The 123,644-nt window shown below is 40.2% G+C and overlaps 3 protein-coding genes and 1 pseudogene across 3 annotated transcripts; all 4 read right to left on the minus strand.

The window, feature by feature from the left end:
* Positions 1–2,239: 2,239 nt before the first annotated feature.
* On the minus strand, positions 2,240–11,042 carry LOC118695320 (OX-2 membrane glycoprotein-like). The gene is given in 5 exon segments (XM_036396852.2): positions 2,240–2,571; positions 3,111–3,422; positions 8,999–9,334; positions 10,824–10,893; positions 10,896–11,042. Coding segments are annotated over 5 exon segments (1,197 nt in total).
* An 18,479-nt stretch (positions 11,043–29,521) lies between these two features.
* On the minus strand, positions 29,522–37,314 carry C2H3orf52 (chromosome 2 C3orf52 homolog). The gene is made up of 6 exons (XM_036388018.2): positions 37,135–37,314; positions 33,761–33,884; positions 33,088–33,221; positions 32,205–32,275; positions 30,739–30,929; positions 29,522–29,814 (listed from the first exon to the last, which is right to left on the minus strand). Coding segments are annotated over exons 1-6 (702 nt in total). The 3' UTR covers positions 29,522–29,812.
* A 2,246-nt stretch (positions 37,315–39,560) lies between these two features.
* On the minus strand, positions 39,561–69,958 carry LOC118692208 (suppressor of tumorigenicity 14 protein-like; annotated as a pseudogene).
* Positions 69,959–71,634: 1,676 nt separating this feature from the next.
* TMPRSS7 (transmembrane serine protease 7) lies at positions 71,635–100,871 on the minus strand. The gene is made up of 17 exons (XM_036391888.2): positions 100,700–100,871; positions 99,845–99,975; positions 97,463–97,530; positions 96,251–96,444; positions 95,429–95,467; positions 91,553–91,781; positions 90,128–90,258; positions 88,811–88,923; positions 87,130–87,236; positions 82,365–82,501; positions 81,125–81,232; positions 80,412–80,522; positions 79,157–79,273; positions 75,680–75,857; positions 75,236–75,504; positions 73,992–74,128; positions 71,635–71,872 (listed from the first exon to the last, which is right to left on the minus strand). Exons 1-17 carry the CDS (start codon positions 100,869–100,871, stop codon positions 71,702–71,704), a joined length of 2,412 nt encoding a protein of 803 aa, XP_036247781.1. The 3' UTR covers positions 71,635–71,701.
* Between the last annotated feature and the right edge of the window lie 22,773 nt (positions 100,872–123,644).

A 123,644-nucleotide genomic window follows, 5' to 3' on the forward strand; every position in this document is an offset into this window, starting at 1 on the left:
CCACAAACCCAGGGAAACCCTTCTCTCCTGGCCTCTTCCCTCATCAATGAAGAAACGAAGCAGCAATGGTGGAAAAGTTTGGACAAACCATTACTTCCTCCTTTGACAATTAGGGGGCTGTGGAGAAAAAAACCCAATTGTAACAGCTGCAGCCAGTTCCTCTTTCCCCTCACTCACCAACTGTGCTATTTCTAGGTATTAGGGGGGTTTAAAAGAAGTATTTTATAGCAAAGACCATGTTTATTCATTCTCGACTCACTTGCTTTCATTTTAGTTGACTTGGGTTTTTGACTACAGCTTAGTGATTCATGTGGGATGCCCATTTGAAATACATGGATGAGGAAAAAACAGATTACACACATTTGCTCCGGGAAGCCAGAAGGAGAGGAAGCAGCCTGCACTGGTGGCTTCCCACAAGACCAGCATGAGCCAGGTGGGCTCATTTCTCCTTCCCTAAGTCAACAAGACTTCATGAGCATATGATGCAATTCAGGGAATTACAGGAGATTACAGCTCAGATCTGATCCATGCTTAGAAGCAAAGCGTGGTCAGAATTGGGAACACTCCTTGCCCTGCACTGGTACTTATCTGCCCACATGGAAATAAATAAAGCACCCACCTCCTCAGGCCTATCAGTCTCTTGCTTCCTACTGCACTCACCTGCCACTACACTAGGACACAAACAAAATGCACTAGACAACCTACTAACCCTGTAACTGCCCTTTTATTGCCTTACTTCCTCCTGCAGGTGGGTGGGATGTCAGGAAACACAAGGCAGCTGTGATAGATCAGGTACATAAAGAAGGGGGCTGTGAAAAGCCCCTGAGAAAGAGGGAAGAAGGAAACATCTATGTGCCTTTTACCTTGCTTTCTAGGAGAGGTTACTGGAAATTGGACTTGGCACTTCATGGCTCTTGGCACCTGGGTTATAAATTCAGGCTGGCTGTAGTCTTGGCCTGATCTCTTGTGCCCTTTAGGGAACAAATTCAACACCTGAAGTTTAGAGCAGTGTGCTGGGCTGTTCTGCAGGTTTTCTGCAGCCCAGCTCCTGGTAAGGGGCTACTTTGGTCCATCAGCAACACTTTCCAAGCTAGCAGCCTTACAAAATGTTGCCTTATTTCAGACAATCCCCCTTCCACTTTTGAGTTTGCAATGTTAAAATATCAAAGAGTAATAAACAATGTTAAAACCCCCAAAAATACATGAGTTCCATTAAATGCATCCACAAAGCCAGCCTGAGTTTCAAATAAATACATTTTTTTTCTTATGAAACAGAATATTATAGTATAATAAAATAAATAAATATATATTATAAATTGTCCCTTTTTATATTTCTCTTGGAGAAAGTCACAGGAGGTTTCCTTGGAAGCTTGAGGTTCCATTTTAAGAGTTTATCTCTTACATGTGTAGGTGGGGCAGCTTCTCAGGTGTTCAGTGGCGCACCAAGGCTGTGGGACATTGCAGGAGCCCACCTGCTTGCAGCTCTGTACTGCCTGCACTTCTTGGCCTTGGTGCAGGCAGGGAGTACCTGATGAAAGAGAAGTTGTTGTGTTTATTTCTTCAAAATATATGGATTTTTTAAGTGTGAGGGTAAAGATCCTGGATATTTGTATTGCCAATGAGTCCTTGCATCTCTTTGTGAGGGGAGACTAAAGTTCTCCCCTTGCAGTCCCATCAGCAGTCTTCAGCTTGGACCTAGAGGTATAACACCTAAGACATGTGTTGCATTTCCTCCACTGCCTTTTTTTTTCCAAAATGTTCACCAGAATCAAGGGTGCACATGCTAGGCATGTACTGCAAGGAGGATGGGGAGACTTCACAAAACTGGACTATGATTTTCTGAAACGATTGCACTTCACCTCAGTTTATCCCCACCTCAAGCTTGTATCCTGCACCCCTTGCATTAGGATAGCCCTGGTGTACAATTAGCAGTGCCTCAGCCCATGCCCCAGCGTGGCACCCTGGGCTTCCCTCACAGAGGCATGGTTTTCCTCTAAGACCACATTTTGTTTGAGGCCCATCCTCAAAGTTTCTGCCTTCGTGAGCTGTGTTGGTTGTGCGGAGGGAGGTTATTTTATGAGCTGCAGAAGACCCACACAAGGCCACTGCTTACACAACTATTTTGTGCATAAATATAATAGTAGAGTGATGCTCCCACTTCAACGTGCCCTGTCATTGGCATAATGAATGTTTTCTGGCTGCCAGCACTCTTGAGCACCTGTAGGCTGGCTATACACAATCAGGTTTCGCCTTCCCAGCTGTCTGCCTGGGGGCTCATTCCTGTGTCCCTCTCCAGCCCAGTTTCAGCCTGGCTTGGGCAGTGTGCAGGCTGCCCTGGTGTGGCTGGGCAGAGCCAGGTCATGGTATTGAACCTCAAGACCTGTGGGGGTGAATTTTGCAGCACCCTGAGGAAAGGCAGACCTACCCAGCAGGGCCAGGTTGGGTTTCTCTCTGCATCACATAGGTGACTGAGGCAGTGGTAGAAGAGGCAGATGAGAATGAGAAGGGAGGTCAGGGGGACCAGGACCCCCAGTGCAATGGCAATGGCCGGTGCCATGCTGCTGTCTGGACCTGTGGAGAAAGTAGCAGGTACTCAGTTTGTGCATGAAGTAAAAAAACAACCTGAAACCCATTTGAAGCATCCCTTGGCCATACCCTGGGGTGAAATGAGATGGAGAAGAGCACTGGGAGCGCATTCCAGTATGATCCACATAAGTGGCATTGCCAGCAGATCTGTGCTTGGTCTGATGTTAAGATCAGGCATGTAGAACCCAGCCCCTCTGAGCTACCCAATGCTGGCATGTCTTGGTTTGTCACGTTATGTGACAGGGAACCCTGTCACAAATAGTCCTTCACAGAGACAGGGAGGTTGGGGTACATCATGGTGGGTAAGAGGACCTGAGGAGCAGTAAGTAAGACATTATGTGCCATTGGCCATGGCATCTGGATGTTTCATGGCACCTCCTCCATCCCTCCCAAGCCCAGACACAGCTGCTCTTCCAGGTGCCTTTCTCACCTTCCAACCCTCTGAGGAGTTTTCTGATTCTACCCCAGGAGGTGCTTCCCAATTTCTGCCCTACTCCAGAGCAGGAGCAGAGTTACATACTGACCCTGCTCCAGGCTGTCTGTAGGCAGGACCAGGGTCACATTTAGAGAAGGATGTTGGATCATGCAGGTGATGGGGTACTCCCGAAGGATTTTGGAGTGGGTATGGGTAAAATTGCTGATTACAGTCATGGTCTGGTTGCTGAACTTTATGTGGTACTCCCTTGGTTTCTGCTGCAGGCTGCTGGGGAGGTGCCAGGTTATTTTTGGAGCTGGTTTCCCTGTTGCTGAGCAGGTCATCCCCACCATTTTCTCAGAGTCCTCAGCTTTGTCTGGACTGGATATAAGTTTAATTTCCACTCTGGGGTCTGAGATGGCTGTAAAGAACAAAGTGACAAAGTCCATTAGTTTCTGCCTATGTTTGAGCAGAGAGCATCTGTATTTACAGTTATCTTGGAGGAAAAGCTTACTATCTAATCTTAGCTCCTCCTTCCCAAAGCCCCAGCAGTGACAGATGAATATGAAGGTGATCAGATAGTAGTCTGGAAGTGAAGAGCTGGACAACAGAAAGGGCAAAAGGGTAGAAGCATCTGTTTCAGTTCTGTTACTAGCAGCAGCCTCCCAACTGAGAAGTGGTGATTATGGCTGAGGTAAAAGCAGAAGGCAGTGAAACTGTGAAGTCATATGTCCTTTTCTCTCTGAAAGAGCTGAACTGCTTAAATGAGTTAGAATTATTTTCCTTTAAAATTATGTGCAGGATTAGCTTTACCGCTGTTTAGCATTTTTGCTGTTGAGGTGCGTAGAGTTGCAAATGAAAGGACTAAATGGATTGATTTATGCAAGACAGTAATAGTGAATTTGTATGTGGTTACACGATGGGATTTCACCTGTGGAGGGTTTGTGCTTGTATAACTTTGTTTCCTCTTGTAAATGGGTTTTGGGTGCGTAATAGTATCCCTCAAAACTATCATGAAAGATCATTTCTTTGAACACTCTCACTCCAGAGATTTGTGGATGCTGTCACATTTAATTTTACTCTGGAAGAAGGAGGAACTACAGGCATCATTCATGCTTAATCACTCACATTAAGCCTACTTGTTGATTCCTATTTATACAAATAGGAATGTTTTTGCAAATGTATTTGCAAGAAATAGATAAAAGGGAGAAGTTTTGGAAGTTGGTTTCAACCTGGATAGAACTCCAGATGAGATCTGAGCACATAAGCCATGTCCCATGTGAAAAATCACCTATTTATCCCTTGGCATAAAATCATGCCATAATTTAGGTCAGAAGAGACTTCAGGAGAATGTCTAGTTCAAGCCTCTGCTCAGTTTGATAAGGTCAGTTTGCACAGGCACAATATCTCTAAAGGTATGTAATTTGGGAGTGCAATCCATGGGTTTCTGCATGGCAGCTCACTAGCCTGCCTTCTCCTTCAGTGCATGTGCTGAGGAAATAGGGGTCTAAATCACACTCTTCTTCTAGGTCTCTGTTTCTGAGAATATTGCTTTTTTTAAGCATTTAAGTTCAATGGCAATTCTAGCTTCAATCAAGTCTGAATTACCATGAATACCCTCTGTTTAAAAAACTATCTGCTGCTGTAATTAGGAGAACTCCATGTGTATATTACTACTTACATAAGAAAAATAACAGTGGTAAGTGCAATATTTATAGTAAAATTAATTTTTATCCCAACACTAGAACATACCTCTATCATTTAGCAATTCTGCTTTTAAATGAACAAACAAAAGTTCTTTTCATTCTTCTTAGGAAAAACAACGATTTTTCCTTTTGTGAGGTAAACAAAGATTTGCCTGTGAGGTGTAGCAGACACTGCAAAAAGGGGAAAAAGAGCACGCCAGGTGTGTAATGGCACCTATAACCTCCTGGTACAATTCCAGATGCACCTCAAAAGGTTGTCTGTCTCTTCCAAGCCATAACTGCCAGAGGGTAGAAGCAAGACTTTGTATACCAACAAAGTTGGTTTTTGTTTGTTGTTTGATTTTTTTTACAAGCCTGACCTTATTTACTTACTATGGCTGTGTGAGCATAGAAAAAATAAATTTGTATTTCTCACTTTTTGCATCAACCATAGGCAAAAACTCAACACCCACAGAGCTGCTGAAACCTCTGACAAAAACAAGGAAATTGTTTAGGGGGATTTCAGTTGGAACATCTCAAAATCTACCAGATATGAAAAGACTAGTGTCACAAACAATTTAGGTTTTGATTAAGAAATGATCTCTGAACTTCTTTCACTCACGGGATGCATAAAATTAACACATCCACCCACAGCTTCATATTAACTTCAAATATTAGGTTTCAAAATTCACAAGCAATCACAGGGAGAAGTCACAGATGTTGCCACAGAGGATGAGAATAACTTCTCTGTGTCTTGCCAGAAACACAAGCACTCCACACCTGCTCTTCTTCTGACTAAGCAGTTCTCTCTCTTCTCACAATGGACCCCAATGAATGATCCTGTAGGGCTGAGCTTCTCTCTAGCAAATGTCTGTAATAGATGCACTGTCAAAACTTGTAAGTGCTTGCTTTTGCAGGAAAGTCCTGCTGTGCTGTTTGCTAGTATGTGCTGGCTGTTCATGTTTGATGCATACACTTAACTGCTTCTTTTGCCGTTCATAAAAATATTTGTTTCCAGTGAAAAAGTCTTCACCTGAGATGTTGTGTGCCAGTACTTGCTTTAGTCTCTCTTGCAGATCAGTATTGCAGATGTTCCCAAATTTGAGCTCTGTCAGCATTCCCAAATATTTGAAAATGGCTTTCTGTAATTAGAGGGAATTAGGCACTGCTAAGCCTTTAAAAATAAAAAGCATATAATGACCTGATTCATTATATGCTTTTTATGTTTAAAGGCTTAGCAGTGGTGTTACAGAGAATGATAACAGATTGTAGGAATCACAATATGCCTCATGATAACAGAAAGCTTTTTCAAACCATATGGGTGTTCACCAGCAGTACTGTGCCTTGGTTTCCCTGTCTCAGAAATTGCGATGGCATTTTTCCAACTGGGCTCAAGGCTTCCAGACAAATGTTGCCATCTACAGTGAAGATAGGCGGTCTCCAAAGTCAGTGTAGCAAATGTCCAGGGAATTTTGTGACTCAGCAAGTCTTGCCTATCCTCATGTGGCACATCCCCCTCTCTCCAATTTCCCCCTCTCATACCCCCATCTCGCTCAATCCTCATTCTGGATTTCATTCTCATTCTCTTTGACAATGAAGTTTGGCAAATATTTCCAAAGTAAAATGAAGGGGGAATGCAGCAGACTGCTCAAAAGAGACCCACTAAGCTTGCTTGAAACTATTCTGTTCTGAAATGGATTTTGCTACAGGGTAGGACATTTCTGCTTCTTCCTGAGTTTGCTCTTTTCAGCCAGGCAGGTCTGACATCCCTCCAGTCATACCTGTTTCTGTTTTTACAGTGTTGTATCCAGTTCTTATGTGGATTCACTTCCCCTCATTGTGCCGTGATGGTGCCCATCCCGTCCTGTCCCAGAACAGCTGTGCTAGGTAAGGCTTCAGTAATCAGACAATTACCAGCTTGTAAAATCCCTGGTAGTCCCCTCTTGAGGGCAAAGACATGGCAGTGTTTCATTTTCAACTGGTGACTCTGATTTGCTCACCCTGCCCTGAACCTCTGAGCCTTGGGAGATTCCTGCTGGCTTCACTTTCCCTCATGGGGCAAGCTCTGGGCTTGTTCAGACAAGTTGTTCCCATCATTAGGAGTAGGGGAGTAACGAGCAAGATTATGGCTTTTAAGTAGCATCGTATAAATTAGCTTAAATGAGATAATCATATATGAACTAAAACCTGCTGTCAAAGTGCCAAATGTTTAGTTTGTTCATGGTGACCCTCCAGGGCTGGTTTGATACAGCACATTACAGGAAGGCTATTATGACCTTGGTGAGGCAGCCTCTGGCAGTCACCTATGAGCCTATGAGAGAAGTAAAATCCTGCTCAGTTGATGCGTTTTTCATCTGAGGCAGGAGAAAAACATCCCTTTTCTTTTTTTTTAGAATTAGTGCTCTGGTGAAGGAAGAACCATAGCCAAAAGGTTGGTGAGTTTGGGAGGGAATTCCCCCACTTGGATAGAAGGAAAAAAAAAACCCAAAACCCAAACCCAAAAGAAATCTAAATGTTTATATGATTAAAAAGAATGGGATCCCTCTATGTATCAGGCACCCACCGTGCAAGGCCTCCCTGGCATTCAGCAGCCTAAGATAAGAAATGCCTAGTCATGATGACTGGACTTAAGAAGCCCCTCTTCTGCCTTCGGACTCTAGTTATCTCTCTTTAAGACTATAGGTCATGTTCACCTTGACCCTTACCACTGGACAATTTCCAAAACTCCTAAACCCTATATAAACACCCTCATCTGCCCAGCTCAGCAGAAGAGCCGTCACTGAGACCCTTTGCAGAAGCTGCCAATAAAGACATCTCTGTGGAACCTCACACAGTGCTTCTCCTCTCTTCCCCTGCATCTGCCAAAGGCACTTAGCAAGCAAAAGAACTGAAAATCATTAATGAGCTGAGAATCTCTAAAGAGCTGATCTCATTTAAGAGCTGAGCTTGCTAAGATTGCCTGCAGCCCTGGAGCCTGCTTGAGGGGCCCAGACAGGTTGTACTTAACTAGACTTCTCTGTTTGGGACACCCATGGCAGCCATTTTTGGGGACACCCCGAAAACCCCACAGTTACCTCATACCTCTGCAAGGCACTTCCATGTTTTTCCTGTAATGTATAATCAGTGCTTACCCTCTGAATTACTCAGAACTGGCTTTCTTAAGGAACTTTCCTCTTCATATATGAAATACCGCATGAATTTCTCCTCATTTCTCTTTTCTGCCTTATTTTTCCCAAAAGAGGGGGAAAAGAACTTTTGTTTCAGACTTGGTTTTCCCTTGTATTTTTCACCACCACCTCCTTTCCCCTCTAGGTTAGGAGCTTCCTTTCTCCACACAGAGGACTCCAGAGACATGTGTGTGGACATATGTGTCCATGTATTTGTCAGCAGAAGGTAATAGGGGGGTCATATCACCAGTGACAGGGCACAGACACTGATACTCTTCAGATGGGATATGATCTTTGGCCAGTTTCCCCACAGCAGTTTCATCTCTGAGAAAGCTAGGAGTCAACTGTGTGTCCTCAGAGCATGTTTAATGTCTCAGCTCTCTCAGCTGGACAAAACCCAGCAGCTTTCCTCAAAAGATAAGCAGCTTGTTACTCTTAGTTCTTTTGAGTTCATCTATTAGTCTTTATTTCAGGTTGCACTTGCAAGTTGATGATTTCATATGGAGGTGACAAATATTGCCATCTTGACTCATGATTTGTTTCAACTCTCTTCTTTAAGCTAGTTGATGCTGACCTGCTCAAGATATTAATGTGTCAAATCCCATGAGCCATACAGTATTTCAGCCTTCCCTTTTTTTTTTTTTCTTTTTTTTTTAATATCCTGTTCCTGACTGCAGCCCAACTGCTGTTATTTTTACTCTAGCTTCAAAATGAGCTTCTAGCTATTCTGGTCATGCATGTGCCTCTTTGCATTTTGGATACTTTGCAATTTTTTTATAACCAAATGCAGAGCAAAATTTGTCTGATTTCCAGGATTAAGGGGTAAGAGCAGCAGTGAAAGGAAGCAGAGGAGCACAGGGTACATGGCTGTGGCCAGGCAGCTGTCAGCACAGCACATGACCAGGGAACTTAGAGGAAGTCATGAGTTACATGTCAGTTTTGAATCTTGCTGTTGCTGGCTTGAAAGGGAAGAAAATTAAAGAACTGTTGAAATGCTGGTTTACCATCGGAGGTAAAACCAGAGAGGGAGAGAGGCAGGGAGAACCATTTTTCCCGCATCAATGTAGCAATGTTAGGCAAGGTTTTTCACAGGAGAAATGACTTGGTCCTCAGATGAGCACCTGTACACAATTACAGTGCCTTACCATAAACCTTGAGACACATCCTGCCAGTGACCGCCCCCGAGGGAAATGTGTTGAAGATGCATTTGTAGCATCCTTCATCTTGGAGGGTGACTCCATGAAGGGAGATGGCTGAGGCTTGTAACTCGCTGTGGGCAAAGCTCACATGGCTTACATAGGCCTTGGCTATTTTTTGGCCATTAATCGTACTGTAAGTTGCTATGTTGTCTTCAGCCCCATCCGTCTCTTTCTGCCATGTCACTTGTATCACATCTTCTTTCGTGACTGACTGGCATGAAAAAGTAACATTTCCTCCCGCCTGGACTGACTGGACCTTTCTGTTCATCACCTGCACAGAGGCTGGAGGAGAAGCAGGTGCCATACTCAGCATTTCTCACACTCTTCTGCAGCCCAACCCCACCAATGGCCCCTACAGCCCCTCACCCTCATTTCCAAGCAGAGCAGCTCTGGAGGATTTCTCTATCCCTCCATCTAAGGAAAAGTTGAAAATTAACTTGAAAGAACTACCCAGAGAGTTTCACTGGACCTGCCACCTCTCACACCAAGCATTTTGCCAGCCTGATATCTGTGCTGCAGAGAGCACCGAGAAAGGCAGTTCTGGTGTTGGGAGCCACTGATTTGTCTGCTAGGACTGCTATCCCATGGGCACCCACAAAGAGATTCCCTAAACTTTCAGCCATGCTGACAAACAGCTGTTGGCCCAATACCACCCTCTTAGCCCTCCTATGGCATGGGGTGTAGCAAATCAGTAAAAATGCTAAAAATGATTATGTATCTGACTATACATACATCATGTATTCACACTTGTCAGAAACTGGCAAGGATCAGAAAACTAGAAGAAAAAAGCAAGAAGGGTTCTCAGGAAGAACCTGAGGCACACTATATCTGTCCTCTTATCTCAGCATTGAAGTTATGCTGCTGAGAAACAGCTGCAGAAGAGACCCTACTGATGGCCTGCAGAGAGAAAACTTGCACAGGATAAATGCCATGGTATGAAAAGTCTCCAGGGAAAAGAAGAAAACAATCAGTCTCCTCTTCCAATTCGTAGACATGCAAAAATTTTTAAGGGTACAGACAAAGTGAAGCTGACAGCTCAGCTCAACAGTTCTCATGGCATAATAGTTTTCAAAGTTTATTTGTGCATGTCAGCATGGGAAGGGAGATATCAGCAGTAACAGTTGCAGCACTGAAAACATAATTCAATTTACAAGAAAGGGAAATATCTTTGCAGAGAAGGTGAGGCTGTCTGCAGTGTCCAGAGGTACACTAGGCTAACCTACTCAAGAAGGTGCTCTGAGATTCTGGCTGTGACCAGGGCCAGGCAGATTTCTATCAAAGACCAAGAAGCCAGTTGTCAAGCTGTGCCAGTCTCTTTGCTTTCTAGATCTCAGCAGTACCATAGGCAGACTACAAACCATGATCATGGAAGCTAGTTTGAAACTAATTCAGCCTTTTCTACATGATTTTTAAATACAAAACCACTGTAATACATCCATGCTTTTGATGGCCTGAGCAGATACCTACAAACACACTCTGCCTCCTTTATAAGTTGCCCATTGCAATACCTTTATACATCTCTCTGGAATTTATTGTGCACTGGTGCTAAATTAAGAACTGGATGCTGTCAATGCAACCACCAGTGACATGCCTGAGCCCAAGGTAAGAAGTACAGTACCACAAGTGCCCTGTAATCACTAGGTTTGCCCCAGGAGGGTGCAAAGTGGGGGACTGCAGCACCCAGCAGCATGGAAGGAGGCTGGCACAGCCACTGAGGTCCCTAACGCTGTTAGGAAAATTACACAGACACCCAGACAGACAAAGAAGTTACCTGGAACAGCAGTCCAGACACTGGAGAGGAGCAGGCAAGTGACCATCATCATCTTAGCTGTGTGCTCAGAGAGATGAACGAACAATCCACTGAGTGCCACTTCCCCTTTTTTAAACGCTTCGCTTTTATTCTAGGGACATTCCCCACCAGACAACTACAGTAAATGGCACCTTGTGAAAACCTCCTGCCTCTATGACACAACTGAATTTTAGGGGACATGACAACAAATGTCAGAGCCAGAAACTCAGGTTTTCCCAGCTGTGCTGCTAAGCAGACAGGGGTACTGGGTTTTTCACAAGCACTTTGTCCATAAGGTTGGTTTTTCATAAGCACCTACCTGGCTCAGCACCCAGTGTCTGTGGGTTGCGAGAGGAAAGGCCACCCTGGCCTTGACCTGAGCTCCAGGAAAGGCCATGCTGCAATGAGTAGCACAAATGTAACACAGAGCACATATATAAGTTAGGAGTCTGCACCCATCATGTAATTCAGTGATGAGGTGATGAAAGACCCAGGAGGTGCTGATGCTTCTGTAAAACAGCTCTTTCTCTAGGTTAAGGAGACCAAAGCAAGCCAAGAGGCGGACTCAGGGCCTAAGTCATGTGTTGTCTTATGGAAAGAGCAGAGCCTTGGTCTCACCTCTCCTCCATTGAGGTTGCCTCCGTTTCCACAGGTCCATGATCCTTCCCCAGCCCTGTCCCTTGGAAAGACAGGGTTGCCTTCCATAAGCACACACTTCCTCCTCCACCATCACCTGAGATGACCATAAAAATAGGTCACACAACTTGTCTGAGTCATTGTTTTTGCGCCTTTTTGCTTTGTCATTGTTATGCCTGTGTTCCCTTTTCTGGTGTGCATTGTGATCACTGCTGAAACCAGCCAAGCCCTTTGCTCACAGGTGGCTCTCCTATGGCACAGTGGGCAGCCATACTATGAGACCTCATTTGCTAATCAGACTTCTACTGGTAAACTGTGTTTCACGTTTCTGATTTCTGATGAGGCGGCTTACATTTTTTGCAAATTCTTACTACTACAAATGACTATGATTGCAAATAAAATGTTTTCCCTCAGTTGAATGGCCACACAGATTAGCCTCAAATTATGCAAATCAGTTGCAAGCCAGCAGGCCCAAACCATAAAGTGACACAAAAAATTCTCAAACATGCTTTCACATTTATGATTCCTTTTCTCCTTAGAGGCAACTAATCTGAAAACAGAAACAGCTCAAGTATCAGTATTCTTCTAAAGACACATTTTGGATGTGCTTTTGAGTAGGTTCAAGAATTCATTCCCATAAGTCAGAAAAATGCATTTGCTTCATACTATTGTCTTTTTCCTTTGAGATATCTTATTTTCCTTTCCTTGAATTACTTGCATAGTTGCACTTTCCTGCAAAATTTCAGGAAGGGCATTCTGGCCTGATCAAAATGTGAGATCACTAATTAGCAATCACAGAAGGAACTGCACTTGATTTTAAAAATAATTGCAAGCCCAACAGGTATGTAGGAAATATTCTTGTCAGCTTTAACCAACTTATTTTCTCTTAGAAACACTCTGATCTTCCAGAACCAAAACTGTGTGCTGCTAGAGGAAACACTCTTCAATGAAGAGCAAACTTTCAGTCTTAGCAAAGGACAGAGGTGGCTCTGCCAATGGGAAAAAATTGTTTGCTTTAATTTGTTATGGCATCCCTGGTGAGAAAGAGCTGTGTATGCTGGCTGCTCTTTCCAAGCTCTGCTTTTCCTCTGACAGCTCCTGGTGCTACAGGGAACCTGAGGCTGCAGAGACCTCCCTAACAGTCTTCATGAGTCAGTGTTTGCATGCATATCCAACTGCTGCAGCATCTCTGTCAAACCACTCCCGTTTCTCCAGGGACCAGACAACATCAGCAAGTGATTAATTGCTTTAAACACAACATGTTACTCATAATGTGAGATCCATTAACCCAACCACTTATTTGAAATTTGTGAATGTATTTTTAAATGCATGAATGGCTGCTCTGTTCATCTTTGCATAGTCTTTTGATGGATTACCGACCTTCTCCTTCCTTGCCAGTAAGATGCTGTGCTCTCCAGCTCCAGTCGCAGAATGTCCTCATTTCTGAGAACTGCATGCCATGCCTGAGCTTCAGTTACATTCCAAAGACAGTAAAAGCTTGGGGATAAATTAGGCGGCAGAAGTAGTTCTGCAGCTACTGCTTGAAAAGCACAATGATTTGTATTACTTTCTTCCTTTCAGTTTCACTAGAATGTTCTATTTAGTTCTGAGTAGATTAAAAAAAGCACATACAAGAATTGCACAGTCACGAAATGCCAGCATTTCCCCACAGACCAAGTGACTAATGCCATTTATAATTCACATAGCTGAACTTCCAGAAAATATTGCCAAGGGAAGTCACTCAGGCACAATTATAGTCTAAAACATTGATTTGTCAACTACCAGGTTAAACCACTGTTTTTTCAGCCATCCAAGCCCAGGTTAACAACTGGTGTCTGCCTACCTTGTCAGAAGAATCCAGTGCCACCTCTCAAGACGTTGCCTGTAAAGAGTACAAAACAGGTGGAGAGGGTTTCATTGACTTCTGAATTGCAGTGACTTTTGGAAATTGGTTTCTCAGCTCTAGTTATGGGTAGCACTGTTGGGAAGCAGCTTGTTGAATGCAATTGAACAGGTCTGGAACTTTATAACATATTTCAGTAGTGTCTCCATATGGCAAATAACTCTACATCTCAGTTGAGTTTGGAGAGCTGCAGTACACTGAGGTGAGGACAGTAGCTGCATCTACCAATATTTGCTCCAGCCTCCGGCATAGCATCAGAGCAGGCTGTGGCAGTTCAAATCCAAGGGATGCTGCAGGACCTGTGGTGCTCATTTGGGCAGGGTCACAGATGAATTGTTGTGTTTGCACACATTTCAGTTCAGAGCACACAAGGGTAGTTTATACACAGACACAGCTGTTTATCCTTGTCATATTTGAATTGGAGGTATGTGGTCTCTCCCCAAACTGGACACCCTCCCTCTGCTAATACTCTGCTCTCAGCTGCAAGTTACAGCTTCTGTTGCTGAAATCTGGTGTTGGACTGCTTAGCAAAGTGCAAAACAGAAACAAAGGAGGGGGCTACTTAGCGGAGACCAAGCCCATGGTGGTGTACCTCTATCTGCAAAACTGTTCCACATTCCCAGGGGACAGCACTTGTTCTTAGAGTGTTCTGTTAACTGCCTGACACTTCTTAGCTCTGAGGTTTGATGAAATGGCTGCAGACACCTGAAGTCCTAAAGAGATTTTTTTTTTCCTGGCAATGTACAACAATTACAATGTGTCACCTAAAACTTTCTTCCTCCCCAGCCAACAAGACCTGCAAATTACATTTCTGGTTCTTTTGTTTTTCTTCTTTGTAGCTTGGGAGAAAGAAAAAGGAATAAATTATAATAATTTTTTTTTAAAAGGACAAAAAGGAGACAAAGAAGCACAAAAAGACTACACTCAGAAGCTTCAGTAGCAAAGGCTATACTTCACTGTGGTTTGAAGTGTTTGGTTTTACCATTCGGTTTGTCACAGCATTTCTCAGAAGCTCAAGATGGCTAGGCCTGTGGTTTCCTCTTGTCAAAACCATGATAAATTGCTATTTCAGACTACAGAACCTAGAGGGAGTCCATTCTGCAGCACTTTAGTCACTTTATGGAGGCCACCAGCTCTTCCCAGCACCCCAGGAAGCTACATCATGTCGTGAACGGCGGAAGAAATGCCTCACACAATATGCGTGGATGGAAAATCCCAAAGTTTATTGAAAGCTCACACATATTTATATTGGTGTTAATGAAGCTTATACATATTGCAAAAGCTGAGCTCATTATTGGTTAAAGCACACTTAGATCAACCACACCTACTTCTACGCTCTAATGATTATTTTGTTTCTATGTTTGCATTCTTCTAGCTTCTCTACCTAGGATATCTACATTTTCTGGCAAGCGATTTTCTCCCCCGTCTTCCCGTTTCAGCGAAGGTCACTATGACCTTTGTCAGTGATTGGACACTGGTTACATAATCCCCAGCTTGTTTCCCCTATCCTTATCCATCGGTATGACATCGAAATGGCCTTTCTCAGCTAGCTAATTATCCAAAAAGCTCTCCACAACATCACTCATCTATTCCACCTCTCTTCCTCTCCCACCCCCGCTTGCTAATGTTTGCCTGCAGTGGAGGCTTTGGGGTGGTTTTTGGTTTTTTTAGGTGCACAACATCTGACTGCTGCATCCGCTTACAGTGAGATAATGTACTTCTTTGGTCACTGAGCTTCATTCTTTTAAACAGCCAGTACAGAAAACAAGTCAGCCAGCAAGGAAACCACACCAAAACTGGCTACCAAAGGGTGCAGAGATCCAGGCGAAGGATGGGAAACTGTCTACCAAAAATAAGGTAGGCCCAATACCATTTTACATTAAACTAAACAATAGGACTAAGAGAGTGATTCCAAAACAAATGACACCTGCATTGAATCAGCTTCAAGGTATCATGCAAGGTACCATGAGGAGCTTCTTGATTAACAAAGCAAATTAGGATAAACAATATAGTTCTTAGTATGTCAAAGACTATTGCCTCAGGATGATGTTTACAGAGGTGACATCTGTAAGCTCCCAGCACAGAGAGTTTGCTGAAGGCAGGAAGGGAGTCCCTCCTGGTGAGGAACAAAAGGAACAGAGAATACTTGTCATCTGCTCCAAGTTTCCAGGCAGGAAAACTACACTTAGAGGAGATTATCTTTGCTATCTCTTACCTGTTGGTACCATGTCTCATAAAGACAAGCTTTTATATACACTATATAGAAATAGACTAAATTTTACAATATAGTTAAATGCTGTACATAAACTCTGTGAGTATACTATAGTTATGTGCAACAGTGGCCAGGAATAGATTGTCTTCTAAGGAATTATAAAGACAGAGGAGGATGCTCAACAGGAACAACCTAGGACAGGTGGAAAATTCCCTTTCTTTTCCATTGTATTCTTGATAGGTCAAAGAAAAGGTCATGCAGCCTCTGAGCACTGCACCCCGACTGCTTACTTGGTCTTAAGGAGCTCAGATGAGCACTCCATTGCCAAAACTCAATGTTCCTCTTGTTTGCAAAGAGAATGCATCTCTCACATCTCTGCAGGTCTGTGGCCAGATGTCTAAGTTGTGACCACATTACCTGGCCTTGAGGAAAAGGGCAGAAGTCACCAAAGCATGAAGCCCTGTTCTTTCAGTAGCAGTTTGAGTCAAGGCAAATAAAATCTGTGTGAAACTGGTGGGTCCTCACCTGTGGCAGCAAGGAGCAGTGATGAGCTGGTGTGCCTTAAGGGTCTCAGGTCTAGGCTCTCAGCTCCCAGGTTTGCTGAATCCCCACTGCTTTGAGTGGTCCTGTCACCCTTACATGTGGGACTTGTCGCTTTTGAAATAATTCCTGAGTGCTTTAGCAGTGGGAATAAGAACAGAATTCTTTATAAGAACCTTGCAAGCAAGGATTTTTAAGGCAGATTTTTTTCTGCTAGCTTGATGGGGCCGTGAAACTTATATCCCCCATCAGAGGGGAGGGGCCACTGCCGTAAAAGACTTCACTGGCATGGTGCTGTGCCCCAGTCTGTGCAGCTCCACACCCTGTTTTGTTCACTTTCAAAACCTCCAACAAACCACTGTTAGGAGAAGTCATTCAAGGAGAGCATTGACCAGCTGCCCTTGCATGGCTGAGAGCAACTGCAAATCACCTCACTCCAGGTGCTGCCAAAAAGCCGTGCCAGCTTGGGGTGATTTCTGTGTAGCACATCTCTCCTCAGTCATAGCTGCCCCATTGCTGACAAAGATGCAATTTCTGGTCTTTCAGAAAAATCATAGACCTCACAGAAGTTCAGAGGGATGGAGAAATTATGAGGATGGGTCTTTTTTTTTGTTGGGGTGTTTTTTTTTGTTTTTGTGGGGTTTTTGGTTTTGTTTGTTTGTTTGTTTGTTTGTTTTTTCAGAGAAACAGTCATTCCTATGCAGTGACTCAGGATCCTTGCAAAACTCTGGTGCTGCAGAGGTCAAGTCCTGGACACTGCTGCTCTCTAGGCAGTGTGAGAGGCAGAGACTGAGGGTCAGCTAGGAAAGACTCCTCTGCTTCACAGACAGGGCCAACTCAGAGTCAGGCTAAAGGGAAAGCTCAGGTCACAACACAGAGTTTTCATGTATCTTGTAACAGGCAGCCCATCCAAATGAAATTTCTAAGGAATGAGGCTCATGCATTTACATCATCCAGCTATCAGCACATCTCCTGAGTAACTTTAACGAGATGTGGAGAAAAAAAATCAAAGTAGATGGGCACCTACAGGTGAGGGAGTGTCTATAAATCTTGGGAAAACTGGCAGCCAGTTGGAAGAAATATCCCAAAACTATCACTCCAGTGAGACAGGCAGGCAAAGTTCATCAGATTAATTAGTCCACATGTAGGCGAGGACCAGCCATGGCTTGTGGGATCCAAGGGAGGAGGCCCCAGAGTCAGTTACAGGGGTGGCAGGAATTAAAATGCACTGAAGAGATAGGGCATTGGGCTTTCTTTGCCAAGCAGCCAGCCACAGAGCAAGGATGGCGCTTTTTATTTGGTTGCATACAGGGAGTTTTGAGAGTTCGGCAGTTTTGTGTCAGAGGTGGTGAGTTTAAGGAATCAGGTAAGAATTGGATATTTTTGGAGGAAGTTCCAGCTCTTTCTGGACCAGCAACTTCTTGTTGTGGGACACCAAGTTAGACAGAGACAACAGCTGCAGCAGGTCCCCCCTAAAGCCCTCCCTCCTGAAGGCTGATGATGTCCTGCCCTACAGCAGGTCCGATGAGCTTCATATTTCTGGAATCAGCATAAGCCCTTATTAAAGTGTTTCTGTGGGTGTCTGTATGATGTTACCAGCAGCATCCCACTACCTCTGCCCAGGAAGTGCCCCTTCAGGGACAGAAACAAGTATCCACTGTCTCATCTCTCAGCCCTTTGTTTTGAAGTAAATTCAGACTAAAGGCAATCTTAGTTTCAGGTGTGCAAACCAGGCAACACAAACTTGAGCCCTTAACAGCAGCTGCTGGGAGAAAATATTGCAGACCCTACCATTTATCTGAGACTCTGCTGATTCCTCTGTAATTAATTTCTTGACTCTTTCCTTCTTCCTATACATCGCCATGTCTGCCATTTCATCCCTTCTGTTTGAAGTGTTTGCTTTTTAGAGGCATTTCTGTATTTGGTTTGACCACTTCCCAAGCATGACAGCCCTGTAACACAGTTCATGCAGCTTCTCTGCAAAGAGCTAAGTCAAACTATGGAAAGAAAGAAACGGAAATCTGCCTTTGTTCTCATTTTAATGACAGTCACATTTGTCCTCTCTCACGACTGCTGGTCAGAACTATTTCCCAGCATTTTTACTAATGAAGCTATACTTATAATTGCCCAAAAAAACCTCAGGCAAATAAGACCCAACCCTTCAGAACCCCTCTCCACCCACAAACAAGCTGGGCTCCCTTTCTCTAACTGCTGGGGACCTGCCTCAGAGTCAGCATGTCTGTAGGATGAATGCAGATGCTGAGAAAGGTTTTCAATTCTCAGACCATACAATGTATATTCCCTGCAGGATTACCCATGACTGACTAAAAAAGAATTTATCTAAGAGTTATACATCAGTTTACAGATCTAATTTACTATAGGAACATATGGTATTTATCTTTTGACAAGCCAGGGGAAAAGCTAGCCAAACCCAGCAGCTTTTTCATGTGAGCAAGGGACTAAAAAATCAGAATCCAACTGAATATAAACAAGAATAAGTCAAATAAATAAACAGCAGAAACAAAAATACTTATATCAAACTCACAATATCTGACAGCTACAACAGGCTCCTAATGTGAGTTCTGTGTATTATAAATACACATATACATATTTTATTTTAAATGCAGCTCATAGGACTTCTATTGAATTGTATGAAAGGGTCACAGTGGCACCTCCAACTTATATATATAGGTAAAGCTCTATAATTAAAAGAAAACCAGGCAAGTAACCTGGAATGAGGTAGTATTACAGCTTTATTTTTATATCTGTCTGTAATGAATGGTATCTAAGTTCTCCTACTAAAGAGAAAATTGGGAAGTTCACTAATATTTGAAAAATTTTCTGCTGCTCTTGTGAGACCTCCAGGGACATCTGCAGAAATAAATTATTCCAGGTGAGTTGTGGAACTTAGGTAATTTTTGGCATTGCATGTTTTCTTCAGTCCTGGGAAAGAAAAAAAATGCAAATAGGCAATTAGAGACTGATTCATAATGTACCTCCAACAGCATGCTGTGTGTAATCCCTAAATTCATATGACTTGGCAGCTTTACATCCCTTAGCACATTCTTATTATATATATAAATCTAGCTGTATATCTATAACTATTAACACTACATTGCAAAATGTTTGTTAATTACTGGCCTTTTACAAGGGCAAAATTGTAAACTATAAGCAACAGTGCACCCCTCAGAAAGGCTAGTTCTTATTACCAAGAAACTTGCTAACAGCAACCTGAACATAGTGTAAAGACTCCTAACTTTGCTAAATAATTTCAGTACTTAAACCTGCAAGTAAAGTCTTCTGCTTGAACCAGCAATGATTATTTCAACTGCAAGAGATCAGTTCTGCTAGCCTTGCACTTACCCCATCTGTTTGCCCTTTCTGTCATGCCATCATTACGTTTTTCTTCCTTTTCCTTTTTCCCAAGACATGCTAGAGGTCAGATTGATGTAGATAATTTGTGGAAGCATGGGACTGGTTCTTTCCTATCTCTTCACAGTATTTGCTGCTGATTCACCCACCTAGAGCTATTTAATATGTACAAGCCCAGTGTAGTGGTTTTGGTTAGTTAATTTGAGTTTTCTCACTTAATGCACTAAGGAGTGTGGTGGGTTCAGTGCTGGCTAGTCACCAGTGCACTCACTTACTGTTGTGAGGTAGGATTAGGAGAAAGGCAAAGTAGGCTCAAAACTTTAAAAGGGTATAAAGAAAGATTTATTAACATAACTAAAGAGTAATAAGAATCAGAACAAAACTTTTAGAATACTTCTCTTCCTCCCACAACCTTTTCTTTCCCACTGACAATGTAAAGAAACAAAACCTAAAATTTTAGCCAGATTAGTACTTCTAGAATAGTCTTTCTTCAGTTCACTTAGGGAGAGAAGTCCTTCTTGTTAATGCTAAGGAGACTTCTTCACAAGAAAAAAACCAGTTCTCTTGTGGCTCTCAATTTCCTCACGAATAGCAGCCGCCTAGGGAAATCTGCAATTGTGAAGTCCTTCCTATTTTCTACAAGCTTTTCCCACAGCTGTGTTTATGGGCTATGTCAGTTTATGGGGTACTGTTTTAAAGATGAGCTATTCAAAGGCAAAAGTCCTCATTATCTATCTCTAAAATCATCTTTATCTCTGGGAACAGAGATTTTCTTATTTTCCTTCTCCTGGGGGCACAGGACCGCTCTTGTCTCCTTCTCTGTTCAAATTTGTCACAGGATTATAGCTACTTTAACATCTGCTTACTTTAGCATGGAGACCTTTCCTCGATATCAAATTGAACCTTTTGTCTCCCCATGGTTTTCATGAGTTACAAGGAAACAGAATCTTTTCTCTACAGCTCTACAAGAGGATTTTAGCTTATTACCTTATTACCTATTCCCAGACCAGAAAGAGAAGAAAGCATTCCTGGAATTTTTCATCTTTAACATATGTTTTTCACAGAATCGTATACAGCTTCCCAGTAGTTCTACAGACTATCAATTACACAGAAGTTTTTACATCACTTCCATAAATGCCTCCCATACAAAACCACCATACCCAGAAAGGCTGGTTGCTCCTCCAATCCACAAACTATGGTGCTGTACTGCACCAAATGTTTCCCAGGGAACAAAGGCTGTCCTTCCCAGGAACAGCTAAATGCTGTAACACCTGCCACCAGCTACCACCCTCCAACCTTGGACCTATGATTTGTGCCTCTCGTACCCCGTGGGAGTCCCAGCTTCTGCAACCCCCAGAGCAGAGCTGGGTGCCTGCCAGGGGCTGCCTCCTGGGGAGAAAAGCAGTAGAGAAGTGCCTTGTCCAAACAGCATAAAGTGCCTTGTCCAAACAGCTGGAGAAGGAATCTACCTACAGGTTTATGTGTACTCCTGGCTGGCAGCGGGAAGTGAGGACCATGAAGCCCCACATCTGCCTGCTCACCTTTATTTCCATGCCATAGGTGGAAAGTGCCTGTCTCCATCCAGAGAAAAAGATACTCCCACAAGCAAAGTAAGTAAAGAACCTGCTTGAGCCCCTCGGGGTTGGTGTGGCGTGGCATGAATGGGGACATGAGGGAGCTCTCTGTATCACCGAAGAGGCAGCTGGCAGGCACAGCCTTGGGCAGCAGCCATAGCAAGGCATTTTGCATCCCAGCGGAGGGAAACCTCCTTACATCCAGTGAGGAATATACCTGCCCTCTGATGTCCTGTTGTGCTGGATTATTCAGGGGCTCTTTGGTCTTTTTTGTTTCCAGCGAAGGCAGCAGGAGTGGGCAGCCATACCCGCCAGCTACTGAGCCCCAGGTGCCTCAACCACTGCCTTGCAGCTGCCTCCTGCATTGTGGGCCCTTGTCAGTCACTGCCAGATCCACAGGCCTGCAAGCGCAGTGGGAGAACTTCTGCTGTGCCCCTGCTTCTTCCCCTGCAAAGGAGGTGGAGGCTGCTGAAGCCAGTGGGCTGCCAGTACAGCACAGCACAGCCTACATCTGCTCACACACCAGAGCCCATTCCCCATACACAAGCACCACCTAGGACTTTCTCTGAACAGACGTCAGTATGAGGTGTTCTCCTAACAAAATAGTTTCTTCATATTGACTATACAAATAGGAAAGACTCTATGATAGCCAGGATCACATGTGCTCATGTGAAGCAGGAGGTCTTGGTTTAGATTTGGGCTGCTACCTTTTCCTTCTTGTGGGTAAAGCCATTAATGTAGCAAAGGTATAATACTTTTACCAGTTTCACAAGTTGCCATATTAGCAAAAGCCCTCTTCTTGTTAATCACCCATATTGGCAATTTCATAGTAATAGCAGTTAAGTAGTAGTAGTAGTTAAGGCAGCACAATAATGTTTGAAAACACATAAATTCTCTAAGATGGCAGCTCTAATGTAATGTTAAGAGTCTCATGTCTTTCCTTTCAGGTTGCAAAAAAGTAGGCTTAAAAAGCCCTGTTATCTTAAGCAAAAGTGAAAGTTCAGCTCTGGAATTTTACAGGAGTAACGTGTTCAATCCGCCTCATATTATGAGCCAGCCAGACTGACAAAGACAAGGCTAGGAGAAAGCAGGATGTAAAATGATAGACCTCTGCCACTTAGATTTTTATGGGACAGAGAGACAAATTTCCAAAAAAGCTGCAGACTTCCAAACCTGTGCACACCGACATCCAGTGCATGTGGCACATCAGGCCTCTGTGCCTCTGTGCCCCAGCACCCAGCCAGTGATCCCAGGCAGAATTAAGGCTGCATGGATCATAAAGCTAAAACACAGTCAGAAAGCAAGCTTTCATTTCTAAGACAGACACGTAAAACTGATTTCAGTTAATCAAATGAAACAAAAACAAAACAACAAAAAAAAACCTAAGAAGATTGCACATCTAGGTTTAATTCAGCCAGTGAGCAGAGATTTTCTTTTTTGCAGAAAGCAAAAGTTGTGTGACACAACTGTGTCACACAGTTGTGCACACAGTTGTGTGACACAATTGTGTATAAACTAAAAACAAGATAAATCTCAAAAAGCCATCAGATTTATTTAGCTCTCAGAGGTTCAACTCTTTTGCTTACTATTGTCACACAAGTTTATGCATTTGCACAGCCTATGTTCAGTCTGTGACTGAGTAAATTCTGTGCTGATGAAAATCCTTGTCTATAGCTGCTACACCAGAGAAGGACAATCACATGTGTTTTCTTCCTGTTTCCTCAGCACAGACCTGCAGCTATCCACCAGAGACCATCAAGGTAAAGACTAAAACTAATTTTCCCTCCCCCCACCCCCACTCTCTGGGGCAACTGAGTCCAAAACATCCACATATTAGAAATACAAATTGTCCATCATGTTCCTGCAGAAGAAAGAAAAGCCCATAATCAGACAGTTTGCTTAGGATGCAGAAAAACACCAGTTTAAGCCTAGGTACAAAATAAGTGTATGCACAAAAAACTGAGATGCAGCCCCACTCTTAGGCAGCCAGTGGCCAAACAGACTGCAACACACTCATAATTTCTGAGGCTAAGCGTAATGTTGTCTGGCCCAAATCAGACAATTCAGGACCCTGAACCTTGTGATGTTGTCTCAGTGAATGTCCTAAGCTACTGCACAACTTATGGCTGTAGGGGTGCTTCTCTCTCCTTCTCCTTCTCCTTCCCTTCTCTACTCAGCTTCTCTTGACTTACTGGCATGTTTCCTGAAACAGTTTCAGTTTCGTCATGACATTTTCTAAAAGTCATTTAAATGGACTATTGCCAACCAGGTTCAGTAATAAAGACATCTCCAGGTGAAAAACAAAGGGAGAATTAATACTTTGAGGCTTAAAGGATTTTGGTTAATATTTGCACTATAAAAAAATGGCAGATGTATCAACAAATGGCTAAGTCTCTGTTGGAAAAGAATAAGGTTTCCCCTTCCAGTGTCTCATTGCCTCTAGAAGGAAGAAAAAAAAGAAAAAAAAAAACAACTCCACAAAACCAAACATGCCCTCTCAGGCTGCACATTTAGTTTCTGATAAATAAGAATGGAGCAAATGGTTGCATTGCAATGCAGGAAGGACTGGTAATATAAACACGCTGACTGTTCATTTTACCTCCCTGTTTTGGGGTTAGATTTAGGAGTTCTGGCAATGCACCTTAGAGTAATTTAAGAGGTAACTCTATAACTTGGTGTCTGCCCTGCTTCTCTATCCAAATTAATCATCCTGGAAGGCAGGGTTGGGGAACAGCCACTTCTCATCTGTTGCACTTCACAGTCCTGTGTGTTGTTTGTCTGTGGCTGTTTGTGTGTATTAATATGCTGAGCTCAGAGAAGCAGGAGCTGAGTATCTGTGGTTTGCTGCCTCTGCTTTGTAAAAACAGTGCATTTTAGCAGAGGGTAAATGAAGTTGCCTCTTGAGTCCCTGATGACAATCAATCACCAGAAACCCTATGTACTGCAGAATGAAGTGCTGCCATTTAGCAGCCTGAGTTGGTTTTGTTTTGTTTTGTTTTTGTTTTTGGGGTTTTTTTGGGTTTTTTTTCTAACAAAGATGACATCAGTAAAGCAAAAGTTGGTGCCCAGCAGATAAGTGGGTGTTTAGCAGAAAATTTTGAAGAAAGTGGGCAAGGTGACAGAAAAGGGTGTGATGAAGTGAACTCATCATTTGTTCCTGTGAATGTGGGATTGACTGTGGGGGAAGAGGAGAGGGTGGAACTGTAATGGGGAGCCTGCCAAGTAACTGTCTGGTTTTGAGAGTTTTGGTGTCCCAAGGAAAAGCCACAGAGCATGGTTTGAAAACAGTGCTTGCAGGGATGTTAGTGCAATGGGAAAGATGCCCCTTTTGAGTGTTAAACTTGGCCTGTGAATAATGGAGGTTTTCACATTTGCTCCATTGGTGTGTGGGATAAATCATTCCACCTCTGCACTTCAGCCTCCCTACTGATAAGAAAAGGTTGCTGATAACAGCCTTTCAAAACATGATGACTGGAAGGACTCAGGAAGATGTGACTCAGAGCAAGTCTTGGTTAGGCCTATGTGTTTGAAGGGACCAAGGGATGCTCCAGACTTCACTCAATGGATTGAGAGCTGCTCACTCAAGAAAATTAAGAGACTACCTATTCTCATTTCACAGGTAGATTAAGAGAAATACTGCTGTCCTTCCATCTTTGCAATCATGACATGGGGAGGAGAGAGCCATGCACTCGATGATAAGCAAGTATATGCTGATGGTTCTGCTCCTTAAAATTTCTGGAATTTTTACATCTCAAAACTTTATAAAGCCTCAAATCAGAATTTATTTTCACTGAAGTGTTCTCATGGTCAGGAGATCTTCCATGCAAAGCAGAATCTAAACAGACAATACGATTTGCATAAACTTGGAAAATTCAAGGCAAATTCTGCAGGAATTTTGTTTTAACATTGTCCTTCTTCTAGGCTTGAAAAAGAAAAGCTAACCCTTTGGAGATTTTAACCCATGAAACAGAGACCTCTGTTTCACTTACAGAGTGTGGAAGGTAACTACAAATGTCACCACAAACCCAGCAACACTCACTCAAAATACTGCCACTACTGCAGACAACAGAGGACAGCACTATAAAGCCTGTAGTTAATCACGGGCTTCAGTACCTAGTGCACTCAAATCAAGAACATAAGGGCAAAAAAATTTTTGACTTCTGGCTCCAATTACCTAATCAGTGCACATTGGCCCTTTAGATTTAATGAGTCATCCTGCTAACTATTTAATGCACAATCACCCACAACCCATTAGCAAACACCTTCAGGAGGCAAAAGGAGGGACAAGTCTAAACAGAGTTGGGAAGGCATTTGCCCACACAGTCTTACCTCCTCCTTCACTAATGGCTTTTCTTTCTCTTCCCTTTGTTCTCAAAGACAACATCAGGTGAGGGCTGCTGGGGAAGGTATTAGTCCTCACTTCATCTCTGGAGAGGCCAGGGCCCCTTCCAGGACAGTGCATCTCCTGGACAGCCACACACACACACTGCACTTGGGGTCTTAATTGCCTCCCAGACCCTACAGTCTCTCTGGCAGCTTGCTGTGACTCCTGTCCCTCCCTTTCTTCCTCTGTTTTCTTATGCTTTTTATTGTGCAAGTCACCCTAACTCACCTTCCTTCAGTTCCTTCCCTAAACACCCCATATTAAGTCTTTTTCAAATCCCAAATGCTCTCCCTTCACACACATCGATAAAATGTTCCATGAAACTCTCCCTTCTTGCCCATCAGCTCCCATTCCCTGCTTGGGTAGATGTCACAGAGATGATCTGCCACAGGGATGATTTCTCCCGGGACAGCCCTGGGGGGAGCCAGAGCCCAGCCTGATGCAGGCTGCCCGGCTCCATTGGCACTGGTCTGGTCCCTCATGTGGTGATGAGCTTCCACTGTGTCAGCACCGCCAAGCGGGGCTGTGGGTTGTTGAACTCTCCAGGTGTGCGGCCACAGCCCGGACAGCTGGGAAATGACCGTGGATTTACAAACCAAACACTGAGTGTATTAGTCAACAGGCTATACCAGACCTGCTCACATCTCCAAACTTCTTCAGGGTATAACCATACTGAAGCCTTGCTCTTTTTATCTTACCCCTTTTCCCCCTCAGGAGCACATTGCCAAAAAAGATTCTACGAATTCCGGTGAACTGTGGTACTCAACTGTCAGCCATGATGTAAAACACAAAATCTCTGTGATTGACAGCAATTACCAGACAGAATATGCACTTACCAGTGTGCCCGAAGGGAAGACAAATGTCACCAGCCCTGAAGAGCATAGTGAATATGATGATGTCCTGGTAACTTAAAAGGTATTCTTTTGCCTGAGTGTGTGCAGCCATAATGACCATCCCTCTGCTGTTGGGTTTTCAAACAAATACCTATCTTGTTACCAAGCTTACTCATTAGGCTACGTCTACCAGTAATTTACTATGAGACAAACCTTTCCATGAACAGCTGATCAGAGAAAGAAACATGGACTGGGTACAGGACTTGACAATTAAACCAGGAGGAATCAGTAGCAACTGCCATCATAGGACAACGTTCCTCTGTAGAAAATTAGGAGCTACAATATTTTAAGCAACCAAGGCTGTATGTTTTTCTGGACTTTTAGAATACTTCTTTTTTTAAAGGGGCCTTAAAGAGCTACTGCTATAAATCTCAAAAATGCAATAATAACAGGGTCTTTCTGTTTGGAGAATGTTTCATGTTTTATATGAAAGCATAAACCTTGTGTTAGATGCACTTACTCTTGTCCAAAATTTCTCTGACATGCTTGATTTGTACAATGCATAATTTTTATTTTAAAAGAACTCATTTCTCAAATTCCCCCCTCCCCCTTCTAATGTAATACTACTTAGCGTAAAGTATTAAAGTTGGAATTAAATAAAAAGCCTGAAAACAATAAAATCCATGCAAAACAAATATTACACCCACAAGAAAACTGTTGATACTGATGCTGATAATTACCTCTCAGTGACAGGAGTCCAGGTACTATTTCTGTGACACAATGCTTCCACAGCTCACTCCTGCTGGTCTCCAGTTTGGCCTTCTGCAATGCTAGAGTACCACCTCCTCACAGCCCAGCCCCCCCTCTGCAAGCAGTCTGGACATGTGCAAAGGACTAAAACCGGGTATTTAGCTGTTTACCAGAGCTCACAAAGTGATTATGTCCCTGTATTCTTGCTTAAGCATGTTTTTCCGCTCCCTCCATTTTTGTAACAAAACAGTATGGAAGAAAATGTTGAACAGTTCTAAGTCTTCCTTTGTGTGTGATTGCTGGCTGCAGCCCTGGCTTTATGGTGCAGTGCCTTTGTGACTATCCCACCTGCCATTTCCATGCTGGGGATAGTCCCATGGCCAAGTGCACGGAGCAGTGGATGAACACACTACAACATGTGCAGGTATCACTGCTGTGGCAGGCAGCTGAGTCTGCCCAAAACTCATACTGGCTGCTGTAGGTACACAGATAACACCTGACACAGGATTTTAAAGGGCCGATTGTACCCTCCACAAGCTGCTTTTTAACAATGTCTCAGTTGTCCAAGTCATTCCTTCTATTAAAATTAATATTGATCATTCATACAATATATTGGGGTGTAATAATGTGCTTTTAAATTACTTTTTAATTTTTACTTGATGTAGTAATGTGTTTTCACACTGCTGTGTCTCTAATGACAGATATAAAACCAGAAACTACTTTTTTTTTGACACTTCCTTCAATGAGAGTTCAAAACCTGACTGGATGCAGTCTGTAAAGTCAGACATTTTCTGTTGAATATTACATCTTACTACAGCTCCACCTTCTTCTTTCCTGTGAGATTCTGGGGAAAAGGTACAGACATAGAAGAGGATGGCTGGGAAAAAAAATGAATGCTTGACTCCTTTCTCAACTCTTAATGCCTATATAGGTATGACCATAAAGAAGTTTAATCATTATATTATTTTTCAGTTCCTAGAATCAAGATATAGAAGTGTTCAAGGAAAGGATCAGGTGTCTTGGTGAGAGCAATAAGATTGAGCCAGCATCTCAACAGCAATTTATTTCTTTGCTGCTGGTACTTTCATAGCCTGCTGCTTTTGGGACAAGCCATATAAACCATGACATTTATCCTTCCCCAGCATAAGAATCAAAAGGCGTCTCTCTTCTACCTGTATGCTGCATAGATTATTACAGCAAGAGAAATTATAGTTCCTACATCTTACAAACCAAGAGAGAATCAGAATGAGCTGCAAATATAAGAGTCATGCAAACTACTAATTTGGTCCAGAATGTTTCCCAAGCTCAGTTTAAATGCATGCAACAACAACAACTAGGAGTTTGAGCATATACCTCAGTCAAACATGGTTCATACAGCACAGCATTTAGAATTCTGATGACTATTTTCCAACTCACACAGTTGAAAGACTAGAGCTGCTAAAGAATGAAAACAGTCACTTTGAGAGTAAAAAATAAATAATTTAATGCATAATAATATCATCAGATTACTCCTAAATAAACTAGTAATATTAGAAAGAGAAAAAAAATTTCATTACATTTCTAACAGTACAAAATGCTTCTTAAAATAAAAGTTCTATCCAATAGTACTAACATTTATAAGACTATAAATAAATGACAAGATGTAGTTCACTCACATGGTAGTGAATATGTTCCATTCTGCATAAGGTTAATGCTTAATTTTTATGTTATAGCCAGTTACTGCCTGTAACTTTTGTGCCACTCTGGCCTATGTCTTCTGCTCCAGCACCATCTTCTTGGCACTGATTCATTTCCTCTGGTCTCTCATCAACAAGAGCTACTATTTACTGCCTTATTAAGGCAAATACCTTACATCTGTTCATTTTTATCCCAGTGCTAGGCAGGAACTATAATTAAGGATATAGACTAGTCTTCAGATTTACAAAAACAGGTCAAGTATCTGTCTATTCACTAGTAGCAATAGCTAACTGTAAAAGCACACTGCTAATTCAACCCTTAAAATATTCCTGTGACATTCAGCTGCATTAGTGAACAAGACATGTCTCTTCATGCTGTTGCTTTCTTCTTTTGTATTTCACATTGAAGAAGAGAAAAATAGAGCAAAGAGCACCTTATCCAAGGAAGCTGTAGGAAGAATAAGAAAATTATGAAAGCTAAAGCATTCTTAAGAAGCTAGTGCAAAGGCCTTGCATGTAATTAAAGAATACAAATACATACACACACACACACACACACACACACACATATATATCTATATTTAGGTTTTCAAGCTCTTTTACAAGGAAAGACCAACAAATAAATTTGTCATGTGAAGTGCGGAGAGAAAAAAATAACATATATGAATTTGAGTGGAAGTGAGCATTGAAGATGAAGCTGTACAGATAATTTTGCATAAGCCACGAGAAAAAGAAAGGAGCCATGTGCAAGACTGCTTTCAAAGCTCATGCAGAACGTTCAGATTTAATCATAAGGCAAGACAAAGCAGAGGTTTCAAACTCAACAGAGCATGCATCAAATACATGACTTTCTCAAGGGTGAAACGGATTACTGAGATATAGAAGAAGGAGGTGGTGCTATAGCAATACAACACTGTCATATATATACCACATTTTCCATTTACAGTATTGCACCACAGGCAGTATTTACAGGACAACAATTTTAGAAGTATTTCTACCTAATGAATAGTTCCCTGCCCTGGGATTACTTGTAGATAGGGAATCGCATCTCTTCAAGGTAGTGATGAAGATGAAGAATCTTTCCATAATTTCTCTGAAAGTTAAAATGGTACTGTATTAACATTAAAACAAAACTTTAAACAGTCATTTCAACATATTCTTTCCTGTCCTCTTTTACACTCTTTTCCTAAGAATCCTGTCACTATATAAGGAATAAAATTCTTCTAAAAATTGGAACTCATGACCTGTTGATCTCTTGTCCCCTGGTAAGAATCCCATGAAAAACCAATACAAGTTAATTACAAACCTTACTTATCTACACTGCAATGACGAATTGTTAGCCTAGGAATATTCTAAAAGCACACAGGTGTGACTCAGTAAATTGGCACTGGGGGGAGGCAGTTCCATGCATTTAGTATAGCTTCAAAGCTCATAGGACTTTTATATGGGCATTTCTATCAGGACAAATATAAATGCATTGGAATCTCTACCTAGTCACTGGTAGTCATCACCTAGAAAACCTGGAAGAATAAACATTTGTTTTCTTTCCAGGTATTTCTGTATATAATAAATTTTCCAGAAAACTACAGAAAGACAAAAATCAGGACTCTTTTTCATCCCTTGGATTAAAATTTGTTTTGTTAGCATTCAAAACCAAATGTACAATAAGGAGAAATATTTTTAATTATTTGTCTCCCCATTATGGTACACATACATACAAGGAGAATTTTTCTGTACAGATAAAATGCAATATTAGATCAGAAAAGTTTGGTTGGAGTCCACAGCTAACCAGTCTCATCACTATTCCCTTTCTCATCAGAGGACCAAACAGTGAGTCCCAGGTTTTAAGTTAAGCATATCAAGACTTTCTGAAAGCTATTTTAAAATATCCTTAATACTGTTATGCAAATCATATAATCTAATGAATCTCAATATCTTTCTAGAAGTATTTCCCTCCTTTCACATAAATACTTCTGCTCTCTGTAAAGAAACAGTTTCTCTAAGGTACAGCACTTACATGTGAGAGAAGTCGGGTTGAGCTTTAACCTGTCACATTCAGATGTCCCAGGATTAAGAGTATCTTCATCATAAATATTTTGACGTAAAATGTTCCTTATAAAATCTGGGTTCATACTGTTTTCTATAAATCCCTCTGTTGATGGTGGTACAGAAAACACTAGCTGATAAATTATGGTGGAGCTTTCATTACTGAAAAACAAAGTCAAGGATAAATGTCTTCAAGTGTCAACAGTGTCTTTTCTTTTTTTTGAAAGACTGACTTTTCCTATCAATGTTGGGATAGATTTAAAAAAAAAAAAAAAAATTTCCCCAAAAAAGAAAACAGCCGAAGATGCCAGTTTCTGCCTCCCTTCTCAGAACAGCTCTTGAAACTGGGTACGTACTTGAAGCCAGCCAGAGACATGTTTTCAAAACCATGAGGGGCAAATGGACATGTGTTCTGATGGGATGCAGTTTTCAGTACTGGTGCTTCACAAGAAGCTACTTAAAAGAAGTGTTGCAATATCCTGTGCATAGTTTCACTAGAAACCTGTAGGAATGTTTATTTTCCTGCTAGCAGTATCTGGGACCATGCAGCTGTACTCACAGAATTCAAAACATTTTCAAAAAGTACTTGAATGGGGGAAAATAAAAGGAAAGAGAGGGAGAGAACAAGAGAGAGGCATCAAAGAGGCAGAGAGAGTTACTATCTAATCAATATATGTGTAGAACTACAGCTTTGTACTTGATGGTCTAAATCATAGTTAGTACCCATAAGCTAAGGAGCTACAGTTCACTGTTGAACAAGGCTGGCATGCCCAAGGCTGGCAGGGCAAGGGAGCATTTTCCTCAAGGGAGCAAAGTGCCTTTGCAACTGCCACTAGCCACATTGCAACGTGGCTATTCCTTTGTCATTGCTATCTCAAAGCACCTGGGACTTTGCAAAACTACTTCCCTTGATTTTGTCCCATCTTTCTAATTTCTTTTGTAAGAGTTCTTTTTCAGAAGTCCTTGGGAAAGCTCTCTGTCTTCCCGTGCCTTCCTGCTATCTCTCCGTGACAGGAGACATGTATATTCCTCTTGCCTTTATGTCTTTTGGGAACAAAATTATTCTCTCCTCCCTATGAACCCTGTTTCATATATTTAAGATTATTTAAACTACATCAATCTTAAGCATTTCCAGCAATTAATTTTTCTTTTAATAAATATCCTTGAATATGTTTCTTAAGGGCTGCAATTGGAACCAAAGATAACAGAGATGATACTTCACAGCAACAATATGTTCCTGTTGTTATGTAATTTTAGCAGCATTTACCACTTACATCAGATGATCCTTTGACCAGTTTTCACTGCCTATACACATAATTTTCCCCAAACAACCCTATTTTTCAGAGATTTAAATAGTGTACATATTTACATAAGCACATGTATGTCTTATCAGAAGCCTGTAATTTTCAGATAACTTTGGGGACAGAAATTGCTCACCTGAAAGAAATCACCTGAGCTGACCTAAAGTAACGTCCTAAAGCTGGAGATGAGCTGTAGACCTCTGTTAGCTGAGAGAGAGAGAAAAAAAATGTTTCTTCTATTCAATCTCTTTTTTGCTCTCATAAAGAAAAAAAAAAGCACAGCAAATCATTTTTACAAAGTGCTTTAACGAGCATAAAAACAGGTGCCGAAGGTCAAATAACAGCAAATATCTGCCCTCGAAAAGGTAGAGAGTAATTTAAATTTGACAGACAAGTTAATTGTACATTTGAGTGATTGCTTTGTAACCTTAACACAATGGGGGCACTCAAGGTGAGCTAAAAGCGTGTGCTCATGTTGCTATGTGCAACTAATGCTGTTAGGTTTGGGATCTAATTAGTACCAAAAGGCTCTTCTAACTCTTACTTTGTGGGGAGGAGAGTCTCTGTCTTGAGACTGCCTTCCCACCATGTCCAAATGATAACTGCCATGTATGCTGAGCATATTTCAGCTGTAACGCAGAGCTGTGCTGGCTCAGCAGAAATCACAGCTATAAACCCAGACTGTAATCAGGTACTCATAAGAGAATGCTGCACACAGGATGTTTAGTCCATATTATGCTTGGATGACTTTCCCAGGTCTCTCCTAAATTATTCAATGATTCTATGAAAAAGGTGAAGACAATGTCTTTACAAATGGTCAAATTTATGGGAATAAAGTCAATACTTTATTGTGCTTAAAAGCAGACAATTTTTTTTTTTCTAGATTGTGACTTTAAAAAGTACAACACAATTTATTTGTGGACTTGCAAATGACTGAGTTGCTACGCAGAGAAACAGAAACTTAAAAGGCAAAACACTGAAGCAGAATCAACTTTGCCAAGAATCACATAAACACTTACCCTCTTAGTAATGTCCTCCGAGGAGAAGTGTGGGAGACCACACATTAACTCCAATGTTCCTGAAAAATTGTGAAAATTTCCATTGCTTAGTAATTCATCAGGATCCCAGTAGTCATCCTCATCTGTGTAAACATCTAATAATTAAAAGGAGACACAAAGGGGAGAAAAAAGTTTCAGATCGCTGAAGTATTGAAAAACAACCCACTTGGCTTTCTCATAGATTTCTTAGGTAAGGACTGACTGGGAAAGACAGAAAGAAAGTGCAAGTCACCTGAAAAAAGTGACAGCACCAGAAAGTGAACCACCAACCTCCATTAGCAAAAGTCATCTGCTCTGGGAGTCCGACAGGCAATGACCCCATGGGACCTAAGTCATCCATGGCACTTGTTCCAACATAACAAACATAATTTCTATCCTCATATCCAAATCTCTGCTTGTGATATTTTCTTAGCTACAAACTGTCACCTGATCAGGATACAAGTGGCTTGCTGCCTGCTAAGATAAAAGCATTCACAAGAACTACCGAACTACAATACCACCCTCTTCAGTCAGTATCCCAGTTCCTTCAGCAGTTTACAGAAGGACATTAAAGGATGTCATTGTTGCATTTGTGTTCTATTAGAGTGTACATATTGCACGTTTGTATTACTGTAGTCAAGAGCAAGATACTTACTAGAATAAAGAATTAGGCTGATGAGAATGACCAGGAAGATCACTAGAAATATTGTAGATATAACCATCCATAGTTTACACTTCCAGAAAACTACATTCCTGCATGATTTCCAGGCATCTCTCTCCTAGGTATAAAAGAGAAGGGCATATTGATTAATCAAATAAGGCAGGAAAAAAATACTGAAAAATGTCTCGGCTGTCACCCCCACATAGATGGGAGAACCTCATTGGTAAGCAATGCCCTGCATCAGGGGTTCCCAGCCTTGCAGGAAAAAATGCAAACCTAGAGAAGGTAAAGGACATTCACTTGAGAGAGATGATTCCCCTTTGCGCAGAAGTTCCAACTGCTGAATGGCCCATAAAGCTAAAGTACTGCAAAGGTGATTTCTTGGCTCCACATTTGTTTTTTTTTAACTACGTGAATTAAATGTGTATATTCCACAAGCTCTCCTTTTAATGTTTTTCATCTCTCCCAACTAAAAACGTGTCTCTGGAGGTATTTCCAAAATCATTCACCTCTGCAGCATTGATGATGTCAACCTGCACAGCTTCTGGATGCCAGCATCCAATGCAAAGGCAGTGCTATTCAATAGATACTATTGTCTTAAACTCTCTGTAAAATAATTGAAAATTTTATAGTTGACTTATTTTTTTTCAGAAGATTGGAAACTTGAAGGCTATTGAGTGTATTTAACAGAAAATTTAATGCAAATCTCACCTGCTCTATGAGGTCAAAAGAAAACTTGACTCAAAGCAATTGTGCAGGTATGTACATTCATACGAGAGAGAAAGGACAATACCTTGCCTGTTATTTAATTTTTATAAGATTTAAAACCATGACAGAAATTAGTCTTTTAATGAGTTAATCCAACAGGATAAGTATTTAAAAAAAAAAGGTGGGGGGGGGGGAAGGAGTAAGCTTAGGTGATGGCAAAACAGATAATTTCATCTGTTTTGTTCCACAGCCAGAAGAATCAGAAGACTGAAGCAAGGCTTGAATTCATAAGCAGACCATGCTGTCTTTTTAATTACTTCTCTCCCTCCCTCTCCATCCACCATAATGGTAGTAACAAACCCTACGTCTTTTCTGTCATCAGTACCAGATAAGGAAAAGCACGAGCTGCAAGTTGTCTGGGACACACACATGCAGATTGGCAGAAACCAGCTGCTGTTGGAGGCAATAGTCAAGGTTTCCTTCCTTTACTTTTTGAACTTTCTAAGAACACAGACTAACAGAGAGGCTTTCACTGAATTTAACTGAATTGAGCAGCTGGCTAAAAGCTTCTATGTGGTGGCAGGGGAACAGGGAGAGAAAACAGACACACAGAGAAAGCACTTACAAGAGAGATTCCTTCAGGAACAGAGGCAGAAAAAGGAAAACACTCTCTGTAGACACCTCTGCACCCAGAACTTTGCTCTGCTAGAGCATGAAAGGCAAACACGGAGTATGGTTTTGTTGACAGCACGCTTTCAGCTGTCATCTCATTTACTTTTTTTGTTATTCGATTTTTTAAATATTTTATAGAAATATATATATATTTTATAGAAGTATGAATTTCAATTTAATACTTAACACTAGCATATAGTTTTGTATTTTAAAAAATTTTAAAAGCCAGTAACCACTGCCTAGAGTGCAACTGTGAAATCAGCCATAGCCCCATCAGTTGAGACAGGCAGCTGTCAAGCCCAAGTTTTGATTGAGCCACCATATAGTAAAATCAGGACCCCCGACAAAGGCAAATTATTTGCATCTGACTCTAAAACTTCGGAATGCTGAATACTTGCTTTTTTAAAATTATATTATATTATATTATGTTATATTATATTATATGTTATATTATATTATAACTATACTACAAAGAATACTAAAGAATACTTACCACTAACTAACAACTCGTGACTGTCTGCAGACCGACAGTCCACACAGCTTGGACCCGATAAGCTAATTAACATAAACAATCTCCGCCAGAATCCAGTTACCAAATTCCTTCAAGTAAACAACCTTCCCAACACATTCCACATGTGCAAAACACCAGGAGCAGCAAGCAGAGATAATTTTTTTTTCCCTCTGTGCTTCTCCAGGAAAAAACCTGAGAGAGAGAATTATGTCTCTGTTCAGAGGGCATGTTAATACCACACCACCGCATGTTTAGGCTATCACAAAACGCAACTCTTAATCATACATAGCAAACTGGCTTGATCCCAAGAAAACATTCAGTTCCACAACTATTCCAACACCTTCCGAACTTTGCCAATAGGCCAGAGGGAAGCAACAACAGCCGAGAAATTCTCTCCCTGGTGGGCAGGACAGCTCTGATTACCCTGCCAGCTGAGCAGAAAGCAGAGCATTGTAACTTCCAGTAATCTGTATAGGACGGGAAGCCACTTGCTATAATCAGCATAAAGAGAGCTCAAATGAAAACTCAGCTTTGGAAAGGGGAAGGATAAGCCCAAGGGTAAGGTTTCTCGAGATAGTCTAGCAGACCTAGCTGATCCCTGGCTCTCCTCCCCCCTCTGCTGCTCCTCTTTGCACCTCCTGGAATGTGCCTGGCCCTGCAGCGAGCTGATTCAGCTTTCCAGACCACGGGAGAAGTAACTTGACCCCTGCCTAGTCAGCGGAATGAATGAGCGAGCCCCAGCGATGAGCAGCGGGGCTTCCCCAAGGCAGAAGTGAAGTCACAAGAGCGGGAAGGGACGGGCGGTGCCTCAGGCAGATAGCTCCCGGCACTCAGCCGTGCCCACAGAAAAGCAGGAAACATCTTCGCACAACCACAAATACTCCTGCAGTATGTAGTGTAATTCACTGTACAGCAGTCACGTGTGAATATTATTCCTCTGCCAGAATTAGTCTGTTCCGTAGCTTTAAAATAGGGACTAGGAGCTACGTCCCTTAGGATTCACGTGCTGATCTTAACTGAGGGCTTGGAGCATTCTGTTAATACAAATTCATAATGGTTTGCAACTGAAAATTACGCAGAGATAAAGAGAATCCAGTGTGCTCTGTTCGAGGACATCTTATTTTTGTTGGGTAGCACTGTTTCCTGGTTAACTTCTACTGAAAGAAAGCCTGGTTTTAAAACTTATTTCAACTTTTCTGGTTTTGAGCCCAATCCCACTGATAGCACTTTAGAAGAGAAAGCAAAACTCAGAGAACCAATTACAGTTTCACTTCCTAAATTAATGCTTAAAATCCCACTCTCAGAACACTTCATTGATAAGGAAAAAGAATTACATTTAACATTTTTTTAGCCTCTTTCCCTCTACCTCAAACAGGAAATGGAATAACCTCAACAAAATGTTCCTTCAAGTGTCATTTCTCTTGCTGTGTAGTATTTCCCCCACAGGAAGGATTAAATGACCAAATGAAATTCCTACCTTTCTCGTTTGAGCATTTAGAGGCTTGTCACGATCAGTCTCACTTTCCTCCACATTATGTTCCCGTAATTCAATAATCTCTTGCTCCTGAGCAGAACTCTGCCTTTTCATTGCTTTTGTCTCTGAAGAGGGTCCTCTGCGAGAACCTCTGTCTCTGAAGTGAGCATGGAGCCAGCTCATTTCCTTCTTGTTTCAGCTGCAATTATGGTCAGTGGTTGCTCTGACACGAGGCTGGAAACAGGAAGAGTGGGGATAGTGTTCACAGGAGAGGTCTCAAAATACTGTTAAATTAGGGGAATTCCGTGGAAGAGCGAATAAAGTCGGCTGCCCTAGCTGCAGAGAAAGGGAAGGCAGAGGAAGTATCGATTTGCATAGCCATGAGAACTCTGACTCTCAGCTGTGCAATACTAGGTTTTCCAGTTTGCCTACCTGCCTGTACCAGCCCTTGACAAGCAAGTGACTAAACCTTCAGCAATGCTGGGATGATTTTGAAAGGAACCAGTGTTTTCTCTGCTGCTGTCAGCCAAAACAATAAAATGTTATTACTGTTATCCATGTAGCTAAACAGATGCGGTGCTGATCAGCACAAACAGAGTAAAAGTTCATAGAGCATGTTGTTTGCTTATGCTGGGACTCTGTCCACACTTGTGATTCTAGTCTCCCTCTATAGTCAATAAAGAAATGAACACTAACGACCTTTGTGCTATAAATTGTTCTTCCTCTAGCTATTATACTGCCTAAAATCATATCTAGTGTTAAAGAACCATTTATGTCCTTTAACATACTATCCAACCTAAACCTGAGAACTGCTTTCAGGTAAAAAACCCCAGAGGACAGAGATAAAGAGAAGAGAAAGACGGGCTTCAATTTCATTCTGTGCTCTACAGGACATGCTTTTATGAAACAACCGTGGTGATTTGGTCTTCACTAGCTTCCCACATGCATTCTCATGTGCACTAGGAGTCACTCATAACAGCTTACTGTAGCCAGGGGCTGATTACGACCCCAGCCTCCTAAATATCCTTGATCCTACCTCATCTTATTTCTCCTGTTCACACTCCATCCCCATTTTCTTCTTCCTTCCCACAGAACATCTCTCTCCCCTCTGACTCAAAAGGTCTGGGCAGACAGCTGGTAACCACACCCTTCTTTACTCTTTTGTCCCAGCACGGGGAGTATCATGCTCTTTTGAGAACCAAACACAGCCTCTCTCCCTAACCCCCTTTCCACTCACAGCACCAATCCTTTTTCCTGCCAAAAGCTCAGGGAGTTCTCCCCTTGTCCCACCACTCCAATTTTCTCTTTGTGCAACTCACCTTGGTTCTGCTGCCTGAAGTACACCCAGGGTTTGCATTCCTGATGTCACGTCACACCCATCCATGCAAAGGCACTCCATGAAAGTGAGCACGTCTTAGGTTTATTCCATAAGTAAAAAGAAATACAAATTGTATACCCCACACATTTTGGTTCTGAGAATCTTTAAAGCTCTGGAGGACTGAAGGTGAAACTGAGCAGTCATCAAGATCATAACCTGTATCTGGATCTACAAAATCTTACTTGGGACATCTGACACTAGAAAAGCCTTTATCTGGTTCTCACTACTCCTGCAGAATATTGGGCTCAATTATTTAATTTCTACTCACAGTAGACCTTCCTACTGGATTGTCTGAAATCAAAACTGTTCCTCTAAAACAAAGAGTTAATGATTATACAGATCTCACCATGCAAAGGCCAAAGTCCTTATTTTATTTTATGTATTTATGAAGAAACTGCTTGAAGTCTTTCTTTCATCTGGGGGATCTAACTTCCACACTTTGTACATTTCTTCCATGTGAAATTCTGACCCTTCAGCTTTGCAAAACCAGGAAAGTCCAAGGCACCAATGCAGTTCTGATTACACATGGAGTTTAGAGTTTCAGAGGCACATCCAAACAAACAAAACATAGCCCCTTGCAGTTTTAGCACATGTTTATTAAAAAGGAAGATGTGAATAATTGAGTAGCCACTAAAGAAACAACCCTCCTAATATACTGGCTTTGAATATAGCTTATGCTGTAAGTTTGACACAACAGGGGCAAGATGCCCAACGGGAGAAAGGAAGGAAAAGAAATAACAGTGTTAGAAAGAGCAGTCTCACTGCATGCAGATTACAGTGCTAGCTCTTTTCGACATTTCCCCCACATGCTGCCAAGGTACATCTGACATTAAACAAAGATCACATACTTATGTACTGCAGAGTAAGTGTGCTGTGTGGACAGCAATAAAAGGTGTTCAAACTGCCAGTTTCAACTTTAAATATATATATTAAAGGTCAAAGCTAAACACTTCCAAATATTGAGCACAGCTTAAAGACCATCTAAATGGTCTTAAGGCCATCTAGACAATTATTTTATTAAGCTAAGTACTGTTATTCTGAAGTCCCATAAACAGCTTTGGAAACCTTAAATTGGCTAGATTTGGAGTGATAAGCTCATCAGGAAATTAAAATTAAAAAACTTAGATTTACTACCAGGGTTAAAGGAATGTTGCTGTCATTTCTTATGTTATTTTCATTGAGCCCAAGGATGCATCCAACCACATAAATCCATTTTCCTTCTATGTCCATTTCAATTTAGTGTGGTCTTGTGGGGACAGCCCAGAAAGATACACAAAAAAAAAAATTTCCTGAGCCTGAAACTCTGCTTACTGTGGACCGAGGACAGGACGAAAAAAAATCCTAACCTACCAGGAACGTGCTAAAAATTCACAATGGATGCCAGAGCTGGAGAACTACACATGTAACATGTTGCAAATATTAAACCCTACAGTTAGTTCAAATTCTGAAGAGAATTTAAGAAAGCATTATAGTTTCTCTTTGTTCAATTTGAATGAATTACAACTCATTCATTCCTTCCTTTTATTTAGACGTCATCCCAAAGAACCTAAACAATACTCTTCCAGTTACTTAATGAAAATTTCTTGCATCCGAGCATTTTTGAGCTATATATCTGGTATTTTTAAGAAAACACAGTAGAGACCCCAAAAGTTACAGCCCAGAAAGTAAAAGTCATGCAGTCACACATAACTGGAAAGAAATAATCTCAGGTTTATACACAATACACTATTTATATTTTTGAGAACAATAAAATAATTATTTATGTTTAGAATCCTGTAACATACCTAAAGAGTTGAATATATATAGTATATATGGTATGTGGCCATTTTTATCCAGATAACATGTGGAAATAAATATAGATAACAAGGGACAAGGAAGGAGAGAAGGGTTATGAATGAGGTATGGCTGGATTTTTGTTACAGGTTATAATCCATTTTATTTTGTTTCTAAGGCAGTGCTGTTTCTGCAAATAGCCATAAGGAAGATGGATCCATAAGGAGCCTGGAGTTCCTCTGAGGCTGAACAGTTATTGCTAGATGAACCACAAATGATAGTTTCTTCATTTAAAAAATGTATTCTTTCACCAAGGAACAGTCAATGGCATTTTCATGTTGTATCATCAAATTGACTACAGCAGGAAGCAGCTTTCACACAGAGGTGATCTGCATTTTGTCCTTGGCTCACCAGTTTGTATTCCGACGGATCCAGTCGTAAAGTCCTGTCACCTTGGTGTACACACCAGGACGATTGCACCGAGCACACCCTTCACCCCAGCTCACGATGCCAGCAAGGTACCATCTACTGCCCTTCCCTGTGCAGGCCAAGGGACCTCCAGAATCTCCCCAAAATGAAGGAATCCAGCCATTAGTGCACACACAGAGAGCCCTGTAAGAAAAATTAGGTTATTTAAGAACAGTAAATACCTGCCCCTCTTTTTCTCAAATATTAATTAAACCTTACTTCTTGATATAATGTACCCAGCCAGATGCCATATTTACTCAATTGTTTTAAATTATGGATGCAGCACACTTACCAATATAAAGCAACGGTGAGAAGCAGTTTATAAAATTACTCTTTGATAATGTCTCATTGCAGGATTCATAGAATAACTCACCACAGCTCAAATAGGGAGAGAAGAAGACGGGGATGGAAATAGGGAATTCTACTACAACTTGAAATGGCAAATTCTACTGCAATTTGGAATCTACTATAAATTGTTCACAGGTTGAAGGCAGATCTCTTATTCTGTGTGCTCAATAGGAACAGAAAAATACCACACACCCCAAATCAAAAAAGCCAACTAACCAAAATAAACTCAAACCCAACAAAAAAACCAGACACAATTAAGTATTATCAGCAGTTTTATAATAAGACTGACTCTACAGTAGACTACTTTGTAGAGGCAGAAGAAGGAACAAAGACTAAGAAATGTGCAAATAAGAACATGCTTCTCAAATCGAACATGCAGGTTTGCACAGCAGGGTGGAAAAATAAAAAGTTCTATTCAATTCAGTTCACAGGATCAAAGTGCATTTGGGCTCATCAATGGGTTTTTTTTGCCTTCCATTACTTTAACCTTCTCTGACCTAGTCTGTTGACAGAACTCTGGGCAACTACAGTGCAGCTCCTCTCTGCAGCTGTTCCTAATGCACACAGGGCAGTCAGCAGCCTCCAAATTCACTCCGGGGCTTGTTTGAGCCCCCAGGTGGAGCCAAAACATGTAAGAGGTCAGGAGAAAGCCATGTGCTGAGAAAAGAGTAATAACACAAAGCTTTCATCACCCAACCAAACAAAATTATCTATTATGATGGTACAAAATTATCTAGAGATAAGAAAAGCAGCCAGAGTTCTTCCTTTCTCCCAGGCTGCTGTCATACTAGAAGTGTTGCTAATCCAAGAGACTGATGTCAAAATTACTTGAGAAAGGAGGCTCAGCCAATTACTCAGCCAGTTCTGAAAGACCAAAGGGGTTGTATATCTCTCAGGAAAGGAAGGATCCTAAGCAGAAGAACCAAGATCAAAGAACATTCTAGAGTGATAAGAAAACAGAATGAAAGGGTGATATTTTTATTTCTTGTGTATCAGGTCCTTTAAAGATGAAAGGTATTTGGAAGCTTCACTTGTGCAACATATGCACAGCTTACATGTCCAGGAAGGAGTAAAACAGAATAGGGCCCTCACAAGTCTGAAAGCATAGTAAAGCAGGTTTAGGGTGTTATGGGGCTTTCCTGAGTTCCCAGTGTCATTCCTCTCTAGCACTGTACAGGAAACACATACCATATATTACAGTGATATAATATACTGTGACAGAAAGTATATATAATATATATACTAGTAAATTTAATATATATACTAGTGACAGAAAGAAAGGGAAAAAAAAAAAAAAACAACCCCAAAAAAAGGTAAAGATGCTACCCAGACTAAGAACTTAAAGACCCAGAGGGCCAACATGCTAGAACTCAGACCAGCATGCTAAAACTCAGACATAGCATATCATGCTGGAAAATGTCCAGTATGATATACAGATGAATAGGTTAAAAATGCCCATCTGAAAATTCAAGGGCATTTCTTAAGCAACACATTTTTTGGAGGAACACTACCCCTTTGACATATTTTAGCAAAACAGTTCCAAGGTCAAAGTTTGCAGATAAACTCCACGTAATGTTAATAAAAATAATAATTAATTTAATTAGGTCTTTGACACTATAAGAAAATTCTACAAATAGTCTATTGTGTTAAATAAGTTTGACCCATTATAAGGTACAATCTTGCAAAAGCTATCCTATTGCATTAAAATAATAAAATATATATATTACGCAAAATTCATACCAAATTGCCTCAGTCTAATATTCAGTAACAAATTTCTATCCCTTTTGCATGGTAACTGGTACAAAAAACATGTTTGTAAAGTTGATACTCATCATCAGAAATTTGAACACCAATGAAGTGCACAACTAATGTACTAGGAGAAAGAAGGCAGCGTCAGGACAGGGAAGTATAACCAAAAGGCAGTTTCTGATTGTGCGTGTAAACAAGCTGGGGTTTATAACTTACTCTACTGTGATGTAGTCACAACTTGTAATTATACACATGAATGAATGTTTGAAATTTAAAAGCACCATTGCAGCTGCAGTTCCAAAACTTAGCTTAGCTTTTCCTTTTGTATTTCTTTTCAACTGTAACAATAAATTACTCATCATACTTTTACAGTATTTTAGCAATTCCACATTCAGATATTAAAAAAGATAAAAAGAAATTAATACAAATAGCACAATTCACAGGTGGACCTTTTAGCTCAGATGATTCCTTTTATCTTTATATTTTTGTTCTCTGGTATGAAATATAACTGTTGAAGAAGAAAAATAACTCTTCTCGATACATTTTAATCCTTGCATTTGCAAAATGATATTTCTCAAGAGAGTCAGAGATTATCCATGATGAATTTTCTTCCTTATTTTGGGGGGCTTTTAGTTGCCATGTTAAATTAACCATAAATTTGCACTCAATAAAAAAAGAAAAACCAAAAACCAAAACCCGAACAACAACAACAACAACAAAAAAAAAAACCCCAAAAAAACCCTCACCACACAAACAACCTAAAACTGAAGAGTTTTCCAATGAAAGCAAACATTCCTTTGTAGTTTTCCTACCAGTTCCATATTACCTGGCATGCATGAACACCACCATTAAGTTTCCCAGCACAGAGCATATGTGAAGTAGTAAGATAATCATAGAGCTTGTTGCAAACACTTTGGTTAATCATTCTCACTTGAGCTTCCTGCAGTTTTTTGGTAAGATGACCTAGAAAAAAATATGAAGAGTATTGCAGAGGTTAAGGTGGCACAAATTTCTTACAGAGATACCAATTATCAAAACAAAAGAGAATTGCTTCTAACTCAAAATCTACCCAGCTAATGACAGCAGAGTAATTCCCTTGCCTTCAAATGGTGCCTGCCCTAATTTTTGAAAGCTGGGTTGTTCACACTACCCCATAGCCATAGACGTTCCAATGCACCATGCACCGCCTTTCCATTTCCCTAGCCCTTATCCTTATGACCTTATTCTGTCAGAAAGTAGTAAAAGTGCCATGCAAATTGTAAGATAAGACTGCACACAGGGAGACTAAATTTGAATGCCATTTCAAATTATGCCTGAAGCTTTTTGTTATTATTTAAACCATGGCCGTGCTCCAAACAACATCCCAGTCCTACAAAATGCAATTTCTATATTGTTTTCCATTCTCTCAATTCTAGGGAAGAAATTGAGGAATAAAGCTGAGCATGGAAAAACAAATAATTTTAAAGAAACACCAAAGAACAGTCTGTAACTCACAAATGATGCTAAGACTTTAATTCTGAACTATGGTATTGACATGAGGTGCCCTTGTGAGCTAAATGTCCTGATACCTCTGAGATGCTGCCCAAGTCTAGGTTTCAAGCTGTTTAATGCTGAAACAGGGCAAGGATCCCACAGGCTCCATTGCAAGCCCTCTCTAACTCAGTGTGCTTTTTTCTGCCTCCCCAATGCAGCTGGCTGCTCCAAGATACACAGAGGCAGAACTTCATGAGGCCTTTGATTAAGACAGAGAAAATGAAAGATCCTCCACATTTTTTTGCAATTGCAATATTGCTGCTTATGGCTCTATGTTGTCAATCAGAAACAAATTCTATCTCTGCAATAGTTGCAAGTTATTGATCTCTTTACTTGCAAGGTTCTATTCATCACATTAAATGAGTCATGAACATGAAAATGGGCACATTTTTATAAATCTATGATCATTTGCTTTTCAATGATCTGTGACACCTGAGTATGCATTTTGTCACTTATCACTTGCTATCCAAGCAACCATTCAGAATTCACAGACTGTAGCTAAGGAGATCTTTTCTGGCTTTTTATAAACACACTAAGTAAATGTCACGGGTTTGGTTTTGGGGTTTTTTTTATGTTTTTTATTTTTTTGGGGTTTTTTTGTTGGTTTTTTTTTGCTTACAAGTATAAATATTCCATTGTTAGAGTTTAAAACTAAGCCAAACTTGAAAAAAGCGTATCCAGGAAATGAACATACTATTTTCTTTTATGGCTCCCCAGCTAGTTACATAGCAGACAGTTCCATAAAAAAACACTCTAGAGGTGCTAGGTAAACAAATGGGCTCTACCAGCTCACTGAAGAGTACAGGTGTCTCCATTTCCAACAGAGCAATGTCATAGTCTGAGATAGTTTGGTCAAGCTGTGGGTGTACAATAATCCTTACGATTGATCTCATAGCTACATGATTGCTCTTTTCATTTATAGTATGTGAGCCCATATACACTCTCCATCCCATTGGAACAGAGTATCTGTAAAAAAAAGTATTTTTAGAACATCCCATTGGAAAGCAACACAATGTTAGTTCACTCTGTTTTAAGTACTTTTCAGTATTTGAGGACATTCATCAAAACCATGGTGCATGGAGTAGAATGTGACTTCAGAAGATAGATGCACTCTAGGTCTCTCTGCTAAAACATTAAGCAATGTTTTTACTTGCTATTATGAACTTAATTAATCTCCTGGATCTATAAGAGCAACTCATTGCTATGCATCATGCTTTGGAACTCATAAAAGTGTATTCTTAAACTCTATCTCCTTCTTAACACATGTAGGAGGTATGCATTTTCAATTTCCACTACCTAAACTGAACATCAATGAGGTTTTCACTCATTGATCAATATATAGGACATGTATTGGGATAAAAGGCCATAGTTCTATTCAGAAAACTCCTGCCTTTTGAAAAGCAGGGGAAAAAAACCAATGGTGTTTACCCTACATCTAACAGAACAGTGTTCTGTCATCCAGGTTTTACTGGCAATGGAAGCAAAAGAATAACTTCAAAAACTGAAGACTTTTGAAGCCAGCAGACAACACCAAGTGTTTGTGTAGCGAGGTCATGTCACCAAGTTATTACCTGGATCAACTTATCTAGACAAGGAATAGCTTCTACAAATTATTGAAAGCACCTTTGTAAGGTTATTAAACTGCAAATACTCTAGAACAGTATAATTTCTTCACGCCTTGCAGAATCAGAATCCAGGAAGCAATGGGTAACAGATATGAGCCACCTGTTGGAGATCACAGATGCATCACACACGTGGCCACATGCCCCCATCTGTAAACTTGCTTGCCAAGGCCACTTCTCAGATCTCGCATCTTCACCTCCAATGATTCTGTTTTTTATAAGCTGGTGTCTTCCACAAGCTAACAGAAATAATTTAATAAATTAGTAAAAAGCCCACCAGTTAATTCACTTTGCCATGCTTGACACAAACTTTTACCCTTAGACCTTACTGTGCAATTGGTAAAAAGGTGAGTACTTCCCCATTTTCACTCAATGGGCAGGTCAGATATAAAGCATTGTCTATGTTCCTGTGTAGCTTTCTAAAGAGTTGAATAACTCAAAAAGAGGTTAAGCACAATTTAAAAGTTCACTTGAATAATTCTTGTCTCTATTCCCTCCTTACAAACACAGCTTGACTGCATTTCATTCAGCTCAAAAAAGCAGCAAGACCTACCAGATTATCCAGGAAGTGCATTCCTTAAAATAAGTCATCATAGACAGAATGGATGAGCTGATTTAAAAGAAACAGTGCAAAATTCAAGACAGACATTTGCATACAGTGTTACCAGGAAATTATTTTTTTTTAAAATTCATATTTGATTAACAAATTCTTAATCCAATAATGCTTAAGAATAACATAAATTGCTGATTTAGTTTCCCAAGTAACTAACAAATTTTAAAATAAATGTTACCACACCACAGTGTGATCCATCTGCACAGTCTCTTTTCCCATCACACTCAGGATTTGGTTTCAGCAAGCATTTTCCATTGAGGCATTTGTATGCATGAGGGGAGCAACTTTGGTGGGCTGAAATAAGAGAGAGAAGATAGTGTCACATGTTTGGAGTGATGCTTTCTAATTATTAACAACACCTTGCACATTCAGCAAGTTGTTCAAAGCTACACATTCTAGTCTGCTTAAAGTAGTAGTCTATGCTAGTGTAAACTGGTCCCACTATAGAGAGGGAACAGGGGAATGACCCACCCTAATTAATGATCACACTAATTTCAGTCTCCACTGTCCCTGACAAAAAAGAAGACCCTTCACCTTTCTGCACTCCCATTTTGCATAACTCTAACCTGAGTAAGTGAGGCTTCTCAGATCTGTTCTTTTGCCTTCACCAGAACCACAGGCATTACAAATAATAAAAATTCACAGCATCTTTTAATTTTCAAGTGAAATTTAGGAAACTGCAGAAGAGCTTAATACCTCCCTCCAATAAATTTCTGACTAAGGACTATCACAGTTTACTATGTGAGAAGCCTGATAGATCTCATCAATTGGCTTCTATTACTATTATTTTTATTACCAGTTGTTTACAAGGACCTCTAAACAGTGGGAGGTAGGTTTTTTTTGAAAAAATATTTACTCCTGGTTACCCCAAGATTGAAAGCAAGACAAAAAGTACATAAGCAAAATGAAGCAAGTCACTAGGGAGCCATTGGTAGTATCAGCCATGTCCTCAACCATTGTGGATCTACAGTAAAAAGACCATAAATGTGACAAAAGTCCCCAGCCTACTATGTCCCTGTTCCTTAAATTATGTGGTACTGATCAGGTAGCATTTGGGGGAAAAGTGCTCTTCCCACAGGATCACCAGTAAAATGTGGTTTGGTTTTCTTACTAAAATCCCTGTTATCTTGGATTTTTCTTCATTAATTGTCTAAACTCTCCCAAAACCTAGTTTTACTCTGCATGATTTATGTTCACGAGTATGAAACTTTTACTTTGTGCCATGAAAAAAAATAAATCTAGAAACAACTCATGCAACCATTAAAAAAGGTATATTCCTGCTTCTGTCTTCTGCCATCTTTTGGAAAATACCTAAAATTACATACTTACAGCAGTTGTTTTCATCACTATCCTGTCCGAGGCTGTTATCATCTTTACAAGACTTATACTGAGGTTTACAGTTCCCATCACCACAGTTCAATTGTTCTGGATTACAACCTGAAGAAAAATTGTCTATAGATTTCTAATACAAACAGCAGACCAACAGCCACATGCTACACTCCCTACTAGAGGTCACCTGGACGTTTCTGTGCCATTTCTGTCAGGCATTTATCTACCTTGGTTTTGGTAGTATACAGTGACAGAGAGACTTGTGCTGTACTATCTGACCTTGGATTACCTTCTGGTCACTGTTTCTGGTATCTTTTGAATGTTCCCTATCTTCTTTGACATGCAACACCTAGTTTAGGTACAGTACACTAGCTGAAGCCTTCCCACTGGTGATCAGGAAGGCATTTTCAATTTCCTGTCTTATATCCTAGTGTGACACTTAAAAACCCCAGAACAAAGACAACCAACCAACAAAACACTAAATACAAACAAAACTCACAGAACATTTTGTGACTCTGACTCACAAGTCAGCTTTTGAGCAACAATCATCCCCTCTGCCATTTTTTCACAAAGCAACTTAGGCAATCCATGTCTGTTTAATTATCTCCATTCAGATCTTCACAGAATCACAGAGTATTCTGAGTTGAAAGGGACCCACTAGGATCAACTTTACAGTTCAACTCTTGGCCCTGCACAGCAACACCCCCAAGAGTTACACCCTGTGCCTGAGAGCATTGTCCAAATGCTTCTTGAGCCCTGGCAGCCTTGGGGCCGTGACCACTTCCCTGGGGAGCCTGTTCCAGTGACCAATCACCCTATGGGGGAAGAACCTTTTCCTAATATCGAACCTAGTCTTCCCCTGATACCACTTCAGACCATTCCCTCGGGAATGTCACTGGTCACCAGAGAGCAGAAATCAGACAGCTGCCCCTCCTGTTCCCCTCAGAAGGAAGCTGTAACTGCAATGAGGTCTCCCCTCAGTCTCCTCCAGGCTGAACAGACCAAGTAACCTCAGCTGTTCCTCATACAGTTTTCCCTCAAGGCCCTTCACCATCTTTGTTACCCCCCCCGTGGACATTCTCTTAAAGATTATTATTTTTTATATTGTGGTGCTCAAAACTACCCCCATCACTCGAGGTGAGGCTGCCCCAGTGCAGAGCAGAGCAGGACAATCCCCTCCCTCACCTGGCTGACGATGCTGTGCCTGATGCACCTCAGGACAAGGATGTCTCTCCTGGCTGCCAGGGCACTGATGACTCATATTCTTGTTTTTATTTTTCTCCATACATATTCTACAGCACTTACAAATGCATCCCTCTTAAATACATCCATCTTTCTATTGTGTAACACTTTTCTATTTCATAAGCACCTACTCTAATCCATAATTTAGATCATGAACAAAAATTATGTGACAATCTGTAACAATATTGGCAGAATGATTTTAAAAATAACCTTTCTCTTTGGCAATGAGTCTTGACCAATCATTCAGTGGAAACAGTTTCCTGTATTTTTTTCTCCCCACATTTTCTTTACTTATTGATAAGCTTGTCACAGAAAACAGTGTCAAAGTACAATTTATCTATTTATCCTCTCACAGCAGGGAACTAAAACAAAATTTTAAAGCTCCATGATGGTTTTAATATTCTTTTCACTATTTATAAATAGCTTACTTTGACTATTTCTTGTGCATTTTTTTCCCTTTGGAAAGTTAACTTATAAAGATTGGTGTGAAATTCCCTCTTGATTTTTCTGTTCTCCTACTCTTCAAAGAGACACATTACACAGCCTCTTTTCCACACTTTTACATCTTCACCCACATGTTTCATGTGATCTTAAAGATTGCCAGCAGTAGTTTAGAGATAATTTCAACTCGTGTTTCAACTTTGTGGAAAAAAGTTGAGTGGAAAAAGTCTCTTTACAGAAAACAACAAACAAGAAATAATTGCTCTACCCCAATCCAATTCAGCACTACTACCTGGGCAGCCTTTCCATCATTCAAACTAATTTCTTGAAGGAATGCACATTCTGTCTGCATATCAAAGGACAAGCTAGAAAAATAAGAAATCAATGACACTGGAAATATTGATACAGCCTAAATGCAGTAATGCAGGACTCTACCATGAAGAAATATTAAAATTATTATTAAAAATTAAAGTTTGTGTAATTTGTAAAATAAAATGAATATTAAAAAAAAATCTCGGCACAATCTGTCAAAGATTTTTGTCAAGCAGTCTGAATTAAATGTGTCACCTAAATATACTTAGCAAATCGAATTTACATTAATTGCCTCTACTCTAAGGGTTGAAAGTCCTTCACCACAGATACATAACTACTGATAGGAAGCATTTCTTTAACTTGTTAAGGAATGTATTTAATACAGGAAAAGGAAAATAAAATCAAAATTTATTTTTCTAAGGAAAAGGAATATAAAATCAAAGCTAGGCATTCTCTTTAGTATTACAAATACATATTTCCTCATATTAAAATTCTGTACAAATTAATCTCTATGTTACTACACTCAGTATCTGATGTGAATAAGTGCTTTATCAAACACTTCCCAAAACTTGCAGTCTCATATGCAACAGCCCTTGACCAAGAATTTCTTTCACATTCACATTAACTAACTACTAGTTAGTTTAGATGGTAAGTTGTTTCTTTACAATATATAAAAATGTTTGTTCTCTTTGACTCTTTCAGATGTGCAAGAAAAAAAAAGTATTTGAAAGACTAAGTGGCTCAAACGACTCCTCTTTCTGCCCAAGTGAAGTAAAATGAAATTTTCTCCCATTCAGCACCATAGGCAAATTAAGAGCTACATCAGATTGAAGGACCAAATCCATTTCTCCCACAGTTGTCTAATCAGTTCCAATCTGGAGTAAATTAGTCTTCTTCACTGCCTTGCATGTGATGTCAGTGGGAGGAAAGCACACACCACCCAGCCAGCACAAGCTCAAAGCAGGAGTGTCTGCATTTTCTTGTCACCTCTCCCTGAAGTTATAGAGCTGATGGCTGGCATTTGCTTTCCAGGTCAGCTCAGAGCAGAGCCTGTGATTTTTAGCAACTGTGCTTTGATAGGCACCCAACAATGGGGAAAAAACTAACCTTAGGTGGGTGATTGCAGGTACTTAAGATATGGGAAAACATGAGTTTATTTTTTTCCTTCTCCTGTTACTACTGCTGAAGGGAAGGCTGATATAGGCCAGCGCTCTCAATCCATGCTGGTGTCTGAGATAGCATTCCCCAAACTACTGTATCAACTTGATACTGACGCATGACAGCCATTCCACTCCTCCTGAGTCTTTAAACAGAGCCTCCTGACTGTGACTAAGAACTGATTAAATAACTTTGAGCCATCTGCTTCCTGCCTCAGTGCTAGGAGCAGAGCACACAGATACACACAATAAAGGCAGTGGATTTTGTTAAAAAAGGTATTCCTAGGCTTAGACTCTTAACCATTTTTGAGGCAGAAACCAGAGTAACCACAGAACTAGGAATAGTTGGTAACTTTTTCTGGTAGAAAGAGGACCCACATTGTTGGAAGAAGAAATCTTTGAAAATTTGTGTCTTATAGAATGACTTATTGGATTCAGGATGCCCCTGATGAAGGAAGGAATGATGAGGAGGACTCCATCTTATCAGAAGGCTAATTAATTACTTTATTATACTATATTACACTATGTTACATTACATCTAAGCTGAATCTGCCAAGCACTCAACTGCACTGACTTGTGACTGTCCACTGACAGTCCTGACACACACATGGATTCAATTGGCCAGTGAATCAAAACACTCACACCAAAATCCAATTACCAATTCCCTTCAGGTAAACAACATTCCACAATGCATTCCACTTGTGAACAACACAGGTGCAGCAAATGAGATAAGAATTGTTTTGATCATTCTTTTCTCTGCTTCACTCAGGTTCAGAGAATGTGAATCCCACAATGACTGACCAAAAAATGTGCCATTTATTAGAGTGAAAGGCCATGAAACAAAAATCTTTACCAGAAACCTTAAAACTTAAATGCTTCTATGTCAACAATAAACAGAACTACATTCTGACAAGCAAGCTGAGGATTTGAAGAGGCTTCTCAAAATGAACTGATCTCATGAAATCACAGAGAACTTTAGCTACCTAGACATTAATTGGGTAAAAAAACCCTGGCATTTAAAAAAATCTGAAATTGCATCTTTTCTAAGAAATGTCACAAGTAAATATACTTGTATCTCCTGAAAATTCCTGTTCCACCATCTGGAAGACCCCTAAAATCTAACATTGATCCAGAGCATTTTCCATTTCAGGGGAGGGTCCTGCCTTCCTTAGCAGACACCTGTCTGTCAATACCAAGACTGATTTTGGTGCCCAACATGAGGCTTAAGGTTAAGAAACAAAAAGGGAATAACAGTTCTTGAGTAATCTAATTTTTGTGTGCTGCTATAGAAACCTTGTTAAGTGACACCATGTGGTCCAGCTTACCCTAGTTTGGGTGGCATGTGATTGTGGCTATATTTCTTCCATTTGCAGACGCTTATCTAAACAAGGGTCCTATAACCAAGGCTACTGTGGCTGTTATCCAGTTTGTTTTATGGGTGAATAAGGTGAGGAATTCATGGATTTTTAATTTCCTCTGGAAAGCAGGCACCTGGATTCAGAGCTATCACACACTAACTGTATGTTTTTGGGGTTACTTTAATAATGGCACCTACCATAAGGAAATGACACCAGGGAAAATTTTCTCCCAACCCTTTAACCATCTATTTGGGTCTGCCCCACCATTTTTTGAAGTGTTTAGATCCACTCTAAATACTAATGATATCATACAGTGGCTGGTGTTGCTGATAGACTTGTTCTATTTAGCATTTAGAGATAAGGGAAGATTAACGTGGACAACCACCCTGACACCTACTCCAGAACCTGACATGGCACCAGAGACTAGGGATGCTGATGCCCCAGAGCCTAACCCTGCCCCACAGCCCACCCCAGATATGAACAACCCAGACTGGGTGGGGGGTCTGGTGAAGGAGATACGTGAGATGGGCCAAATGCTGAAGGAGTACATTTCCCCAGGTGAGAAACCCTCCCCCTGACTCAAAGAGGGAGAGTCTAACAGTGCAGCAGTGGAACCTACAGATGTTGCAACTGTCCAGGTTCCACCTGAACTGCAAAGGCAGGCATAGCCAGCAGCAGTTGCCCCTATAGAAACAAGGAGATCTAGGATGAAATCGGAGCACCCAGGTAGGGGAAGGTCCTCACAACCCACAGGGGAGCCAGAGGTTGCAATTATCACTGAGTCCCTGACGTATGAAAGTCTCTGTTATCTGCACAAAGACATTGCATGATGGGGATGTCAGGCTTATACTTTGGGTCTGGGACCTTATGGGTAAAGGTGTCCAGCTGGCTACTTTGGGTCTGGGACCTTATGGGTACAGGTGTCCGGCTGGATGGTGGTGAGGCAAGGAATCTGGGACCCTTGACCCAGGACTCAGGTATGAATCAGATTTTTGTAAGGGAGCCAGGGTCCCTTTTCCTCTGGGAGTGGTTTGTAATAAGTGTCAGAGAGAGGTTTGTCGACAGGGAGAGAATGCAGGAACACCACCATAGAATGCGCTGGAACACCCTTGAGGAAGGGATCCAACAGCTGAGAGAAATGGCAGTATGGGAGGTACTCTTTGGGAGGGATGGACATCATGGTAATGACCCCAACAAGGTCAGGTTCACAGGGCAAATGTTGTGGAGTCTGGCAAATCTAGGGCCATCTCAATACACCATCTTCATTGCAACGATTAATGCTGATACCAACTGAGAGACAGTGGGTTCTGTTGCCAACAAGCTTAGAAATTATGGAAGTATGATCAATGGCCCAATGCAGGCTCATGTCTCTGCTGTGGTCAAGGAACTCAAAGAGGAGATGAGGGAGGTGAGGGAGGAGGTGAGGAGGAACAGTTCCCACATTGCACCAGTGCCAGTCACAGGCCCCGAAGTCAGAGCCCAACGTTCCCCAGCTAGAGAGAGAGGGTACACCCCATGGGCTGACCTGTGGTTCTTTCTGCATGACCATGGGGAAGACGTGGGAAGGTGGGATGGGAAACCCACTTCTGTCCTGGCAGCATGGGTCCATCAGCTCAAGGAGGGAAACCCTAACTAAGGGAATTCCAGTAAAGTGAAGGTAACCTCAACCTCCCATGATGGAGCTGCCGATTATGATCTGTCAGATCCCCTTGAAGGTACGTCTATCATGAATGTCCAGGAAAGAGATCATAACCAGGTTAAAGGGGCCCTGCCTCTATCCAGGGAGAGGCATGGGAAAACTGGATCTTCTGGATGGTGTGGATCCAATGGTCTGGCACATCAGAACCACAAAAATACAATGCCTTAGTTGATACTGGTGTGCAGTGTACCCTGATACCATTGGGACATGTGGGAGCAGAACCTGTTTCCATTGCCAGGGTGACGGGGCGATCACAGCAATTGATCCTGTTGGGAGCCAAGGTGAACCTGACTGGGAAAGAGTGGAAGAAACATCCTATTGTGACTGGCCCAGAGGCCCTGTGTATTCTGGGCATAGACTTCCTCCAGAATGGCTATTACAAGGACCCAAAGAGACTCACATGGATTTTTGGCATAGCTGCTGTAGAGGCAGAGAACATTAAGCAGTTGAACACTGCCTGGACTATCAGAAAACGCATCTGCAGTAGGACTCCTGAAGGTGGAAGAGCAACAAGTACCAATTGCCACCTCGATGGTGCACTACCAGAAGTATTGGACAGTTGAGATGCCGTGATCCCCATCCAGAAAATGATCCGTGAACTGGAAAGCCAAGGCATGGTCAGTAAAACCCACTCACCCTTCAACAGTCCCATCTGGCCTGTGCACAAGTCTGACAGAGAATGGAGGTTGACTGTGGACTATTGTGGCTTGAATGAAGTGACTCCACCACTGAGTGCTGTTGTGCATGCTGGAACTCCAGTACGAGCTGGAGTCCAAGGCAGCAAAGTGGTACGCCACTATTGACATTGCTAATGTGTTTTTCTCCATTCCTCTGACAACAGAATGCAGGCCTCAGTTGGCTTTACCTGGAGGGTGCAGTACACCTGGAACCAACTGCCCTAGGGGTAGAAGCACAGCCCCACTATCTGCCATGGACTGATCAAGGCTGCACTGGAAAAGGGTGCAGAGGCTCCAGAACGCCTGCAGTACATCAATGACATCATTGTATGGGGGAACATGGCAATGGAAGTATTTGAGAAAGGGGAGAGGATCATCCAGATTCTGCTAGAAGCCAGCTTCCCCATCAAGAAGAGCAAAGTCAAGGGACATGCCAGAGAGATCCAGTTCCTGGGAGTAAAGTGGCAAGACGGACGGTGTCAGATTCCAACTGAGGTCATTGACAAGATCACAATATCTCCAACCAGCAAGAAGGAAAACAACCTTTCCTAGGTGCCATAGGTTTTTGGAGAATATACATTCCCGAGTACAGTCAGATGGTGAGTCCTCTTTACCTGGTGACCCGCAAGAAGAGCACTTTCCACTGGGGCCCTGAGCAGCAACAAGCTTTTGCCCAGATCAAGCAGGAGATCGCTCATGCGGTAGCTCTTGGCCCAGTCAGGACAGGACCAGAGGTGAAGAATGTGCTCTACACTGCAGCTGGGAACAATGTCTTGTCCTGGAGCCTTTGTCAGAAGGTGCCTAGGGAGATTTGAGACCAACTGCTAGGATTTTGGAGTTGACACTACAGAGGGTCCAAAGCCAACTACACTCCCACAGAGAAGGAAATCTTGGCTGCCTGTGAAGGAGTTCAAGACACCTTAGAGGAGATTGGCATGGAAGCACAACTCCTCCTGGCATCCCGACTACTGGTGCGGGGGTGGATGTTTAAAGGAAAGGTTCCCTCTACCCACCATGCCACTGACACTATATGGAGCAAGTGGATTGCTCTCATCACACAGAGTGCCTGTATTGGAAACCTGAATTGCCCTGGGATTTTGGAGATAATTATAAACTGGCCAGGAAGTGAAAACTTCGGTCTCACTGATGAAGAGGAACAAGAGCAAGTGACATGTGCTGAAGAAGCTCCACCATACAACCATCAACTGCCAGAGAAAACGCATTATGCTCTTTTTACTGATGGATCCTGTCGCATCATAGGGATGAACCAGAAGTGGAAAGCAGCCGTATGGAGCCCCACACAACAGGTTGCACAAGCTACCGAAGGAGAAGGTGGATCAAGTCAACTTGCTGAACTCAAAGCTGTTCAGCTGGCCCTGGACATTGCTGAGAGAGAGAAGTGGCCAAAGCTCTACCTTTATATTGATTCTTGGATGGTAGCCAATGCTCTGTGGGGCTGGCTGGAAAGGTGGATAAAGGCCAACTGGCAGCATAGAGGAAAGCCAGTCTGTGCTGCTGATGAATGGAAAGACATTGCTACTTGGGTGGAGAAGCTACCTGTGAAACTCCATCATGTAGATGCCTGTGTCCCCAAGAGTCGGGCTAATGAGGAACACTGAAACAACGAGCAGGTAGATCAGGCAGCAAAAATAGAGGTGTCGAAGATAGACATAGATTGGCAACATACAGGGGAGTTGTTCCCCCTTAGCTCGATGGGCCCATGATGCCTCAGGCCATCAGGGTAGAGATGCCACCTATAAGTGGGCATGGGACCAAGGGGTGGATTTAACCATGGGCAGTATTTCTCAGGTTATCCATGACTGTGAGACATGTGCTGCCATCATGCAGGCCAAGCGAGTGAAGCCCCTATGGTATGGTGGGCGGTGGTCCAAGTACAAGTATGGGGAGGCCTGGCAGATTGACTACATCACACTGCCCCAGACACGTCAAGGCGAGCACTATGTGCTGACCATGGTAGAAGCCACCACAGAATGGTTGGAAACCTACCCTGTATCTCACGCTACTGCTCAGAACACCATCCTGGGCCTGGAAAAGCAAGTCCTGTGGAGACATGGCACCCCTGAAAGAATTGAGTCAGAAAACAAGACCCATTTCAAGAATTGCCTTATCAACACCTGGGCCAGAGAACATGATATTGAATGGATATATCGTATTCCTTATCATGCACCAGCTGCCAGGAAAGTTGAATGGTGCAATGGACTACTTAAGACTACCCTGAAAGCACTTGGCGGGGGAACTTTTATAAATTGGGAAATGAACTTAACAAAAGCCACCTGGATGGTTGACACCCGAGGGTCCATCAATCCAGCTGGTCTTGCCCAGTCTGAACCCTTGCACACAGTGGATGGAGATAAAGTCCCTGTGGTACATATGAAAGATATTTTGGGAAAGACTGTTTGGATTAATCCCACCTCAGGCAAAGACAAACCCATCCATGGGATTGTTTTTGCTCAAGGACCTGGTTACACTTGGTGGGTAATGCAGAAAGATGGAGAAAGCCATTGGGTACCACAAGGAAACCTAGTCTTAAGTGAGAACTGTGTGTAAGGTTTCAATGTGATGCAGATGGAAAATAGAATAAGGGATGGATCATGTCCTGGATTGCCAAGCAAATTGTTTTCTATTTGCCATCTGTATGGCAGTTGTCTTCTGTTAAGTGGGCAGTTTTCCTTATCTTTTCCACAACCAATCCTCTCTCAGGGGAGACATCTGCTGATAACAGCCTATTGAGTGTCACTGCATGACTGATGAGAGCTATAGCATCCTATTGTGAGATGCTCTGCCCAGAGGGAGGAGCCAAACATTTCTACCTGGATATCATCTTGAGTTTCTGGAACACCAGCATGACTTCTCCACTGGATTTCCCAGAGGAACAGCTGCCTCTTCCACTGGAGTTTCAGAGGAAGAATACACCCTTTCTGCAGGATCCCTGCTCCAACAGAACCACACCTGACACTCCAGGAGGACTGCAGCCACATCTCCAATTGGACTGCTACCAACACCCTGACCAACAGGGTGTCAGGTTGTGTTCTGACTCTGTCAGTGTTGTTTTGGTTTTATGCATTGTTTATTTTATCTTTTTATTTTCTTCCCTAATAAAGAACTGTTATCCCTGCTCCCATATTTTTGCCTGAGAGCCTCTTAATTTAAAATTTATAGCAATTTGGAGGGAGGGGGTTTTTATTTTCCATTTCAGAGGAGGCTCCTGCCTTCCTTAGCAGACACCTGTCTGTTGAAACCAAAACAAGAAAAGATTAGGTATTCATGGTTAACTTTGGTTGGGAGAAGAGTCATGCTTAGAGGTCCTCTGCCATTCTATTTTCATATTGTAGCTTGGCTATTTTAAAGTGTCAGCAAAGTGCCATATAGTAGATCTACAGAAACTGAGAAATTTTACTCCTCATTTTACAGAATAGTTGATAAAAAGTTGATAAAAACTTAGGAAATAAGTACTAGCTTATAAATACGTCTTATATCTAAATTTGTAGCTCTATTTGGTCAACCAAAGACATAACATTTTACACATTTGTCTCCTGCAATAAGGTTAAGAAAGTAGGCAGGTTGAGTTGTATGCTGATCTGTCAAGCAGGGTTTCTGAAAGATTTCTCCTTGAAAATTAAATTGTGTGCTTATTAACTTACGTTCTGTGGGACTGAAAGCTTTGTATTCAATATAAAACCCTCTGTGGGTGACCAGCTCATCAGAATGGAAGTTGATTGCAACAGAATAGCCATATTCTCTGTTTCTGTTGTTTTCTGAAAGAGTTTTACAGTATCTAGCAAGGCAAAAGTGAGAAATACTAATTTCTAACCAAACTGACCACTACCATCCAGCTATGTCTCCTTTTACTGAGTGGTAGTGATGTCAAAAAAGCTTTAAGATAATGCAGTAAGGATCAGCTATATTTTGGTGTTAAAAACGGCCCAACAAAAGTTTTAGAAAGCCTATTTATGAATTTCTCCCACTCTGCAACATTTTTGGGATTAGCAGACTTTGAAACAAAATACAGCAAGATGATCAATATCAGGGTCTACCTTGTAAACACAAGCTGCTTCAGGCATGCTTGATTTCATATTGCCCATTTAGGTTTGCAAACACAAAAGTTCCACATCCAGGAAAGGATTAAATCATTCAGCCAAATCCAACAGCTGTTGCTTGTTTCAATATGCTCCTTCCAAGAGACAAATTTCTCTGAATAGTGTTATTTTTAGTGTTTGTGTAAAAATTGCAATCACTGAAGAGCAAGTGATAAAGAAAATTAAACTTCTGATTACACAAACTCCTCATCTGCATCAAGACCACAGCCAGGAATTTACAGTTCAGCTGCAGCTGCATAAGATCCTGTAGTTTTCTACATTATTGTTCTAAGGGGAACAAAAGAAAAAGTAAATACCTGTAAGAAAAAACCCAGGATGCTTAAACGTGCAGAACTTCAAAGTGTAAATCAATGTCAGAAAACAATGTATTTACTCACCTAACTCCACCAATTTCTAGCCAGTCTTTATCACATTTACTGGACCCTGGAGACTTGTCTTGAATTTGTATTATAAGAATTTTTATTGAGAGTTTGTAGCCAGGCAATGATGCCTAAAAATCAAAAGATTAAAACCCTGACATGCATTCACAAAATGAAAATAGCCTTTGCTTCCAAGTTGTTCTACCAGTTCCTGGATTGAAAGTACTGCTTTTGTATTATTGAAATTAGTGCCTCTGAAGAGCTAAAAAACCTTGCTAATTTAAACATCTATAGAAGTCTTTTTAGACCCAACTTTGGCTAGACTGTGCCTGATGAAGGAGTGTAAGCCTTTCTGCAGCCAGCATAAAGCACTATATCTGAGGTTCATGCTAGGTTTGTAATGCCATGTGTTCCTGTTTGGCACAGAGGTGAGAGTTTTGTGCTATAAGCTGCTAATAATACTGTGAAAGGTAGAGATGTATCAAGTTATATACATGAAAAGTCTTCTTTACTGGGGAAACTAAAAAAGTAGTTAAATGCTGAACGGAACAATATACCGACACATTAGGCGGTTGGTAGAAATCATGAGTAGATGTTAAGTCCTGCCAAAGGACTTGCTTGACATTCAGAGGTGAATTTCTGAACCAGAGAATGTCCTGGCTCTGCAGAATTCAGAGAAATACACTGTGGTATCCATCATGTGAGGCATGATTTACATGACCATTTTTTCTTTTTGACAGAGAATAAAAGCTCTGATTATTATTAATTTTCTCTGGCTGCTGGGATTTGTCATCTTACACATTAATTTGTTGCAGTCAAAAAAATTCTTAAACTTCTGGAAGTTGGCAATATTTCCATCCCATAGTTCGCACCTGTACATAGGACAGGAAAGAAATGCGTGCCTGAGAAGAAGTCAGGTTCAGTGGTTTCACTAGGTTTTCTCTGTTTCATCTACATCAAAAGCCATTTCTCCCAATTTTGTGTCTACATAAGATAAAGAAAAGTCATCAATACTCAGAAGAGTTCCTAGCATTTACCTTGATGATCCAGGTGCAGTCAATGTTTGGTGAGTAGTAACTCGGATAATAAGGAGAACTCAGTGTCACATTCCAGGAAATATATTGACCACCACATACTAGGAGAGAAATACATCATCAAGGAGCACAGTTATCTCAGCTGTATGAAAGTGCAGAGTCTTCTCTACATACAGAGGTCGAAGAATGCATTGTGACAGTATTCAACTCACATTTTTCCTGTATTAACTGAAAATCACTTAACTTCCACCTCCACATAAAACTGAATTTCTCTTTTCTTGGATCAAATTACAACTAAGGGTAAGTACAAAAAAACCTCTGACTGAAGTTTTTCTTTTTTAAAAAAACATTTTTTCATGGTAAGTGAAAGAAGCAACCAGATGTGGATGCAACAAACCTCCCCCTTCCAATCTACTTCTGACTGTTCTGTAGGTATTTTCAAAATTAAAAAGCAATCAGCCCAGTGAAGGGATAACTGATTAATTTAATGTAAACAAGGAAGTTTGTGTATCAGTTCTCAGTTTGAAAATGCCATATTTGAAGAATTCCTTTGAGGTTTTATTTTCTACTAAGGACTCTATTAGATATCCAGTCCTTAGTGCTTTTGGTTCCCTTTAGGTAACATTGTGAATGCAAATATGAACATAACAGAAAATAAGATAATTTTGAAATTAAAAAATATTGTAGCAAAACCTGGGCTAAATGTAATTTGAAATGCCCATCCTCAGAACAATAAAGCCATTTTAATTCGTAATGTGCAAGGGATAAGTATTTGGATAAGCAGCATGCAGAGAGACATAAGCTGAAATGTGGCAGTTTTGGAGGAATTTGTCCTCAGTGACTTGTTCCACACATTAAAGAAAAGTCACTTGCTTCACTGTCAAAACTCTTTCACTTATACCTTACCAAATAACTGTGGCTAAACTTGGTCCCGTGAAGCCCCTTTATCTCTTCTAAAATTAGTACTACAGTTTGGCATTACTCAAAATATTTCACCCCACAGCACTCATGTAAAATCCATAGTACCTCATAGATTTGGAATGTAGGTCTTAGGTGTGGAACACATTTTTCTTATTCAGTTAACTACACTGAACAATGCATTCAGAAAAAGAACAAAGATAAACTAGAAGTGTTTGCTCTTTTCCATTTTCTTTAAACACACATTCTGTGATCTGTGGATACATTGCCAAAACTGACAAAAGTAACTACTCTGTCACTGGGGCTATCTAGCTTTGCCCAGATAGATAGTGCCTGTAGTTGTCTGTCTGTCTGCTTCCCTGCCGCTACTCGGTGTTACCCATGCAATGACTGGCAAGTAAGGCTTCAGTAGTTATCAGGAAGACAAAGTCTCCCAGACCAAAGGGTGTTCTCTCTTCTTTGTTCAATTCTCAGTCTTTTGTAAAGTGGATCTCAATGATAATTCCCTGCTTTATATGCCAACATTCCCTCCCCCAGATATGGTCAAGGCAATATCAACTTTTTTAGAGGCAAAATCAGTAATAAGTGTGCTTCCATCAGATGCTTGTTTCTATTAACTACTTACTGATTTTAGGAACAGCTTGAAAGTGAGCTTTTAATATGTTGCTTTCTCCTCTTTGGTCCAGTGAGAAGGTAAGCAACATCACATTACTCAATGAAGTTAAAAACACAACCAAAGGAGTCCAGGCCCCAGGCCCACACCATCTGGAAGGTTACCAAAAAAAAGCATTAAAAAAATAATCCCAAAACATTTCTCATATTCCTGTTGTCTTTGCTGGGAAACTGGGCAGAAGTAACACTGATCTGGGCATCTGTGTTCCAGAATATTTCCCTGGTTACCATTTCCCTTTTATTCTTCCACCCAGCTGATAGTACACAGGATGCTTGGGCTTCCCAGCATTGATGACTAGTCGCTCTGTGTGTACGTCACTGTTTTATTGCTTAACAAGTGCCCTGGAGTTTCTGTACCTATAGAAGCATCAGAAAGACAATGCCAGATTATGTTACTTCAGTGGTGATAGTGGCACTGAGAAACAGAGGTTAGGAATGAAAATGCAACAAGTGCCAGTGCAGCAGTGTTAAGCAGCACCTGTGCAACAGATGAACCCAAAGCATTTTCAATCTATCCATGTTCAGCCTGGTTTTGTGTCACAAAACCTATCACACAAAATGTGGAGCCCCATGCTTAGCAACTATTACTTCCTGCTGTTCTTTTACTTGTAATGTGAGATGCTATTTCTTGCATCTGTAATTCACTCTTATGCTTATTTCATTTTGCACCTCCATTGTATTTTGGACTTTTTTAATTTGTTTATAACTCGATGATCCTCGTGGGTCACTTCCAACTCAGAATATTTTGCGATATCTGTGAATCTATACATTAAAAATTTCTAACAGGTTTCTCTTTTTCTATGCACAGCAAATGAAAGCAATTAAGATTAGACCTCACAGTAACAGATTATTTCTATCACAGCCCTACATCAAGTTCTTTGATGTAACTGAGGCCCAGATTGGCAGCATTAAAATCAAAGTTTTTAACCTTCAATTGAAAGTACTTGTCTTCTCCTTTAGCAGGATATTCCTTTCATGCGTTTGAAGTGAGGCACTAGTGAATGAATCTCTGCTTTGCCTCTCCTGCAGACATTATTAAATACTTTCTATCATAATAGCTGACAAAACATTTATAAAATAACAATTTAAGTACCTCCACATTGCCATGTGAAAATATTTCAGCATCTTCATCAACCCAGTCAACGGCCTGGTTTATCTTCTATCTGTACCTTCTGTCACAGTATCATCAGAAAAGCAAGGCAAGCTATGAGAAGAGTTGTCCACGTGAGATACTTACTCTCACAGCACACCTCCCTATCTCAGCTTGAGCATGCTTTAGGATTTGTCACTGAACGGATTTATTACTGCAGTTTACAGAAACTGGAGAGAATCAGTTCAGTCACCACGTGTGACCCTGGACCTCAACATCAGGGAATAATGGCTATCATAGTTACTGGCTGTCACAGAGGGACATGCTGTTATTATTAGTTCTACTGCATGTGTAATAAGTATGTCACTAGGCTGCTTTTGATCCAAGAACAAAACGAATAGACATATGCAAAACAATGCATTTTTTAGGGTGGCAGTAAAAGCAACCGAAAAAGTCCATTTTTCTGAAGTACTATCAGGCTTTTAACATCATTTCAGTCACCAAATTCTGTTTTGGTTCTTTAATAGACAGACATCAATGCACATTTGTGACTGTGTTCACAGGGGTTCTTGGATGAGGGAAGAGACGAGAATGTTGACTCCATGATCAGAAGGCTTGATTTATTATTTTATTATATATATATATATATATATATATTACATTATAACTATACTAAAAAGAGAAGAAAGGAAAAGGTTTCCTCAGAACCTAGCTAAGCTAAGAATAGAATAGAAAAGAATGATTTTTGCCTAACAAAGGCAGCTCTCTCGGACTCTGCCTGAGATAGCTCCATCTTGTTGGCCATTAATTATAAACATCCAAGAGGGGCCAATCACAGGTGGACCTGTTGCATTCCACAGCAGCAGATAATAATTGTTTACATTTGTTGCTGAAACTTCTCAGTTCAGCAGGAAAATCCTAAAGAAAAGATTTTCACAAAAAGATGTCTGTGACACACATTCTTGAATTTTGTCTTACAGCTTACTGCATCAATATTCTCTGAATGTCTTATATCAGACACCTGTGTTGGTTTTGCTGTCTTCCAGGTGTTTTCATGCTCATGGCCAGCTCTACATTTGTGGTTCCTAAAAAGCTGAGCCAGTGTTAATAATACACAATGGAGTAATAGTCGCAGCAATAATCCATAATAAGTAGCAGAACAAATGCAGGCCTACATCAGGAACAGGATTCTCCTTTGAAGTTTGAGAGTAACTCCTTACAAAAACCTTCTGTCCATTTCATGCCAACAATGGCAATCTGTTATGTCTTGTTGCATAGAGAGCAGTTAATTTTAGTACATTAATAGAGCTGAAGAGGACTACTCAATTTAGCTAAACCACTCCTAAACAAGTGCATTTCAGATTCCTAGCTGAATCTTCATGCCCAGCTAACCTCTTCCTGAAAGTTCCAAAAATTTAAGTAAAGTTCCCCTCTTGAAACCATCCATCCTCAGATGCTAAAACTTGTTCATTCATTTGATTGAGGAAGACGGATTCCTTGTGCTCATACATGAAATTTAACTCTGAAAAGTAGGAGCAGTGTAGCCTCTCAAATTTAAATATCATCTGAACCCACTTATGCAAATACACTACAGTGACTCTGAGGATGTAGCCTTCCAACCCCCTATTATGAGGAGGAATTCAGCTGTGACTGGACTGCCATAAAACATACATTTTCTGAAAGTAAGAGAATATAATACTCTAAAATAAATTCTGTATGTTTTTGAGTTGTAAATGTAATTTTATAGAAAGGAACCCATTAGAATTAGTCATAGTGTAGAATAAACCCCACAGAAATTTGTAATAGGTTCCTCAGGGAAGGGGTGATGGCACCAAGCTTGTCAAAGTTTAAGGAACATCTGGACAATGTTCTTAATCAGATGGTTTCCTTTTAGGTAGTCCTCTGAGGAGCAGGGAGTTGGACTTGGAAACCCTTATCAGTGCCTTTCAACTTTATTAGAAGATATTTTTATTACACTATCCAAGACTTTTAATTAAGTTGTATTTCAAATCTCACATTTTATCCATCTGGTATGGTTTCAGAGAGCTTCTGTACAGCTCAGTAAAGCGTCTTTGCTCTGTATATTACTTCATAATGATCTTGTTCTGCAGTGGAAGAAGGAAATCATATGTTGACAAGTGGTATGATGCACAGCTCTCTGGAGTGACACCATGTAGAGTGATAACTACCACGTAATTAGGAGGAACTTACAGTCTCCATTGATAAAAAGACTTTTTGAGATTCATCAGAGTTAGAGTCCTGTTGTTGCCTGGCTTGGCATACAGGTCAAAGGATACTGCTACAAAATAGAGTGTAGATCAGTATGGAGAAACTGTTAGATTGAAAGATGATAGGTTCTTGGGTAAGATTTCTGACAAGGTAGAAAAAAATCACCTATCCATATTTCTTGACTCCTCTATTCCTTTTTTGCTCTTACGTTTACAGTTCTGTTCCCTTTTTCCTATCAGACTGCATCACCTTCTCCTGCTCTGGCCGAGGGAGTACAAAGCCTCACCATCATGAGCAGGAACTGATTCAGCTGCAATTGGTATGATATCTGCCTAATTGTTCACTAACAATATAAAACCAAAATTGTCTAATCACAAGCCAAATTATGCACAATTTCTTAGAGGTTTTGTTGGGTGTTTTTTTGTTTGCTTGTTTGTTTTGTTTTTGTTTTATTATTTAGAAATGGCAAAAATTGGAGCCACAGCTCACTGCAATAGTGGGAGCTATTAAATTTCAGCCATTCTAGTCGGAACATCCAGCCTTCATTTGAAACATAAGACATGGAGATTCCATAACCTAGTTTAGTTCATAAGCCCTACAGATATAAGAATAACTCAAAAAATGCCATTTTTCTATCACAGGATTCCACTCCCCCTCAAAGTGGCATCACTTGGGATTGAAGCGTAATTTCCTGATTTTATCATCACATCATATTCTCTGGAATCTGAAACTGAAATGTAATAATTATGAGCTACACAAGCCAAAGACACAAAGTGGAGAGAGAAAAATAGACAGAATAAGTATTAAATGACAGGTACATTGATACCAAAAAGCTCCATGGTAACAAGATCAAAATCTTCCTCCCCAGAACTGAGCAAGGGAACTGCTTGTTTACTACAGATTTCTTTTTGTTCCACTGGGGTTAGATTTTAAGAGAAGCAACCATATCTTGTGGTGCCCAGAATGTATTCCAGAAGTAAGCTTGCAGCCCACATTCTCCTTCACTGTGAAAGGAAAAGAAATTCACTATAAATACAGTCTAATTACTATTTTGGACATGGTTTTCACTGGTCTGCATTTTTGGCTGGCACAGTTTCATAGGCAGCTGAACTTCTGTGCCCGATAGTTGCTGCTAAACGTGGTGACAAAAAGCTCTTTTGTTTAACAATTATTTTTGTTGCATTTTTATACAGTAGGACTATTTTTGACATATACAGATTAACCAGCTACACACTAAGACTGAAAACCACACCTTGAAATCCTTCAATAGGATGTTACCATCCCAGCTGTATAATTATACACTTTTAAGATCATATGACAGCTCCAGACACATCGCAATTAATTTTTTAATGGAAGCTATCACCATACAATGACATGATTTTATGCTCGCAATTTTTTTGCTCACGCAATTTTTGTTGAAATAAAGAATCCTTGAGCATACACATACAAGTTATTACTGCAGTGATTCCACCACAATCTTTTTGAAATCACCTGTGCACTGACCCTTCAGGATTTTCAGAAACTACCAGGACTGTAATAACCTGCTTCTCAGTGGATTTACATTTCTTACCAGGAGCTCAAATAGTGTTTTGCCCCAAATTACATATATAAGGATTTGTTTACAGAGGTTGAAAGATAACTTTATTTGAATGGATAAAATAAGATCCTGCAAGAGCTGAATTATTATTTCAAAAACTAAAAGTAGATTAACAGACAAAAAAAATACCCATAGACTCAGGAATGATTAATCAGACTTCATTTCTCACAAATTCTACAGGGCCGGACAGAAGTCACACTATAAGCTTAGATCATATACTTAAATGCATTTCTGCATTTTTAATTCTCTTACAGAGATGTGCATTTTCTTCTAGATAGCAAATTTAAAATGCATTAAAGAAAAACAGGAAAACAAAGCTGAATATATCAAATTGCTACCATATGCTGAAACAGCACCTACCTGAAAGCAGCCACTACAGACTTCAAGTAGTACTTTCCCAAGAAGGAAGATTCATATGTTTCTGCCAACTGACAATGAAATAGTAGTAAAAGAAAATAGAAAATTATATTGGAATGCCAACATAATCGCTAATACTATAAAGTGCTTGTCTTTTTCATTCTTTCCTCTTCCTCGCCACCCTCCCCCACATTACAAGCACTGTCCATAATTTTCACAAAATGTTTCAAATAAGGATCATAAATGTGCATTAAATTCCACTAAAAATTTGCTTTTCCACATCACATTTCAAGGCCATTGAGACAGTTCTTGATAACTAGTTGTGAAAAAAGTCTTTATGAATACATTTATATTTTTCTTTCAGTCTTTAAACTTCCAGAATCACTAACCTGTATTGGCTATGCACAAACCAGCTTTGAGACACTAGATTAGTTCTTTTGGGAAATACAAGCTAACAGAGAACAGCTTTGTATTCAAAACTGCTGTCCACATGTACCTAGCAAACAGTACTGATCTCACAAATAGAAACTCATAAGAAGGGCAAGAAACCAAGCACTGTTGTGAGTGATAAGGAAAATTTAAAAAGTGAAGCACTGAATTGGAGGTAAAATTAAAAAGAAAAAGGAAAATGTAAAAGGAAAGGAGTTTGAATAAAGTAAAATAAAACAAACCCCACTCTCCTATTTCCTTCAAGACAAGTAACTTGTCCATAACCCTGAAACCTTATTACCTAGAAAATATTGACCTTACTCTTAAGACACACAGCCCCATCTCTCTAGCTGCATTTCTAAATCTGAAAGCTGCCAAGGTTCTTTCTAGCTTTAAACTTACTATTTCCAAGGGAAATAAAAAATGGCTAACTCTAGTCCTCTCCTCATTCCCAACTGCTTCTGTATAAATATTTACAAAATATTTCTCTACTTATGTGGAAACTTACATAATTTTGGATTGCGTTTGTTTGCAGGATGAACTTCTATTATGTTGGATCATTGAGGTCATTTGTAAAAGTCAAATTAGGAATTTCTACACTTCCACCGATAAAAATAAAGGAAAAAGCTGGAGCTGAGAGAAAAAGAAAAAAAAAATTAGCACACCTAATAACGTTACAGAGCAAGATGCTTGCAGAAGTATGTGCTTGTCCTTGGCATTTGCAGGTATTAGCTCTTAAGAGAAACATGTAGTAATAACTAGAGCACTGAGTCAGGGAAGGGAAGGGAAGGGAAGGGAAGGGAAGGGAAGGGAAGGGAAGGGAAGGGAAGGGAAGGGAAGGGAAGGGAAGGGAAGGGAAGGGAAGGGAAGGGAAGGGAAGGGGAGGGGAGGGGAGGGGAGGGGAGGGGAGGAGAGGAGAGGAGAGGAGAGGAGAGGAGAGGAGAGGAGAGGAGAGGAGAGGAGAGGAGAGGAGAGGAGAGGAGAGGAGAGGAGAGGAAAGGAAAGGAAAGGAAAGGAAAGGAAAGGAAAGGAAAGGAAAGGAAAGGAAAGGAAAGGAAAGGAAAGGAAAGGAAAGGAAAGGAAAGGAAAGGAAAGGAAAGGAAAGGAAAGGAAAGGAAAGGAAAGGAAAGGAAAGGAAAGGAAAGGAAAGGAAAGGAAAGGAAAGGAAAGGAAAGGAAAGGAAAGGAAAGGAAAGGAAAGGAAAGGAAAGGAAAGGAAAGGAAAGGAAAGGAAAGGAAAGGAAAGGAAAGGAAAGGAAAGGAAAGGAAAGGAAAGGGATAAAGGTTTAGGCAGGTGTTTCTACTAGAAAGATTTCATTGTTAAGTTTCCATTTCTTTTGCAGTACTCTCCTCCTGAAGAGGCATGGCTTTAATGGCTATATGTTGACATTTGGGAAAGTACATAAACAATTTAAGTACTCATTCTGTTTTTAAAGAAAGTGAAGAGAAAATAGACAAAGCATTCCTATAGGTTCCTGCAAAAGATAACATTTAATACCAATAATGATGGTATTCACAAGCAGTGACAAAAAATAATTAGTGATAAAATGCACATTTTCAATATTCTTGTGCAACTACTCACTGCTAATTACTGTGTATTTTGTTGCTTTAACAAAGACATTAAGAAGGGAAAGTCAGTAGTTTATATATGCACATTTTGTGCTCAGCTGCTTAGTGCAGAGCTTTTCATAGTGTGAAACATCCATCCCACCTAATCCACACTGGGGAGTAACACTTACAGAGTGAGTAGTGCAGGACTAACATGATTGCTGTAATTGTTAAAGAAACTGTAGGTAATATTCCTAGAAGACATCTCCTCCAGAAACACAACTTCATCCATTTGGAGAAATGATACTTTTGGCACAAACCTTCTTGGTAGGATGGGCAGTAGCAAACATCCAGTCTTTCCTAGAGAAAGACCATGGATGGCATCAGTGTAAAAAAAGAAGAGCTATTGTATCATATTTTCATGTATTTACTCTCATAGTTTTAAAGAGATAAAAATATTGAAAATTGAGATAAGATCTTTCATGTTATCAGCTACATCACACCTGAAACCCTTATCTCTCTGGGCTATTTCCTTTTTGTATGCATCTCAGTCTGGGAAAGTGTGGGGAGGGGGGGAAGGGAATTTTTATAATTTTAGTTAAGAGCAATTTATGAAGAATGGGGGTCAGTGGACACAGGAGTAGACAGAGATAATTTTTTTATTGTGTTCCAACTGCAAAGCTTAGCTGGTGGCTCTTACTTGCCCTGCAGCCTGTTCAGCATCTGGAACTGGAATGCTGTACATAGAAATCCAGCTGGAGGGAAAAGCCTGCAGCATGATGCCATGACAAATGCCTTTTGACAAAGCTAGCAGCAACCCCATAAATGAACCCTGTTTCTTAAACAGAATAGCTGCTCTCCCCACTGCACATCCTGAGCTTCTCTTATTTCATCTTTGCCGTACTGCTTCAACTGGGAGCCAGCTGATTTGCAATAAAGAAGGTGGGCAGGAAAAGTTACCATCACTGTAACTCTTTGTTTACCTGACAGGCTAAGTAGGATATGGATCCCATCATTTGAAAATAGATCACTTCTTTGTGAAACACGGGAGTAGGGAAATCATTTATGACACAATACAAAGGACATGCAATTTACAGATAAAAGGCCCCAGGGCAATATGAATGAGGCAACTTCTAGTAAACACCCTGGGGAATTAATAGAAATATCTGTAAGAGAGGAGAAATGTTCAGTTCCACATATCACCTTAGTTTTCCAGCTTCAAGATGGTACCACAGAATAAATACAGTAAATAAATTGAAAACCAATTTATTTTCACATTTTCTCTTTGAAAGGAAAAGCTGCTTTAAGTCAGCAAACCATCAAGCTCAGCATGTTCTGCTTATAAAATAAGAAAATCAAGGATGTGTGTGGGGAAAGAACATATTTGATACATGTTGAAAGAGAGAGAGAGCACAAAGAACAGAATCTAGAAAAGCAAAAGGAGATGGAGAAATCTCAGCCCCAGAAAAATAATACAAAGGGAACAAAGGGAATAAACCAAATCTGAACAGTTAATACAGAGATTGCAAAAGGGATTGATTGGAAGGCAATCCTCACAGCTCAGAAATTCAAACTACAGCTGCAGACAGATGGCTTTGTTCAAGTCCTCTGTTTTTCAACAGCCTGTCTCTGCTACACATACAGAACCTGCTGACTGATGCTTTGCCCCTTCCTTCATGGAAAAGGCAAAAAAAGACACCCAGAAAAAGGTCTAGAGGAAACAAACCCACTTTTACATAAATATTATACCAGGACCTTTTAGAAATAATGGTTTTATTTCATCAAGGACAAGATCATTGCAATAACACACATCACCATCTTTATTCATCTTGATACGGTTGCCTGAAGCTTGAGAATTCAAATTCTTAGGTGGATGAATTTGAAAATAAAGAAATGAAAGCACAAAAGAAAAGTCAGTAGGTCCAAATCATGCAGTTAATTAAAATGAAAGCAGAAGGAATAAGCATGCGACAAATCACATATAGCAGCAGAATTTGTGATCTTCAAAAATTTGGGCCCTATGGGTTTGAAGGGATTGAGTTCACTTTTTACAGTGTCTCCTCTCTCTTTCTCCCCATCAGCTGTCCTTGCTGGAAGAGGTAGTGAAAGTAGTATTTGCCAGAGTGCAAACAGTTCATTGCTACTTCACCGTTACTTCTGTATTAGCTGCACACATCTCAGAAGAAATTATGAGTAAGCCTCAAGCTCTCTGTTTACACAATCAATTGTATCTTCAGCTTCCTGACAGGTGAGTGCACCTGCATTTAGTTGGTGCCTTGAAAACAAAGTTTATTGTTGCACCTCCCCCCATGTCTCCAGACAACTGCGTGAAACAACCACCACAAGGAATAGCCTCCTCCTTTTTCACCAGAGCTCAAATCCCTGGTATTCATTAGCCCCATATGTGAGCCAGAATCAGCAAGAGACATGCAAAGAAATTCCACCCGTGAACAGTTCCTCCAAATACGGTTTTAATGAAGATATCCAGGACATGTTTTATTCCAAGGAAACAGTTTTCAAGTTACAAGACTGAAGGCACATATTTGTGTATCCATGGTGCAAAATTTGACACTCTTGTGTAGACACCTGGAAAATTTGGTCTTCCACATCCATAACCCCAGCTCACAATGCCAGTCAAAAACCATTTTCCATCTCCATTGCTTTGACATGACAGTGGTCCACCAGAATCACCCTAAAAATAATGTATCGAGTTATATGTGTTTACAACATGAATTATGAAAACTGGGGAAAAATCCACAGGAGATATTTTGCATAATTCCAGTGATTATATTTTCAAATTCAGATAGTTCAAACAATTGATAGGGGTTTTTTTCAAGTAGATGGCATTGCGCAGTTTTACCAAAGTTTGCTCTTTCACAAGAGAGAAGGTAATTCTCACTCTTTAAAGACACTAACAAAGATATTACTTTGCACGGACTACATTTGAAATTCACTTTTTTCCCCTAACCTTATACTTAACCATAAACCCCAAATCTGCTACGTAACATGTATGCACATTCATAGGTTAGACACTAAAACTCAAAAATAGTACACTTTAAAAAATATTTTTAAATAAGATAAATACAATTAAGTATTTAATAATTGTATGACTTAGTTCAAATTAAAGGTAAATGGAAACAGATGGAATCCCTAAATTGTTTTTTGTTGGGTTTTTTCTTGATTTTTTTTTTTTTTTAAGAAGGAAAAAGAGCCTAAGGATTGTCCTCTGGTAGATACCAGTCAGCATATAATGTTTAGGGGCCCATAATGTCTTTGTAATTAGAGCAGTTAAAATTAAGTCTGTTCTAGACTTCAAAATTTTTTACAGGATCTCATCATGCTGTAATACAGGACAAAGCAACTAGGACTCTTCCTTTACAGCATGTTCTTTTAGAAATACATTGGCGGACCATCAGGTATAAAACCATTTGCCACCATTTGGGGAAAATTCCTTGGACCAAGCTGATACTTCCCTGTAAGGCTCTGCCATACACAGAGCATGTCTGAAAGACACCCACTGGCAAAGTAAACTTTACCAAAATATTGGGTGCAAGAAACAACTTCTAAAAGCAAAAGGTGCATTTGGCAAAATTCAGATGTTTTGCAAGAGAAGTGCCTTCTTGCTAGACAAATATTTTGTTAGAGCTAGAAAACGATTTTGCTTTCACTCTATAGGTTGTTGGGATATGCAGGTTGGAAGGGACCTCTTCCAAGGTGCTAAGGTGCTACTCACTCCTCAGAGTAGGATTAGATTGAATTGCCTCAAAAAAGGTCAAGAATTTAGATGACTTTTTTTCCTTCCATGACAAAAAAGATTTCACATTTAGAGAGTAAAATTTGCAAGTTTTCTCCTTCATTCCTAGGACAAAAGTAGAACACCAGCACTTTTCACAAAACCGGAATACCACAATTTGATTAGCTCTAACAACTGCCAGACACAGACACAAATCATTTACCTCTACAAAAATGTAGCCAAAATGATGTCTTTCCCTGGCTATATCTTGAGTGGCCATAAATAAACAAATTCTCCAGTTACTGAAAACAATACTTAATATCAATGGCCTCACTAACCTCTAAAAAACAGCTGGAGCATTATACTCCCTCAGCCATTGTAGGCTCACTCATTTTTATGTAGATCAGTGAAAGTTAGAACATCTTGAAGATTCCAGATCTCCATCATAAAAAAATTGTCTTATTATTATTTCAGCAGTAAATGTACTACTATTTTAGCAGTAAATATGTATGGTTTATATAAGTATACTATAATACAATATGGCATCTGTAATATTAAGTGTCTTATAGATATATACAGCCTATCTATGGGGTTTTACTACTTTTCACTAGAAGTAAATTCAGCACGTTACATTTATCATCTTTCAGTTTTTCCAGATCAGAAATATCTTACATTTGCAAATTTATGCCTAATTGTCTGCATCTCATCATACAGTCTTGTAGTTTCAAGTTGGAGGTGAGGGATTCCGAAAAGACACAAGCTACTTTCTCAGTTTGGTTTTTTTTCAGCTGAGAGCCTACTATGCTGAAAATTGCCTGATTTCAACTTGTTATTGGGACATACAGTTTGATTGGCTCTTGGCCTGCAACTGAAATTTAGCGATGTTACTCATGCACATAAAGCAGCAGAACTCTGAAATCACCCACAGAAGAGATTTGCTGACAGGCAATACTTATATTCCTCTTTTTCAGAACTGAAACATATTGACCACAGAGTGGTCTGCCAGTCAACTTTACACCTCCTCATGCAGCAATGAAAGACCAGATAAGTTCTTTGCAGAGTTCACTGAGGTACATACTTTACACCCGTCTCTTTTCCCAGATGATAGCCCAGCACAAAACATCCTAGCTGTGATAATCCCGTATGTGGAATGACATAATGTCTGGTCAATAATTTCTATCTCTGCTTTCTGAAGAGCTGCTGAACCTTTATCATCTGGAAAACAAATTCAACAGCATTTTACTCATCTATTGAAATATAAAACAAGAAGTCTTTAGAAAATATCCATAGATACTTTTGACCATTGATTTATTCCAGATTCCAAACAACTAACTGCAACAGAGCAGAAAGCCTCTTCAAACTATCAGGCAGTTGGTTAATGTTATCTGGGTCCTTCAGACACACAAAATACAATGACATAATCACTAGGATTGGCCAAAATGTTTTTTCTTTGTTTTTGTTTTTGGTTTTTTTCTCCAAAACATCTCAAGACTTCTTCGTTTGCTCTCTTTTTATTTCAAAAAGGAAACTGAATTTTACAAAGATATTTAGACCATCACATGATAGATTTGCTGTGAGGGCAGCATATATGAAGGAGCCAAATTCAAGATTAAGATTATGAGTCAGTTTCAGAATGCAAATTCTCACAGCATAAAGAATCAATTTCCACATTTGCTTCTTTCTCTCTGAAAGATTTGGTGAAACACCTCTTTTTTGTAAGGTATATAACTTAATAATAGCAGAATTGAACTAAAGTTTCCCCTCCTTTCCATACAGCAGGCCCAATCTCATCACCAGGTGATCCTTTCAAAATCTGGTTATAGCCAAAAAGCCCTCACCCACATACTCAGATATGCAAGCACTGGTTTACATAATGAAACTTTATTTTAGGATTTGATAGAGCTAGTATGTAATAAAGTATACTTTGAAATTATAAAAGATTGATTTGGCACTTGTATTATAGAAGCTGACAAAGGGAATAGAGGGGAAAAGGAAAAAATACACCCTCCTTTTTTTTTTTTTTTTTGAGACATTACATTATCTTTCAAATAACCAGCTTCTTAATTTTACATATGATTAACCAGCAGCCCAAAGAGAAACCACACCATGTGTCCCACACCTCTGAGGGGAAAAGAAGGGAAAGACAACCCTGTGATATTTTGGTGTAAGTGTAGCTCCCTACACTAACAACACAATATGGATGACATTCAGATGCATGGGACCAGCAGCCAAGTTTCCTGAGTGTACGAAGGTACATGCACACTGCCCCAGCTGTGAAGGCTCCTGGAACAAAATCATATCAATGGAAGGAATAAAATTCACCTGCTTCCTGCTTTTGGCCCCAACCTGTTATCCAGCACTTGTCCCCGCTGCGGGCTTTGTGGGAATAGGGAGGTAGGCAGATGGGCTGGATGAGGTGGCCCATGGTGTCCGGCCAGGGTGTGCTCAGCTGCAGCAGTGCGATGTCGTAGTCGTAGTTCCTGCTGTTGTAGTACTCGTGCACTACAATCCGCCGCACTGCAGACACAAACTTGGCACGGCCTTGCATCTGCATGCCCAGATGGGCACGCCATGCTCTGGGGTCAGCCAGCCTAGGTAGGAGCAAACAAAGATGTTTTGTCTTAAAAAAGTACCTCAAAACAGTCACTCTCAGCAGGGCTGGGAAAAACAGAACACAGCACCTCCATGCAGTTCAAACTCCGGAACCTAAAGGCACTTGTGGATTCTGGCCATGTTTGGGACCAATATAGAGGGAAGACTGCTTACTTGCCCCCTTGAAAGCAATGGGCTGCAGACACAAGCCATTCTTTCGATATCACTGATGCTCCACAGTAAGCAGCTCCCACAAAATGAAGGCTGACCTGCCAGGGCCATTCACCTTCCTCAGTGTTTGAGCCACCCACAATCCGAGGGATGAGGTTGCTGATCTTGCTACTGCCACAACCTGCAAGAGATATTTCAGGTTATAATCCCCATTTTCAGTACTTTCCTTTAATGAGGGGTCTTCCCACACATGGCATGAAAGAATATTACACTTTGAAATATTTTGAAATCTATGTCATTCCCCTTTTATAATAATAAAACTTCTCTCTTTGGCTATTCTATTCTATCAGTGAAATCAGAGATGACTCCATAAAAAGGCACCAGTCTGGAAATTTTACTGAGTCCCTTTTCCATCTCTGCTACAGAAATTAGCCCAAAATATTTATTGTGTCAAAAATGTCAAGGGATCCATTGATTTAATAAGCATCACAGTGAATATATACAAATAGGCAAACCCTCATCTCTTTTTGATACTGCCAACCCTGACCTGAAAAGAGACCAACCAGAAAGAAATCCAACATCATCAAAACACTTCTTGCCAAAACAGTGGGAATGATACAAGAAAAATGTATGTGGAGACTGGATATTTATTTGACAAACAAGGTGGTACAATTATTATTTTGTATGGAAATGACTGATTGACAATGTATAATACTAACAGGTGAAGAAGTCATGTCTTATCAGCACAAAAATCTGAACTCTTAATTGGAAAAGTAAGGAAGAAAGACCCTTCTGTAGAGTCTCTCTCCATCCCTAGTGCTTGCACATCTGCTCAGGGGTTTTAGTCCCACGCTCCCACACACAGGCGTTAATATTTCTGGATCCTTTCCTGAACACATCCAGAAAGTCAAATGTAGCTTTAATGTTTCCAAATAAAAATAGGCATGTGGCTAGTCTCTTAAGACATCCTACTGGATCCAAGGCAAGTGCTGACAGATTTGTCATACAGGCAGCAAGCCAGAGACAGCTGAGGGTCAGGCAAAATCCTAAAATGGTTTGGTTTGGAAAGGGAGTTTAAAGATCATCTAGTTGCAACTCCCCCTCCCATGGGCAGGGACCCCTTCCCACTAAACCAGATTACTCAGGGTTCTATCCAGCCTGGCCTTGAACAATTTCAGAGATGAGGCATGTGGTGGTTTGACAGGAAATGTGTTTTTTGGGATGCTGTGTTTTTAGCCAATAGATATTCAGACTTTAATATTGGCATTTAACCTGGCCATTGAGACATGGACATGCCTCTGAGAACACGGGGTTAAAAGCAGAGCTCTCCCCTGGGAGGGTTCTCTTGGGTTTCCGGCGGGAAAGAGTTTGGGTCTCTCCCCCGGCCCAGCTGCTGGCTGGGCAGGGGGAGGGGAAAGCCATGTGGCCGGGAGAGGTAGGCCTGAGCCCGGGGGTGGAAGGGTGGAAGGGAGAGAGGGAGACACCGGGAGCCATCGGGCAGCCCCCCCTGAGAGACACAGAGAGAGAGAGAGAGAGAGCCGCTGCCTAAGACTGTAACCTTGAAGCTTGATAAACATGGGCCTGTGCTGGCAGCATGGCTGAGAAAGAGAAGAAGGGGGGGTTCAACCGGCCACTTGTAGGAGCTTTTAACCCCTTTTTTAGAGAATGAGAACTTTACAGATCATTGACCTCTCCTGGAAGATAGAGTGGAAGATGAAGAAAGAAATGTGCAAGTGTGAAAGAGGTCTGGGTGAGCGAGAAATAGTAGAAGAGTAGAGAAGAATCCTAGTGAGAAGAGATGATGGAGTGGCTTTTGCTGGACTCTTTTTGTACAGCCATAGACAGACCCATGTTCCTTGTGACACAGAGACTGCATTCTAGGGGGAGGCAATGGCCTCAGAACCAAGAGGGTTCAGTGTTGATGCCCCTCGGCCCCAGGGGGTGAAAAAATATGGGGGGGACAGGTGTCCCAAAGGAGAGATTGTGGAGACAAGTGTCCCAAAAGAGAAACTGTGCCTTTTTTATATCGGGACAGAGCATCCTTAAAAGACAACCCTAGAAGCAGCTCTGGTCCGTGTTCAGTGGTGAGAGCACTGGACATGAAAAGGAAGAGGTCACGACAGCAGATGTACTCCGGGCCGTGCCACGAGTGACACAGAAACACACGAAGCTTCAGCTGTGTTTCCAGAAGAAGCCCATAGTACAAGAAAGACTCCTCTCCTCTTGATGAACTGAAGATTGATTGTCTAAAAAGTGGTGCTAGACCAAAAGTTAGTGATTTGAAGAATAAATGTATTGTGTTAGAAATTTGGTGGGGGGAAGAGGAAATGCACTTGTGAAGTTTTCATTTTCCCTGTGTGTGTGTTCCTTTTTATCTGTAGTTGTAGAGTAGTTAATAAAGTTCTAGTTCTTTTTCCCTAAGTAAGAGCCTGCTTTGCTTATTCCTGGTCACATCTCACAGCAAAAACCAGAGAAAAAGTATCTTCATAAGGGCACTGGCATTGTGCCAGTGTCAAACCATGACAAGGCATCAATAGCTTCTCTGGGCAACCTCTGCCAGGGCCTCACCACCCTCACAGTGGAAAATTTCTTCCTTATATCTAAATCTACCCATTTTTATTATAAAGCCATTCCTTCTTGTTCTATCATTACACGCCCTTGTGAAAAGTCCCTCTCCAGCTCTCCTGTAGGCTCTTTTAGGTACTGGAAGGTACTAGGAGCCTTCTTCCTAAAGCTGTCTCTTCTCTAGGCTAAACAACCCCAGCTGTCTCAACCTGTCTTCATAGGAGAGGTGCTCCAGCCCACAGATATCTTCACAAACCTCCTTTGAACTTGTTCCAACACATCCATGTTATGTAATATACTTGAGACCATTCAGTTTAAGCAACTAATCCTAACCCCACTTTTATTGCTATTGCAGTGACAACCATCTGTTCGCTTTACATCAAAACAAACTTAAAAGGTTGCACAGAGGTTACTTTAGGAAGATTTAAGAGTAGAACCTGACTTGATGCTATGAAGTATTGGGGTCTTCACCATCTGGAAGAATCAGAGAAATGAAAAGTTTGTGGTTTTTTTCCCATTGCAGCCGTATCACTTTGGAAGTCCAAATACAGTTCAACTTCAATGAAATGCTTGGCATTGCTGCAGACAACAAAAGTTGCTGCCTCCCCAACTAACCAAGTTCATTCTGTAATTAACCCTGATGCCCTAATCCTCAGCACAGCTGCAATAAGCAGTACAGCTTTTTAAGGCTTCCCATAACATTAAGCCCACCCTCCCACAAGAACCTAGCAAGTTCTGAAACTAGATCTGTGGTAAACTGGTAGCTGATCATTACCCAACCATCGCAGAGAGAATGCAATAAAAATTTAGTACCTGCAGCCTGACTTGTACCCACTCCAAAACAGGAAGAAATAAAGGTCTTTATTGTGTAAAAAGTTCAAAGTTCAAAAAGATGAATATTTGAAAGGAACTTACTGCAGCTGCTTTCATCACTTCCATCAACACAGTCCACAGTCCCATCACACCTTGCATATTGTTTCCTAATGCAAATGTTATTCCTGCACTTGAATGTGTGGTTGGTGCAGGGAATACCTGAAATAGTTGTGAGGAAAAAAACCCAAAACAACCATTGGCTCAGCTTAATACACGAAGACATGTCTGCACAGATAGAAGATGTGCATATATTAGTAGGTAGGAAGTAATATGACAAAAAAAGCACTTTGGTGGGGATGGCTTAACCTCTAAAGAGAATAAGCTATTCAAATAGAACTGCATCTGTACTTGGATGTGCATTTATTTGGCTAAGTCCAAACAAAGTTTTCTTCCCATCCTTTCCCACAGCACTAACACACACAGATATAATAGTGAAAATTAGATTTAGAGTGTAAGGATAGCAAGAGAAAACATCCAGTACTCTGGAAAGGAGCTCTCCTTTGTAATTCAGTATTAAATGTGAAATGAAGGACTGCAGTGAAAGCAGCCTTTTAAACTAGTATCATTAACTAGCCTTATTAACTACTGTATCCAGTAAAACAGCAACCCCCAAACCTCATCATTTTCCTGTTTCCCTGTGACTTGCAATAAATGCACTCAAACCCAATCCATTTTTCTTGTCAATGCACAGAAGTATCCTGTAATCATTTAAACAGATTGTCTTGTGAGAGGAGTAAAAAAGTTTTCTTTTAAAAAGTTACTTGCAGAACTTTGCAGTTGTGCTCCCTTTCATAAGACCCTTCCATAGGTCACAGCATCCATTTACTCTAAAAAGTTCAAGAAAGTTCTGATTCAAAATTTTTATTTGTCTAATGCCAAATTTACAGCTTCTGCTAACCTTATAACCCTGAAAAATATGACAGAGAAACTATCATTTTAATCATTATTTTACAGATGGTAAAATGGATCTAGGAATTAATTTGCACAGATTATGCAGTAAAGAGATAAAATCTCAGCTTCTCTTTTAAATCCCTAGATCCCCATCATGCACCTGAAGTACTTAATTCTTCTGCCAGTGTTTTGCAGAAACAGATGTTCATGGGCTTATTAAAAAGAAATAGTTTAAAATCTGTAACAGCTTGTTTCTAAGTGTATCAGAAGAATTAAACAGAATTATATAGCCCAAGTGAGATTTGACAGTGCCTCTCAACCTTTTGAATGCAGCATCCACAATTCAAGTCAGGAATGGACAGATGACAAAAGAGAGGAAAAAAGTTATTCAGGAGAACAGCCTTACTGTGGGTGCAGTTCTGCTCATCTTTTCCGTTCTCACAATCACTTACTCCATTGCAGGCAAGCAAGTTGTCCTGTATTGCAAAGCTGGAGTTACAGTTCCACTCAGGGACAACTTTAAAAATATAAGCCAAATCAGGTACAGAAGCATTCCTGTAAGTGCTAACACATCCCCTTCTGACTATGTCTGGATACAACATTCATTCCTTCAAGGATGGGCAATACAAGGCAATACATTCCAATACAAGGATGGGCATCAGTGCCACATTATGCATGGAGAAAATAGAGCACAAAGGAGTTCAGTGAGTGCCCCAGGTGGTGATGCTTAGTATCACTCTCATCTACTCTGTGAACCCCTCTTTGTTGTTCCCCCACAAAAAAACCTCACATCAAAATGGCACAGAACTTCATTAATTATTGCCAGCTTTTATCACATATGAAAATACATCCTACTACAGCTATTACTGCACATCTAAATTTCTTCCTCGTGCTCTCCAGTGCATATTGTCTTTATTCTTGGTTTTGTCCCTTGCCAATTAACTATGAATTAAGCATTCAAGAGACAGACAGATAGTCTGTACCCAGATGTACAAAGGAAGATGAAAACATATTTTGTTATTCTCATTAAAAATATTTCACCTTGTTTCAGCTGCCTTCTAAGATTAGAGAATACATTCACTGTTTTCCAGTCAAGATCTCTAATAAGTGAATACAAACCACAAGAGAGTTCATCACTTTCATCGAAGCAGTTGTTTATGCCATCACAGCGCTGCATCTGCTGGATGCATAAGCCAGTAGAACACTTGAAATGTCCAGGTGGACATGCTGGAGGTTAAAAGGAAAAAAAAAAACCAAAACAACAAAAAAACCAAGCAACCAAACCTCAAGATTTCTTTTTCACAAATATTGCCATCTTGTTTCAATTTACAGTCACTAAGCTGCTCCAAGGAACAATAAAATTGATTTAAATTTAATAGTCTGTATATATTGCCAGCACTTAAATTGAATTCAAATGTTGAAAACTGGGATTTAAAGAAGAGGAAAAAAATATCTCTAAAGTTCCAGTTCAGCTGTTCCTGGAATATGGTACCACAGGCTCTCTAGTGCTGGAACAAATAAGCCAGTGTTTTATGGTGCAACACAAGACTACTTAGAAGGCCATCTTTGTTTTAAAGGACATCTCACTTCCAATAACTAAAATTTGTAGTACTTTGCAACTTTGGTAAATAACCTGTGTTGAGGAGGTGTATGAACTACATAATTCTGCCTTATAAACTAAAATAATCAAATTTCTCCTCTTTTTACATACCCTACATATACATATTGAATAGAGTTCCTCTAATGCGACAAGTAACTATGTCTAGAAAACACTGCTTCTCTACCACCTTAAAAAGAATATATAAGAGTAACACAGGTGAAAAAGTACCAGTAAACAGGTTGTATTTTACAGACTGGAAAAACTCAGGGTCTCAGAGTTTATTAATTTTTTGAGCTGTTTTTTTCAGCTCAGATTTCAGATTTGCACGCACTGTATATAAATACATGGAAACACTGAAATAAGCAGATGGTTATTTGGTACTCTTTTCATTACCTATAATCCTTATAGCAATAGAAACATTGCAAACAAACTGTTGGGGATTAAAACAAACAGGAACAGACTTCAACTGACTTCACCATGGTTATAGTCATGCAGGAAGCTTTGAGAACTGTGCAGAAGAGAACAGTGTGCATGCAGGAAAGCAGAGCATGCTGCACATGCCCGCAAACCTTAGATGCACAGCCTAGAAAGGTTCTTTGTTTGCTATCATCTGACTTAGAGAGATTAGAAAAGAAAATTAACTGAAGCCCAACCGGTAATTTCCTGCATAAACTTAATTAGGTCCTACTGGACCCAAAAAATGCTACTTCACAGATCTGAAATGCAAAGAGGGGTTGAAAGAGATAAAGTCCATCTTACGCTGGTCGATGTTATAGCTGCCATATTCCACCAGCAGGGGCTTCTCAGAGACCTTGGAACTGCATTGCAACTCCACGCTGACAGCAGAACTTGTAACGTGGAACACTGTTTGGTGATCAACATAGTAACCACAGTACCTGAAAGTGTCCAGGCGAATTCTAGAGCAGCCTTCACGGGAAAACTGCCTTATATACAATTTAAATGTCAACACCACTGAAATTCAGAAATACAGTCAGCTCCCATACATTAATTAAGAACCAAAACCAAAACTATTTCTCAGTAGTTACCCAGCCTTCATCCACCATTAACATTATAGAAATTTACTTCTGAATGTCCCACCTTCAAATAATTAGTCCTAAAAAAGAATGCCTTGGGTGCACATATACTTTTAATTGCTATTTTGGCAAAGAGGTTCCTTGGACTTCTGCCTAGGTGCCACTTGATTCAGAGAAACCTAAGTACTTTCTGATGCCAGCAAATATTTAATCCATCCATTTTAAATGAATTTCTAATGTTCCTTTCATCAAATATGCCATTCTCTACCATGGGATTGGAGGTGGGCCACAAAAATACTAGATTAAAAAAAGCAAAGAAGAAAAAACAAACCCCAAAGCAAAAAAAACCCCACAACCAAACAAAGCCTCTTTGACAAGGGAAAGGTTGTTGAATCATTATTTTAAAAATGGAGACTGTTTTAGAGGTAGTATATCAGTGAACATCAACAGTACAGGTTGTTCCAGAAGTGGAAATAAAGACTCCCTCCTCTGCTCAACTAAAATGCCTCAAAAATGCAACACTTAAAAGAAAAACATCTGGCTTTAGTATTCCTGCCAAAATAAAAGTACATATGAATCTTAAGTAGATTTAAGAGCACAGGTGGCTGTATTGATTTTTAGCAGACTTGGCACACACACTGTTTGACAGCAGTACAAGGTCACTCACTGACAACAAAATGCACAGAAAGAACAAAAGAAAAAAATGGATTGTTGTATTGTTAAATGGAGCAGTGGACTATTAGCCAGAAGTAAATATTCGCCTTGTGTATTTTTCCACATAAAACATTGCACCAGGACTACTCTTCATGTCACTGAATGGAGAAAAATTGTTCAGTGCTTTCCATGTGAACAGATGTTGCCTCAGTGTCCTGAGCATCCCAGTGAGGTCTGCCAAAAGGAATGAACACATTCATATGTTTTCATGTACGCCCTATTTCACTGTACTAAAATCAAACATCTTGTCAACATATCTAGGGGTATCTGTTCCAGCAATGTGAAAAATAAAGGAAGAAAACAATTTTAAAAATAAGACTTCTCTTTGACATCCTGGAAGCAGATACAAAAATCTGAGTTAATTTTACAACTTCTTACTATAGGAAAATTAATTGTAAAAGAAGGCCCAAACAAAGAAGCAAGCAAACAAACCCTCAAACCCCCCCAAAAAACCCCAAAAAACCCAAAACCCAAAACAGAATCCAAAACCAAACCCACCAAAACAAACAAAAAAAAAAACCCCAACACCACCAAACAACAACAAAAACCACAAAAAAACCCCCCAAACCAACCAACCAACCAAACAAAAACAAAACAAAAAAAAACCCAAAAAAACCCAAACCTCAAAAAAACCCACTAACTACAGTCTTGGGTTACAATGTAAGGTGTAACCAAAAGTACATATTTCTACTACCATCTATGTGAGCTGTTAAAATGAGAGAACCCTGGTAACTCCCTCTGGGGAGGCAGTCACCACTCTGAGGGGGCCAACTCTGCTAAGTCAAGGACTCCCCAGAATGACTCACAGAATTACATTATCCCATTGTGGAATTCCCTGCCCTGGGGGATGTACCAAACAGTCCTGCCTGTATATAATTTGGGGCTTGGGACACCACAATACCACCACTTGATACCCAGAGGACTCTTGACAGCCACCGCTGGATCTCCAGAGAAAGAGGAGACCTTTTCACAGGATCACTGCTTTGACAAGGCTGTATCCATCCTCCAATGGCACTGCAGCCACCATTTAGTTGGACTGCTTCTCCCATCCTGACCAACAGGGTGTCAGGTCGTATTCTGACTTCCTCTGTTTAGGCCAGTGTTTCTGTACCTATTCAGTGTTGCCTTTATTGCAATTTTCCTATTAAATTGTATCTCTGACCTGGAAGCTCTTGCAAAATATTCATGTGAAGCTAATTCCTCCTGCTGGTTTGCCTTCAAACCAGTACACCCACCCGCCAAATCAATCAGTGTTGAGTGCAGACTTCCTACAACAGGAAGTCTAATTGTCACCAATTTTAGTGTTTGCCACCAATGCTCCCAACCTAAAACAGCCTGTCAAAGTTCACAGCAAAATGCTGTTTACCAGTCTGATTCCCTTCAAGTAGTTCACAGACATTTTCTACATTTCTTCTTCTGCCAATGACTGACACAGTCTTCCTTCCAACAAACCCTAGCAATATAAAAAACCCCAAACAAACAAAAAGCCACAAACAAACAAACAACAAACGAAGGTTAAAGTCTGCATTGAGCCCTTCTCAGACAAATAAAACAAATTCATCTCACCAAAAGCAGAAGAAATTACTGCCCATCTGTGGAAAAGCTGAAACAGGTACATCTCCTTTGTACATTGAGAAAGGCTATATGCTCATGGGATTGGTAAAAGAAAGCTACAGGCCCTCAGGAGCCTTTTGCTGGTGTTTTACTGGTCATATATCCAAGTCCAGGGCAAATAGAAGTTGCAAAGCACCATCCGTAACTCTGTGCCATTGCTGCAGAGAGAAACTGATTAAGGGGATCCTGCCCATATGTTGGAGAAGTGAGTAGGATAATTTTTCAGGGGATGAGCAAATTCATGCATGCTGTAGCAGAAACAAGGGGATATTGCACTAACAGTTTTAAGACAAATAAAGCACCTTTGTGTTCACATAAAGCTCTGTTAGTCTCCTCATAAGACACTCCTGGGTATTCCTGCCTCTGAGAACTTTAAGTAAGAAGTTCACCAGCTGTAACTTTGACAAGGCAGTATGTCCACTGGAAGAAAGACAAGGAAGAACTGCATGGTCGTGTTGAGTGTCTCTGGTTAGAGAAAGCTGTCCCTAGAGGTCTGATGGAACCTTATCTGCACCACCTGCTTGTTCACAGTGTTTACTAATATCAGTATCCCAAAGGTTCTTAACCATTTTTATCTAAGATAGCAGAATAAACATCCCGTAGGCTGCAACTGCAAGAGGCTGAAAAATGGGGGTCCCCTGCCTGCCCCCCCCACCCCCCCCACCCCATTTCATTAACAATTAAAATTTGGAAAACAAAAACAAAAAAAAAAAACACATCACCACGTTTCATGCTTGAAGTCATATTTTTTCCCCTTCAAAAGTTAATATAGGACAGAAAATCAAAAGCTCAAAAGCCTTATTTTGAATGAAAAACAGTTGTTCAAAGGAAAGCTTGTCTTGATCTATAACTATAGCCAGCAACTTGCAGCAGAAAGCAGGAACATGTGTTCTTGTGCAGTACTTCAAAAGTAACCCTGAGTGAACTTCTAAGAATCATACCATGGACATTTGATTCTGTGGAACGCATAATTGGCAGGTTTGTCAAAAAGCTGCTCATATTCTTTCAGGATTCTCTGTCAGAGAATTCCTCAGTATGATCCTATTATAATATTTTTCTCCAGATTTTGCCTTTGTTTTTTATCTCAACCATCCCAAATATCAGAAATCTTTCAATTTATTTCGTAAAAAGACCCCCAAAAATCACACAAACATACTACGTGTGGTGTGTTTGACTGGTGTTTTTATGTACTCATCTAGTCCAGCAACCAATTCCCTTCAAGGTACAGTTGTAGGAGATTCAAATTGAATTTTCGCTCTATAAATACAACATGCTGTTCAAGAACAGATGAAGCTTTTTCTTCTGTATGTTATTCTTTCAGTGTACTCTTAAGGGCCTAATTCACTTAGTTCCAGTAGTGAGTTCAGAAACTTAAGTTTCAAGACTAATCTTACTGAGGTTCCCATTTGAATGAAGTTTAGGAAAAAAAAAAAAAAAGATGTTTTAAATCTAGCCTTGCCTCATCATCCTGTATTCTAAAGATACTGACTTTGAAACTGAGAAAAGCATGGATGGACAATATGCTGGGAAAGCAGTGGCGTCTTAATTAAAAACCAGCAGCAACATTTTAATAAAAAAAAATCAAAAACAGTGGTTCCTTGAAAGCTACTTCGTGCAGTCTCTCTTTCAAGAGCCAGTGACATGAATGAGGAAGCAGTTATAGTTCTATTCCAAACCATCTCATTGCAATGGCTTTCACCAAAAAGTTAATTAGATTCATTGTCCTCTTGAGCAATCATAGAATTAAATTACACTTAAAAGGGCTTTAACCGGACCTTGTTTAGTGGCCCCAGAAAACACAGATTTATACACAGATTTATTTTAGAGTTCACAGGACACCAATCTTCATCCAACTCTTTCCATTTCTCTCTCTCCAGAGTACCACAGACTCTTGTCTTCATCTTTCTGGTACTTTTCAATAGAATATGTATTTATATATATATGTGTGTGTGTATATATATATACGTATATATGTATATGTGTATATATATATACACACACATATTTTATAAGGATTGTTACATTATCAGCTAAAATGAAAGAATGGTAGGACACCCCAGTGAATTACTTCTGTCCTTGTGGAAGCTTTTTGAGTGAGCTGCAGTAGTAATGTGATGGTTTATTTGGTACCATTACATTAATAATCCATGCAGAGTACTTACATGTGTTCATTAATTTTCCACCATCCTTGCTCACAGCCTTTAATATTCTTCTCACTAATGGTATAGTTATGGAACTTCAGAGCTACACCAAGGCTCTTCTGTGGAGTCTGTTGTGAGCAAGAAAGATAGTGCAAGCAGTCTTCCTTTTCCTTTTGTGGGCATAGAACATAAAAGTGTATAAACGTATTTCAGGAATTACAGAGCTTGGCATTGCCACACTCTGGGAGCTGTGCTGGCTTCACCACCTCAACAGCCAGCACTTTACACACTTGCCAGCTATTCAGTCCTGAGTCTAGGGTTGACACAGGCCCACCACAGCTGCAGGCTTTCTCCCCCGCTAGCCAATAGTCTTCTCATCTTTAGAGAGCCACTGGCCATAGAAAGCAGCTTTTGTATCAAGATCAAAGCACTCAAACACATCCAAATGTACTTGTGTAGGGACACAGAGCCCCAGAGGATTTTTAGAGTTAAGATACTGCCTGGAATACTTGTGTCACATTTGTAATGCTAGGAGTTACTTCTACCCACATTATTATAGTCTTCTGCTAGCACCTGCGCAGCCATGCATTCTTTCATATTTTACAGAACATTTCTAAACCCAGCAAAATCACAAGTGTTCATACTTAACTGGAAATTGCTTTCATAAAAAGGAACAGAACCTTTTTTGCACAGCAAAGAAGTGTTCATTTAAAAACAAGAACTGATTCAGGGCAAAAAACCAGAAATGAAAATTTTTCTCCCTCTCTCTTACAAAAAATATAGCTTGGGAAATGAGCAAATTTTCAATATTGCAAGAAAATACAACACTGAAAATGAAACTGGTTTGAGCAATAAACCTTTCTATCAGAAGTCCAGGGTGAACTGAAGACTGTAAATTTAGCCCCCCAAAAATCACCTCATCATTTTAGAAGAGGAAGAGGCTGTAGGCTAGCTGGACTTCATTTATATTGCTGTTATTAATTGTAGTCAGTCACTAGATTAACAAGTCATGAGTACCATAAGCAGAAAGATGGGTAAAAAGTGGATCTTATCATATCCATGGCTACATTCCATAGAGAGGAAAACACTGAAGAGCAAAGCCTGTTGGAGACCTTATTTCAGCAGCACTGATAAGGAAACACTCATGTCAGAGAAAACAGAAGTACTTTAAAACAACATCAACTTTCAGCAATTTGCTTTCAGGAGAGTACATGAAATGATGCAGAAAAAGGATACCAAATTAAACAAACAGCACAGGATTGTGCTGATAGGACAGACCATTCTGAAGACAAATTAAATATATTAGGCATATGAAAAGATACCAGAGAAGTGGCAATAATAACTAGGTTAGGCTTTTTGTACATACTTTTCATTCAGATTTCTGGGGGTGGGAAGAGAGGAGTTAAAAACAGTCAAGTCTTACATTGCCTGCCATGAAGTAATTCTGCAGGCTTAATATCAAAACTCTTAACTCTTCACCTTTGTAATAGGACAGCTTAGATACTATATTCTCTTCCTTAAAAACAAGTGCACAGAAAGAGAAAAAACACCTGAGCACAGCCAGCTATTCAGCAATACCATTTCTTTAAACTACTGCATCTGTGAGGATGCAGGTTACTGCCAATTCAATAACTTCTGCTTTACTTAAGCTCTATGTGGCCAAAACACACAGCAGTGCCTAAGAGAGAAAGAATAACGCTACCTGGAAGTTCCATGCACACAGGCATTTTGGAGGATAATAGCTTGGGTAATATGGACTTGTGATTCTCCCTTCATAGCCAGTTTCCTCTTTTGTCACTATTGCTTTCCCACACCCTAGGGAAAAAAAATTAAAAGAGGCAAAATTTGGCAAACCTTAATATACTTTCAGTAAAGCTATTCAGTGGGCTAAAGCATCCAAATTTATCAGAAGTCTGTCACTGCAAAGCTGGGCAGGTCAGGAATTATGTTTAGCTGGATTCACGTTGTAAAAAGGGACCCTTCCCAATAGTGCACACAGAAGACAAAGACTGTAAAGATCCAGGGATGAGTGCTAGTCTCTGCAGGACCAGAAGAACACACTGTAAATCTATGTTACTTCACTGAAGACAGTTTTGCAAACAAGGATGCCAATACATCCACACTGCAGTACTACACAGGGACCTCAAGTCTTAGAAAGCAGCTAACTAGAAGTGAAGTAGACAAAATACTAAACTAATCAGCTTCCTGGAAACCAAACTTTCTTGGATGACAGCTCAATGGATTTACGGAATTCATTAAAGACAAACTTGCACACGCAGAGAAACAAAGAAAACTTCAACTTGAACTTAAAGAAAACCAACCAACCAACACACAGCCCATGCAGAATAGAACTTGAAGTTAATTATTATGGAGAATTTATCACATGTTTTTATGATAATATTTTAATGCTTAATTACTCAACATTAAAAGTATGCAGCATCTTTTTTAGCAGCTTGAATTTCCTTGCACTGAGTTGTGTGAGATTTTTCTTGGGCCACTAGCATGATATTCCTTGCACTATTTGTGATTATGATCTCAGCATTTCCTAAAGATTAAAGCAATAAAGACATGAGCTTGATGCACAAACGTTACAGACTCTTTTGTGTTCCTGAGGAGGCAGTGACTGATAGCAAATTCAGACAAAGCAACTGAAGTTTTGTTTTCTGGAAGCAGTTTTTAGTGCTGTCATCCTTCCGCTTTTAACATGATCCCCGAGTCCCAAGGCAGAAGGGCGACCACTGCTACACCTGAAATAACAGCCCCATCTACTGGCACACTGCAGTCCTCGTCAACTGAATTCAGGGCTGCTTTCAGCCTCTTGTATTCATACTTCACAACCAGTCTGATCGGATTACATTACTCAATAGGAGTAATGCAAAGAAGGTGAAAGGGAGACAGGCACTTGTAAAAAGGAGAAACTCAGATACAGGAATCATTTTGCCATAGTCAGAAACATGACAGACACTTCAGAAGAAGAAACAATATAAGAAACACACTTCCAAACACAGAACAAACCTACTTTCTTGTGTAATGACCTCAAAATAGCCATGGAATTCCTTTTGCTCCTTTACTTGTGCTGCCTTAAATATTACCAGCATGAGATTATTTGTGGACACAAGTGACACCAATGAATCAGCTGGTTCACAGGCTCTGAGGGGGAAGAAAGAAGAGCAAATACATAATTAACACATTATTCTCACTCTATGCATAAATTTTCCACTGGTTCAGATCTTACCTCCTTCAAAGTCCAGTCAAATCTCCATGCTCTTGAACAAAAATGTACCTGTTACAAGGGCAGTTTAAAACTCAATACTGGAAATTCTTCTTACAAAAATGAAGGAAATGGCATGAAAATTAATATGGAATGTTTCACTCTATGAGATGATGACTTCCAGCCTTCACTCCCAGTAAAAATGAATGAAGGAAAAATTAACAAAAAGCTTGAAGAAAAATCTTATTTTATTAGACCAACAGTCTTATCTTCTTATTGGGGAGTGGGAAAGACAAGAAAGTTATTCTTCAAGTCAGAAATTAAGAACCTAAGCAAATCAAGTACTCTCATTAAAAAAAAATATATTACTTTCCATATGCATTACCTAGCAGACATCTTCAGTCCTCTACAGATACTAACATGTGAGTGAATACCATCCAAATCAATTGGAAATACAGATTAGTACAGGACAGCTCTCAAAAAGGACTGAAAAGTCAATGCTCCAGTTTTGAGGCTTATCCACAGACGGAAATAGCAGAGAAAAGGTTTCAGAGGTGAAAATGCTGAGCATTTGCCTACTTCATGGAGGTGGTGCTGTTTCCTTTTGACTTACAGAGTCCTATGGAATTAATTATCAGGGATTTGAAAGAAAAAGTTCCTAAATGAGCATAATAGATCAATAAAGAGCGAGAAGGCCAAGAAAAAAAGTGGTAGTCCACATCCCTCAACCCATCACAGCTTCAAGTCAAGATTTTCATAGCCCTCTAAACAAATAGAGCAGATTAAAAAAGCACTGAACTAGCGAGTGCCAGTTAGTGAAAATCACAAGACTTAGTTTCAGAACTTCAGTCTTTATCTGAAAAGCACTAATCTTAATACAGAATAGCTTGCTTAAGGGAGGAAATTTTGACATTCTCTTTCAGTCAGCATCTCTTTCCTGATAAGAAACAGAAATTTTTGCCCAGTAGTGCACAAATTTTTCATAGTTCTGTAGCTAGGTGAAGATGCACTCCAGTTGAAAAAAAAAAAAAGAGAAAAAATTGAAGAAAATTTTCCCTTTTATTAGCAATATAACTTATCCAAGAAATTTTAATTTGTCAGGTGTTGTGTGAGTAATACATGAAGATCAGAACAGTTTTAACAAAACCAAACTAACCAAAAAATGAAGATGATAGGTCTTCAGAAAAAAACCCAAAAGTTGTCAATTAATTCTTAATAGAAATTTATACTCACCGATAGAGTATCTTATCTTTGATTGGCATCAGAGAATCATAAATGGTGAGCGAATCAGTGATGCAGTTATCTGCTTCAATCTGAAGGGATACTATGGAAAGGCGGACAAGGTGGCCCACAGAGGCAATAAGCTTAAAATAGCAGATTGTTCCCTCTGAGTTAGCTTGAGTATCCAGAGGAAAGTGCTCATGTAGTTGGTCAGCATAGAGATCATACATGCAATTTGTTCCTGTTAAAATGTCACATTTTCAACACTGGACACAATCACTCCAAAACTCCTAAATCCACATGGCATTAAAACAAAAAACCCTAAAACTTGTGTTAAACTAAAGCAAATTATGAAGGCATATCTAACTTGGAAAACAAAGTAATAATAGAATTATAGAGTGGTTTGGGTTGTAAGAGATGATCTAGTTCCAAATTCTCTGTCATGACAGGGATACCTTCCACTCCACCAGGTTGTCCAAACCCCCATCCAACCCAGCCTCAGACACGTCCAAAGGGCATCTACAGCTGTTCTGGGCAACCACCCTTACAATAAATAATTTTTTCTTACCCTAAACCCAAACTTATCCTTTTTCAGGTTAAAAACATTCCCCTTTGACTTGTGAAGCCTCCCTTTCTGGCTGTTTGTGTCATTCACTGCTTTCATCTTAGATAAAACTCTGTGGTCCAAGAACAGTCTATTTATAACAAGTACAGAGCATGGCCAACAGTGCTGTTGCCAGGGTATTTTCTTGCAGGGTATTTGCACTAAAGCAGTGCCATTTTGTACAATTTGCAGTTAAAGTTCTGCAGAGTCTCTAAAGGATAAATTACTTACTTCTTCACTGGGACATACTCATTTACTTTCAAAGCATAAATGTACTGCTTGCCCCTGCAGACATTAGGATATTTAAAATACATAAAACAAAATCAAAGGAAAAATACAGTTGCACGTCTGTATGCCCCCAGATTTTTTATTGATCAAATGTCAGGGTTCTCAATGTTTTATCATGACACGAGCTAGAAGTGCTAGTAACAAATTCAGATTCACCAAGTCCTTTAGTTTGGAAGGGATGCTAGGAGTTTTCTTGCTCAACATTCTGCTCAAAGCAGGATCAAAATTAATTCAGACCAGGACTTTGTTCTGCCCAGTCTTGAAAATTTTTGCTGTGCTAGAAATCACCATTAGAAATGGAAACACTGGAAACAAATGGAAACAATGGAAATAAAAATTATGCAACTTACCCTACACAACATTTATTTTAAAAAGGGTAAAAATTTGTCATAATTTAGACAAGGATAATAAAAATATTATCCTACTTGCATCCAATTTTCCAATTAAGCGGGAACAACTGCAATTTCCAAATAAAATATATTGAGGTCTTTATTTCAATTCAATATTGCAGTTAGCAGTCAGCAAAATGCTTAGGGAATTTTTGTTTGGTCATGTCTAAAACTCTTAACATAGCTCTTTAAAAAGGTGAGAAGGAAGAAAAATGCAAATTAGGGAGAATAAGATCAAAAGTGAGTATTTGCCCTAATTTCTGCCTATTACAAACATAAGTCTCTCAAAGAGTTGCCATCATGGAACACCAATTAAGAGCACTGTGAAAGTTTACTAACAATTGTTGACTCAAATTAAATGTTGACCTTTTAACCAGTAGCTAATCAAGACAGGAAGTGGCAGGCTTTGTCCAACTTCCACTTTTAAATTACAATCTTGAAACTATGATTGAATGTAACATGAAACTAATGCTATGAATGTTTATGAACAATCTGTAAGGCTCACATTCCATTTAAATGAATTACAGTTAAAAGCTTTGTTTAAGTAATTCTTCTTCCTTCTTCCTTGTTCTTATCTCTTCACAACAACATTATTTTTATAATAGTTATTTGTGCTTATCTAGTCACCCTTAGCAGAACCAACTTTGATCGTAATCCCTAAAATTATATGTAACTACCATTATTTCTACTAAGTAATTAATAATGGGATAAGGTCGCTGCTGCTATGGGGCACAGTCAAATACAGACCTGACTCTAGAACTACAAGTAGTTGAAGCATGCTGGCTTGAAACCAAAGCTGGATAAAGTCTTTACCCAAGGAAACCCAGCACAATCAGATATTATGGCAATGCAAGAACCTCACATCAGCTGGATGTCCACAAGTCCCTTCTCCAGCACCACTCTTCAATAAATCTGCACTCCATTCTGTGCCTGAACCAAACACTGGGTTCATCTCCATACCCAAAATTAACTCCATTGCTCTCAAAATATAGCCTGCCAATGCTCATTCATTTTGTGCTGCTGCATGTTCACTTTTACCTCTGCATCATATTCTATAGTCCTAAACAGACACAGCCAAAGAACCCCAGCAAATAAAATTGCACCAGTATAAGATTCTCATGTACTGTGGCCATCCATGCTGTTTGTCCCCACACTTCATTATATACCCACTCCACACTTCCCACAGATACCATCTGAAACCTGTGGGTACCGATACAAAGTCTCTGAAAGATGTCTAGAATATGGCAGGTCATCCTTCTCCCTTTGTGTAAAAGACACCATGTAAGTCCTACAAAGCCTCAGCAACAATATTTGTGTTGCGTTCTTCTTAATTTCTTCTCTTTTAGGGGCTGCATTCTGGAATAAATTGGAACCACGTTCCAACTGTGCTAACTTCTCCACCCTGGAACACGGAAATGGGAAATGAAATTGCTATGCAAATAAACACCAATACGTAAAACTCTTTATAGAAATAAAATGCACATTAATGAGATGTGATAGAAGCCAATATTGTTATGCTTTGCAGTTTAAATTGGGAGGCTTATACAAATGAATGATATAGCAAACTTGACTTGAGTTTTGAGAAATTATGGGCTGTTAGCAATATAAACATTGGACCATGCTCTGTGACCTGAAGTCTGCCTGTGGACCTCAGAACTAGCAGAGCTTGACTTGGCTGCATGGCAAAAGTAGTTGGATTCCAAAAAAAAAAAAAAAAAAGGCAAACTAAAACCTTTACAAGGTAACAGAAGTGAAAAATCACAGGTAGAAGTGCAACCAAATGTTTCAGGAAAGAAAAACACAAACATGGAAAGCTATAAAGCCCTTGAAAGACCAAAAAATTGAGATTTCTCCAGATGAAGAGTCAGTCTGTGTCAAGTAGCAAGGGAGGCCAACACATCCCCAGCTAATTGATAACTGTTGGCACAACAGAGTCTTAGCAGGTGTCCCCATCAGAGGTGCAGTACTATTGCTCAGCCTAGTAGCACCTTTTTTCTAGATGCCTGCTCCATGTACTATTGAAGGTAGATGTACTGTACTTTTGACCTGCTTATTCAGTGCTTTGCACACTGAAAAAGAACCCTTCTGGGAGGTTTACAAAATGAAGCCAAGCAGGTATACAAACAAAATGTGTGTCTCCCACAACTGTGGCAAAACTCAACTGCCCAAAGTAATTACTGTTAGGGAATTCATTCAAAGGAATAACTCACCATTAACCTTGCAGAAAAGGGAGTTAAGGTGAATAAAGAATGGACAAAAGTATGGACAACACATGCGCTTTTTCAGCATATTAAATTCATTACTGTCCAGTTAAGAAAAGGTTTATCTGCTGGTCAACACAATTAATAGCAAACACCTGATTTAGTTAGTTTCCTACTATGTCACCAGGTACATCTAAAAATTTACCAGGCAGATTAAAGGTAGATAGTTCCTATATTTGTTACATGCGAGATTCTTGGTCATCCTTTTAGTAAGTCAGGACTTAAATGCCAAGGCTGAATTTAGCCCTCTTAAATTAACACTGAACAGTATCTAAGTCCAAGTCATGAACTAAAAGCTTTGTTCTCCACCTCTCCTCTACAGGAAGCTGCCAAAAGGGTGAATTACCTGTTCCTGTTGTTGACCAATAATCTGACCGAAGACCTGCTGCATAGAAAAAGAGTTGTGTGAGTCCTCTTGTTTGCCTGAAATCCAGAATTCAGGGTTTAATTCAATCACACCTCAGTCCTAACACTGAACGCACAGGACAAAACACTTTTCTCATTGAGAGGGGTTAGCCCCCTTTATTTCTGAAAATTCTGCAAGCAGCTTTGGAGGTGAGGTAAGAAGATACTGCATGGCAATTAAGCAATCAAAGTCAGTTGAAGGACTGAGACAGAGGTACCCTGGACATCATTTTCTGGCTGATGCCCTTAGAATAGAAAGTCATTAAACATTTTGTAGCTTAATACATTAAATATGCTTGAATCACAGGTTGTGAGTTTGTTCCTCAGACAGGAATGGCACAAAAGTTATTTAGCAAATGGGCAACTTATTATAATCTGTTCTTGAATCTTTGATAAAGTAGTGATAAGAGTCTCATTTTCAATGAAGGGGTCCACCTTAACCCTTCGTGTTTTTATGGTTTTAAAATCACAGACTAACCCAAATCTGCCTACAAAGGACTCCATTTTACCTCCTGACTATGAACATAACGACTCCCAATACAGGAAGTTTTGCAATCACTGCTTAAAAGGACAATTTGTACCTTGATTTGACCTCAAATCTCATTTTTATTTTTCTTCACAGTTTTTTTCCTTTATTACAATTTTAGTGATAGAAGCTAGAGATGTAGGATCAAGATTTTAGTTTATTTATAGAATTTTCTACTCCAAAGTAAAAATATTTGCTTAATGAAGTATTTAGTCGAGGATATGTTCTAGTACTAACCACTTAGGACAATGGAATCCATGTCGACTGCAAGGCCCTGAAGACTTCCCACCGAAGTCCGGTTGATGATACTTGTCTGAATGGAATCCTTTAAAATGGCAGCCACACAATCCTCACACAGCACTTGCCCCTTCGCCTGTGGTACCACAAATACGATCCAGAAATGAATAAGAAGGCCTCCATTGTTGTTGTTACTGAAATAAAGAGCACAGGTTATCACCACCCTGTTGGAAGTCCTCTGAAGACAAGACTCTTAGCCCAAGCTTCTGAAGCATAAATTCAGAAGTGCATGGCTCATTTCCATATTTTATAATTACTTTAACCCAGTGAATGTATATTTTACCCTTAAAGAAAGAAACAAACAAGACAAATCTCAAAACACCAAAACACGCTCTTCACGTCCAGTTGGCAATATTCAGTAGGCTGATTTCCTGAGGGCTCCTAACTGTGGAGATTCTATGGAAATCACATTGTCTCCACATGAATTAGAACTAGACTATTTCCTAAAGATCAAAACAGAAACAGTAGAATTATCATCTCCAGAAATGCAGAGCTCTGCAGTAGTATGTATTTCACCCTGCACTGTGTGTTGCATTATGTAGGAAATGATTCCTAGACTATTTAGGTAACACATTAGAGGCCATGTATGATCACACTAATCTCTACCTCCTTAGTGGGAGAAAGACCTTTAAATCAAACACAGCCCAAAAATGTCCAGTTTCTGAACCAAAACTGTATTTGGTTCTGGATGATTGAAACGAACTAAACTTCTAACATTAGCTCAAATATGAATATTAGAGTAAGAATACTTTATTGCATAGATTTCCTTCATCTTAAGTAGAAAATGCTTTTATTCCAGTAACATAACTCACAAAATATGTGTGATTTAATCAATAACACAGAGTTGTGCTCCAACAGCATGTTTAAGTGGTTAAACTTCTACATGAGCCAAAGGATTACCAAACCTCTTAATTGACATTGTTTTTGTTCATCTTGCATTGTATTTCTGGCAGACAAGGAACAGTTTATATTACTTTAGTTTGGCCTTACTTTTGTTAAGTGAATTGGTATAGGTTATAAGCCTATTTTGCTATCAGTTCAAGTACCTAGCAAAGACTTTGAATTATAACTATTAAAAATAAGCTTGTTTTGTGGGCTTATTACATTATCTACTGCCCAGCAGAAATGCAATTACTTTAACCACAGTTTTACCTGACTTCTGAGACAGTGGACTGCTTGTAAAATTTGGAGAAAGAAGAAGTTGTGTAAACCAAGTTCATCTGAAAGACAAAGTATAAAGATTTAGCATTCTGAAAACCAGTTACCCCTAGAGATGCTATATGCCTAGGCTTTTCTAGGAGCAACCTATTTTCCACCAAGATTACGCAACATGCACACACTTCCAGACATACATCAGCCAAGCTAGGCAGAAGAGGAGATGAACAGACCAGCTCTTCAATGCATCTGTAATAAATCCAGTATTCCTAGGAAACAACAAATCTTCTCCCTATGGCCAGTTGGTATATATAATAATGCTCTTTCCATATAAATGAATTTTGACAACAATGCACATCCTTCACCCAGAAAATCCCAAACACAGAGAGCATCCCTATCCTGCTGCTAAAACTTAAGGCCAAACTTCAAAAAATGTGCACACACTCACAATGCTTTTTGGCGTTGTTACTAATGTGCAGTGAACAGCACATACCACAGCTTTTCCCACAGAATCATAGAAAGACTGAGATAGGAAAGGGCCTCTGGAGAGCATCTAGTACAATCCCACTGCTCAAAGCAGCATTGACTATACCACATTGCTCAGGGCCATTTCCAGTTTTACCTTTAAGAATGGAGACTCCACACCTTCCCTGGATGAGAACCCCAGTGCTTGATTCCAATCTTAGCTAAGGAATTATCTTTTTTTAAATGTGTCCATGGAATTTTTTGCACTTTGATTCCTTTGTGTCTATTTTCTTCATCAACATCTTAGTATTAATATATTTCTTTCCAATAACAGTGTAAAACGTGGAGAAGCAAAATCTCTGCCTGTTCCCTGCCAAAGGACTGTCTTTGGGCAAAGCAAGCTCCTGATTCTCCCTGTTGCTGGGCTGTGATAATACTGGTGTGACATTAACTTTCCTCTCCCCATCCTGTTCAAAGCCACAAGGTGGCATGTACCTCAAGCTGTTTGGACCTCACTCTGCTACTTTATGATTAAAACTAATGTGCAAAGGACTATGACACAGAATATTGCAAACACTAAAAATCACATCCATATTAACCCCTAACCTTCATCATTTGAAACAGAAAGTTTAAACAATAATTTTAAGGGCCTAAATAAGGTGGCTAGAGCTCAATTTTGCTCTAGATTAAGGTACAAGAGATTTTATGTATTACTGCTACTATCAAATGGAAAGAACCTATCTTGAGAGGTTTTTCTACCACCACTTGGGGTCTCTGGACCAGAAGCCAGTAACAAAAGGGTTTTGAGGAGAACAAACAAAATCCCAAATCCCCCACTTCCCTACTAACAATTTTAGTCAACAGTTGAGTTTGTCAGTTTCAGCAATTCAAAATCCATTGATGAGTTCAGGCAAAGCTCACAGAAAAAAAAATAAATTCCAAGTAATGTTCAAGTAGGAGGTGGTGACACTGGCAGCTCAACACCTTCTCCCTGTTGCCTCTCTCCACTATGTATGACATGGGCAGGACAAGAACAAGACACAAGAAATACAGGACATTAGAGCTGCTCCATGGATAGCAGGGAAAGGTGATGCCCTGCACTGGTTATCTGAAAGAACTTCAACGATTAATATGCAAGACTTGGAAAGAGCTGGAAAACAGGAACATTAGTTCACATTATAAGGTGACAAAAACTTAGTAATTATTGAAAAATTTCTTGGTTTCATCTAACTTTTTTGTTGTTGTTGTTGTTGTTGGTTTTGTTTAGCAGTTTTCATACAGTCACTTGAATCCTTATGTGGATAGCATTCCTGGCAAAAATGTATTTTTGCTGCCTGCACCAAATGTCTTTAAAGTCAAATTCCCATTTTAACCAAGATTCCCCCTCACCCCTTTCTTACCACTGGAGGGCAGCTATTGATCCAGAGTTCTATTTTTGCTTTGACTGATGCAAGGTATTTGGGAAGTATAATGGTCTTTAGAATACCTTGTATTAGAAGGAAATGTAAATTTCTGTCTGAAATATGTTTGTGATCCCTAGGGCAATTATGGATGTTTTAAGGCAGAAGATACCAGTGTAAATGCAAAAAATTTTGAGATTTTGTCTGTTTGATGTTTCAAAGGTGGCAATTGAGTTTAAGGACTTTTGTAGAATTTTAGTCCCAGATCATAATTTATGGGTGAAAGTATGGAAAATTTTAAGTCAAATGTAAAAACTAGATCCATTCAAAACGGTTTGCGATTAACAAGCTGAAAGCAGTCAGTTCCTTCATACCTCCAGACAGCCACCACTTGCACATAATCCTCCAAGAGGGAAGGGGTAGAAGAGCACCACAGCAGCCTCAAAGGCATCTAAACATCACTTGTCCACAGCTCTGATCTTTTTTTGCTAACCAAGCAGCCCACGCATCTTACCACATGCTGTACAGTCTGTGCCATAGAGAGGAATTCCTTTGATTCTTTCTGCCTATATTCTGGAAGAAACTCTATGTTGGCAACACGAAACAGTCCAACAAAATACAATGCATCTTTGTTTTCTGCCTGAACTGCAAGAAACAAAGAAGACAGTTAGCCTTTTTTTAATAACAATGAAGGTTTTTTTATTAAATTCTAAACCAAATTTATCTATTTGGCCTAATCAACTTTGTAGTTTGAAACAACTACCCAAAGAACACTACACTTTTATAGCCAAACTGTTCTAGATGTGTACCAAATTATGGTTAATGAGCTCCTGTTACCTACACACAAGATAAGATACCACCATACAAACAAGCCAGCATAACTGAAGGCAGTATCAACATCCAGATTCTGAAGCATCTCTAAGGTATCTTAGGCAGTATTAGTATCAGGGGCCTAAAGAGGAAAACATAGCTTTTAATGCTTAATTACACACAAATTTAATTTACTCCCCTTTTACTTCCTTAAATCCATTCTGAAAAAGAATGTACTTATCTGAATCAGAAGGCCAAGAAACACAATGGAAGGCAAAATTTCTGAGGAATCAAGCTCATAAAAACCTGTCAGGTCTGTGCAAATCAGCTTGCACATTAAAATGTTTTTCATACCCCTGAAATAAAGTCACGCTCCCTAAAGCCAGCTTTTCTTATTACTTGTTAAGTCTTAGCAAAGACAAAAGTTTTTCAGACCCCATTTTAAAATTTCCATGTTTACTTTAGAAACAGCCTTCAGGACAACTGAGATCCTAAAGTCATCTGAAAGTACTATTGGTGATAATGATATATAGAGTTGCATGAACTTTCAGCAACTCACCAATGAAGAGCCACAGTAATGTCCATGTTACAACTCCTAAAATGAATAGAATGAGAGTAAAGAGAATTATTTTGTTTTGAAAATTCCATAGCAACTTATCTTTTTTCTTCAATTTGTCATGCTTTTTTCTTGCCAGAATCCTCTTTGCCAACTTGTCTTCTGCAGATACCATTTGGACTGAAATGTTGGCTGCCTAAAATAAGGTGAAAGACAACAGAAATCGTGGAATCTTTCTAGCAGGAATTTACTGATGAACAAGTCTCAACCAATTTGCTCCTCAGAGAAACGTCTCCACTTCCTTCAGGCTGTGGAGCAGTGGCTATGGACAGGCTCTTCCTCCATATCTGGCTCCCTCTGAGAAGTTACCTCCAGCGAACAGGAGAGCACAGCACAGTCTTGCTGAGATGGGACCTGCACAAAATCACCTGGATATCCAAATGCTTGACAGTTTATTTTGAACTACAGTCTCAAATTTTCTATGCTGGATCCAAAATATGTCCTGATCATCTCATCTAGGTACAAAAGAATACATGACCATTTCTGTATTTGCGGGAGTAGTTTCCACTTCCTATAAGGTATCTACATCTTGTCTGTTCTGGAAAGCCCATTTGTATCGGACACCACCAACGTGCCTCAGGCATTTTCCTCTGCAAATCAACACATTTAAGCAGACAAAAAATGTTTATCAGTTGCTGTGGCACAGCAAGAGCTGCCTGAAAAGTCTCTTGCACTTCATAAAAGTCTGTCTTTAGGGTATCTCCTGTCACAGTCAAATGGTTTGTTGTGAGATTCAATCAGCTAGAGATTCAATCACATTTCTCAAGTAAATTCATTGTCTTATCTCTTCAGAGTTTAGCTGGCAAACTCGTGGACCACTCAGAGTATTACTGACCACGTGTACTAGATATGAATACTGTTTTAGCTGTTACACCCAGCTGCACCAGAATAAAATTACAAGAAAAAACAAAAACCAAAACCCCCACAACAAAACCCCAACAAACCAAAACCCACCACGCATTTCCTCCTTACATAAAAATTATAGCATAAGTTAGATAATATTGCTACATAAACAAGGCGCATTCACGAAAAGTACTCTAGAAGCATGTTGATGCCAGTGAGAGGGAAGCTCTCAAGGAGTGGCTTTAGGTAGCTGTGGCTTGTCCATGACTGGAGGTGTTGACAAATACCAGTCAGCAATCAGCAGCAAGGGTTTCAGTGCACAGTCATTTATAAAGCACAAAACAGTCTTAGACAAAATGACGTGGCTCAGGAGCTCATATATATGAAGATTAAACTGAACTTCATCAAGATGAAGACCAAAAAAATAGATTTTTTCCCTTGGTTTTGGAACAGCTAGATTCATTTTAATGGCATCTTCAAAGTGTGTCTCCCTCGCCTCACAGCTGAATTTATGCCACTCAGAGGCCTCTCTATGTGGTACATCATTTCTAAGCAGTGCAAATCAAAAATGGCCTCTGACAATGGCCTGGTCTATGAACATAACTGGTCTATGATGTGCTCAAGATGCTGACAGCCTCACTCTGAGGGACAAACTGCTGTCCTAACACCTATCTCCTTCTGCGCCCACACAAAAATACACTGAGGAATTCATACTCACTCTTGAAGATACACACTGCCCCTGTCTTGGGGAGATCTAGCTGTTCCCTGTGCTCAATAGGCCTCTGCAGAGCTACAGCAGGTAGATGATGAGGAGAAAGTGTGCAACAAGATGCTCACCTATTTACCAGCATTGCATTGTTTGAAGCCTCTCAGAAGGTACCCTGCAAAGAGTGCGTGATCTGTTGTTGACTAAAATGTGTGGACACAACTGTAATTTTTCATCCATACTAATTATATTACACTTGATCAGAAAAAGAACATGAAAGTCAGGAAACAACCAGCTGAGAATTTCACTCTTCAGTTTTCAGTGTGGGATGTCAAATTTAATACAGTGGCTACAAAAACTCTGTGCTGATGCAGCTTGACACACAGGAAATGACAAGCACAACTACCAGCAATTTGCAAAAGGGGTTGTGAAATAACCTACAATAAATGCTTCTTTCCTTTTGCTCAACAGTAGGAGATGCCCATCTGTGTTTTGGGCCAATCAGGATATGAGAGATATTGATTATCCAGAGTGATTCCAGGGGAAGATCACAGAGGTAGGGAGCTGGAGGATATGATGTACAGCAAAAAGCTGAGAGCCTTAGGGTTGTTCAGCGGGAGACAAGAAGGCAAAGACAGTGTGAGTAAATCTAATTCTAGATTTCCATTTCTAAAGTGGGCTATGGAGAAGACAGAGCCACACTTTCCTCACAGGTGCACAATGAAGAGAGAGCCACAACAGCCACACACAGCAGCAGGGGACATTCTAGCTGCACTGTGGGAGGGGGAAGAATGTATTTCACCACAAAGGCCATGCACCTGGGCCATGCCCAGAGAGGTCAGGGAACCCCCATGCCTGGAGTTATTCAAACCTCAGAGGATCAATGTTCTAAGAAATCTGTCTTTGTTTTGATGTTAGCCCTGTTCTTAAAAAAAATTAAAAACTTGTAGAAGTCTTCACCAACATATTTTTGATACATTTCTCTGATATTATGCACTAGTAATACTATCAAGAAGAGACCTCTGTGTATCGTCAGAGGAAGCATAAGAAACATCCCCACAACTATCCTGCTGGTCCCATAGTCAAATGCAACAGATAGCAATCTTTGATCTCAGGGTGGAGGATGTTCTAAAAGGAGAAGAAAACATGGTAATAATTAATAACAAGTAGAGTTAAAAGACTAAGTATGACCCTCTACAGTTTCCTCAAACAAAATCTTTAAACACAGAATTGGAACATTTCAGATTCATGTCTTCTATCTAGGTAATGAACTGCTCTTGTTTTGTGCGCTCTCCACTTGATTTACCCATCTTCTTTATTTTTTACAAACTTTATTGAGTCTCTTTAAGGATGAAAACGAACATTTGTTTAAAGCTCTGGATTGTCACAAAGTTCCTTTATACTCTTAGGTGTTCAGTAGGCCAGCTGGAGGCAGTTCAATGAATGTTGAGTTCTGACATCTGAAATTTCATCAAGAAATGAAATTTCGTTTCTTTCACTTTCATCAAGATTCTCACAATAATATTTTATATTAACATTTTCCCATGTAACTCCTTTTTGTGGCTCTAGACCTAAACAGACAGATTTATTATTAAAAATTAAATCCTGTCAAGTATTGTTAAAAATTACTCAAAACTGACATCACTGGATATATAAGTGGGCACTTGAAACAACTGATGTCTTCATTTCATCTATTGTAATCCTCATCTTATGCTTTTAAAATAAAGCAATTCATGTATCAAGCTTTCCAGGACAAAGTTCTCTGTTACATGGGATTCATAGGAATATTGAAAGCTGTGTGCTACATTATCAGTATTTTCATAGGTTTTATTAATTTATCATAAACCTTTTACAGTAAGGAAAGCAACAGCAAAGTTAAGCTGCTCCCTTCCCTCAGTAAGGACCATAATTCTCAATCCAGCTTTTCTCTACTGCAACTTAGTTCTTGTAGTCTAGAACTGCTTTCCAGCTAGCATTACAATTCGTCTATCACCATACACCAAATTATATAATTACATCTTTTTCATGAGTTAGCACTCATACAACAATCCCCTTCTCTATTTTCTCTGGGAAAAGCAAAACACTTTGCCTCCTTTAATGTTGCCTTTCTTGCCTAGAAGTTAACTTTTTTTGAAAAACACGCTGCATGACACCAATATAAGCTTTTATGTTGTCACACTGACATGTCCATTATTTCAATTGTCTGAAAATATATAACATTAGCAATCCAGGGATAAACACATGTTGACATTTTCAGACTGAGCTATAAACCAGAAAATTATACCAAATCTAACCATCATATTAAATTTAATACTTGAGAATTATATCACAAGACATCTAATAATGTCAAGAAGCATAGAAAATCAAGAATGTTTAAGTCACCTACTTCAATTACTTCAGCTTCAGGTTTAGCTGTTGGGGGATCATTTTTTTCATCCATTTCAGCAGAATTAATTTTATGACTTGTCCAAGCTAAGATAGAGCCTTGCACCTTTCCTCAGGCACCCTTTCTGCTTGTGAAGCTGAAGACAGCTAATTGCAAGGTCCAGGACCAAAAGAGGCATCAATTTACTTCATTGAGTATCCAATTGTAATCTAATCTGCCCTACTGCACCTTTGCAAATGTTACAAGACTGCTATCATGTAACTTCAGGCTTTTCATGGTCTTTATAAAGCTGAAATAATAAAATACAAAACTGCAGTGCTAAAATCTATACATTACTGATCCTCATGGGTCCTTACCAATTCAGCATATTCTATGATTCTGTGAAAATGTCAAAACATTACTTACATGAACAAGAAAAGCAGCAAGCAAAATGTAAAAGTGAGAGCAAAAACATGCTAAAATAAGGAAAATAAATGTAAGCACCCTAAGTAATAGTGTTGAAAATCGCAGATAACAACAGCCAATCAAGATGAGCATTTGGACTATCTTCTGAAATTTTGTAATGTACACTGTTGAACACTCAAATTTGCTTCTTTTATTATAACTGAAAAATAAACTGCTCCAGGCAACTTACTTCATAGTATTAAAATAGATCAGGCTTCAAACTGAGAATTCTTTTTATAAACAGATGCAGGAAGTCACTTGTATTAGAACAGTTCTGTCCTATTGTCTTTGTTAATGATTTATAGAGGATGTAACCCAGTACTTTCCTCAGTGAATGCTAAGTATAGAGCTGTCTTTCCTTTTAAGTGATTAACAATCTCAATGCCTTCCTTGAGTCAACTGCAGAAATTGTACAGGAGATATACAATTATTATTTTTAAAATAACCCTTCTATTAATTTATCTTTGAAGATATATTTTAAAAAAAGCACTACAATAGAAAAGATGTACTTATTAAGCTCTGGGTTGTATTAAAGCTTAGCAGCATAGGAAAGTGTATCCATGTATTCCATATTACTATGTTTAATTGCTTCAAAGTCCCTATTTTTTTGTTTGTTTGTTTGCTTTTGTTTTTATTTAATTATGCTTAACTTTTAGGGGCTACTCTGGTCTCAAAGTGTTCATGTAACTTCCCAAAGTCTCCCACTCCCCCATGCACAGGGAGTTACTATGCTGTAAGTGCTATTTCAGAAGCTAGTCCATAGATTGAAAGAGCATTGACAAGTAAGTCCCCATCCCCTGCACTACTTGTGGTTTGGGAGATGAAAGGGTAAGCAGAAGAGCAGCAAGCAAAGAAGAGGGCCTGGGAAAGCAGGGAGGCACAATGTTGTTTTAATGTTTGCCTTCTAGTTTCTCACTACCCACATGAATACTTCAATTTCTATTTGAATGTGTAATAAATTAAGTAAATTTTCCCCAAACTGAGTTTATTTTGCCTGTGACAATATTTGGCAAATAATCTCCCTGTCTTCATCAGAAAACATTTTCCCTCCTTCCTGTTCCACCCATTTTCTCCCCTGATCCTGCTGAGGAAAGGAGGTAGGGGTTGAGCAGCTGGGTGGGAGTTTGGCTGATAGCCATGGCTAAACCATGACATTGTTGCATTACCTAGTACATACTTTCACTTCCTCTCCTTTTAAAAAGCATGGGTTTGAGTTTTGTTCATGATATCTTTACTTTGAAATAGAATGCACTCAATATAAAGAGACTGACAAACAAATAAAACATGAAACACATTAGAAATTAAACCATCTTACAAAAGGGAGCACTGTTGTTTGCTTCTGTTTAATTAATTGCATATTCCCTACATAAAAAAAGAAGTCTGAAGATTAAAAAAAAAGATAATTGGATCTTTGGTGCATCCTCCCCTACAGACACTCTCTCCCTTTCCACTCTGATGGGCAATGCGGTTTGTGCTGAGAACACCAGATGGTTTTGAAGGAGGAACAGTCTGGATGTTCATGTAATGAATGCATTCCAGAGTTGGGGGAGCTGTGATGTTTGGATTGACATTGGTGCAGGCTGGCTTGCAAAAGGGTATATAAAATACCACTGGACACCAGGTGATCTGGGCAAACTAATGTCACACACAGACGAAGAATCCCTAGATTGGAAGAGACCTTCAAGATCATTGAGTCCAGCCCACGCCCCAACACCTCAACTAAACCATGGCACTGAGTGCTGCATCCACTCTTTTTTTAAACACATCCAGGGATGGTGACTCCACTACCTCCCTGAGCAGACCATTGCAGTACTTTATCACTCTTTCTGTAAAAACTTTTTCCTGATATCCAACATATATTTCCCTTGACACAGCTGAGGACTGTGTCCTCTCATTCTGCCAGTTGTTGCCTGGAGAGAGAGACCAAACTCCACTTGACTACACCCACCTTTCAGGAAGTTGTAGAGAGTGATAAGGTCACCTCTGAGTCTCCTTTTCTCCAGGCTAAACAACCCCAGTTCCCTCAGTTGTTCCTCACAGGGCTAGTGTTCCAAGCCCCTCACCAGCCTTGTTGCCTTCCTCTGTCACTGTTAGGTTGGATGTGACATACACACATGATCAGGGTCCAAGAAGAAAAAAGTTTTTTATTCTGCGTGTTCTCCAGCTTATATACTCTTAACAAAGCGTGATCTTAAGCCATTAACTACATCACAATAACTTCTTATATTCATTGGTGCAAAGCAATTAGTGTCAATATAATTGGAGAAAGTTTTACAGAAATTTAATAAGGCACGTATACCCATCTACTTATGCATGTAGTCTAGCTTACAAAAATTTTCATGTATCTTTTCTAATCTGTTTCCATGCTGAGGGCCTTGTCTTCTTCCTTGCTATGGATACACTCGAAAATCATCAATTGTTATTTCTTCTATTAACTCAGCTTTGTTTGCAGACCAGCTGTCAAGCCCCTCCATACTCCTCTGGATGCACTCAAGTGTCCTTCCTAAACTGAGGGGCCAGAACTGGACACAACACTCAAGGTGTGGCCCCACCAGTGCCAAGTACAGGGGAAGGATGACCTCCCTGCTCCTGCTGGCCACACTGTTCCTGATACAGGCCAGGATGCCTTTGGGCTTCTTGGCCACCAGGGCACACTGCTGGCTCATGTTCATGTCAGCCAGTACCCCCAGGTCCCTTTCTGCCTGGGCACTGCCCAGCCACAACGTCCCCCCCAGCCTATAACATTGCAGGGGGTTATTGTGGCTAAAATGCAGGACTCAGCACTTGGACTTACTAAATTTCATCTTATTGGACTCTGCCCATCCATCCAACCATTCCAAGTCCAACAAATTGACACACACTCCCAGCTTAGTGTCATCTGCAAATCTACTAATGAAAGGCTCAACACCTTCGTCCATGTTGTCAATAAAGATATTAAACAGAACTGGCCCCAGCACAGACTTCTGGGGGACACCACTGCTGACTGGCCCCCAGATGGATGTGGCACCATTCACCATCACTCTCTGGGCCCAGCCATCCAGCCAGTTCTTAACCCAGCAAAGAGTGCTCCTGTCCAAGCCATGGGCTGCCAGCTTTTCCAGGAGTGTGCTGTGGAAGACAGTGTCAAAGGCCTTGCTGAAGTCCAGGTACGCAACATCCACAGCCTTTCCTGCATCCACCAGGCAGGTGATCTGGTCATGAAAGGAGACCAGGTTGGTCAAACATGACCTACCCCTCCTAAACCCATGTTGACTGGGTCTGATATCCTGGCCATCCTGCATGATGACACTCAGTACAAACTGTTCCATAACCTTACCAAGTACTGAGGTCAGGCTGACTGGTCTATAATTACCAGGACTCTCCTTCCCACCCTTTTTGTGAATGGACATCAGATTGGCCAGCTTCTAGTCATCTGGAACCTCACCAGTGAGCCACGACTGTTGGTAAATGATGGAGAGCGGTGATGTCTCACAAGCTCATCTGCCAGCTCCTTCCTCACCCTGGGAAGGATCCTATCTGGTCCCATAGATTTATGAATATCCAAACAACTCAGCAGTTCTCTGATTGACTCCTCCTGGATAACAGGAGGACCATTCTGCTCCCTGACAACATCTACCAACCCAAGAGGACAGTTGTTCTGAGGACAAGCTCTCCTGAAGCTGCAAGCACTTCAGGGTGGATTCCTTTAATAGGGAAGACAGGGAACACTGACTTTTGGATAAGTGACTAAAAGTGCTAATATCCCGATAAATACAGAGATACAATCTTGAATTAGCTACATAGGTGCTTTCTAGCTTTATAATTGAGAATTCTGCAGGGCCAAAGACTCTAAACTTACACATTTCTAGACAAGCCTTCTTATATTTATAACCCTTTAGATATTGTAATAGATCATAAAACTTTTATTTATATGCTGCATTAGCAATATTTATATACTGTACTAGCAATGAACCTAATCATGATCATGCACACATTGATTGTGTCCTGTTTCTCATATCTGGCTGAGAACACTCCCTCAACTTCTCAGCTGTACCCCTCAGCCCACTGAGTCCCTGATTAAGGGAAAGGTTACAGAAGATCCACACAACAGCCTCAAGCCACAGCAGAGATGTCTGTCTGTATTACACAGATGCATCCTGGAGGAAGCTGGGATACCAGCAATTTGGCCTTCTAGGACAAAAATCTTGTCTTACGCAGCACGCTGCGCTGAGGGAGGTAGGGTTCATCTCACCTGTCTTAGACTGTCTACAAGTTAGGTATGTAAATCCAAATTTGTTTTCTAGACTGAATCTATACATGATGGTGGCAGAGAAGATGAATCACACTTTCACTACTGAGTACGGATAGAAAAGAGGCAATTTTCTTACCAAACCTATCTTCTACAAAATCATCTCTGTGTAACAGAAATGTTTTCCTTCTGACCAAAGCTGCCTTCATGCTCAGCTCAGAGGCCTTCTTGCTCCTTTAACTGATGGGAGCCCATCAGAACCAGTCTGACAGCATCAGCCCACTAACCCAGCAGGGAGCTCCACAGAGCTACTAACCTCAGCATGACATTTTTTCCAAACTATACATCTGAAGTGACAGAGTTTGCTTGTGTTGCAGGATCTTCCATTGCTTACCAGAAATGTCTAACAAGCTACATGAAATCATGGAGGAAAGTCCCTGCACAAAGCAAAGTTAATTCTACTACAACCTGGTTTTATTACCTATAAGAATTCTCTTGCATGCTGCTCGTATCTGTTTTTCTTTAATCAAAACTCAGGTAAAGCACAGATTTTAACATGTCTGTGAAAACTAAACAAGAGTTTGAGAGGCAATTTATAGCAACCTTTCAGGAGGCATTCATGAACATCTTTAAATCAATCAATTTTCATTGGTACACAATCCCACTGTCTGATTCCATACTTTGTCACTCCAATAATTTCTTCAAATTACAGCCAAGATTACTTCCAACAGAGGAAGGAGAGGTTTTGGCTGTCCTTCCTAATAAGCCAGCTGAATTTGTTATTCAGCTTCATTTTGAACACAGAAAAAGTAAAATACCTATACCTTCATTAAGCATGTACTAATAACTACTGTGGTATTAGTAGTCTGTGAAGATCTGCATACACACAGGCAAGTCATTAACATTTTGACTACATCCCTTCCACCCTTGAAGACAGAACCTGCACAATAGATGCTATTTCAATTTTTTGAAAGCTGAAGTTGCGAGCAAGATGAAGTGATGCTTTTATCAAAATATGAAAGTGGGTGACAATTGATTACTAAATACCAAATTATTAATAACTGTCTAGTAACATATATTTCGGTATCGACTTTGAACCTCTTTTCCCCTCCTCCACTGAATGAGTACCATGTTGCTTGCTCTCCAGGTCTTTGTCGTCTAGAAATGCAACATCACAGTGCTTGTATTTGTTTTTCTTCTCCTTGACCTCTTACTCAATTTCTGATTGCTGACAATGCTTGACTATGCACTAGAGGTCTCTGATGGTCTCTCTCTAACAAAACATTTTCCAACAGACATGATCGCTTTGGAAATTACAGGCAGTTGAGCTGCCTTCAAGGATCCTGAAACAATACATACATACATACATAACTGCCATTGGCAGAGCACATCACCTGAAATGAAGCAGCTGACCATCTTGCATAGCAGTGCTAATAGAGCTATTTCATCTCAACAAAGGACTGAGAATAGCTTAGTAATTTGCATCACATCAATTTAAATTAAATTTAAGAGGCTAAGTGAGCACATCTTTTGGACACAACGTCCATTCATCAGTCTGTGCCATTTTAAGGACAGCAAGCCCTGCTATTTCATCAGTTAATGGTCTTGCACTATTCAATGCTCATTGGTGCCACTAGGTAATTTTACTCTCCATTTCTGTCTTGCTTATGTGAAATTGTTATGTGTAGCAGGGCAAGTAACAAGTCAAGCAATACTGACACAGCATACATGGAGTAATACTGCTGGATTAAATGTGACTTATTAGGACAATCACAGTGGTATGAAACCTGCTGTGTTTCAAATAAAATAAATACTATAAAAAATAAAGTTTCTGCAATAAATGAGGTTGACCCAGCTGAAGAAGCACTGAAACCAATGGTAACAGCCTCTACAGAGGCCATGTTAGGGAAGCTCTTCAGTCAAGCAAAAGCCACATTTGTAGCTTTTCAGGTGATTTCTTGATGTGCAAACTCCCAGCTTTCATAATGCTCAGTGATGTGTGCTTGGATAGGTCAGGCCTGAGCAGAGTCTGACAAGCCAAGTCAAAGCACTTTTACTGGTGAAAATTTCTGTGCCTGTCCCAGAAGTTGGTGACCTGGCCCTTAATTGGTTAAAAGTGAACAGAGATAAGATTTATAAGGTCATGGCTTCAGCTTGTAGGCAGTGCTGTACAAAAGCACTGGTCCATGAGGCTAAGACCTCCAGAAATTTTTATGGTTAATGGATACCCTGTTCTCTATCACCAAACCCTGTGTGCCACATGGAAAGGAAAGAGGAAAACATCCCTTCTCTCACTTCCTTAGCAGTCATATCTGTTGACACAACAGATGCCAGCTGATGTGAGTCTAATGTTTAGTGCAAGCAAACCACAAACATCTTACTCATGCTTATCTCCCCAGGAAACCCAAAGCCCCATGCCAGCCTAGTCTTAGTGTTTGCCACAAAAAAATGCCCCTACAAAGTGCTAATATAATCTGCTTGTTCTGCCTTTCCACCATTGCATTTTCCTTGCAATTAGGCAGAGAAGATCTGGGATACCCTGATAGAAGACCAGCACTGGAAGTTTAACTCCTTGTCTTCCCTCCTCTTTCTTTCAAAAACCTACCCATGCCATTTCCTTTCACGTTTTGATTATTTCTATTACTCTGAGCACTTTCTAAGTAGGAGGATAGACCAAAAAAGCCTGGGGGAAAAATCCCAACAAATCCAACCAAAACCCAATCCCTAGAGCTTTTTCTGCTTTATTACTTTTACCTAAAAGACTTCAGGAGGGCACGGATGCCACCTGTGATACTTTTATTTCTACTCTATCAGTCCTTCCATGTTATGATCCAGGCAGGGAGAATATGGCAAGCATATACAACTTCAAACTGTTAAGGAGCAATTCAGATTTTTTCTTTCTTTTCAAAGCAAGTGACTCAAACTAATCTACTAATAAACAATTAGATCATTTGCACTTTCAACTATTAAACAAACTATTTCACTGAGTCTGGTGAGTTTGGGGTTTCAGTTTCTTTGTTCAGGAGTTATGGCGCAGCTCAACATTTCATCCCTAGAAGTGACTGACACTGCTGTTGTCATCCCTCACCCACTAAAGATTTTGATTAGCAAAGTATGCAGAAGCCCTGAGATTAAAGAGATTAATTCAAGAACTAAAAAACCTACTTGACAGGGAGGGGCACCAGGAAGTTAATCCACATAATTTGACAAAGAAAAGTTTACACAAAAGTATTCTTAGTATTTGAATAACATAGTTCTGCTATTCCCAGATAACTTACAAGAAAAATCTGGTTTTCAGAATAAAAACCACATGGAAGCACGGACAAGCCTCTCAAGATGAACAGCTCATGAGGGCTGTTAACCATGAATATAATTGACCAAGATTTGCACTGGGTCCAATTGACCAAACTGTCCTGTTGAAATTTTATTATTTTTTTCCAGAAATGCTCTTGCTGTTCTACCTAGGTCACTGACCACTTCTCTGACCTTGACATCTTTGGGTACTAGCAGGCAATTTCTTTATCTAAACTGCAGGGATTATAATCTTCATTAGAGGTTGATCATCAGCTGAATACCTGCTTGTGCCCTTGGGCTGAGTGTCAGGAAATAAAAGACAGAAGTTAAGAGGATTTGGACTGATGGAAACAAATGAAAGTCTAAATATAAAACTTGTTACTGTCATCTACACAAGCTGCTTTTTCCCCCTTGCCTGCTTCTAGGTTCTGCATTACAGGGATTGCTGTTGGTATGTTGGTTAGAGAAGCAGGACTTCAAGGGTTGGATGTGGGCATGTTCTGCATATGGCAATGTCCTTACACATTCACTGCCCTGTGAAGAAATTGTAAGAACTAAGGAACTATAAACAGGAGGGAGCTACAGCCCTGTCTGCTTCTTTTACAGTATAATCACTTTTAAAAAATTTAAAATCTTAGTGTAGTTTGAACTGGAGCTGAAGGGATTTGGTTTTGTTTTTATGTTTTGTGTCTGAAGGTCATCAGAGAGAAATACCATTTCCAGCTGCTGGGTCTCCATACAACCTCAACACAAAGAGCTTGTGAGCCTTTCTTCAGCAACATCATGTTATCCAGCTCCATCAGTCAAAATCTCACAGTAACCCCACCTGAGCCAGCTTTTTTGGACAAAAGCTTTACCTGGGATTTAAATACTGTATTATCCCATTGGCAGGTCCTATCCCATATTCTTTCAAGAAGCTTCAACTCTCCCAATGTTAGAGCCAATCACCTTGTGAAAGGTAAAATAAAGCTAATCAAGATCATTGGGGAAAATCAGTCTTATCAGCACTTTGCCAAATCAGGCAAGCCACCTGAGATTTGTTTAAGGCTCAGGTGGATATCACAACACACAAGCTGATCACACATATACAAACACAGTCACTAGTAAGCGCAGCTGGTCACATAAGCCGCACCAGCCTACTGCAGCAAAATTTCAGTAGCCTTTGTCATCTGGAAAGCATGGGATAAGATCTCCACACTTTGTGTACAGTAAATCCTTTGTGTACAGTAATGTCAGAACCTGCACAGACTGCACTTCCTGCACGTAACACAGTAGTGCCGAATGTCTGTATCTCTTGACCTTCAGACACAGGGAGCTCCCTAGATTCACTTCCATGTTGGCTACCTACCTAGCTTTTGCCTGTCCAGACTTGTAGTGGATTTATTTTAACAGGCCAGATAGATTCCTTATGGTGTTTTGATGAGTCAAAAGCAGCAGAGACCTAACTTAGGATCATCTGAGATGCTGGCAGAGCCACCTTTTTACTGCCAGGGCCACAAAACAATATAAACAAGACAAAAACCACCTACACTTCTAGAAGGACAGCCTGGACCCCTCCTCACACAGCTCAGAATTTTGTGCACACTCATGTTGTCTCTGCTCTTAGTTTTGCAAGTGACATGCAGGGCTGTCAATATTTCTCCTCCAGAGTATTCATTACACACTGAACCCATCACATGGTTGGGATCCCGTTCAAAGTTCAAGACATCAAATCTTGGAGCTTGCCTCAGCCTCATAATTTCTCAAATTTCTTTCTCATAATAGTTTAAAGAATATATTTAACTCCAATTTCTCTTTGGGGGTGGATGTGGGGAGGTGAGGACATGACATATAACTGTATGTACATGATTTCAAATTAGTTATAGATATTGTATTTTTCAATGGGTCTTCATAATACCCTGCATTTTCAGTGCAGCCCACCTCATGATGATTATAAAGAACTCCCAGACACAATAATAAGAGAAGCACTAAGAAGTGCTTTGCATTTGTAATGAATCCTAAGGGAGGAAATATGATTCATTCTGTAAAACACTGAGCACATGGCAATAGCCACATCCTTGATCCCAAAAGACAAAGTGTACTTAGAAGCACCCAGCTCATAAGTGATATTCTTTACAGAATTATTTTTGGAGTTACTCCAAGGAGTAAAACAGTGTTCTTAAAAATCAAACTTTAAATAAAATGTTCTTTTTGAGGTCCTGGTTGCCTTTTGATGGATAGACACTCATCTATATTGGAATAAAAACACTTTAGTCAGAACACTGTCTTTTATTTCTTTGTTCTTTGGGTAGCTCCTGCTGGACACAGGAACAGTTTTTCCCAGCGCAGCAGCTCTGCCTGCACAGAGGAGAGGATCTGGAGACAGCATGTGCATTTTGCTGTGCATTCAGTCTTATTTTAAGACAGCCAAGTAAACAAGCAAATGCCAGTTCTCTTTAAGCAATGGACATTACCAGTGTCCGCTATGAACAACTTCCCACTAATGTGAATAAAGATCTGCCTTCCCTCGTTCCTAGCCAAGGTGACAGGACTTGCACCTTTACTTGCTATATATAGATTTAAATTAGAAGTATTAACTGAGCCTATACAAACATTGACCAAAGGAACAACTAAAATTCGAGGTGACCTTTGATGACAGAAGAGGTGGTATTGATGACATTAAATATGAGTGATTTATGTTTCCATCTGTAGAGGTCATTCATCTCCGTCTTCTCCCAAATGAGGGAGATACTCCTTTTTCTAAAGGAATAGCTGGTTACCCTCCACTGTAGTCTTTTGTTCCCAAAAATTTTATTCTGTCTATATTTTCCTGGGCTTTGTTGGTTATATTTTTCTGTATTTTATTGGTTATTTCAAGTCTGCTCACAGGAAAGACAGCTTTAAACCCATTTATTCTTCCAATTTTTTCTTTCTAATTTGCATTTTTTTTCCCTAAAGACCTACCACATATACAAAACGGGCAAGTTAGCAGCAGGTAGGTTTATTTGCTATCAGACTGCATCTACTCCCTTTTCAGAGTTAAGCAAGGTACCCAGAAGTAGGAAGAAAACCAACAGCAACAAAACCCCCTCTCTTGTTTGCTCTGCCCATTAGAAGGTGTTATATTCCTCAGCCCCAGCTAGGCCAGCCATGACCACTGCACTTCAGTTCCCTGCAAGCTTTGCTGACCACACAGCACTCTGTAAGGACTCACATCTCACCACCATGACACAGCAAGCAAACAAATAAATCCAGTTGTTTCCATTCTGCATCTTCTCATACTCTAAAAATATCACTGAAAGGTTTTGAAGTTTAAAGCATGCTAACTGTTCTCTGCTGGCCTTGATCACATGTGTTATACCTACAGTACAATTAAACTAACTATCATTTTACAGTTGTTCTCTCAAACACAAAGCTAAAATGCCCCTTTCATTTCAAAATCACTATAAAGAATGAAACAGTTTCTGAAATTCATTGTGTTTAAAACTAAAGATTCATTCTAGATGTAGATTAAGGTTTATGATTCATCCCATTATAGCTAGTACAGAGCCTCTTAAACAAAGAAGACAATGTTCAGAACTAAAACCTCCTTCCTTTATCCCTCCTGCTTTTGTAAGAGCCAGCATTTACACTGAGCTGAAGGCAAGAGCATCACTGCTCCTGCAGTTAAGTGCTCCCTGGGCCCCTTTATCTCCAGCTAATAATCCAATTTGCCTGGATGTACTTGACTCCAGTAGGAGTGCAATTCACAGAGCAACTGCAGAAGGTAGTTCTTAGGGGAGTCATCATATTACTCAGAGACAGGCATTTTAAATAGAGAACATACTCTGTCAGAGTGAGGTACACTCATGAAGCCTGCTTCAGTGACATGGCAGTACTATGACTTGCTTTATTTCACAACTCCCAGTTAAAAAGCAAGCAGCACAAAAACTGTTTAATCATTCATGGATTCATTTTACAGAATGCAGAGGGTGTAAACAGTAATTTTGTTTTTGATTCTCATCCTACACCAAGTATAAAGAAAGTGAAAAAGACAGAGGTAATAAAAAATTGCCACATCACAATAGTGATGTAAAAACATCACTCTCTTTTTTCTACTTTGATTCAATGGGCTACATATGTCTCACATCCAGAAAACACAGAAACATACCACACCAATCACTTTCACATAATGCTTCTCTTCATATTCTTTCTTGAAAGGCTATGGAAAAGCATGACATTAATGCATAACCCTTCCCACCACCACCACCAACACAAAAAAAACCCCAAACAAACAAAATCTCTCTGTTCTAGCCATTGTATTTGGCACCTCATTATCCACTCCCATTATGGCAATGCTTCCGGGGGAAGGATTTACATAATTAAACATGTCACAACACGAAAAGAATTATGCTTTTAAGCAAGACCTCAAGAACCAAGTAAATTTCTTACAAAACACAGTACGATTTCAGTGGATTTTTGGGACCCCAGCAGAAATGCTTTTTAATTGCAGTAAGAAGCCCTAAAGAGAAGATCTCCAAGAAAAAAAAGGTAGAGAATGAAACTGAATGCATAGGAGCCTCAAGAAAAAAAATTCCCAGTTCTCAGAAACTGCAGGTCTGTTCCCTAAAACTCACTGCACTGACCTTCACGGTGACAGGCCAGCACTGTGAGCAGGCTGGCCTGGTGCAAGGGAGCCAGCTCGGCCCTCAGGACTGACCCCTGGCACAGCTACCTGCAGGGCTCACCTTCAGCTGTGCTACTGCCCTGCTTAACAACAGCCCCATCGTCATCCGGCAACAAACCACACTTTGTAACAAACAGCCAGGGAGGATTAGCAGCTGCTTTCTACAGTCCCAGCAGCCCTGCCCCTGCTGAGCCCTTCTAGAGTTCCCTAGAGCAAAATCCCCCACAAAGTTCACTCCAGCTTACACACACGAGGCTGGGTGTTGTTTACTTCACCTTCTCTCTACTCAGGAAGGGCTGAACCTTCCACTGCAGGTCTTTCATGCACTCCAGCTACCAAATTCACCTGGCTACAGCTCAAGCTCTTGCTTTGCAGTAGCAGAACCTTCTTCAGCTACTATTTGTGTGAGGACCCAGCTGTAGCTCATCTTCACAGAATCATACAATCATTTAGGTTGGAAAATACCCTAATATTGAAATTTTAATGGAGTCTGACCATTATCCATGTTCCAAAATACACTACCGAGGTAGGACAATTTAAGAAATACTGCTTTGATTTAACACCACTGTCAGAGCTGTCATGGCAGATGTGGGGAAAAGGTCTTTTTAAGAATGCCAGGAGATGGTGAACATTCCTGGCATGTGTACAGAGTCCCTTGGTCTCCCACTTGCACCTTCCAAACCTGAATTACTGATTTTCTCTCCTTGAATCAAAAGGCTTTGCTAGCCTCCTGGAAAACTAATATTGCCAGACCTGAATTTATGTGACTTTTCCTGAAGATGAGGAAGGGGATTTGCCCCCTTTAACCAAGAATGACACCACCAAAATCACGTCCAGTGCTCAGCAGCCCTGGGAGTGCTGGGGCATACCCATGGGTGCAAGCACTCTGCCAGCACATTTGAGAATCTGGTAAAATAGTGCTTGGGCTGAGTGCTGGAAAGAACTGGAAGCAGCAGAGTTACCCTTACATTTACATTATGTGTGGGAGGTAATACAAAGACACTTAGAATGAAGTGTTGACTCATAATGACACTAATGCAAAACCTGCTCCTAGAAACAAACCCTGTTCATTTTTGCTGGCCTTTCTGTGTCTTGACAAGAAATTAGAGAAACAGAGGATTTAGTTGATTCTTGTGCAAACAAAAAAGCTTTCATTCACCTCACATCTTTGCTGACAGGATAACAATGCATGCCCTTTCTTAAAATTCAGTTTGAAAGTACCCAGCAGTGATGCCTGAAGATTTTTGCTTTTCATATATTTTTCACATACTTGTAGTTTTGTAGACTGTTAATACATTGTTATACAGCTTCTAGTACTTTTCCTGCCCTTTCTCTCATATTTTAGAAAAATAAGCTAACCCTATCTAACTCATTCCTAAAATTCTGTTTAGTCTTATTTTCAATAAGAGGAATTCTAACAAGGACATTGTTTTGCATTAGAACTTAGAAGACGTAACAAGAAAAAGGGCAAAGACGTCGCTGGAACAACTCCAAGGTGCAGACCCCAAGGGTGGGTTACTGGGGCAACTGGTCTCTTATTGGATGTATCTGCTAGATATACTAATTAATTAACCTTATAAAATTTGTAGTAAATCAATTGTGCTTGTGTGCAGAGCTGTATTTGTGCATCTGAAAGCTTTCATTAAATATCTGATTTTAATATAAGCACTCAATATTATTTGGAAATTTTTGTCTTTGATTTTAGGCAACAGCAGTCACCAGCCCGTCTCAGACATGGGCTGCTGCCAGCCCCCAAAAGCCTGAGGCTGCCTGCTCCCTCCCTCTAGCACTGCCTGTGCCCTCACCAGGAAGCTGGGCCCTGCAGATCTCAGGAAAGTAGAATGCTCTCCTGAGTTTCTGGACATCACCTCTTCTGAACCTACACATAAATATTGAAGCTGCCACATGGTCTGCAGAGCACTGGCTCACTGGAGCATAAGATTTACTGCTGCCCAATTACAGAGTAACATTTCGACCTAAGTGAGTCCTTTAACAGAAATTTCATTAGTGAGAAAGGTCACCTTTCTAATATCCCCTATAAACCCAATAGTATCACAGACAAATCTATTTCTACATCTGAGGAATGGCATTATAACGTCACTTGAATGTCACAGCAACAGACACTGTGTGGTAGTGCAAACAATGCAGGTGAAAGCAGAAGAATTTCCTTCAATCCAAGGCAATGATTCTACCTCTGTGGTAACAGTTAATATTTTTTTTTGTCCCCCTCTGCCATTTTATCTCATTGTTTTGTACTGCTCAGCCTTAGTTGTAGAACTGTGGTGGTTTTATTTTGTAGATTCGTGTGAGCAGAGCAACCTCAGCAAAGTTAAAATAGATACATTGATTTTTTAGAGTGTGGAGTAGTGGCTACTTCTGAATGTTTTCCTGCTAGTGGCTTGTGCTGTGTTCTTGCCTGCCCTTTTTGCAGGATGGCAAGCCCCATAGAAAAGGAAAATAGTTTGTTTCCTGTCATGAGTATACTGTGCACAAAACTCATGTTGACAAAATTGTCTGTTACTCTGTTTGGTGACAGCCTTAAATTTATGGTGTTGCATATTGTTTCCTTTGGTAGCATGCATTAAAACGATCAGCTTTTATGTTTCTCTTAAAGTTTAGAGAAGACAAAATAGCTGTAAGAAGGTCTGTGTACACAGGCCTATCTGCAGCCTTGGTAACTCCTTGCTCTATTGCCCAGCACCTACTGTGGCAATCATAGAATCGCAGGCTTAGAGTAAATGACTGAATTTCTTTCCTCTAAAGGTGCTCACTTCTCTTCTCAACATATTTAAAGCTTATTTCTAGTTAGGAGACATTACCATAACAGGGATGCTATTAATATCTGAGCTGTTCAGACCACCGCTGGTGTTAGTATTTCCCATTAGAGGAATGGAGGTAGCCAATCCCAACAATGAGACCAGAGCCAAATGCAATCAATTACAGACATAGAAATGAAACTTTTATGTCCTGAATTCTTATCCTTGCTCCTCGGGGGCTCTGTTTGGACCTAAGAAGTCAGTAAAACAGGAAAGCTTAGTCTGAATGCATTGTGGCCTGTGAACAGCACACACAGACAGCTCCCACGTGAAAGGGACAGGGCTGCTGCTGCCTATTGCTGCAAGGAGCACCTTCCTTCTACTCTCATCCCTGCTGAGTGTGGGAGATGCTGTTTAGCACAGGCATCTTAGAAAGTGATGCTGTGGGCTGATTTACTGGAGAGCAAAGTTTCTTCATGATGTTCACCCTCATTAGTTTTTATTTTAAACAGATCTTGTTATGCTAGCCTGACAGCCCTCAAACTCCAGCTTAATTAAACTGGCTGAACTTAATACTGACTTTCTGTTCACTGTATTTTCTTTCTGCTCTTCTTATATATGGAGATAAACTTGGATCCCATACTCATATATGCAGTTCTTCCTCCCCAACAAAGCTGTTGACCATCCTTTCAGAGGGCCATTAGATGCCAACTTAATGTTAAAAAGAAGTTATTTAGGAATTGTGCATAATGAGGTCATGGTCTCAAAACCTCTATAAAGACAGATAAATGTCATTTACTTGTCTAGAAGTATGGCAAACTGAGCTCAAGGATGACAATATTTAAGGTGTTTCTGGTCCAGCCTGCTCTGATGGGCTTTCTCTAGCCGTTGAAGGGCATGATATTACAATGTTTTTTATTTTTAATCACAAAAATATTCTATTCTATTCTATTCTATTCTATTCTATTCTATTCTATTCTATTCTATTCTATTCCTGGGATAGCTCATCAAGTTACAACCAGGCTTCAAACAGCATTATAGGCAGTGTGTGGGGAATTTTGTTTTAGTTCGTCCTTGCTGTTAAACTGAGTCCAAAGTCTTCAGTGAGATGCTGTTCATCATCTGCTTAGGGGAAACTCCCCCTAAGCATTGGAGAGCTAGGAGAGGAAACACATAAACCCCTTCTCCCAAACATACACTCTGCCCCTCACTGTTCAAAGCTCCTGTATGTCTTTATTCTAATGTATATCAAGGCTTTTAACCTAGTAACAATACACAAGGTTGTCACATAAATTAATTATCCTTCTGGAAGACCTGCATAGGTGCTTTTGATGCAGTAGAACCAAATTTACAATGGCTTATTGCTAATATAAGAGAAGTGATGATGTTTTCTGTTAACTTGGTGGCAACTAACATGGTTTTAACTGTATTAATTTACTTCTTAGATTAGGATGCTTGTAAAGTTAGTAGTAAGGATATTTTAATAGAAGAACATTAGTAGGCCAGAGTATATTAGCATTTAATTAACAGTAACATTATTATTTCTATATCTGCCTTATGGAAATATAAAAGGATAAAGCTAAATCCCAGAATAAAGTATACTTTGCAGCATTGACTGCCAGGTACTAACAGCTAGATTAGTTTGATGGATTAAGGTAATGAAAGAATATGTTACGTTTACATTACATTTACATTATGTTTACGTTACATTACGTTACGACCTTGGGGACTGGTTTCAAAAAATAAGATTCTGGGGAATCAGTATTTTTGGCCATTGTTCCCACACCAACCAGGTCCTGTGTCTGGAGCTATATGGAATAGATTTTCTTTCCTGGAGCACTTAGCTGTTTTTCCCTAATAAAGTTGGTTACTTTTTTTTTTTTTTTTAATATGCAAGCACACAATGTTTCCTATAACTTTAATGAGGCTGTTAGCATCAGAAATAGAGAAAGCAATATATCCTGGGAATTTAATTGTCATGTAGCTCTTAAAAATGGTGTTTTCAGAGAGGACATATGAATGGAAAATGGAATGAAAATTCTGCATCCAGAGAGAGGAGGCCAAGGTCACCAAGTTTGGGATTGATCCTGCAGACTATGTCCCCTGTGAGGGTGGTGTGGGGCAGAGGATCAGGTTAGGACCTCTCAGACCTCTTACCTGTCTGAAGGCAGTTCTTCCAGCTCCTCCCATGCAGCCATTTCACCCACTGTGGCTATGACTTTGTAGTTTCTATTAGAGGATGGTGGCTGCTGTTCACATTCGCCAAGGTGAAATTTCTGGTGGCAGGCATTTGTCTTGCCATCAGCCCAGATTTCTTAAATCAGCTTATTTGCTTTTAGTAAGAAAACCTGCTGGACTCTTCATGCTACAACCAATGTCTTATCTAGGGGGAAGTTATGTACTATACTTTGCACTGAACTACTGCCCTACCACGGCTGAAATGTGAGCTCTTCTGTCTGAGATGCACCCTTTGGAGCTGTCATCTGCTCCTCTGCTGAGCTAATTCCCCTAAGTAACAGAAGAATAGCCCTGAACAGGTAGTAAACACAAACCAGTGTGACAGTGGCACAGTGGTGGAGCCAAGATGCCCTGGCAGCTGTAAGAGGAGGTACAAGTGGGGACAGGACCTTTTCAGTGGCAGCTACTGCAGATCCACTCAGCCCCAACAATATAGTATGACCTTCATATCGCTTTCTATGCAATGCTTGGCTGAAGCAGGGAGATGTTATTCTCTTCTCCTGACAGGGAAGATAGAGCTTCCCATGGGCTGAAGGAACCATCTTTTCAGTTTATGCGGCGGTAGAAATTTTTGAAGCCACATGAACCTGTGTGTGGCTGGCCCTAGGGCTACTTAGTAAACATGCTGTTAGTGCATGCCACTGGGTTCAAAGCCAGACAGAAATCACCCCATCTACATATGTAGGCACTTAGAGAGCTGTAAGGACAGATTAATCTTCATTTGTTACCTGCCTACATATTAGGTTTTCAGGCCTTCTTGGAAGACTTTCATGAATTAAAAAGAAAAAAACCAAAGAACCCACAGGGTTCAATTATCATGTTTCTCTTCCCTCTTGCTTGTGGGGAAGAGGTGAATGGGCTTTGTGGGTGAAAGCCAAGAGACAGTCAATATCAAGGAAACCTGCATAGAAAATAGTGTGCACCCCTCAAGTTTGTGTGGGGCACAGCCCCAAGGCAGTTGTACTGACTGGCAAGTACTCAGAGAATGCTCTGGTAGCCTTTGGTGGCCAGGTGACTGTGTCAGCCACTTCTTCTATTGACACTGCAGCAAACTGTCTCCAAATGAAGCACTAGCCACATTTACAGTCCTTCATTGAGCATAACAGATTATTTGAATTTGAACTGTGGGTGTTTTTCAGGTCAGAAGTATTCTGGTAGTTTTGTTCTATTTCTTGCTTTGCATTTAAAACACAATTTGTTTTGTGCTTTGCTTGGTATAGTAGCAACTATCACAAGATGAAGCCTGTTCTCACCTCTGTCTGACAGACTGTTCATTCACAGTGGAGAATTCCCTGAGTCTGCAGACTCACCTGCTGGTGGGTGTACCGAGTTTGGCTGGGTGCTGTGC

This window comes from Molothrus ater, chromosome 2 (assembly GCF_012460135.2).
Source record: "Molothrus ater isolate BHLD 08-10-18 breed brown headed cowbird chromosome 2, BPBGC_Mater_1.1, whole genome shotgun sequence".
Lineage (NCBI taxonomy): Eukaryota > Metazoa > Chordata > Aves > Passeriformes > Icteridae > Molothrus > Molothrus ater.

Bases quoted from the DNA above. Each gene is read 5' to 3' on its own strand.
- C2H3orf52 (XM_036388018.2), bottom strand. From the start codon at position 37,314: ATGAGCTGGCTCCATGCTCACTTCAGAGACAGAGGTTCTCGCAGAGGA. The intron at 33,222-33,760 runs GTAAGTATCTTG...TTTAATTATTAG, and splicing joins CAGCCTAATTCTTTATTCTA to ATGTTTACACAGATGAGGAT. The intron at 32,276-33,087 runs GTAAGTGTTTAT...TCTCTCTCTCAG, and splicing joins CGGAGGACATTACTAAGAGG to CTAACAGAGGTCTACAGCTC.
- TMPRSS7 (XM_036391888.2), bottom strand. From the start codon at position 100,871: ATGGTATCTGCAGAAGACAAGTTGGCAAAGAGGATTCTGGCAAGAAAA. The intron at 95,468-96,250 runs GTTAGTACTAGA...TTTTCTATGCAG, and splicing joins GGATTCCATTGTCCTAAGTG to CAGGTCTTCGGTCAGATTAT. The intron at 79,274-80,411 runs GTAAGGCTGTTC...CAACTATTTCAG, and splicing joins TGAGCAGAACTGCACCCACA to GTATTCCCTGCACCAACCAC.